Here is a 144179-nt window from a genome sequence, read left to right as displayed (position 1 = left end):
AAAACCACTAAAGGTACCTAAGGTACATATAATATCAAGTTTAGCTACAGTAAGTTCTACTGAACTTAGAGTTGTGTGTTAAGGGATAGCACACCCTTTCTACAACTAAAGAGAGTTTAGTAGGCCACACTAGTGTAGGTAGTGCAATACACCACACCACATTAGTAATGTCTAACCAGCCGGGAACCAGTGGGTCCTACCAGGAACCAGTGAGCTCCTTCCCTATAAATATGAGGATCTCTCCTTTGCTCAGCTTAGTGCCCTATGTTCCATTAGGAAGCTGAAGACAGGCAAAAGCCCATCCACCCAGCATCTCATAAAGATACTTAAGCTGGATGATATCACAGGGCCTAGTGAGCCTGATGGGGTAGACAGTGTGGGTGGGGCAGCAGGTGAGGGTGGGCGTAGGCGTAGCAATTCCCCTGACCCTACCTCTAATGCTGACCTGACTGATGACAATGATCAGGATCTGGTGAATCCAGCTCTCCTGGATGAGGATGAGGAGGATGACAACAATGTTCCTGCCTTTATTCCTCCAGGTAGAGTTAAACATAGGGCTAGAAGGGATAGATCTCTGTCAAGGGGATCTGTCCAGTCTAACTCCTCTATAGGGACCTCTGTCTCTTCTCACAGAGTGAAGGAAACCTCCCAGGAGAGGAGAGAGAGACTGCTGAAGTATGAGCAAGACAAGTTCAAACTCAGAAAGCAGCAGATGGCATTAGATAGGGAAGCCCTAGAGCTCTACAGAGCTAGTAAAAAGGAGGGACGAGAGTCCCTTGATGGCAGCAATTTCCCTAGAGATAGAGAGAGGTCTTATGACCATAGAAACCTAAGTAAGATTGTCCCTCCCTACCAGAGTGGGATGACATCCACAAATGGAAACTGCCTTGGAGTGGGCCTGTAAAGTACAGAAGGTCCCTCAAGGTCAGTGGGCAGCAATCTTATGGCTCTCCTTTGCAGACAAAGGTAGAGGTAAGCTCCTCACTGTAAGAGAATAGGATGCTGATGATTACCAGGTCTTGAAAAGTGCACTGATAGATGGGTTTGGCCTAACCACTGAGCAATACAGGTTAAGGTTCAGAGACACCCAAAAATCACAAAATCAGGACTGGGTTGACTTTGTTGACTGTGCTGCTAAGTCTCTGGAAGGTTGGTTACTGGGCAGTAAAGTGTGTGACTTCATAGGATTGTACAATCTGATAATGAGGGAGCAGATTCTTAATAATTGTCAAAATCAGCTGTTGCACCAGTACCTGGTAGACTCTGATCTGACCTCTCCCCAAGAATTGGGAAAGCAGGCAGACAAATGGGTCAGAACCAGGGTGAGGCAGAAGGTACAGAACCAAGGTGGTGACCCTAAGCAGCAAGATTCCAAGAACTCTGACAAGGGTGGGGACAAGGGCAAAGAACAGAAGTCTTCTCAAGGACCCCATAAATCTTCTTCTAATGGGGAGTCACAGTCAAGTAAGGGTAACGGCCAAAAGAAACCTTGGTGCAATATCTGTAAGCAGAAAACTCACTGGACCAGTGACTGCACCAAGACCAAAGAGAATACTCCAGCCACCACCAATTCCCCTAAGGCACCTGCTCCCCCTAGTGCAGTTACAATTGGTGGTGGGAATACACAGAATAAGGGTGTAGTAGGGTTGACCCTGGGTTCTGAGATAGACTCTGGCCTAGTCAGAGTTCCAACTCAGGCTGTGCTTGTCTGTGATGGGGGTTTGGATATGTCCCCCTGTGTGAGTCCCAGTAACCTGGGCAAATACAAACAGCAGCCTTTGATAAATGGAGTAGAAGCTTGGGCATTCAGGGACACAGGAGCAAGTGTCACAATTGTGACAAAAGATCTTGTGGATCCTGGGCAGATTATACTTGGTGAAATGTACCAAGTGACCAATGCTAGCAATGTCAGAACAGACCATTATCTGGCAGTTGTTAACTTCTCCTAGTGAGGGGTAACTGGACTTAAGAAGGTTGTAGTAAGTGCAGACCTACCAGTATAGTGCTTGCTTGGCAATGATCTAGAGACTTCAGCTTGGGCTGAAGTGGAGCTCAGGACACATGCAGAAATGTTAGGGATCCCTGCACATGTCTTTCCTGTGACCAGGTCACAGGCACAACATGTCTAAAACTGGACAGGCCCTGGATTCTGGAATAATGGACCAGGTGCCTCACAAGAGGAGAAGCAGTAGGGTTAAGGCAGAGCCTTCCCACCTGACTCAGAATGCTGATTAGTCTCCTCAGGGAAATGATCTTGAGCCTGAAGAAGGAACTGTCCCAGAGGAGCTTGAACCTGACCAGGTTGAGTTCTTGGGGACATGGGGCCCTTCCAGGTCTGATCTGAGCCAGGAGGAGCAGAGAACCTGCCCCTCTCTTGAACCCCTCAGACAGCAAGCTGCTGATGAGGCTGCTGGGAATGCTAGTGGCACCACCCGTAAAGTATATTGGGATGATGGACTCCTATACTCAGAGAGTAGAGACCCCAAGCCTGGTGCATCCAGGAGGTTGGTTATACGTCTGAAGTTTAGGGGTTTCCTATTGACACTAGCCCATGATATTCCCCTAGCAGGACACCTGGGCCAGAACAAGACTTGGGACAGAATTGTTTCTCACTTTCACTGGCCCCACATGTCTGAAGACACAAAAGAGTTTTGTCGCTCCTTTGAAACCTGGCAAGCCAGTGGCAAAGCAGGTGGCACTACAAAGGCCCCCCTTATACCACTACCTGTGGCAGACGGGGCCCTATGAAAGGGTAGGGATTGACATTGTTGGTCCCATGGGTCCCCAAACAGCATCTAGGCACAGATGTATACTGGTGGTGGTGGATCATGCCACCAGGTACCCAGAGGCAATTCCCCTAAGGACCACTACAGCACCTCTGGTGGCAAGAGCTCTCTTGAGTGTGTTCTCAAGAGTAGGCTTTCCTAAGGAGGGAGTATCTGACAGGAATGCACACTTCATGTCTAGTTACTTGACTACTATGTGGAAGGAGTGTGGAGTGAACTACAAGTTCACCACACCCTATCACCCCCAATGCAAAGGTTTAGTTGAGAGATTCAACAAAACCTTAAAGGGCATGATTAAAGGACTCCCAGAGAAGCTTAGGCGTAAATGGGACCTGATCTTGCCCTGCCTTTTATTTGCATACAGGGAGGTGCCTCAAAAGGGGGTTGGCTACAGCCCATTTGAACTTTTGTTTGGACACCCTGTTAGGGGTCCATTGTGTTTTGTGAAGGAAGGGAGTTACCTCCAAAGCAAGACATAATGGACTATGTACTTGGTCTCCGCTCCAGGATGGCTGAGTACATCAAAAAGGCAAACAAAAACCTTGAGGCTAGCCAGGAACTGCAAACAGCCTGGCATGACCAAAAGGCTGTACTGACTGTTTACCAGCCAGGACAGAAAGTGTGGGTGTTGGAGCCTGTGGCCCCAGCAGCCCTCCAGGACAAATGGAGTGGCCCCCATACAATTGTTGAACAGAAAGGGGGGGTTGCCTACTTGGTAGACCTTGGAACCCCTAGGAGTCCCCGCTGGGTACTTCATGTCAACAGACTTAAACCATATGTTGACAGGGCAGACATGGGCTTGCTCATGGCTACTGATGAAGGACAGGAGGAAGAGAGTGACCCACTCCCTGACCTGTTTTCTCAGAACCCTGATGATGGGTCAGTTGATGGTGTAGCCTTGGCAGGCAGCCTCACTGCCCAGCAGCAAACTGACTGCAGAAACCTTCTCAGCCAGTTTAGACATATGTTTTATCTGACTCCAAGTCAGACCACCTGGTGCACTCATGAAGTGGACACTGGGGACAGTCTACCTGTGAAGAATAAGATCTACAGGCAACCTGACCATGTCAGGGACTGTATAAGTCAAAAAACAAGGGGGAAGTAGAGGTTATAGGTTAGGTTTACCCTCCACAAATACAATTTCTAAAAAACAACTACCTGAACAAGTCAAGTAGACAAAAACCTAACCAGAAAGAACACTCAGGTGTTCCAGAAGTCAATTTGATCCTGAAAAACACCGAATGGAAAGAAAGGGAAGAATTATCTCTTTCTTTAGTCCCCTCACTCACCAGGGTTTCCCCACGGTGACATGCTTCATCATAGGGGTCCTCCCAGTCCTCTACGGACTGGGGCGTGCTACGACTTGCGATGTTACGTAGGAGCACTTAAAAATTGTGGACTATGTGTAATGTGAGTGAAAAAGTGGTGGAGTGGGATAATTAAAATAATCAGCTAGTGGGCTAAGAATAGACTTTATTAGTGCTCTAAGCTGAAAAAGATTAAAAACGGGGTAATATGCCGAGGAGACCTAACTATAATGGAAAGGTGTGCCTAGCATATGATCTGGTCAACTAGTTTCGAGCTTCCCCAGCTCTTCGTCAGGACTACACTGGGACCAGCCCAGTGTCGAGAAACTTGCCACTCCTAGTTAACCTGAGTCAGGTGCAATAAAGTGTAATGCCGTAATTGTAAGGCATGCGTTTTAAAATACATACGTAATGTACGTCAGCAAATGGTCTGTAGGATATAAAACAAAAATGAATGAGGAAAAATATCTGATTATAAGTACTGTAATCAATGTTTAACCGTGAGCACACTACACCCAAGTGTCCGCACACTTCTCTTTCTGATGTGCCGCTATGTGAAGAAGAGATATAATTATTCACTCCATGCCGGCGAAGTGCTGAAAAAAGTGTAATGAAATTCATAACACAGACAAGTCTGACTCAACATACACACAAACACACAACAAAGAGAACATATAACATACTTAATAAAGAGCAACACTGTGCTTCATGGTCAACGGAAGGGATGTGGCGATCTCGTACATCTATGAAAGGGTAGTAATTGAGATCATTAGGGTACTGGCGCGCTCCGTAATGAAGGTTCGCCCTGCGTGGTAAAAATGGGGAGGAAAGGAGTGTTTCCTCGTAACGTACAGCTGTCGAGATCTAACTCCTCTGCAAGCACTTACTTGTACGTCGAACCCCACATTCGGTAATACCTATTTGGAGCCAAACCTCACGGACCGCATTCTGGCGTGTCCTCGCTGCCGAGCTGTTTTATCAACAAGCGCGTCTGTAAAGGAAAGTAAGAGAAAGCGAGAAAGGCTCCGGTGCCGGTACGCGAGTGGAGCCGCCATCTTGGATAGGGATAAGAGACGGAGTAATTGAGGTAAAAAACATTATTGAATGTATCAGAACTATATAACGATCATTCAATGGAGACCATTGTTAGTAATAACACCAGCTCTAGTCACCAAAAAAACCCCAAACCCGAAAAATGTTTGATAGCAGGGCATTCCCAATATCAAGTTTTGTATGTAAAAAAGGGTATTACAAAACTTTATTAAAAAATCCGACAGTTGCACGTCGGTGATTAGTTGAACAGGTCAGAATTAGTAATGAGGTTTATTACTAGGCCAGACTGTAGTTGGTGAAGGAGAATTGATAACAGTGATTTGATAGACAAGGTATCACAGGGCCCCACAGGGTAGATATGAATGGTATGTTAGGTGAATTTCCCAAAAGGGGAGGGATAGTCAAGCAAACTGGCTCCAGGGTATATCATCATTTAAACCCTTGTTATCTGAGCGAAGTTTAAACACCCAGCGTTGTTCTTTTTCGTGTAGTTGTTTTTCCATGTTGGGGTGATTGTTGACGTGCTCCAAAATGACCCAATTGAAGTCATTTGGTGTGTGTCGCTTTTCCAGAAAATGAGTTGTCATCTTCGTGTTGTCGCGTTTGCACCTGAAATTGCTCCGGTGTTCAATCATACGGGTGTTTACTTTCCTCGTGGTCATCCCTACGTAGTGAAAATTGCAAACGCAGGTAATCAAGTAAACTACACCTGTAGTGTTGCAGTTTGTAAAAGACCGAAGGTTCCATGTTAATCCATTATTGCATGTCACTGTCTTGGTCACTTTGGTGAGGTGACAGACACTACAGTTACCACACGGGAAATGGCCCTCAGGTAAAGGATGGAGCAGACGTTGAGGGCCTATAGTTCTCGTCGCTGTAGGACGTGTATGGACAAGGTAGTCCCTCAGATTTTTGGCTTTGCGATGACTGAACATAGGTTTCTGTAGATCTAGACCTCCACTATTCAGGATACGCCAGTGTTTCTTGATTATTTTACTAACCAGATTGGATGCAACATTGTATGTGGTAATGCAAATTTGCTTTCGTGGCTCATTTTGTGGGGTCACAGTTTTTGTTTCCAAAAGGGCCTCCCTGTTGTTGTTAAGAGCTCTTTTTCTGGCCCTGGACACAAGATGTTGTGGGTATTGACGTTGTATCAGTTTTTTTGATAGTTCTTTTGCTTGGATATTGCCTCGTCGTGCAGTTCCGTCTGAGGCGCAAAAATTGGCCAAATGGAAGGTTGTCTTTTAGGCTTCGTGGGTGGAAACTGTCGTATACAAGTAGGCAATTCCTCGCTGTTGGTTTAAAATGTGTGGTACTGATGAGATGTCCGTCATGTGCTGCTATGTTAAGGTCTAAGAAGACCATCTTAGATCTGCTCATTGTACAAGTGAATTTAAGGAAGGGGTCTTGTTGGTTAAGCCAGATTAGGAAATCTTCAGCTTCTTGTTCATTCCCTTCCCAGATCAGCAGTACATCGTCTATGTACCTCTTCCATAGTTTAATGTGTCTAATGTGTGGGTTGTGTTCGTGGAGGATGTTCTGCTTCTCCAAATGGTGTACATACAACCCTGCCACACTCGGCGCAAATGTGCTTCCCATGCTAGTACCGTGGGTTTGTTTGTACAGGAAATCATTAAACTGGAAGAAATTCTCCGTCAATGCCAGGCGACAACACTCCAGGACCACATGTCTAGGTGTATGGTAACCCCAATCGTTTAGATAGAGTACCTCCTCCAGGATATCTAAGGTATCCTTGTGTGGGAGACTGGTATAAAGGCTCTCTACATCTAAACTAATCAGTATGTTAATTGTGGGGTTGAATTCAAGGTCCTGGATTAAACAAAGGACTGCTTTGGTGTCTTGTAGGTAGGTTTCGGTAGCCTGAACCAGGGGTCTCAAGAAAGCGTCTGCGAACTTAGACAAGGGTTCCAAGATGGAACCGATCCCTGATACTATGGGTCTTCCTGGGGGTGCCTCCATTGATTTATGTATTTTGGGGATCGTGTAAAAATAGGGGATTATAGGTTTCTTGTTTTCTAAGAAATCCGCTTCTTTTTTACTGATCCAGTCATTGGTCAGGGATTCTTCCACTAGGCTCGCGATCTCTATCCGCAGGCGTTCGGTGGGATCCCGTTGTATTGCCAGATAGTTCCGTTTGTTGCCCAGCAGGCGTAGGCATTCTCTTTGATAGTCGTATTTTGTAGGACGATAGCTCCCCCTTTGTCGGCTGGCTTTATAGTTAGGTCTTTGTTGTTGGATAGTTGGTGAATCGCCTCCAACTCGATTTTGCTCGTATTGTGAAAGACTTTTATGGTTCTTGGGTCTATCTCTGTCACCTCTTTCATAACCGCTTTCTCGAAGGCTAATAGTTCAATAGGGAGGTTATGCGGTGGGGGGGTGAAATTAGATATTTTGTGTAGTCCCGTGTCAGTGGTGATGTTATCACTAGGTTCTTTGTCTTTGAAGAAAACTTCAAGGGACTGTATAAGGACAGAAGTCCAAAAGATGTTAGATCTGGGTGTGATTGAACCCTCAGTTAGCCCTTTGGCTAGCCCAGTAGTCCTGGTACCTAAACCTCACACCAGTGGTGGGAAAAGAGAGATGAGGTTTTGTGTAGGCTACAGGGGTCTCAATGCAGTCACTAGCACTGATGCCCATCCCATCCCAGGGCAGATGAGCTAATAGATACTTTGGCCTCAGCCAAGTTTCAAAGCACATTTGACCTGACAGCTGGCTACTGGCAGATCAGACTAGCTGATGATGCAAAGCCAACGACAGCATTTTCTACCCCTAGTGGGCACTATCAATTTGTCGTAATGGCCTTTGGTTTGAAGAATGCACCTGCCACTTTCCAAAGGTTGGTGAATCAAGTCCTTACATGCCTGGAAGACTTTAGTGCAGCATATCTAGATGATATTGCTGTCTTTAGCTCCACCTGGGAGGATCACCTGGTCCACCTGAGGAATGTTTTGGAGGTCCTGCAAAAAGCAGGCCTAACTATCAAGGCTACTAATTGGCAGATAGGACAGAGTCAGGTTGTGTACCTGAAGGTGGAGGCCAGGTTCAACCATTGCAGAGCAAAATCCAGACCATAATGGAATGGATTGCTCCAACTACCCAGACTCAGGTGAGAGCCTTATGAGGCCTGACTGGGTACTATAGGAGATTTGTTAAAGGGTATGGATCAATAGTGACATCCTTGAATGACTTAACTTCTAAAAAGATGCCCAAAAAGGTTCAGTGGACAGCTAGCTGTCAAAAGGCATTTGATGACCTGAAGCAGGACATGTGCACTGCTCCCATTCTGCAGAGTCCTGACTACTCCAAGAAGTTCATTGTCCAAACATATGCATCTGAATTGGGGGTAGGGACTGTACTGTCACAATTGAATGATGAAGGTCAGGATCAGCCAGTAGCTTTCATAAGCCGAAGGCTGACCCCTAGAGAGAAACGTTGGTCAGCCATTGAGAGAGAGGCCTTTGCTGTAGTTTGGGTTCTGAAGAAGTTGAGGCCGTACTTGTTTGGTACTCACTTCCTTGTTCAGACAGACCATAAGCCCCTCTTATGGCTAAAACAAATGAAGGGTGAAAACCCCAAACTGCTTAGGTGGTCCATTTCCCTACAGGGGATGGACTTTACAGTGCAACATAGACCTGGGAGTAGGGGTGGGCGGAATTTGCGGAATTAACCTTCGCAAATTATCGCGAGAATGTTTAAAATTATCGCAAACAAGCAGAAATATCGCGAAGATGCGGAAGTTTTTTTCCGGCATGTTCGCGAGATTTTCTGCATGGTTGCAGGTCGCCAACTTACCCATGTGGTTGCTTGCGGGCGCGGCCATCTTGTTTTGAGTTGTTCTCACGGTGCATGATCGCGAGAAGAAAGACGTGATCGCGCGACGCATGACGTCACTGCGGCCGCGAACTGTCGCGAGACAGCGCAAATGGCTAAAAACAATACAACATCTCATGGAGAACGCGACCGGATCAAGAAAACTTGTCGGCGAACGCAGGGATTCAGGTAAGGCGATCGCGCGCGCGCGAGAATGTATTATTTTACAGCGCGAGCAAGAAACAAATTATCGCCAAGCTGCGGAAACCGGAATTTTTGACATTTTCGCGCTCTCCGCGGAACGCAAAAATGTCAAATTATCGCAATTTCCGCGAACGGAACGAAATTTTTGCCCAGGCCTACCTGGGAGTAACCATGCCAATGCAGATGGACTCTCTAGGTATTTCCACTTAGAATATGAAGACTCAACTGGTCAAGGTTAGTTTATTGTCCCTGCGTTTGGGGGGGTTGTGTAGGAGAGAAGGATCTGCTTCACATGGGTACCCCCACTTTTTGCTGGTGTTTCACTGTTTTTCAACCTTAGTCTGGCTGTGGCCCTGCTAATCAGGACCACAGCCTAGCTGCTTCCTCTCTAAAATGGTTTGCATGTACATTAGGTACATATCTAATTGGATTATGGAGTGCCTTATATGCCCCTTGTATATGGTATACTATGTACCTAGGGCATAGGTACCTCAGAGGCCTACCAGGGGCTGAAGCATGTATTATGCCACCCCTGGGAAGCACTCCAAAATGGCACCACAGGTCTGCTACTGCTGCCAGGGTAACGGTGTGCTTGCATCCCTTACAGTGGTATAGACTACCTATATCCAACTATATATAAAGACACATATAAACCTATAAGTCACTCCTATGGCAGGCCTTGACAATCCTGAAGGCAGAGTGCTTGGTTTTGTGTGAGAGGTTGCCCAATTATGAGCTGAGCCCCTCTGCAGCTTTCAGAAATACTTCCTTATGGCTGTTCTGTGATACAGCCATACCATATACTCTTAAGTGCATTATAACCTCGCGGTAAATGCTAACTTTGGAATGGCTGCATCAAAACATGTCGTGTTTGGTGTCAAACATCTTGGAATACTAACCCCCCCCCGCCAGTTCTGGAGGCGGGGGTAGCATTGCACCCTTCTAGAGGGAGAGACATGTTCACACTGGTCTAACCCGGTAGGACTTTCTTGAGCCCTAGCATCACAAAATGGATGCCTCTGCCACAGACACGGGTCTGGCCTCCTGCTGCTGACCTAAACTCCAGCAGGGGAGGCCTGGACAATAGGTTTCCTATCGAAGGGAGGTGTAACCATCTCCCCAGACAGGCAGATGTGTATTGGGGCTGGGCGGGAGCACTCTCTGGTGCTTTGAAATCCTGAACTGGGAGCACATTTGGTGTCCCTGTGCATTGTCCAGTTCAAACCGGTTGCAGGGGCTACCTGCCCCAGCTCTGGTGCGAATCTGGACAAAGGAAATAGGTTTAACCACCCCTCTTTCCAAACCCTCCCATAGGTGGGTCCCTAGAGTATGTCCAACCCCCAAACTTAGTATATGTATGGGAACACAGTCCTCGTGACTTTATATTACCCTGGACAAAACTCTGCAACATATACCCTGGACCTTCGACTTTCTATTTCGACTAGAAGACGGAACAAATCTCCCTTGGGGTCAAGGAGTGACACCCCTGCTTGGCAGGCACCAAAGAAGCAACTGACCGGTCTGCAATTCTGGAGCTCCCGCCGGACGCTGAAGCCTCTGCATCCCCAGAGGTGGATTTCCAGACTTCCCCGAGGCTACCCTGAGTCCACAGCAAAGCTGAGGCCCGTGGCTATCGTGGGTGACGTGGAACCATGACCCCTGGACACCGTGAACTTTTGCAGCAACACTATATTCTGGGACTTCCTCAAAGTTGTGCTTTGGGCTCTGAGTAGCCCTAGCCTTGAGCACCTCCTGCACCAAAGATTGCTGGCCTCCACTCCACGAGTGACCTGTGGGCCAGTTTCAAGTGCGACCGCTCGAGGCTCCTTTGCGATCGCTAACCCGTTAGCTAGTAGGTCCCCACGAAGGCAACTCCTCTTCTACTTGAGCTTTCCTGGTTGCTCCTGACATGCCCTGACTTACCCTTGCTGAGTGAGTCCCTCAGACCGTGCTGGTCTGCACCGCAGTCCTTTCCCTGAATTCCGGTGACTTGCCGTTGTCAAGGCTTGTTGGGTCCAATCAGGTTAACGACACTGCAGCACTCAACAGACATCATGGGACAGCTCTAATCCGGTTCATGGACTTCGTCGACGCCTCCTGGACCTCGTGGCTGAAGAGTCAAGACACCCATCAACTCACCTGAAGCACCCGACATCTGTGGGCATTGGTCCATCCTGACCTCGGTCACTGGCTAGTGACCCAGACTCTGTCCCCTCTGCTTTCAGGTTTCTTTCATCCCAGATCCAGGCTTGGATCTCTTCGGACACTTCTCCTCTTCACGGCGGCAGCAGTTCTTTGCAGGCTTCCATTGTAATCGACTATGCGACCCAACACCAAAAGACACCTATGCACCTGGCTTCCCTGGGTGAGGTAACTCGAGTACTCCGGTGCTCCCGTGGGTGCTAGCCCTAGAACTTCTTAAGTCCAAAAGGGTTTGGTTCTGACTCGATTCTAAGTGTCCCTAATCTTTAAATTTCCAACCGCGACATTGCCCATAGAAGCTAATGGGAACCCGAGGTTGTGTTCACACACTGCATACAGTCCCCGTGGGCCCCCTGTGTCACTACCTTGGATGGCTCCTTGGGGTCCCAGCGATTCTACAGGCTCTAGGCCTTGTGTCTAATTCAGTTGTGGTTCTTATGCCACTTTTTTGGTATATGGTTTGGTACGCCCCTAGGGCCCAAACGTGTATTTGTGCTATTACTGATGATTGCTAACTTGTAAACTAAGTACTTCGAACTCCAGTGTCATAAAAAGACTAGAGGGGTGTGTTTTATCTTAAATACATATATGTTAAATATTTACCTGGTGTGGTTGTCGTTTCATTTGATCATTCAAGAGATTATAGACTGGTAAAACAAGCTGCTTTACATTCCTTCAAGACTTAGCCTGTAGACTGCTCTCTATAGCTACCACTAGGATAGCTTTCAATAAAGGTTGTCTTTAACCAATTCACCATAAGGGGTTGTTTGGACTGATACAAGATACAAGGTCCCCACTAGAACTCGTGGACAGCATATATCAGGCCACCTTCTCACTCAAGCTAGCCCCTTTCATACTTAAATTTCTAAGCCAAGGTTCTAGTCAAGGTTATCGCAAACTGGTTAGCCCCGGTCATACAATCTTTGATCCACCCAGATCAATCTGACTTTATGCCTCATAGGAGCACGAGGCTCAATTGTAGACACTTGTATGGAGTCATGCACATGACACAAAAGCAACCAGATGTCCCAGCCGCTCTCCTTTCATTAGACGCGAGGATGGCGTTCGACAGCCTCGATTGGTCATACCTTTTTGGTGAGGTGCAGAAGGTGGGCATTGGCCCGCAGTTGCAAATGTGGGTCGCGTTATTATACACTGCCCTAATTGCTCGAGTTTGGGTTAAAGGGGTCGTCTCCAGAGTCTTTTCGTTGCACAGGGGGACTTTTCGTTGCACAGGGGGATGCGCCAGGGGTGTCCTCTGTCCCCGATGTTATTTGTACTGGCGTTAGACCCATTAGCGTCATGGATCAGAGGAGACCCGGTAGTGAGGGGCATTGATTTAGGGGGGCTGGGAAGAGTGCATATCGCTGTATCCTTATTTACGCGCACCAGCCCGACAAACATTTCATAGGCTCATTCATATAATACGGTCTTTTGGTTCTTACTCTGGATATAGTATCAAGTAGGAAAAGTCATTGGTTTTTTTTCTCTGGCCGGGGACCCTCTGATTCTGACCTCGGCATGCAGGGAGATGGTGCTGCAAGATAAGTTTAAGTACTTGGGCATCTGGATTACCAAGACTGAGGCTAAGTTGACACAATTGAATCTACAGGTGCAGTTTACTAGATTACGAGAGGATGCGATGTACTGAAGGGGGCTCCCGATCTCCCTTATGGGAAGGGCAGTCCTCTTTAAGATGATGGCCCTCCCACGTTTACTTTACGCTGTCCAAAACACTCCTTATCGCATTCAGGATACATTCTTTCGAATGATAGAGTCTGAGGTATGCAAGTTGCTATTGGGGGGCAGTCCCAGGATTGTGCTCAAGAAGCTACAGAATGGGTGTACGAAGGGGGGCTGGCTGTCCCGGATATTCAGAAATACTACTGGGCCGCTCATCTTATCAATATCAATGCCTGGGTTTTTTTCTTACTTGAGGAACCAGCCTACAGGGTGGACAGACTGGTCCTGGGCAGACGTACTCACTTGAGGGAATTGTACCGCAGGGGTAGGGGCTCCGTACATTTGCCACCACACACAAAGACAGTCATCAATATTTGGCATAAAGCAACTAAAATGACTTGGTGGGAGTGGAAACTCACTGAACAGATCCCACTTTGGGAGGGAGACTTTCTGAAAGAAGTGCAAAGTCTGCAGGGTTTCCGGAAGTGGAGCCTGATAGGCATCCATGTGCTAGGTGACGTATGAAAAGGTGGTAAAATGGTGACATTTGATTGCCCATGAGAGGGCTTCCAAATGGGGATAGGTGAATTTCTTAAATACCGACAGTTGCGTTCGGCCCTCCATTGCTATTTGAAAGAGGGGACTGTGCTTCCAGAATATTCCCCACTGGAGGATAGGCTCCTTTTGGATCCCATGATTGAGAAAGTGGTTTCACTGACATACAAGAAACTGGTAAGCAACACTCCTGACTGCCTGGGTTCCTTGCGGGAGGCCTGGGAAACAGATGTTAGTCTTCTGGAGGATGATGATTGGGCAGAGGCCCTCCAGTGCCCCAGGGGATGCACCATTAAAGCACGCTTTAGACTTGTTCAACTCCGCATCCTTCATAGGTCGTGTGCCTCAAAAATGTTGCAGGTTCGTGTTAGGGGCAGGGGCTCTGATTTATGTGCCATGGGATGTGGTGAGATGGGGTCCTTCTTCCATATTCTATGATCCTGCCCCAGGATTCAGAAGTATTGGAGGGGCCTCACCCGCATAATGGAGGCTGTAGTAGGTGAGCAGGTTCTGCTGGAGTCCAGATGGCATATCCTCGGCGTCACAGGAAAAATCACGTGGCCACAGTGGGCCAAGCTGTGGCTTGTTTAAGCGGGGGGTCGCTTAAAGAAATATTGCACGGGCATGGGGGGCGATGGAACCCCCGACAGTAGCTGCATGGCTTTGCGATATGGACTGGTGTCACAATGCGGAGCAGGTGGTCTATCAAAGTTGTGGAAAGTGGGAGAAAATATGGGGGCCTTGGACATTGTACAGAGGTCTGTGATGGGACTCGTGAGGGGTGAGATACAGGCCATCGTGGAAGGGCTCACTGATGTACTCCACTGAGGGGTGTGTGGAATTGCATAACATGTAAGTGTGTATTACACGTTATGATGCCTGGTAATTGTCATGTCTTTGACATGAATTATATATGTATGTTGAGATTTGCACGTATCTGAAGCTCGTTCTTTGCTTTAATAAAAAGAAATTTAAAGAAAAAAGAAACAACAGATCCCGCATTACCATTTTATTCTTGGTCATTTAAACTGTGCAGCCTTTGTAGACAGTGCATATCTTGCAAAGGTTTGCATAAAGCCTCACAAATGTTGCAGAAAATAATTCTACCTTTCCATACCGCATACATGACGTGGGGTTCTTGTTGCAAGGTCATCTCTTAAAGCGGAAATAATTCTTTTTTCGTGGCCTTGTTGTTTTTTTTTCTTTAAAAGTTTTTCTTAAGGACAAGATGTTTCAGATTTCATGGTGGCAGCATAAAATGGCAACCACATTCAAACACAATCTTGTTACCAATGGATATCAGTTGGAGACAGTATATAGGGCATCAGGAATGTTAGGTCCGAATCAGTGCTCCCTGTCTTTTTTTCCAAAGTTGGTGTACGTGCTGATTTCAGTCTCCTTTGGGTGCCAAATTCATGGTAGGGTCATCATCCATTTGATGTGGGTCCCATAGAGGCTGAAGTTCTCAACATCGGGTAGTCACCCTATGGAGGTTTTTCCAAATATTGCCTCAAACTTCTCCAAACTTCTGGAACTTCTTGCTAAAACATGACTTTCTCACAGCTGGGAAAAGAACAAGACAATCTTTTACATGCTAACTGACTTTCACCTGAAAATATATGCAACATTTGCATTTGCAAATTGTGCCTTATTTAAAAAGGTTAAAACATGCAAGTCGTTTGCAGAACTTTGTAGCATAAATTGGAAAATTGCCTAATGTAAAAAGTGCCTGAGTGCTGTAAGCTTGAGAGATAAGTGGAAATAAGTAAATTCTCTCAAAACACCTGTGCAATACGAGGGTGACAAGAAGCGGTAAAACAAATGAAGGGCATGATCAGGAGGAAAGCCAAGCCCACAAAAGATCCCTGATGGGGAGTTTTATATAGTGCAAATTCAACCTGAGGGTATCAGAACACTTTACATGAGCACCAGTAGCGTTACATACAGACACATTCATATTGTTAGGCATGGGGAGATTAAGTGGTTTGCCCAGAATCACAGTAAGTTGAGCGTACCTGTCGAGGCTCAAATCTGGTTCCCCAGCTTCGGGGTTGACCACTCTAGTTGTAGGCCACATACAATGAGACAAAACTCAGACATTGTAATGGCATAATGAAGATAAGTGATATTACAGGCCTCTATCTTACAGTGGAAACTATTTGCATTGTTTTTTTGCCAATTCAGCATGCAGACAACCAAGACCCTCGCAAAAGAAAAAGATACCATTCATAAGTTGCACGAGCATGTCTTTGAAGCATGTACATTTTGCAAAATGAATGACGAAATGTTTGCAAAACTGCAGCTGTACTCATTTTACACACAAGGCAGATATATATGTGTGCATGGTAACATTAGTCTGATTGCTGAATAAGGCCAACATTTTTTAAATTAATTTTGTGTCCCAGTGTGTTCCCAGTAACCTTATTTGATCTCTGGATTCACTGCGGCATTCTGTCTTCCAAATAGTGTATGTATACTTATGTATATAGTCACTAAAAAAAATAAAGGTTACAGGGACGTTATAATTAGGCTCACATTTCATGCGTACAAAACCATAGAAATTCTGCAGCTATAGTTACCTGAGCTAACTATAACTTACGCATCCGCAATAAACTGCTTAGGACCTCACATATTTCATCAATCATGACATGGTCAGTGACATCATTGCTGACATCACTGATAACATCTCAAATGGCATCACTGATGACATCATCCACAAAACCACTCACACGCCCCCATACAACCTTTCACACAGCCCCTCACTTAACCATACACCTACATATATAAAACTGTTAGTGTTGCAGGACCACCACTACCATTTAATTTACAGTCCCTGGGCACATGTAGTACACTCTACTAGAGACTTACTGATAAATTAAATATCCTAATTGTGGTTAGGTCATTCAAACCATGTTTAAAGTAGCACACATACTTTACTACTATCTAGCAGTGGCAAATTGCTCCCATTCATGAGGCGAGCTGGGTGTCTCAGTATGTGACTGGGTGTCTTAGTGGCTGTAGGGGTGTGCAAATGGTTATGTAAGTGTATGAATTCATAAGTTGTTATTTTGGGTGAAAACCTGGTTAAACCAGGAAATCTCCCTTAATCATCAGATCCTGAGTGATGTTTTAGCCTTAGATCATGCTAATAGAATCCCCTGGCTAGAGTACATTAGAGTGGCGTTCTCTAGCATGGGGCGCCCTGAGCTTTTTTCGTCTCCATCTCTCATAGTTAAAGCAGATATTGCATGGACCAGGCAGTCTTTTTTAGATAGACTTACTATGGACCGCGAGGAGACAGAACTTCGAAAACCAAATGTGAGAGCACATTTTTTGCTTCTCTCGTCTCCTTCGCTGGAACCCTATCTAAGCATTGTTACAAATCCTTTCCATAGATTTTTATTACTGCGTTTTAGATTCAATCTGATTCACTATTCACTTGGCTCTTATCCTCTGTGGGGCAAGCCCGAATGCAGCATACCATGCCACTGTGATGACTTTTCATGTCAGGATACGTTGCATTTTATTATGTTTTGCGAGTTTTATTCTGCTAGCCGTAAAAAATACTTACTTCCAATTCTAAAGGAAGCTGGCTTCTCACAAGTTAGACCTGCCCTGTTGTTTCTTCAACAGCTGAGTAGTACTCGCATTATCTTTAGCGTGGCAAATTTTTTGGTGGCTGCTATGCGCTGTAAGGCGAAACAATCTTCTAGCTTGGGCATCATATGAGTAATTTTCTAATGATTTTTAAATAGGTTGTATGTTGTTTTATTATATGGTTTTATTGTAACCATATTTTTTATTGATTATGTCATGGCTTATGCTTTTATGTATTTCTGTACTTTTATGATTTTAACTAATCGAATAAAGTGTTTTTTTTTTACTGACATAAGTGACTGTGTTAGTGGGTGTTTGGGACTATAACTGAGCCTGCAAGTGGATTGATTACTAATGGATACATAAGTACTGAGTGAGTGAGTGAGTGAGTGAGTGAGTGAGTGAGTGAGTGAGTGAGTGAGTGAGTGAGTGAGTGAGTGAGTGAGTGAGAGAGTGAGTGAGTGAATGGACATGTAAGTGATTCTGTCACTGAGTGTATGTGACAGTGGCTGTATGGTTTTCTACATAGATATTTTTGTGGCTGTATGGTTGGATGACTGATTATATAACTGGGTGTATGTGTCTGTAAGTGTGTGTGTGTGTGTAAGTGACTGCAACTTAAAATTATGTCTTATCTTAGAACTACAGAGCTTCTTGTCCATTGGGATACTTAGGGCGTACCTTAGAGGTGACTTAAATGCAAAGAAGAAGAGTTTAAATATTGGCAAGGGGTATTAAATGCCACGTCAAAGTGGCTGTAAAATGCACACACAGGCTCAGCAGTGACCAGCCTCAGTCAGGTTTAAAGGGCTACTTGTATGGATAATGCCATTAGTGCTGCAGGCCTACTACTAGTATTTAATTCACAGGCCCTGGGCATAGATAATGCATTGCACTCGGATCTTAAAGATCAATTAAATATACCAATGGTGGATAAGTCAATGAAACCATGTATAGGTGAGAAGCACATACACTTTATCACTATCTAGTGGTGGTAAACTGCTCAGATTTCTAAAGTGAACTGGGTGTCTCAGTTAGTGTTAATGGCTGTATTGGTCTCTAAATGGGATTGGTGTGTTAGTGACTGCATGGTCAGAGTAATTCTTATGTGGCTGACAAATTAGAGAAGGAAATTGGTAGAGTAACCTAATTGAAACAAACGCTATGTATATTGTGGTAAGAGGATTTCAATTGTTCGATGTGCAAGTTTAGCGGCTCACATGTCTTTGGTCTAGAAAATAAGGATGGCCAGCCAATGATCCACTTTATTCATTCTGCTCTTGGGGATGTGTTAAATGGAATTGTGATTTCAAATGACTTGATTTGGTTAAGTGATTGCACTATTTTGCAATGCCCGACCTTTGTGGGAGAAGGAAAGGCCAGCACAATTGATTTTATGTTAATAAATAGCAGCTTTAGTAGCCTTGTGCATGATTTTTTTTTTATTGCACTAGTGATAATAACCTATTAATAGCACATTTTAATTCGAAGCTAGGCAAAAAACAATTTTTTGAACCTCCCATTCGGTATAACCCAAACAAAGATCTTAGGCTGAAATTAAGATCGGGTGAATCCTTGGAATTTTGAGCAAAAAATCATATGTGAGAATACCAATCTCATAAATGGTTGCTTGAGTCAGTATGCAGCACAGAATTTTGAAGAACTTTGTATAGCTATTTCAGTGGACTTGTCAGTGAGAAGCCCTTCTAACTAATTACCATTATTGGGATGCTTCAATAGTGAATGTAATAAAGCACACAAAGAGCTGAAAGGAGCCCTACACACAACCAGCCCTTGATAAAGAGTGGGTTATGTCTATGATGGGCAAATTATAAAACTGTAATTGAGCAGAGGAAAATGGAGTTGAGTAGAGAGGGTTAGTCAGACTTAGTGACAGCAGGGGTCCCTTAAGGGTATGAAGAAAGTGTGGGATGTTATCAACCGTCCAATGTTCTTAGAAGCCCCCTCTCAAAAAATGGATCTGCTGATTTTAGGAGATGCTTGGGCTGTACATTTTACATGTATCTTTAATCATTTAAACAGAGAGTTAGTTCTCAAGGTGCAGGAAGTAGAGCTGATCAATGATATAGACCAATCTAATCAGCTTAGTGCATCCATTTCAGTAAAAGAAGTGGAGGCGGCCATAATGCATTAAAGGCGTCAAGCCTGGATGGGGTCCCCCTTAACCTTTTTGAGGATAATCACAGTTAACTAATATTTTAGAGCTGCTATTGCTGGTCCTCTTCCTGCTTCTTGGAAAGAGGCAATAGTGGTGCCTGTTTTAAAAAGGGGGGGGGGGGGCAGAATTGACCTGACCTGCTACAGGCCAATATCATTGATTGAAGTCACTGTTAAAGTTTCAGGCAGGGTCCTCCTGGTATGATAAGAATAATGGGCTTTCACTAATAACGTACTTTCAAAGATTAAATATGGGTTTAGGTGGGGAATGGGAACGACAGAACAATGGCTCAATCTTTTACTGATTGTCAGTAAGTACACTAAGTCCATGAAGAGCTCTTTACATTTGTTCTTCATGGACTTATCTAGTGCTTTTGATACTGTCAATATGGACAGATTGTGGGCATTGATTGGCAGTATGGGAGTGGTGGAATCTTTAGTTGTTCTTTTGCACAGATTACACTCTAATACCACGGTTACGATACGCTACGGTACGGGCGGTGAGAAAACCCATCCAATAGTCTTGGCTGAGGGGGTTTGCCAAGGCTGTATCTTTGCCCTGTATTTATTTCTTATTTATACTAATGAGTTAGAGGCACACTTATTACAGAAGAACTTAGATTAACCAAAGTTTGGAAAAGATTTTGTTTGAATGAATACTCTTATATACAGATGATGGTGTCCTACTCTCAAGGACAGCAATGAGCCAACAGAAATCTCTTGATGCTTTTGTAGATTTCATGGCATCCCTTGAACTAAAAGTAAATTATAAAAAGTCATATGTTATGCTATGTGGCCCTTAGAAAAAAAAGTCTAAAACATTTGTGTTTAAGGGCAAAGTAATTGAGAAAGTTAAAAATGTCTCTTATTTGGGGATACTTTTTAATACACAGTTAACATCGGACCCTTTCTTGGCATTAAGAGCTGCACAGATAAATAGAGAAGTGGAGGCACTTTCCGTTTTGCAGCAAATCTTGGCCAGAAACCAGTAAAAGAGATGTTAATTTTTTATAAATCAAAATGCCTCTTGATTGCCACTTGTGAGGCAGGTGTTTGGGTTAAAGCAAGAGTTCCAAGCATTCTAGTTGTTGAGAAAAAATTTATCAAAAGGCTTTTGATGGTACCTAAAAGTCCATCTACCACTTTTGTCCATTCTGAGTTAGGCTTGGAGTATATTGAGGACAGAATTGGCCTTGCCCTTTGTTGTTATAGTCAATGATTTGGCTCTCAGCTAAACTAGACCTCTCAAGATGTATTATTCGAGACTGTCTCACTATGTCAAATGCCGAGAAGATTCCTTGGCTTAGTTACCTGAAACATGTGTTCCATGCAGTAGGTTTAATTGTTTTTTTTCATAGCCCTGATGCAAATACCCCCTCAAGCAAAGCTCATATTAGATCCGCTTACTTTGCACCATCAAGCTTTCAACATCAGCAGTTGCTGAGTCAGCAGAGAGTGAAGAGCTTTGTAAATGTTAGATCCTTGACTAATCAGCAGCAATTTTATTTACTCTGAATCTATAAAGATTTTACCTTACTAGGTTTCGTTTGGGCACAGTGCACTTTTTGATGGCCTTTCCACATCAATGCAGTTGGTCCGATGATCTTATGCCAACTTCCTTGCACTTCATTCTGTTTTGTACACTTTATAAAATCCTGAGAGCACATTTTTTGTTGCCATTTTTTAGAGCATATCATAGTTGTTCTTATAGAGAAGGTTTTAGCTGTCTATATTCATTGCCCTCTATTGATATCTGTTCTGCCGTCTTAAATTATATAAGAGGGAAACTAGTCATTAGAAAGCAGTGTGGATAAAATAGTTTTTAGGAGGTGTAGTCCAGGTAACTAGTATTTGCCTTTTTAAAGAATTTCAAATTGTTTTTTATTGTATTTATGTGTTTGAGTATATTTATGTGATTTATATAATCTTAGCTGAAAAATGTCCTTCTATTTACATTTTATTAATTATAATATGACATTGTGCTTTTATGATTTGCTTGTTAATTCAAATAAAGCATATATGATGATGACTGCATGGGCATCTAAAAGTGCATATAAGTGGCTGTATGGATTAGCAACTGGCTGTGCTAGTCAGTTGGCTGTGTAACTGTGTGTGCAAGTGGCTCTATTAGTAGTGGATACACACTGTGCGAGTGGGTGAGTAAGTGATTCTGTCATTGTCTAGCTGGATGTGACAGTGACTGTATGGTTTTCAAAGTAGGTATGTTTGTGTCTGTATAGGTTGGTGACTGGCAATAAAACTGGATGTATGTGTCTGCAAGTGTGTGTGTACGTGACTGAAACTTAAAATTATATTACCAATTAACTATACAGAACCCTGTCCATTGGGCTATGAGGGGTGTACCTTAGGCGTGTCTTATGTGTACGGAAAGGAAAGTTTAATCATTGAAAAGGGGTTTCAAATGCAAAGTCAGCCTGGCAGTAAAACCACATAAACAGTCACTGCAGTAGCAGGCCCAAGACATGTTTAAAGGGTTACTTGTCTGGATTGTTGACTAGTGGGTCAGTTCTTGAGTACATATCTGATTGAGTGTATCAGTCCCTCTGTGGGTGTTTTATTGGATATGTAAGTAACTATGTCAGCATATGACCGGCTCTCTTAGTAATTCTATTGGTCTGTAAATGTGTATGTAAGTGCCTGTATGGATTGCTTTCTGGCTGAGTTAGTTAGCATTGGGGTATGTAACTGTGTGTGCAACTGCCTCAGTTACTGCTGTATACATAAGTGGTGTGTGTGTATGAGTTAATTTTTAAGTGCCTCTGTCGCTGTCCGACTGGGTGTGGTAGTGGCCCTATGCTTTTGTACATGGGTATGTGAGTCACAGTATGGGTGGAAGACTGAATGTATAACTTGATCTATGGGTCTCTAAGTGTACATGTAACTCAATGAAACCTCAAAGTAAGTCTTACCTTTAAGCACATAGCACCCTGCCCTTTGGCCTACCTACAGCCAACCTTACGGTTGACCTATATGTAGTAGAAGGGGAGTTTAAAGCTAGGCATGGGGTGGTAAATGTCAAGTCACCATCGCCGTAAAGCTACAAACAAAGGATCTGCAGTAGCATGCCAGAAACATGTTTGAATGGCTTCTTGTCTGGATGGGTGACTAGGAGTGTCAGTACTTGAGAACATATCTCTATCAGATCCTCTGTGGGAGTGTCACTGGATATGTAAGTAACTATGTTGCTATATGACTAGCTCTCTTAGTAGCTATATGGGTCTGTAAATGTGTATGTAAGTGGCAGTATAGATTGCTCACTAGTTGTGTTAGTGAATTTTGGGGTATGTAACTGTGTGTGCAACTAGCTTAGATACTACTGAATACATACATGCTGTGTGGGTGCATGAATGTATGTATAAGTGCCTCTGTTGCTCTCTCACTGGGTGTGTGAGTGGCTGATTGATATTGTAAATTGGTATGTGAGTAGCTGTATGGGTGGGTGACTGGGTTTATAGGTGTGCACGTGCATGTGTAATTGACTGTCTGAGTTCTGAGTGCATGAATGCCTGTACAGGTGTGTGAGTGGGTATGCCAGTGCCTGCAATAGTGTGACAATAATTAAATAAGTGTATGTATAGGTGAGTAAATGGGTGTATGAATGATTTTATAGATGTGTGACTGAGTCTGGCAGTCACTGTCTGGCTGTAGGAGTGGTGGGACCATAATTGTTTTTATAGGGCTGTAACTGGGTGTGTACGTACCTGCCTGACTGTGTGAGTGTGTAAAAATTACATACAATTAAATTACTTAGTATAAGCAAACACCCATATCTAATTGCAAACACGTTATTTATACATGCTTAATAAAATCTGTATATTTTTAGCATGCCAATTCCTCTTTTTCCATTCCCACTCACTCAATTTTAGTTAATGCTCTCATCTAAGCTACCTTCTGTTTTGCTGTCTAGTACAGTGTCTAGAAGTTACACATTTTCTTTCATCTTACATACACTTACAATGTTTTATCTAAATATACTTTTTATACTAAAACCTAATTAACATACATGTAAAACCCTTTTGCTGTTCTCCAACTTTAATTTCTATTTATTTTAACATCTGTTTTCTTTGGAAGTCTCTGGTCAGAGCTATGGCAATCCTCCTCTACTCTCAGTACAAAAGCAGCTAAAATGGCTACCCCTTACCATTTGCACTTACTTAGACTCCATTTGTTAACGAATCCCAGACTTCCTTTCATCTTTTATTTTTGTTATACCACTTCTAAATGGTTAGAATTTCTTTAACCCTTTGCATGTTTCCTGGAAAGAATCCCAATTTGGTTGTTTTTGTCGTGGATCCATCAAGGTGCTCAGCACGTCCCCTTGTGTAATTTTGCGGTGGATCTGTGGATCCACACAGAAGCTCGGATAACAATCTACTGTTAATAGTGCACATGTATGATTTACTTTGCAAAAACTACTCATTTAAAAGCCAAATACTCCCTAATTACCAATGTTTCCACTAAGGGTGGGCGCAGTGCTCCGCTCCACCCGCGGAGTGTGCGTAGTGCTGCCTACTTTGCGCTTCGCAAAGTAGGCATAGCAGGGGCAGACTACGCACACACCGCGGCGGAGCAGAGTTGCCCGCCACCCGCCTCCCTCCCGCCCTCATTTTACAATTACTTAGAACCTTACATATAAAGAAAATTACTTACCTGAGCTGCCACGTCCCGGGGCTCCATCTTCCTACTTCCTGGCTAGCTTCTTCCTCACGAATGCGCATGTGCGGGTGCCCGCGCATGCACATTTCTCCTGAGAGGGGGGCTACGCGAATTGTGCGGGTGGGCGTAGATTTGCCCCCACTACGTAATGCTTCACGTAGCCTCACTATGCCCACTACGCCCAGGGCTGGTTTCCACAGCACTGTTTTTGAATTTCACAGTACAGTCATTGTTATTCCCCTCCCCATATTCTTTTAGCTCTGTGTCCATGGTGACCAGGTTAGCAGCACTCTCTACCTACTACTAGGCCAAAAGTACACATAGCAGGTCCAAATTAAACTGCAACAGGTGTGATTGACTGGTTGCAATTTCAAGCATATCCCTAACAACATATTTCTTTTTTTTTTTTTAAACCAATCACAGATATAGTTAATTTCTCATCCAAATCACTACCTACTTTTAGTTCCATGCACAAATCCACCATCCAATCAAAAATGTTCTTTTCTATTCTATGTGCTTTCATCCATTTTAGCTCCATTTCATCTTCCAAACTGCCTAATGCTACTGCAGCCTTCTCCTCTGAGCTACTCATAAAAGTAAGGGGTTTTCATCAATTAAAATCATTTATGTAAAACAACAACACATTTAATACAGTAGGTGTATAACTGGCTACATAGGTATCTAAGAGAGTGTAGAAGTTCCTCTATAGATCTGCGGGAAGGTGCATCAGTGGTTGTGATGTTGTGTGAGTGGGTGTATAAGAGGTTGTATGGGTCTCTAACTTGGTGTGTGTGTGGCAGTATGGGTCGCTGAATTAATTTGTGAGTGTGTGACTGGGTGGGTGAGTTGGTGTTTTACTGCCTGTGTTGGTGTGTGAGTAGGTGTGTCACAGATGAGATAGGTGTATGAGTGTGTGACTGGGTATGTCAATGGCTGTGTGAGTGGTAGTATGGGTATATGAGTCACTGTGTGAGTGACTGTACGGGTGTGTGAGTGGGGCTATGGGGTTTTGAGTGAGTGTGTGAGTGTCACTATGGGTCTGTGAGAAGGTGTGACTATGTGTATCTGTGAGTGGGTGTGTGAGTGGGTGTGTGAGTGAGTGGCTTTGTGAGGTGATTTATAGGTCTGTGAGTGGGTGTGTAAGTATATAGGTGGGTCTGTGAGTATGTGTGTGAGTGTCTGGGTGTGTCTGTGAGTGGGTGTCTGAGTGGCTGCATGGGTCTTTGAGTATCACTCATGACATGGTCTGTGACATTGTGCATGACATTTCAATTGACATCACTGATGACATCAAGTGATTGTAAATGTTTTTAAGAGTGTATGCCTGTTAAACATATATACTAACCTACTATAAAATGTACATTATTATACTAGGTGCACTACTACTGACTTATACTACTTCTAACATATATTATGTGAGTGGCTGTGTAACTGCATGTATCCTTGTGTGAATGGGTGTGTCAATGGCTGTATGTGTGTATAAGTGGATGTGTGAGTAGGTGTGTGGTTGAGTAGGATTCTGTGTGAGTGGCTGTGTTGGTGAGTGGGTGAGTGTGTCAGTGACTCTATGGGTGGGTAAGTGGGTTTGTATTGATTATATGGGTGAATGAGAGGGCACCTGAATAGCAGTATCAGTTAGTGACTGGGTGTGTAAGCGGCTGTATGGGTTATTGAGTGGCTATTTTAGAGGGTATTTTGTTAAGTGGGTTGGTGTGTGACTAGCTGTATTGTGGAGTAAATGTCTGTTTGAGTGGCTGTATGGGTGAGTGAGTGGATATGTGAGTGCATGTATGGATGTGTGAATGGGTATGTGAGTGTTTGTTAGGGTGTGCAAGTGAGTGTGAGTGTTTGTATGGGTGAGTGAGTGACTGTGTTGGGAGGCTTGATGGGTGTGTGAGTAGCTATGCAGGTGAATATGTCTGTGTGTGAGTAGCTGTATGGGTGAGTGTGTGCCTGTGTATGTGGCTGTGTGGGTGAATGAATGGTTGTATGAGTGGCTGTATGGATGAGTGAACGGTTGTATGAGTGGCTGTATGAGTGAGTAAGTAGATGTGTGAGTGGTTCTATGGAGGAGTGAGTAGGTATGTGAGGACCAGTATGTGTCTTTGTATGGGACTGGTTTTGTGGGTGTGAGAGTGGGCATATGAGACATTGTATAGTGGTGTGAGTGCTTCTGTGGATGATGACATCACTGATGTCACTGACCATGTCATGAGTGATATAATATGTGAAGTCATAAGCAGTGCGGGGGCATAAGTTATAGTTAGCTAAGGTAACTATAACCGAAGAATTTAATTGGTTTTGTACGAGCAAAATCTGAGCCTAAATATAACATCCCTGTAACCTCTGTTTTTTAGGTGAAATTCAAAGGTTGTCCAAATTCTATTTCTTAAATATGTGTCCCTGTAACCTTTGTTTTTTTAAGAGAATATCTATGTTTTTTAACCAGTAGTCGTGTTTGTGGAAAGGTGGAGAAAAAGATAGGGGCCTCCAACTGGTCTCAGGAATCCTGCTGTGTGAGATTTACTGGAGGTAACAGGAGGGCTTGTTGACCGGCAAGAACACATTAGCAGCCAAGGGGACTTCATCCCATAACCAGCAATGCACCAGGTGGTGTGTTTTCAGAGTGGTGGGGAAACAGGACAGGGTCTCCGATGACTGCTCACCAAACACACTGTGTGGGACTTACTGGAAATAACAGTAGGAGTAGTTGACACCCACAGACCCTCAGGAGTCAAAGGGACTTCATCCCTCAACTAATAGTGCACCAGCAGGTGTGTTTGTAAAGTGGTGGAGAAAGGGGGTGGGGCCTCTGTTGATCTCTCAGCAATACCACTGAGTGGGACGTACTTGAGGTAACAGTAGGGGTAGTTGGCCTGCAAGGACCCTTAGGTATCATGGGGACTTCAACTCCCAACTAGTAGTGCACCAGGAAGCACATTTGCAGAGTAGTGGTGAAAGAGGGCGAGGCCTACGGTGACTTGCGGCTGGCTTTTTTTCTGGTTTATTAGGGGAGGGAGGCCTCTTGGCTGATTTTGTCCCTAGGAACCCCACCTACTGGAGCACAGATTTTTTTTTTTTAATTAAGAGAGGGGGGACATGCACCCCCCTGTCAAGCTGTTTTAGGCCCTGAGGACCATATCCCTCAGACCCGGCCTCTATTCTTCATGCTCTGTTCCCACCCAGGGCATCTAGTCACTTCATTGGGGACTGCGGGGGGAGTCTGAAGGCCCCCTCGCTCCCTACTGGCACACTGCCTTCTGCTGGAGCCAACATTGCTGTAAGACATAAGCACCTGCTGAAAAGGCAGCTCCTGGTGTCTAAAACAAGTTTGCTGTGGCTTGGCAGGAGTGGTAAAGCTTCTGCCAAGTGAATCTCCCGCCAAGTCACAGTAAATAGCTATGGCCTGGGAATGGGCACCCCAAGACAAAACAGGCACTGGCCCAGGAGGTGGTGGTCTCCAGGGCCATCTTTGGCTCCAGAAGGGGGGCTGCATGCCCCCTCCTTTCTTGATGGAGTGCCTGCCCCCTGGGGAGGTGGCAGTCCCCAGAGCTGAGAACGGCATGGGAGACGGGCTGCATGGCCCCCTCCCATCTTTACCAAATGAAGTCGGGCTAGGGAGGATGTAGTCCCCGGGGCCCAGGGAGGGTTACCTGAGGACTCCAACCACAAGTTAATCATGGCCTCGGGGAGGTGGTAGTACCCAGGGCACGAGAGGGTCCAAGAGGCTCCTAGAATTTGTTTTTGATAAGTGTCCTTAGGGAGATGGTGTACCCCAGGGACAGGTCCAAGAGGCCCCCCATTTTAAAACAAATAGGCCCCTAGGAGGTGGTGTACCCAGGGCATTAATATGCCCCAGGAGGGGGGATCCATGCACCCCCTCTTATTATAAAAATGCCCCCAGGCCCTGGATCATCCGTGGGCTGATTACTAATGAAGTGCGGAAGTCCACACTTCGGTCTTTGGAAAATTTTGGCGGGATCTCACAGAGTCCGCCAAAATGTTTTTTTTCAAAAATGCTCTTCTTAGCCCTGCGGGGTCCCAGTGGGACCTCTTCCAGGAGGTCTAGGGGGTCATAGTATTTTTACACTGCACACGTTTCCTTTTTTTAATGTTTTTTCAAGGACTCGGCTCAAGACGAGTACCAAGATGGCTGCCAACACATCCTGGTTTGAAGTGTTTATAGCCAATCAGATTTCAGCATCAGATAGGGAGGGGTTGTGGATCCTCCGCGTCCCTATATATACAATTGGAAATTAATTTTAATAATTCTGCAACTATAGAACAGATTTACACCAATTACAAAAAGGTCGCTTTCTGGACCAAGAGCGACCTTCCGGGAAATTTGGTGTAATTCTGTTAAGCAATTCGACTGTAGCTGTGTTTAAAGTTACCATGGATATTAACATGGGGAAAACACGTTTTAGGACCCCCCTTTTTCCCTGTCCCCGCTTGACGGATCACCCTGAAATCATGAAAGACAGCAGCTGAAGTGAATTGCAAAGTAGTGTTAGAAATGTTGCAAGTATTTGTCAAATGATGCCAAAGTTCTTGGCAAATGAAAAAATGCTCTCCCTCTTGAACCTACATCCTAACTCTAACTACATACTTGCGACCACCAGTGGGCAACATATACACTCTGATATTTTTTTATTCACTTGTACAAAACTAGAGAAATTCTGCAGTTATAGTTAGCTGAACTAACTATTAGTCATGACCCCGCAATTCAATGCTTATGACTTCACATATTACATCACTCATGACATGGTCAGTGATATCACTGATGACATCTCAAAGTACATCACTGATCTCATCTCTAGTGATTGTGAGTGTTTTTAAATGCTTATGAGTGTTGAATATATATAACAAGGAGTTTTGGCGAATCAATGGCTGTATGAGTGCCTGTATGGATGACTCAGTGGGTACGTGACTGACTGTATAAGTGAGTGATTAGGTGTATCAGTGAATTTATGGGTGAGTGACTTGGTTTTGAGAATGTCTGTATTCATCTGTCAGTTGATATCTAAGTGGCTGTATGAGGTGGTGAGTGGGTACATGAGTGGCTGTATGGGTGATTGATTGGGTGTCTGAATACCTGTATGGGTGTATGAGTGTCTGTGTGGCTAGGTGAGAGCTTGTGTGACTGCCTGCATGGATGAGTGAGTGGGTGAGCTAGAGGCTGTATGGGTTAGGGAGTGTGTAAGTGAGGAGCTGTATAGGTGACTGAGTGTGTGTATGTGTGTGTTTGTGAGTGAATTAATATGTCAGTGATAAATGGGTGAGTAACTAGATATGTGAAAGGCAGTATAAGTGAGTGTTGGAGTATATGAGTGATTGAAAGTGTGAGTGAGGGATTGTGATAGTGGCTGTATGGGTGAGTGTGTGCTTGTGTCAGTGACGGTGTAGATGAGTGAGTATGTGTCTGAATCAATGAGTGAGTGAGTGTGAATAACTGTAAAGGTGAGTAAATGGCTGTGTGAGTGACTCTCTAGGTAAGTGAGTAGCTCTATGAGTGACAGAGTGTGTGAGTGGCTGTATGGGTGAAAGAGTAGATATATCAGTACTGGTATGGGTGTGTCAATGGTTTTGAGAAAGGTAGAGTAGAAGTTGGAGTGGGTGTATGAAAGGTTATATGGGGTGTAAGTGGATGCGTCAGAGATTCTGTGGATGAAGCCATCAGTAATGTCATCAGTGATGTCATTTGAGATGTCATGAGTGATATCATCAGTGATGTCACTGACCATGTCATCAGTGATATAATATATGAGGTTATAAGCAGTGCACTGCGGGGTGTGAGTTAGCTGAATTTCTCTGATTTTATACGAGTGAAATATGAGCCAAAATATAACGTCCCTGTAACCTTTGGCTTTATCCCTGAATTTCTATTGGTTTTTTTAATTCTATTTCCTAACTATAACACCTCTGTAACCTTTGATTTTTTTCACAGAATTTCTAACGTTTTTGAAATGCTAAATCCTCACTATAACTTTCCTGTAACCTTTGGTTTTTAAATGAATTTTTAAGGTTTTTTAAATTCTATTTCCCAACTATAACCTCCGTGTAACCTATGATTCTGTCATTCAATTTTTAAGGTTTTTATTTTGTATTTTCTATCTGAAATTGTTCTATAAAGAGTATTTTTAGAAGCTTGTATTTCTTCAGTGGATTAATAAGCGTTAGTTTTTCTTTACATTTTTGATATATGCGACAAAGTTGCGATCCCAGATTACCTCGCAAAAACAGAAAACAAAAGCAGAAATTCAATGACCACCAACACATCCAAAAATAATATGTAAAAAAATCCATTCTGAACATTGCTCTACACATATACATACTTCTTTTAAAGCATGTTTACATTTTCTACTAAGTTTCTTTAAAACCATCTTTCAGACCTATTTTTTGCTTTCGCGGTAATTCGGGATGTCGTGATGACGTTGTTCACCGCAGGAATCTCGCTGTTTCCATAAAGTGAAAACACATATATGCACACATATTACAATATTTTACACACTAGGGGTTTATTACTATACAATTCAAACTCATGTTTGTCTAGTGTATTTCTAGAACACCATCTCCAAAACCTATTTGCCGTTTTCACAGTGAGGCCGGATATCGCAATGATGTCAGTAATCATGATCCCCGCGGTTACGTAGCGAAAACAGAAAGCAAAAGCAGGAATTCAATAGCCACCACTACATAAAAAAATGATGAATATATATTTAATTATAACCATCATAGTAGATAACTCACTATCTATATACCTCTATAAAAACATTTATCAAAATCCAAATATCTCTATAACAATGCATCAAATAATTTACTGATTTTTGTTATATTTCCAACAATTTTGGCGACAATGTTGATAGTCGCGATGTTCCACGGGGGGCCGCATTGGCGGTCGCGTCGTGGATATCACACGCGATTAAAAAAAATCTATTTTCTACGCATAACTTGTGTAACTAACACCCCCATTTCTCAACCATGGAGTCAGAGTATCTCCACCCTGACCCCTTATGTGGGCTTTCCCACACATTTTCTGCCGCTTTCTATTCAGATTACTTCCAACTAATCAGATCATTCCAGTTGGTGCGTGCATTTACGATCCATCGCGAAACCTATCAAAATATCCGCGCCCAGAGATATCACTATAATTTTAAAATTACATTTCTCAACAACTACTGAACGGATTTACACAAAATAGGGAAAAGGCAATTTCTTGAACCAACGTCTACCTCCCTGCCAAATTTGGTGTAAGTCAATTCAGCGGTTGGGGCTGCAGGTGTGGCTGAAGGTTCCTATGGGAATTGACATAACAAACACAACCCTATTTTGTGCCCAAATTCTTAGTCCCCGCTGAACCGATCAACCCCATACATTCCATAACAAAAGAACCAATGTTGAAACGTTTTGGGGAAAATTTCATGCAGATTGGTCAAACGACGTCAAAGTTATAGCCAAGTCAAAAAATGCTTTTCCTATGGAAACTAGGTCCTATCTATAACTACCTACTGGCAACCGCCAATAGTTAATATATGTATATCCATAAACACTTCCTTATCTGCCTCATTCTTGTTTCAAATAAACATATGCTGCCATTTCATTTCGCAACAGCCCTCCCTTGGACACATTTGATGACCTAATTATTATTTTAAACCATTTTCAATTTACCATCACAGTCAATTGAATGGAATTTTAAATTAAGGTAAAGCTGGAAGTCGCTCCGAAAACACTAGTATTAAAAAATAATAGAAGTATTAATACACAAATGTAGCATTAGCAGCTAAACAAAATATTAGCAAAAATGATAAGGTAATTCTTTAATTATAGCATTGGAAATCCGTGCAACAGCTTAAAGAATTATGACGGCATGGTGAAAACATTATCATAATAATAAATATATACCCAATTTCTTAAGCATGGTTATAGGAAGACAAAGGCTAAGGACAGTTCATACAAATTAGGCACTAAAATAAATTGTCATTTCGACAATGAATGACCGCCCAAAAACCTCAATAACCATATTAATTGAATACTAGAACAACTTCCATGAAAAATTTGATTTTATTCTAGCACCATCCAGTGTTTATAGAAAATATTTTCCGATATAATCTGTTACAGCTCGAACACGTAGAATCAATCTTGCTTGCTCTAGGCTACTATTTTGGAAATGTAGTGATATCTTTACTGGAATAGATTTTTAATCCTCAGTTGCATTTCCGATAGCACAAAATCGTACACAGCTTCTCTTCGAAAATATACATTTTCTTCTCTACTGTGATATCTCGCCACAGTACAAAATTGTATTTTGTTCCTCTAAGCACACGCTTCGCTGACTGTTAAAAAAGCAGCCCTTCATTATTCAGCCTGCTTGTCGAAACATGATTTAGACATCAACAACTGTCACAACACAAGCTATTGGAACTAAGAAAGTTGGGATGGGCACTTGTAAAGAAAGACAAACATAAACTATTGTGGCTTAAGGAGATATAACTTCCTTGACGATAAAGAAGAAAAACAGCAATTCACAGGCAAGGCATCGAAGGCGGCCTGAAAGTTAATAACCCACAATGGTTTTGTGCGAAGTGCCAGTGGGTAGAATAGACAAACTAGGATATGTGTGTAGTAAATTACATGGGGTCTAGATTTACTAGAAATTGTGCAAGACTCAAATACTGCAGTGTTAATTTGCGAGAATTGCAAGGAATTGAGCAGACTGTATTACGAAGAGTGGCACACACACCAGTGATGTCATAGGCTGTGCTTGCACAAAATATGCGCTTATTGCATTATGACCCCTTTCCATACCTTTTGGAGGGTTGGTACTGCGCAATGCAAAGTTGCTCATTAGTGTCTGTTTTCATGCTGGTGTGCCGCTTTGCAAGGCACCTGTCTGAGGGAATTGTTAGGAAATGTGGGCCTTGGAGACATATGGGTCTGCAACAGAGCAAGATGGGTCAGTGGATGGTGTTAACCTCTCTTCCACCCTGACACCTGAGTAACAGAATGACTGCCGCCAGTTGCTGGGACAGTTTTCTGACCTGTTCTCCCTGGTTCCTGGTATCACCGATTGGTGTGTCCATGATGTGGATACAGGAGACAGCTTACCTGTAAAGAACAAAACTTACAGGGTAACTGACAGGGTGAGGGCTTACATCAAAGAGGAAGTCTCAAAGATGCTTGCGCTAGGGGTGATTGAGTCCTCTAGCAGTCCTTGGGCTAGCCCAGTGATCTTGGTCCCAAAGGCTGCAGCGCCAGGTGCCACACCCGAACTCCGGTTCTGTGTGGACTACCGAGGGCTCAATTCGGTCAAGAAGACTGACGCGCACCCCATCCCCAGAGCTGATGAGCTCATTGATCGGCTAGGTACCTCAGCACGTTTAATTTAACTTCTGGGTACTGGCAGATCGCCTTGACTGATGGGGCAAAGGAGAGGTCAGCATTCTCCACAACAGATGGGCATTTCCAGTTCTGGGTTATGCCCTTTGGGATGAAAAATGCCCCTGCCACCTTTCAGAGGTTGGTTAAGCAAGTGTTGGTTGGACTGGATGAGTTCAGTGCCGCCTACCTGGATGACATCGCAGTGTTCAGCGCCAGTTGGGAAGAACATCTGCACGACCTCTGAGAAGTGTTGTTGGCGCTGCGGAAGGAAGGTCTCACGATCAAGGCGAGTAAGTGCCAGATCGGGCAGGGTTCCATGATGTACTTGGGACACCAAGTTGGGAGCGGCCAGGTGGCGCCCCTACAGCCCAAGATTGAAACCATCCTGGCTTGGGAATCCCCCAAAACCCAGACAGAGGTGAGAGACTTTTTAGAACTCACAGGGTACTACAGGAGGTTTGTCAAGGGGTATGGCAACATTGTTGCACCCTTGACAGAGCTGACTTTCAGGAAGCAGCCCAAGAAAGTGATTTGGACTGACACCTGTCAGAAAGCTTTTGAGGCCCTGAAAGCTGCCATGTGCACGGTGCCCGTGCTCCTGGCACCCACGTTCTCCAAAGAGTTTATCGTTCAGACAGATGCGCCAGAGCATGGTGTGGGGGCTGTTTTTTCACAGATGAATGAGAAGGGCCTAGATCAACCTGTAGCCTTCATCAGTAGGAGGCTACTTCCACTGGAACAGAGGTGGAGTGCTATTGAGCGTGAGGCATTTGCTGTGGTCTGGGCACTGAAGAAGCTGAGACCCTACCTGTTTGGGACTCACTTCCGGGTTCAGACGGACCACATGCCCCTCAGATGGTTAATGCAGATGAGGGGTGAGAATCCAAAGCTGTTGAGGTGGTCCATTTCCCTACAGGGTATGGACTTTACGGTGGAACACCGCCCTGGTACAGAACACGTCAACGCTGATGGTCTGTCCAGATTTTTCCGCCTTAGTGATGAGAACTCCCAGGAGGTAGGGTAGTTCGCCGCACATTTCAGCTGGAGGGGACACGTGTTAGACCTGGCACCATTGGCGTGGGTCTCACTTCCGTTTTTGCAGTTGCCTCATGTGTTTTTGCTGGTGTTAGATGCTTTGGGCACTGTGACACTGCTGTCCAGTGCCACAGTGCAAGTGCTCCCTACTGTAAATGAAGTGATTCCATGATTGACTGACTTGGTTTACTTGTCAGACCCTAGTATAGTGCAATGAGTGTGCCCAGGGCTTGTAAATCCAAATGCTGCTGGTGGGCTTGCAGTACTGGTTGTGCCACCCACAAAAGCAGCCTTGTAAAATGTGTCTAAGGTATGCCATTGCAGAGCCTGCGTGCAGTCTGGTACTGTCATGCTGACTGGGCAAGTGCACCCACTTGCCAGTCCCTAAACCTTCCCTTTTCTTCATATCAGACACCCCTATGGTAGGCCCAAGGGCAGGGTGACTCAGAGATCATGGTAGAAATTCGAGTTTAGTATGCCTGAACTCAGAATGATAAAATACATCTTTTAGTGAAGGTGGTTTTAACATTCTGTGTTTGAAATTACCACTTTTAGAAAGTAGGTATTTTCTTGCCTAACCTTTCAAGCCTGCCTCTGCTAGGTTTTGTATTCCTTTGTCTGGTTTCTGTGAGTGACAGGGCTGGGGGATTCCAAGAGACAGGATGAGTCAGCCCAGTGGTGAATAGAGAGATCTTCATCTAGATGGGAGGGAGGGGTCACACCTGAACCTTGAATAGGGATGTGCCTGCCTTCCACAATGCTGGCTCCACCTCCTGTGGGGCGTCTGATGTTTCTGCCCTACACTGTGAAAGGAAAGGAGAAGTCTGGTAAACAGAGTGCTCAGGAACTGGTTTGATCAAGGCAAAGGCCCCTCTGCTCTCAGAGGACAAAGGATTTCGGGCTATAAGTATTGGGACCCTGATCCCAAGTATTTAGATCACTTTTGGAACAAGAAGAAACCTTTACTGAGGAGCGGAACCTGAAGAAACTGAGGAGAGACTATCCTTAAGCTGAAGTGCTGCTTGGGGGATTGGCCTGCAGTGGTTTGCCTGACTGCCAAAGGAAGGAGAAGAGACTTTGTGTGCTTATTTCAACTTGAAAAGATCTCCAAGGGCTTGGAACAGAGCTTGCCTTCTGCTGAAGTCTCAGGGACAACAGACTTCAACCCCCAGCTCCCCAGAGTTCTTTGGAAGTGCCTACTGCTGTTTTGGGCCTTCTGAGGGACAGCGTGTCGCAAGGAGCTGGAAGCGCGACTCAACGAAGCCGAAGCGTGTCGCCGTCGCTGCTGCTGCCATCGCACTTCTGAACAAGGGTGTCGCCACTGGAATTGTCGCACTGCACCGCATCCAGAGAAGCGTCTCGCAATGAAGAGGAAGCGTGTCGCCGTTGCTGCTGCCTGCCGCCGCACTTCTGGACAAGGGTGTCGCCGCTGGAGTTGTCGCACTGAACCGCATCGAGAGAAGCGTCTCGCAACGAGGAAGAAGCGTATCGCTGTTGCTGCCGTCGCACTTCTGAACAAGGGTGTCGCCGTTGGAACTGTCGCATTGCACCGCATCGAGGAAAGCGCCTCGCATCCCAAGAGAAGCGCGCCGCCATCGGAGGTGCTGCCGTCGCATTTCTGAACAAGGATGTCGCCGCTGTAGTTGTCGCATTGTGCGGAAGCTTCACGCAGACTGGGAGAAGAGTGTCGCAGTTGAAGCTGCTGTCGTCGCACTTCTGAACAAGGGTGTCGCCGCTGCAGTCCACGCATCGAACCGAGAACTTCTCGCATCCCCGGAGAAGCGTGCCGCATCTGGAAGATCTTCACGTCTTTATTTCTTTGCACCAGAACTTTGCTGCATTTCCATTGCTGCGACATTGCTTGTCGTGGAAGCGCAACGCATCGTAAGGTACATTGACGCAAAGTTTCGCATCTTAAGAACTGAACTGAACTAAGCTAAAAACTGCCATCTTAAAGTAATAGTATTGTGTATTTTTGTTGTTTATGGTCTTGTGGTAAATCTATATAAAGTATACCTATTTTTGATATAAAACCTGTGTGGTGTTCATTTGTAGTGTTGTCACTGGATTACTGTATGTGGTCACAAATGCTTTACACACTGCCTCTGAGATAAGCCTGTCTGCTTGTGCCAAGCTACCAAGGGAGTGAGCAGGGGTTATTGTAGGAGTGTACACCCTTACCCTGACTAGAGGCAAGGGTCCCTATTTGTCACAAGTACCTACCTGTGCCAACTAGAGACCCCCAAATCTAACAGCTATAATATGTACCTTGCACAGAGGTGTGCAGTATTAATGTGCTATGTTTCAATTTGCTTCTTGTATGTCATTCGACTTAAACAGTTTCATATCTAAACTATACTATGATTGCGTAGAATTTCAATGGTAGATTATTATTTTTTCAGAAACCCCACATCCCATACTTGGTATGGTATTCCATTCTTTTCTGATAATGGCGTCAATAGATAATCACATCCATAAAACTGATTGAAAAGTGAAATATTTAATTTTGCCTGAACAAAACACAGTGTTCCACTGAGCAGGCCGTCGTCTCTGTGAAATATGCTTCTCATTAAAAAGTGCTTTACTTTGAAATGAAATCAGGTACCAGGAAAAAGCGCTCTCTGGCCTAACAATCAGGTAAGACGTTGAGGAAATGAATTTCATCCAGAAAATAAAATAAACTGCCTGGGACAGGGCAACTTAATCTGTTTTAAATATTAAAAAAGTAGAAGACGGCAACAAAGCAAACCTCGCACCGTGGCAAGGAAATCTCTAATGCAGAGCTGGAAGAAGATGTGTATTGTGATAAGTGCTTTTTGCAAGTACAGCAATTTCGTCTTCTCTAAAGCGCAATATCGGAGGTCCTCGAATCAGCCGGTCTAATCTGCTCTGGCGGAGTGATATCACCCCTGGCCATCACCTAGTGAAGAGGCTACAATTTCATACTGCTGCACCAGCTGGTGAATTAAGCAGTTGAAAGACTCGGCGGTGCTTCACGGCTCTGCCATCCAAAAGCAATTGCTGCGGAAACATAAATTCATAGCCATTGGTAACAACAAAGGGCACTGCAGTCACTTTAAAAACATCTTATTGTGTTTCTTAAAATGAGGTTTAGGCATAATTAACGGAGGAGCGTAATTAAATTCGGAACACAAATAATATTAATATATACTGTCATTGTAACTAGTGTGATTTAAAGGAGCTGTTTCTCTTGACCGTGCAGTTAAGCAGGTAGGGAAAATAATTAGATACTGGAAGGCCTGCGCCTTCTGTCCGCAATAATCAACACCCCAATGGCAGCAATACATTTGTTTGTATTCCCATATGTTTACAGTTGAGCATTATGCAGAGAAGAATGACTTCATTTCAGCATGATTACTTTGAAATACACTGCCTAATATCTTCAGGTGGATTCACTTTGCCGTGCCACGGGTTTCGTTCAACGCCCTTGCACTTAGATGACCGAATGTCTCCCTCCTTCAGTGCTTAATTTGTGACGGAGCTTTCCGGTGCTTAGCACCGGCACCTAATTATCAGGGCCGGGTCTACACACGCATTGGTGCACATAATTGATTTATAGTAATTTACTTGGCTATCACTATGGGACTTGCAGTGGCACAGTGTTACTATTGAACTTTGTTGTGTTCAAGTGTTCAACAACTTCTCATAGGGAGACTCTGCCACTTACTGCTTCTCAATGATCTGATCTCACTGCTCTAAGTTGCTAATGATATGTAATGTTGATGCAGTGTTGCCGGCCCAGTGTGCGGGACACTGAGTTGGGCTGGTCTCTGCGGGGGTTGGGGCTGTGCGCGGCAGCGTGCACAGATTTTTTCAGATTGTGGATTGCACACGCATTCGCCTCAGCCACGCTCCAGCATACCCGCATGGCCTCACTGAGTCATCGTGGTGAACTTCGTTCAACGGCCGTTCATTCACTGGCTCAATTAAGTACTAAGCGACGCGACCCGAGTGACTTTGTCCGGCGTTGAGCCTCTCAGTAGCCCGTACTGGCAACAGCTGCACCAGGTGAGACAGGGCCTCCTGGCAGGCCTAATCAATAAGTTAATAAGCTGCGCAGCAGCCGGCAGTGCAGTGCACCTAGTTCCGAGTCCCATAGCCACGTCCCACTCAATGAACTGGTCCCCCGTCACTGTCCCCGTCCCATCCCATCCAGTCCACTCCCAGCGCAAAGTGTGTTGTGGGCGTGCCGGTGAGCCTCAGCCTCACCTGCCCTGGCTAAGTCAAGAGGAGAAAGAGATTCATGAATGATGAATGAATCTCGTCAAATCTCAATATATTCTGACTGATATTTTGATGGCGTAGCGGCCGCTAGTTCGGTGTTGCCGGCCCGGGATCAGGCTGGATTCTACAAATCTGTGTGGCCCGGGGGGTTGTGTTGGCGGTTGGGGCTGTGCGCGGCAGCAGGCAGCGCGCGCTGATTTTTTTCAGATTGCACATTCGCCGCATTGCCATGCCCCAGCATACCCGCGCTCGGCCGCACTCCTCCACCGAGTCATCCTGGTTCAAATAATGGCCGTTCAATGGTTCAAGAACCAAGAGTGCCTGCCCACACTGCCAGCCAGTGCGACCCGGACAACGTTACATTGGCGAGTAGCCGCTGCCACTGAGTACTAGTGGCATCACTGATGCAATGCAACAGCACCAGGTGACTTGAGGCTGGGCCTGGCAGGCCTAATCAGTTAAACTGCTGTGCAGCAGCCTAAAAGGCAGTGCACTGCAGTTAATGTGTGTCCCAGCAGCCCGGTCCACCACGAACGAACCTGGCGTTAACTTAAGTTTGACAACAAAACAGTAACACAGAGTACTGATTTGAAGAAGTTAATAAGTTAAGTATGATCATGAATATGCCGCCCGTGCAGTGGGTGGTGTGGCCCGCCCATGTCAAACCAACCAACGCTGCTTTTTGTTTGGGATCGAGCGTGCCTCATCCATCAGACAAAACACAGACCCTGAACAAACTTCTGTGTGAACGTGGGATTTAATCTTATACGGGGGTGCAGGCCTGGTCAGGACAAGATGCCTGCCGGCAGCTGCATTTCTCGGGGTTGCTTGCTTCATGTGACTGACTACCTGTAATCAACGCACCCTTCTTATCTTGAATAAGGTCACAAGAAGTAACTTCTCTCTCGTAACAGAAGAGAGAACGTTGTGCGTTGTTTATTTTAGAATAAAATGAAGAGAACTTAGTAACCTTTTGCGACAGCATAATGTGCAACGTGGTGGTGGCATGACAGTCGCAGCAGGTCACGTCACCCGGTCACCGTGTGGTAGTGTAGTAGCATTAATGATGAGCAGTATTGAGGATGAGATGCACATACCGGTGGCTGACTAGTACTAGCCGCCGCCGGCCATACACAGGCACACTGACTGTAGAACACAGGTTTTTTACTGAAAACGTGCTGGAAGTGAAACCCCAGCTTGCAATGCGCCGAGAGAGACTGCTGCTACTGATGATAGCGCGCCAAGCAAGAGGTCTATATAGCCTGCTGCTGCGAAGATTGGTACACAAGATGAGGGTCATCATGGTCATCTGCATCATATAGGTAGTGGTTCAGGTCCATGCTGAGAGGACTGCAAGACTCTCATGTTATCTATAGTACTACGGCAGTAGCGCGGACGCTATAGACAGCGCATGGCACCCATGTGGATTGCTGTTGATTCTACGTGAGGCCATGGGCAGGCTGATATTACTGGGTATGCATTGGGCATGTCATCATCATTCACAATGCACAGTGCCTGCCATTGATGGAGCGGCAAGAGATTCTCCACTCGGTGCTGCTGTGCACCATGGTACAGTACTGCCATGGTAGTGCTGATGAAAACCTGTCTGTGTCACTAAGATGTCTCAAGTAAGTTTGGAACTTTTTAGATGCCCCAGCCCTGCTGAATTGTGGGTGCAGCTCCCTTCACATTATTAACGTGCTCCGCTAAAGGAGGCACATGATCTCTCTTGATAATATTGAGATGCTCGATGCCCATATCTTCGTTCACATTTTTACAATGTACTGTTTATCTGTAGGTATATTTTTCAATACTGTGTAGATATAGGTAGGTCCGTGGAGCTAACAGAGAAGGTGGGTGGAGCCAGTGGAGGAAGTGGGTGGAGCCAGAGAAAAGTAGGTGTGGCCTCCGACAAAGATTTGAGCACCTGCACCTCAGATTTTACAAATTAAGCACTGCCCTCCTTTGATACAGGTTCCCTACTCCTACTATTATTAAAAACACAAGGGGGCAGATGTTTGCCCTTGCGCCACCCCAGATGCGCTGCATTTACAATGCGGTGCATCGTGGCGCAAGGACAAGCAGATGCGTGACGCATCTGCCGGCGTAAGGTTGGCGCAGTGCTGAAGTTGTGTCGCAAGCGCGACGCAACTCCAGCACTGTTCCAATGTGCCCTATCCCTAACATGGTGCGTCACGCCTTACGGCTGTTTGAAGCAGGCTTAAGGATTTGACGCACCAGCGTCGGAAAGTGACTACGTGAAATCTTGTAGATTTCACTGCGTCACTTTTCCGAGTCTTTTTCTGACGTAACGCCCACCCTGCATACATTAAACCTGACGTGGGTTTAATGTGGCACAGGGCTTTACAACGTGACGCATCTCCCTAGATGCGTCACGTTGTAAATCTGCCACAGCATGTCGCTAGCTTTGTGCCGCCGCTGCATCACAAAAGTGACGCAACGGCGGCGCAAAAGTGGCGCACGTGGCTTGTAAATCTGCCCCAAGGTCGTTGCAAGACCGGGAAAAAAAGCATTGGCATCCAATATGGATTTGGCGTTAGTGTGCTAAAGCTGGCGGGCAAAGCCATGAATTAATGGTTTTACGCTGCATTAGCACATTGAAGCCCGACCTCTTGACTTTGCCAAATGCTAGGTGTCAAGAAAGTGAGCAAAATAGGATTGCAGTGTCAAAGGCTGCTATTAGGTATCACAAGAGGGTAGACGCTTGCAGTACATCAAGCTGTCACTAGGGGGCATATTTACAAGTCCCTTGCGCTACTGGTGTGCCGCTTTTTCCCATATTAAAAGTCTCCAGAAAGTGAGCAGCACAAATCTGCACAATCTACCAGTATGCCCGATCGTCCCTAAAATGTTGCAGATTCAGTCACCCCAAGAGAACTGCATGAAGTTTTGTTATAATGGTGCATTTTCAGCACAGTTTCTAGAATCCAATAGGGCATAGATGAAGTACATAAAATGCAAATATAGTGTATCATTTACCTTAGAATCTAGCTACATGTCTCCCTTTCACGCTCTTTCCTGCCCTTCCAAATAGATTTGTAATCACTATTTGCAACCGAGAATCTTCCTGGAAGGGCCAGGGTTGAAAAAAAATACACACATCTTGCAACCTCAGGCACTACAATGGGCCCACAGAGCCTCGGTAGGCACTTATCGCTCGCGTTAAGTGAATTTATAGGTTCATTAAGCAGACAGGTTATCCTAATTTGAGAGATTAGGTTTTCAGACAGAACTAGCACAGGCAGCTTACTCCTAAACATCAGCTGTTTAATTTATTAAAGATACGTATTTTGTTATCAAATGCAATCTTTTTATTTTAGTGAAATAAACTGATTTTCCCTAATCAAAAGTATATTTTAATTCAAAATCACAGCTTTTGTCCTGAAATACCAGCTTTTCTTCTGATGTAAGTATGTGTGGTAGCAAAATGTGAACATTTTCATTACCAGCGTGCGGCCCCCAGAACAGAGTGAGAGGGCACCCTGACTGTCGTCTGTTTTGGTCGATACCAGCGAAACCTTATTTGAACCATTGGTCTACAAAAAATTCTTGAAGAGCAGGGAAATATGGTTTCCCTCTTAGGGACAGTTCAAGAACATCCTAGAGCCTCAAGCCCTATACTCTTGACAAATATGGACCCATGTTTTTGTGGCATTGATTGGCTGATTGTTAGGGTATCATATCTGCTGCAGTTCATGGTTGTTACATAAAAGGAGGGTAAACTTTGCAGGTAACCACCCCCTTCCTTTTCCAGGGTGAGTGCAATGTAAATGGAACATTCAATTTCATCCTGCATTTTATATCAGTTGGAATTCAAGGCCAGAAGCTTGAAATGGGCTGGCAGCAGTTACCAATTCAAATTTTCAAAGTGTCTGGCTTATGTGATTCCGGAGTCTAGCAGTCCCAATTTACTGGTTGTTTCTTGACAAGTTTCAGACACTGATATTTTGGTCATAGTTTGGCCAGTGGTTCTAGCCAAACAATTATTTGTGTATTAGGCTTCAGGGGTTTATTAGACCAATCTGGATACGTTCAGTGTCTTCTAAGGCACCAGAAAGGACCCATAAATCTCTTGATTAGGATCATAATCCTCTTTTTTTTAGGTCTTGAAGGGGATCTCCAGATTAGTACTTTCTACACTTCTTAAGTCCTTACAAAATCCCATGTTTCTTCATGTAGCCTCAAAGTCCTCCATGAGCAAGATCCCAATACCTAGGCATTATGCCCAGAATGATATAAGCAGCTCGAAGACTGTAGCAAAGTATAAGGAACTATTGGGGGGGGGGGGGGGGGAGTCGTAATAAATTGGATTATGATTTTTGGTGGATGACTTCCACCTCAAGGAATAATCACAACTCTTACCAGGGTGAATCCTCCAAGTCAATAAATTAACCAGAGCCCAACCCTCTTGTAGCCATGGCACAGAGCAGACAGGCTTAACTAAGGGCAATGTGTAAATAATATATGCAGAATCAAAATGGAAATAAACTCAAAACATCAAGCAATAAAAATCCCAATAAATAAAGCGACATAAAAATGACAAAAATCAAACAGGAGGTACTGGAGATATGCTTTACATTGTTTTTTTAAGCAGAAATAGCATAAAAGAGTACAAATGCCAATGCTAGTCAATGTTCATGATAGACCTGGATCTAGACATGATTTACGGCTGACTGCACTGGAATTCTGGCTGGGTACAACAAGTTGATTATTCCTATTGAACAGTATGAATGTTCAAGCTTGAAAACAATCTCTCAGTTATAATTTAAAATAAGACTTTGTCACTTTTTTACATTAAAAATACTTCTCCGTGCAGGTTTAAGCTGAAATTGTGGCTGCCAGTATAGATTTCGGGTCAGATACTTGAAGCAGATTGATCCCACTAATGGTGTTTTTTTCAATTTTTAGTCAAAAATTCTTATAAATCCCAGCACAGAAAGGGACTCATATTATTTGTTCAGAGGTGCGAAGATCTCTGTGCAAGACAGAGCTAAAATTCAACTCAGTGCCATGGAACTGCTGTTTTGGATACATTTTGCAGCAGGTACACCTTGGGCTCTGGAGCAAAATTTTTTCAGAATTTCTAAACTTTGTCCAGGTGCCCAAACAACCTGTAGGGTACACTTCTAAGTCACTTTAGGGAAAAAAAGGCTTATTGGAGCTTGTTTTGCGACTGTAGCCAGTTAGAAGTTCAGTCAACCAACCTTTATAGTCCACTTATATTTCTTGGGTACAAGGGACAGGAGGTCTTTCAGTGCTCCTCTCAGGTTACATACAGCAGGCCCACTCTTCTGTTGTTCCACAGGTCCAGAAAGTGTTCTAAGGGGTTATCTTGGGATGATACATGTATGGCTGGCAGTAGCTCGTGGGTGGAGTTGACTCATGGACACTCACTAACTAATAGTGTAAAGGCTCTTGGGGCAACCCTACCCACTGTCTCAGTAGTTCATTATTGTTTTACTGCAGGCATGCTCCAAATTATATCTGACAGGTTATTTTCAAGTAAGAGAAAGTCATCAAATACACTAAACGTAGGCTCTTAGGGTTGTGGACATGTAGGGGAGTGCACTATGGTAGTCCCCAGCATCCTCCCACATGTAATAGTAAATTCCAGGTAGAGGCATGCCCTGTACCCACAGCAAGCTAGGAAACAGTAGTCGGTAAACGAAAGTCAGGGTCTCACAGCACCCAAACAGGGCTCCAAAAGAATGGTCCTGGCTGCCTTTTAAATGCACCACAGTGTTAACTGTGGATCAAACAGATATTTTAAGCAGGACCTCACACTGTTGTGCCACCAGCATGCCCACATGTCCCACCCTGAATATTCTGTTGCACTATAAATAGTGGTTTATTATTTTTTGAGCTGGTCCCATTTTTTAGATACACCATTATTATTTTAAGTTGTACTCTGATTTTCGACATCGAACAGCTAGGCCTGTCACAGTGAAAATGGCTTTTTGGATGTTGTCATTGTAGGACCATGGTAATATTAATTTTGTAAATGTCCCACTTTTAAATACCATCCACCCTGCCTTGTGGACTACAATATTTAAAAGGGTGGTCTTTACCTGTCATAAAGGGATTTTTTAGACATGTTACACTTCAGGTTTTACACTGCAGCAGTGAGGTTACACAGGGTAGGTGTGTAGCTATGTTTGCACTGCTAATGTATTGGATTGCACAATAGCTGTTCAAGTCCATGAGTGGCATTAAACTTGTAAGCCATGGGTACGCTTTCCACACCATATACTAGTACACACAAGTTAAATGTGCCCATATCATATAAGCTTATTTAGGGGGCGTGGCTAGCCAGCCAACATGGCGGACATGAGCTTGTAGTGCTCCGGCCTATATCCCCTGTAATCCGGGAAAATCATCCTTTAAGTGCGCCATCAACACCCGCAACTTGTAGCGCCGCACAGCTGAAGGGAAGCAGATGCCAGGAGACTCTTTATCCCGTGGTCTCCACAGTTACAGACGCGGTTACGGACAAGAAAGCAGTCGCGGCCTCCGTGAAGCGGGAAGGTGTGGCGGAGACAACTGCTGGGCGGCAGTCTGTAGTGCTGCTACGACAACTGGCGTTGAAAGCACGGCGCCGGTGAGGCTTGCAACTCCCTGCCCCGCTCCGTGGAACGGATTTGCGGGCTGCATTGCTGAGAGCGGTGAGGCGCGCGCAGAGCGGGAGAGCGGGGAAGGGCGGCCTTTAGTTCGCCGCCACCTGGAGGCCTGAGACCTGGGAGGACCCTGCTGGGCGGCGGTTGCTGGCGCTGCTGGGATGATTGGCGCCGCGAGTCCAGTGTTGGTGGAGCCTGTGGTTTCCTACCCGTTCCGTGGAGGGGACTTACGTGCTCCGCAGCTCCGAGAGGTGAGGCGCCCAACGGAGTGATCCGGGACCCGGGAGCACAGGGAGGTGCGACCTCCGGATCGCTGCCGCCTAAGGGCCCTCTGCCTGGAGCGCTTTCACCGGTGAGTGGAGCGGGCGGCCCCCGAGGCGGGGTGGTCCCTGCCCAGGTCGGGGTTCGAGCGGGGACGAGACCGCTGACCAACCGGAGGCCTACGCACTCAAGGTGACGCCGTGGTGGGGTGACGGAGGCGGAGATGGGCAACGGCCTGAGACGCGTCTGAGGCTCACACACCAGGGAGAGTTGTACATTGCACCGAGTGCCGCGCCAGACGACTCGGGTCATAGTGCGCCACCATAGTACGGAACTGGCATCCGTAGGATATAATCGAAGAAAACAACGACAGCAGCGCCGGTCGAGCAGCCGGCCCGCATTGTGGAGGCGGTGCTTGCGGAGAATGGGCTGGTGGACCACCGACACGGAGATGAACCGCGTTGGCGAGATCGAAGGTCCAGCTGCCCTGAAGTAAAAACAACGCTTAAGGCGGCCTGTGGGGCAGTCATTGGTGAGGCCTAGACAGTGTTTCTAGAGGGAGAGGGCGGCAGCCTACAGGAAGAGTGCGTGATGTTGGGATTGGAGGAGACACCATCGGGGCATCTCCTGCTGGTGTACCTGCACCCTGCATGACGCGAAGGGCACCCAACAGATCGGCTAGGGGAAGTGCAGAAGAAACGCGCTCCTCCCTTAAAGTGTTGCATACCCTGGTTGCGATTTGTGCTCGGAAGACTGGTGCCGCCTGCCACTGACCTGCTGGCTCGCCACCGTGGCTGCACGTCCTGCCTGCATTACTGTTACTTCAAGGGTGAGCCACACGAAACCTGTACTGATCCAGGAGATGTGCCCAACTGAATACACAGTGCCAGATCTCTCAAGTGCCTCGGAGGCGGCACACAGTTTGGCAGTGACCGCTGCCATACGCGGCTAAAAGTCCCTCCTAATGAAACACGCCAACTGGGAGCAACAGACAAGATCAGAGGTTCCTGGTGTTATCCCCGCTGGCTCCCGCTGCCGGTCTGCTGGTGCGCAATCCGCAATTGGTGAATCTTGGGATGAACAGCTGCAACAGGGGACACGGGATCCTAGCCGTGGAGGCCCAGCCTGTCGGAGACTTCAGGGGTGAGAGCGGGGCCTGGCGTTCTGACATAGCTCTCTCCAACAGGCAGCCAGTAGTACCTCATTGCATAGTGAGCTGCCTAGGAGCATTGGAAGAGAACACAGCTCTGGGGCTGCCTTCGTGATTCTTGGCGGTTACTGCAGCTGGGCCAACTCTTTGGTGGCCGCGTCCTGTGGTGGACTGACTCACAAGTGGGCTTGATGCGGCGAACAGGTCTTGGCAGTCATTAGGCGGACAGGACGGTCACACAGCGACTGCGGGGCCGATACAGTGGGGACCCGGTCAGCTGCGGCTGTGCACGGAACTGCCAGTGGTTTGTGTACCCCTCGTGCCGCACGCTTCTGCGGCAGTCGGCCCCTGAACTGATCTCCTACCACGGTCGAATCGTTGGTGTGTGGGCCTTGCCGGATACTGGCTGTGAATGCCCACGGCGCAACAACTCGTGATGGGCCGCATGCGGGCCAAGATGCAGCAGGGACCGCTTTGAGCTGGTGCTCTGGATTCCGCACGCCCGAGGGAGCCGAGCGAAACTGAGCCGACATCCACAGTGCTGGTGGCCAAAATGGACACGGTCCTTGCTGCAGTGGAGAAACTAGGGGCTGCGCTGGAACATACCAAGACATCCTTGGAAACCCGGATTGATAAGGTCACCTCCGACTTCACACTCCTACATGCGGATCATCGCAAATTAACTGAGAAGGTCGCCGCGCAGGGTCAGGTGCTCAAGGATCTCCAGCCGGTCACCCACAGTCACGCAGCTGCATTGCAAGATATGATGGAGCGGATACATGCTCTCGAGGACAGGGCAGAGGATGCTGAAGGACGCTCCCGTCGTAACAATATACGCACAGCGGGCTTGCCAGAGGGAGAGGAAGGGAGACACCCTGAACAATATGTGGAGAGCTGGCTGCGAGGCCTGCTACAAAACTCACAAGATGATGGACGGAATGTTATACATTGGCAAAACATACACCCCCAGTCACAGATCTGGGTTTAATCCATCGTTATTTTGCTCACCACGCCACCCCAGTTCAGACATGGCCATATGCAAATCAGTCTTGACCCTGTGCCTCATGGGAACAGTCCAGCCTGAACTGCCAAGCCATGTCTTCCCTGGACCAGAATCAAGCATCCTAGGACCGGTTTCGGGGTTTCACCCCTCTTCAGCCAGGATAGCTTGACTCCAGTGGCGTAGTGAGTACGGGGCCTCCTGCCGCAGGGAACATTTTCAAAAGACTTTGCGGTAGAGAGAGCTCACCGAGTGCCTGCCCAGAGGCCTCAGCCGGGAGCGCGGCCATGCCCGTTCCTGTTCAAACTTCTTATTTACAGAGACCGGGATGCGTTGCTGCGGGAAACCCGGAAACTAGACAACCTGATAGTCAATGACAGCCGCATCATGCTTTTTCCTGACTATACCGCCTTGGTGCAGCGCCGCCGAAACAACTACATGGTGGTGGAACGACAACTTAGAGAGCTGGAGCTGCAGTATTCCCTGTTGTTCCCTGCTAGGCTGCGAGTGGTTGCGAATGGCAAAACCCATTTTTTCGACACACCGGCGGAGGCGTGGGACTGGTTGGAGGAGTCGGGTCTCTGGACAGGAACGAGACCGCGGGATACGGCTGACAGAGTGGTGTCAGGCAAGAGGAGCAGGCGTCGCCAAAGGCAGAGGGCGACCCACGGAGCAATGTCCAAACAGGTGGCCCCAAGCCCGGAGAGAATGCGACTGGAGCACCAAAACTTACTGGAGGTGGTTACGACACTTGGTTCTCCGAGTGCTCCAGCTCGCCTGGACTCTCCTACGGAACACACGGTGGTGTCGAGCGGTTCGTCGACACCGTTGTCCGAACTATCTGATGAGCTGCACATGCCGGTGGTCACTCTGCAGACTGCGGATGATATCCTAGGATGAAGACGTTGCAGTAATGGACATTGCAGATGACCGCACACGCAAGTACCAGATTGTGGGTCATAATGGTTTGTTGATTAGGTGAGGGGCGGGGAGACTCAGCGGGGCCACTGTATGCACCCCTTTTGGTTGATTGTGGCCCGCGACATGCTGCATTTATGACTAAAACACCCAAGGGTTCTCTGGGCGGGTGGCACTCGCACGTGCGTAGGTAGCTTGCACCCGCATTTGAGAACTGTCACCTCAGTGGCCTGCAAAAATGGCATCCTATGTCGCGCACCGCACAAAAGAGGTATGGTGGGGATGGTACTAGCAGATTGTTGGCTACACACACATCCCACCAGGCCATACACTGACCTAGTTCCTACCTATGCATGATCACAAAGTTTGGACGAACGGACACACGCAGTTCGCCCCACACGTTATGTTGTTTACAGTTCACAAGTTGTTATGGTCACGACAGACCGGTTCATATCTGCTCGGACGCACCCAGTACTCACTAGGACACACCCCGCCCCCGACCTCCCAGTGGACTACACGCCCCGGCAATGACACAGGTTAACATACTCATATTGGAACATTCACGGAATGCACACGCCAGCACGTAGATACTCTATATTCGCTTATCTTCAAAGACACTCTGTGGGAATTGCCCTATTACAGGAAACACACATAACACAGCCGGAACTGGAAAGACTACGCAGGCGCTGGCGAGGACAGGTGTATGGTATAGTGTATTCCGCCCATGCCAGGGACACGCTCATATGGGCGAGGGCAGGAGTCCCGTTTGTTAGCGAAGAAGTGGTAGTAGATCCTGAAGGCTGGTACACTCTGGTAAGTGGAACACTCAACGGTTAGCACATATTGTTGGCCTCAATCTATGCTCCGAATGTTGAGCAAACGTCATTTCTGGCGCGGCTGTCGCTGATGGTCACACCGTATGCTGGCCTCCCATGGATGCTGGGCGGTGATTTCAACTCAGTGCTTGACGTGCACATGGACAGATCCTATCCCCATCTTCGTGCCACGTCGGCAGTGTCCAGTGCACAGGCGCTCGCGAACTGGCTCTCACACTGGACGCTGTTAGACATGTGGTGGGTTCTCCATCCAGCCGATCGTATTTACTCCTATTACTCAGCGACGCACGACTTGCATGTCCGACTGGATAGGGTGGTGGGGTCCCAGTCTCTCTTACCGTTAGTCGGGAGTTTGGAATATTTGTGACGGACACAATCCGATCATAACCCCTTGTGGATACAACTCTGCTGGGAGGCTGATCGGCCCCCTATGTCCACATGGCACCTCCAGCCTACGGCGCTGGAGGATCCCAAATTCCGCTCCTCCCTGGGGACAACTATCCTAACATATTTTGAACTTAACGAAGGCACGGCAAGTAGCGCGCTGGTGGAGTGGGATGCCCTCAAATTAACACTTAGGGGACATTGCTTAGGAGCCACATGGAATATACGGAAACAGTTATCGAAGGACCTCGTCCGCCTTGAATCCCAGCTGCTGCAATCCGAGCGTGAGGGGGAGGGAGAGGGCAGACACTCCAATCGACTAGACGACTTACGGACACAGCATGTGGAGCTGCTGGACTGATTATGCTGCCATAACTATGCAGCCCATACAGCCCGAACGCATGCTACGGCAGACAGGGCGGGCAGATTGCTCGCTTGGCTGCTAAAACAAGATGGTCCTCGCACTCCAATCGCAGCTATACGTACACGGGAGGGAGAATTGGTGTACACGCAAAGGGAGATTCATAGGGTCATGGTGGATAACTATGCGCAGCTGTACCAGTCAGGGGTCCGTGGTACGAACCTCGAGATGGAGGGATTCCTCGAACGGATCCAGTCACCTGCTGCTTCGGATGCACATCAGGAGGGGCTTAACTGAACCCACACCATGGAGGAGATAGGGGAGGCAATCGCCTACATGGCATCTGGGAAAACGCCAGGACCGGACGGCCTGCCGGACAAATTTTATAAAGCTTATCGGGAGACCCTGGTGCCACAATTGCACAGGCTTTACGCGACAGCGCTGGAGGAAAATGCACTACCCCCCTCGATGGGCGAGGCGTAGTTGGTGTCCCTGCTGAAGCCAGACCGAGACCCAACGGTCTTGGGGTCTTACAGGCTGCTGGCGCTTCTTAACGCTGATTATAAAATACTTGCTAAAGTTCTAGCGGAGCGAATGGCACCAGTTGTTTCAGCCCTAGTCCACAGCGACCAAAATGAGTTTGTACCTAAGCGAAGCACGTCCCTGAAACTGCAGCGTTTTTTTAGAGTGGCGACAGATAGCATAAATGAATGGCCAAGGGCGGGTTGCCTGATATTGGACCTGGAAAAGGCCTTCGATTGTCTGGAATGGAGTTACTTGTCGGCATTGTTGCAACGTTATGATCTGGGGTTGGAATTCTCACAAATGGTTGGCCTTTTGTATAAGAACCCCACTGTTCAGGTACGGTTGGGCCCATACATATCTGAAGCGGTGCCTATCTGCAGGGTCACTAGACAGGGGTGCCCGCTGTTGCCACTCCTGTTCGCGCTAGCGATCGAACCTTTAGTGGTGGCCCTTCGCGCATTGATGGGTGACGGCATACCACTGGGAGATGCGGTACACCAGGTGTCATTATGCAGATGATCTTCTGGTATATGTGAGGGACATCGAGAATATCCCGGCACAGTTGGCCTGCACACTGCAGGATTTTGCCGCTGTATCGGAGCTGCGGGTAAACATCAGTAAATCCTACCTTTATGCGTTTGGGGAGGGGAGACGGGATCTGGGATACATCCTCAATGGAACAAGGGTGGTGTGGAAAGGGGAAACTTTCCGATACCTGGAAATACAGATACACCGTCAGCCGTTGGACCTCTTTGACAGAAACTTGGGCAGGGCTCCCACAGCTGTCAGGTCGCATATGCGTTTCTGGAGCACGTTACCGCTGACAGTCACGGGCAGGGTAGCATTATCCAAAATGATGATTCTCCCCAGGTTCTTGTATTACTTTGCCAACCTGCCGTTATATGTACCAGCGGCATTTTTCGCCACGTTCTCCAAATTGCTTCTGGAATTCATTTGGGGGAGCAGTCGACACAGACTGTCATTAGCAAAATTGTACCTTCCGACGGATCAAGGGGGACTGGCAGTGCCTTGCTTAGAGCACTACTACCTGGCTGCACAGTTGCAGTGGATTTCCCACTGGTTTGTGGATAAAGGCCGAGAAGACACAGCGTCTACGTTACCCCCGTACTCCCTAGAGCGGCTCCTTACGCTCTTCCACCCAGCTGTTAAATCCGCAGTGCCAACACCACTCCTTCTGAAGGTGGCATACAAATGCTGTCGCAGAAGCCTATTTCTCACCAGAGCTATGACCCCATACTCGCGAGCGCTGCCACTGGAGGGCTCCCCTAGCGGGACATGGGCGCTCAACTCTCTTGCACTCACGCGCTGGCAAGACGCTGACATACAGACCCTAGGAGATTTGTACCGCGATGGCACACTTATATCATATGACTCTAAATGGGAAGACATGTCCACGGAGCCCCACCAACACCTTACCATACAATACCTTCACGTAATGGGGAGAGGTAGGCATCTGACCCGTTGGTTTGTGGCGTCGCTGCGTACCCACGCAGCGATCACACTGGAGCCCCTTCGACACAAATGGGAGACTGACATGGGGAGACCATTAGCAGATAAGGAATCGGAACGGGTATTGAGAAGCCCAGTGTGCATTCCCAGAAACCTGAGGTTCCGGCAGATCCAGTTGTTCATTATACACAGGGCGTACCTTACGCCGGAGGCGGTCAATAGGTTTTTTCACCATACGGATGCAGTGTGTCCTAGATGTACTGAACCCGGGGTGGGTATTGTCCATATGCTGTGGAGCTGTCACAGACTCCATACGTACTGGCACTCAATCAGCGAGCTGCTGCACGTGAGCATCGGCCATAGTTTACCTTTTGAATGGGCTGTATATTTGCTGCACCAGTTCCGCAGAACCCTGGCCACAAAGGTAGTTTTCCGGTTTCTGGATTTGGGTATGGTAGTCGCTAAGCTATTGCTAACCAAGAGATGGAAGGCACAAGACCCACCTCATGCACGAACATGGAGGCATTCGCTTCTTGCGTGGGCCAGGGCAGAGGGAACCGCCATCAGAAGGGAGGAAACGCTGGGATTGCGGAAGGAGCCCATAGCTGCTCAATGGGAGGGTATGCTTCAGACACTTCAGTGGGTTGAGGAGAAATGCTCAGGGGAACAGCTTGAGGGGAGGGACGGGGCCGCAGGGTGGGTGCTGGAGTTTTTGACCATGTGAGACTGTGATGTTCCATGTGGAAGTTGATTGGTGTTGTCATTGGGGAGGAAAGTGGTAGTGGCTGTTTAGGGGAAGCCACAGTCAGTCTGCAATACTGCGATATGCTGTTGAGGAGGTCGGGGCGGGGGGAAGGGAGATATGGGCACCAATACCGGGCTGCGTTGTGATTGTTAGATGTTAATTGTTCCTATTCTATTCCGTCTGTTCTCAAGTCCACGATGAAGCAGCTGAAAGACTTTACTTAGGAGACTGCTAAAAATTAAACAGTCTCCGACCTGTGATACATTCCAGGAATGACAGAAGCCGTATATAGTCCTTGTGGGAAATCCGGTGCGGTAGTCTCACTGTGTATGTTTATTGGGCTCTGCCTTCATGTAATGAAAATAAGTTTATATTGTTGATACGTGAAGTCATGCATAAACAGTACAAAAATATGCTTCTTTCTATGTACTTGTAATATTCAATAAAAGATTAAAAAACAAAAAAAAGCTTATTTAACTATGATTAGGGGTCACTGGCACTCCACTCCTGGTTAGCAGGGATAATGTGCACAGAGTTCTAAAGCCAGTAAACAGATAGGGCAAACATCTGGGATGTTTTTAAAATTGTCTACAGGAGTGGAAGAACAAAGGGTGTTATTTACAGTTTGGGGGATGAGGGACATTCACCAGCAGTCGACAAATGTCCTGTCCTCTCTATTTGGGATCATACAGATGTAATTATTCTAAATATACATTTGTATTCACTTAAAGAGGGAGGACGGTACATCAGCCAATTTTTGGAAAATGTCTTGCATCCACCAAAATCTAAATATCACTCAAAGTTTTTTTTGCTGATGCAGCAGAGACAACTCTACAGACACATTAACTACTCCAGATCTAATGTATTACCTTGAACACTGGATCAGTTCTACTTACATGACTTTCCTTTATTCAGGCAGCATATTAGGTCTCCATGATGTAAGGTGCAGTGAGAAGGTGTCTCTGGATTCATGACTTGGTAACTCATGTTGTACTTACTCCTGTCATTGCAGTCAGACAAGCAACCCTCTTGGCCAGGGCTGCATTCCATGCCCTAGTTACTCATGTGAGCTTTACATAAAGCCTTTTGATGTGTAATGCCTCACACTATTCAAGTCATGAATGATATATAAACAGGCATGCAGCGACAAAAGCATCCAGCACGTTACCTGGCACAGCAATTCACACAGCTATTAATGACTTCCAAACTAAGAGTTTTGCTAATGCACTAAATTCTGAACTTCTGGGTACTGCAAAAGCAACTGTGACAGACAGAGAAACTCACCACATGCCCATGCGCATACACACTCAAGTTCACTGACATTCGCAAATTCTTGGCGCACACACACATAACATGTATTTGCAGATGTGTACATCCACTCCCTGGAGTATCTTGGTTCTGAATATTAGATGCGTATTGCACACTCCCCTGCACACACACACACTTTAATGTGTGCATACTCCAATTTGCATACAGAGGGTCACATGCATGCTTAAACACAAAAAACACTCATACACACTCATGTATACAGTCACATGCACACACATTCAAACACAAGCATTACTTTTTTAACTTGCTGTAGTGGGTATAATTTTTTTGTGGGAGCACAGTAGATGCCCCGCTGTCCCAAAGCGCCACTAAGCAGGCCCCTGATCCCACTGCTTGAAAGTAGCTGGTATTCTGTGAAGCAGAGATACAACTGAATGTTGGGCCAGGGAGATGCAGGAAGGATGTCGCTAAATGGATGCCTCGGCCAAGGTCTCCTTAAATCTGACATTGAAGAGAGTCTGACTGTTTGAAACTTTCTATTTGACAAAAGCAGTTTCAGTAAGAGGTAGAGGTAGAGGAAACCCCATCACGCATAGAAGTCTTGTCTGTGGCTACGATGCATTGTCATTATGTCCACCAGCCACACCCAATCTAATTGAAATGACATTGTAACCTCACATTTCCACTTTCCATTTCCATCCTTTGACAGATACCCACAGCCCAAGTACCTCAAGAAAAAAGGTCCTAGCCTCCATCACTCATGATTCAGCACTCCAGTCTGCAAGCTCAATTCCTGCCCGCAAATCCACACATTACTAACATCCTAAGAGCTCTTTGAAGCAAGTAGTACAACTGGTTCTCAGCAAATCCCTGTCAAGTTGTCAAGCATATCCTCTCTCATTGAAAGCTAGCCTATTCTGCCACAAAAGAAATGACATGGTCTTCACATATAGTATCTTTCCTTGTACAATCATTCATTATTCATACATCAATCCCATTCACAAGATACAAGTTCTTGACTCAAATGGTCTTGCCAGCTTCAGACTGATCTATATATAGGACCATTCTTGGCAAATGTATTGCCACTCATCACTTTACCTTTTTCTAAGAAAGAAACACATCTCAGATTATCAAATACGATTCCAACTGGCCAATTATAGAATTGCCATTTGGGATAAACTCAAGTATTCCATTCACAAAAACAAATTTACTACTCTTCTGCAGCTGGACATCTCCTCTGCCTCCAATATATTATTCCTACCCCTTTACAACAAGGTCTGGATTATTTCAGAATAAAGAGTACCTCCTTGGAGTGGATTTAATTTTACTGCACCAAAGTATCTTGATTTAACTCCTTCTCTTTGCACCTTATTCATTCATTTATTACTGAGGTTTACCATCATCACGCTACTCATATTCAACACATACTCAAACACACATACAGACATCATTAATTCCTTATAGCTCACCTGCTTCATCTATGCCACTGAAACCAACAACATCTTGAAATGTTAAGATCCCTTCAACCTTGGGACTCTACTGTCTTGTAGGGTGTTCTAGCATTTTACCTGGGCCCAATCACTATATTTTATAGTTAGCACTGGGTCTCAGAATCTAACCACACCCATAGAGGCTTTGGTCCTCTGATGGACTTTGCTCATCGCATTGAGAGATGAGGAATCGGGGTGTTGAAAGTTGACCACCAAATGAGGACCAACAATTGCTAGCCAACTTACAAATTAGAAATCAGGTTCAAATATATCACCCTCAAAACATTGCTGTATTCAATTCAATTATAAATTTTATTCGATATGTAAAAACAATATCACAAAAGTACACATATGTTAAAAGAAATAAAATAGAATAATAAAATGCCGCGGAGGCATGTAAAAACATTAAAAACATATTCTGAAAAGTACGGTAGGCATAATAACAATGTTTTAACAACCATCATGCAATCAATTAAGTAAGAAGTACACGACAAACGTTGGATCTTATATCATCTAAGGTTGCATTGAAGCCCTCACTCTCACAATCACTTTTAAATAAGTGGAAACAACAGCAATGGCTAAGGGATTGTCCAATGTTTTTAATTTGTAGTCCCCATGATTTAAGTAAGGGTTTCAAATAGGTTGCCCTCGGCATTTGATAAAACCTACAGAACAAAATTCAGTGGATGTTAGATTGTGTTGACAGACCATCGCAAGGGCATTTCTCCAGGTCTCTGGACCAACAATTTTGATTGGGGAATTTTAGTAGTCTGAAGAAAGTATCAGTATGAAAACGAGTTACGAGCATACGAATAAAAGGAGATGGTATTAACAGTAGATACTGCTGGGTCCCTTGAGTTATGGTAGAATGTTGGTAGTCAACTACCGTGCTCTTATGTTTTTCAGATAACCAGCGTCGGCTAGTCAGATGACTTAGGACTAGTCGTTTTAGTGTAACTCTAGGGATTTTATTCAGAGTTGAGGGGTCAGAAAAAAATTCAGGATGCCCTAAATCAGATGACAGGTTTCTTACATATTTCAGCCACTTGTTGTTATCAGCCTCATTCAGGCTAAGGCAATCTGTAATGATTTCCCTGTTTAGATCGGTCTCTTGGTTGGTCCAGACTTTATGCCAAAGGATAATGGGGGAAGAATTTATGGTGTCCGTGATGTGTGTAAGACCGAGTTCATTATGTACCACGTATGTAGATGTACCGCGTGGGACAGCCAGGAGGTAGTGTAAAAAAGAGTTCTCAGAGTGTTGAATATGGTCAACGGGCTCAATTCCCCAAATCCCAGATCCGTAAGTTCCTGTCGAAATGCATTTGGCCTTGTAGATCTGTAATAAGGGGTTAATCGGGCGTCCCCCTAACTTTTTTGAGAAGTTAGTCAACGCACCTATAGCTTTAGAGAACGCAATTCTCCTAGCTTGGGCGGCAGCCCGCCAGGAGCCCCTCTTATCGAAAATAATGCCCAGATATGGGAACCTATCAGTGCTTTCCAACTTTCTACCGTTTAAAAAAATGGAGCATTGTTTCTTTCCAATTCCTAAGCCACAAGACATGGTGAAGGTTTTGGAGGCGTTGACATTTAGTCCTCTTTGTGACATAAAATCAGTGAATTCTCCTACTGCCCTTTGTAGCCCCATACGAGTCTGTGACATTATTGCTGCGTCGTCCACGTAAAGAAGTATCGGTATTGATTTCCCATTTATGGTGGGGTAGTCGTGGTAAGTTCTATTGAGATGGTGACCAACAGAGTTTATATAGAGTGTAAAAAGTAAGGGGGCTAACATACATCCCTGTCTAACACCTCTTCTGATATAAAACTTGTCAGAACATTCTCCACATCTGCCATATCTAATGCGGGCTGAAGCTCCCCTGTAAAGTTCTTTAATAAATGAGAGGATGGGGGGCTCTAGGTCAATCTCTGCAAGAGATTCCCAGAGCAGCTCATGATCAACGCAGTCGAATGCAGAGCTGAGATCTACGAAAGTCACAAAGAGATTTCCCTTTTTTGCCTGGGTGTATTTGGCAATTATAAGGGCCAAGTTCAAGCCTTGTTCGATAGTGCCTTTACCCTGTCTAAAGCCATATTGTAGGTTGGAAATTATATTTCGCTCGCTTATCCAATCCTGGATTCTATTTAAACTGATTCTCCCTGCGACTTTCATCAGGGAGTCGAGCAGCGAAATTGGGCGGTAGTTGTAGGGATTATTCCTGTCGCCATTTTTAAAAATCAGCACTACGACCGCCTCAGGCCAGGTAGGAATGAAGCCCGTGACATTCAGGGAATTTAGGGCGTTGGTGAGCAAAGGGGCCCACAGGTCCGGATGTGATTTAAATACATCTATTGGTACACAGTCCGGACCGGGAGCCCTCCCAGAAGAGCTTTCCTTCAGTGCCACAAGTACCTCTTCGCAATCGAAAAGATGTCCAGAGGGAAAAGACTAGAAGTATTTAACTCTGGCTGGAGATTGAGATGACTTTCCAATATGCCCGCTGGTACTTTGGGGTCTGATATATTATATAAGGTGCCAAAGTGTCTGACCCAGGTTTCAGCAGGTATGGCTAGATCGATCTTTGTGGGCTGGGTACACTGCAAGAAAGGGGCATTTACTACCTTCCAAAAGGCAGTATTGTCCCCTTTGCTAGAAGCTTCCTGTAAAGCTAGCCAGGCCTCTGATTTCAGCTGGTTTTTCCTAGCCAGTCGAACTGCACAATAGTTTTGTCTAGCTTGCCGTATTTCTATCTGGTTTCTTGGGTTATATTGTAGGGCTGTTTTTAAAAGTTTCAAAGCTTTGGTACAGGTCCTATTGAACCAGCCTTGGGTGCGTGGTGGGGCTTTGCTTGGAGCTCGTGCAAGTAATCTTTTGATCTCCATCATAATTATAGAGAAAGAATGGCTAATTGCCTGGGGATTTTCTGTTGTTGACAGGCAAGTTTGAATATGGGCATAGGTGTTTTTAACCAATGATTGGAGGAAAACTATAGGGACTACTTTGTCCCATTTTAAATGGAACCCATTTGTAGTTGCCAGCTTGTGTGGTGGGGTATGAGAAGGATTCTTCCTTACATTGGGAATGACAAGTGGATTTAATTTTAAGGTCATCACAATAGGGTAATGATCACTGAGAGCGATATCGAGAGTCTTCCAGTTAAATAAAGTCCCTGAATACCTAGAGAATAATAAGGTGTAATCAATTATGGAGTGGCAGCCTCTTCCATTATAAGTTGGTTTGAAACACTTCGGTGGATTACACAACTCGTTCGCATATGATAAATTAAAATGAGATGTTAGTCCATTTAATAAGTCTCCTAATTTAGTATGCGAAAAATGGGTGAGTGAATCATCCCTGCCGGTATCCAGGCCACAAATGCCCTTGTTGCTCTGTGAGCACAGGGGGCAAATAAAGTCACCCACCCAGATAAGTAGCATGTCTGTTTTAAGCTGATCCTCTATTTTTATTAAATCGGTCTTTAAACTATTGAGGACCGATTCATGAAGGGGGCTTGGGATATTGTAAAAATTAACCAAGATGATATTTTTAAGAGCTCCACCTGTTAGGGCAATAATCTGGTAATTTTCAGTCCAAGTAAAATTTACTTGTGTTAGCCCACATTCGACAGATATGAATGTCGAGAGCCCCCCCTTATTTCTGCCGTGTGGGCTAGGAGAAGCTGGGGTATGTAAGGTCTTATACCCTAAAAGATGAAGTTCATTGATGCTCCAAGTTTCCTGCAGGCAGATGATACTATGGCGGGATACAGTTTGGACCCATAAGGGATTGGTCAGTTTGTCAAGGAGACCTGCCACATTCCAGGACAATGAACTGTCCCCCGGTATAAGCTTTTTATTACAGGTGTTACCATTCTTAGTGTCCTTCAGGATCTCATTTGTTTCCTGAGATGGAGAGGGGGTTAATGAAAGTGAGATGTCGCTAGATGGATGTTGGATCGAAAGAATGTTGGCTATTGGACGACCAATTGAGCTATCAATTTCAGGAGTTGGAGGGAGGCAATCAGTGGCATAATTTAACTTCATCTCTGGCTTGCTAGGGGTCGTGGGGTGTGTCTTCTGATTAACATAATCAGAGTCTAATATGGTTTGCAGAGGACTCAATTCATGGGGGTTGCCAGCCTCGGTCTCAAGATTTGAAATTCAGTCTAAATCATCCAGACCAGAAAGAGTGGCAAATCTGTTTGAAATAGGAAAATTAAGGTGGTGGCCCTCTATGTTAACCGTGTGTGGTAAATAGGATTTTGGGGGATTTTACAAAAGGGAGCGGGGATAAAAATAACTTAGGTTGTGCGTCGAAATCCCCGTGCCCCTTCTCACGGTATACCAATCCACTATGTGAGATAATACCCTGCGATCCCTGAAGTTAATAATAATAACATCTCCCTGAATGTCCTTTGGTCTAGATCCCAGCCAACCTAACCTTCTCACATGGAGTATTTCGCCATCAATGTCGGGGGGAAGTGGCCTGTTTTGACTTAGCCAATGTACTACCTTATTTTTGAGTTTGTGATGTCTTTCTGTTTTGCCAGGAGCAAGCTCCGGAACGCCCGTAAGTGTCACTATGTAGGGAGCTGCTTCTGGGGGAAAATCGATGTGATTAATCGTTCCCTTCCTGTTATTCGAGGGTGGCTGCGTATTGGCATTATTACAATGGGGCTCTACGGGCTTGTGGGATTGGTCGTCTCTTCTGTCTCTTTCACCAGTGGTTCTCTCCTCTGTTGTGGGCATGGCAGCGTGTGTATTCTCCGAGCGGACAGGTGGCATGGCCTGACTGGCTGATTAAGTGAGGGGGGCCCTACATCAGTGATGGGAGTAGACTTTTTCAGCAAGCAAGCATTCAATTCCCTATTTGATGCAATGATTAGAGCAGTTGAGGCTTCTAAGGACGTTAACTGTGCTGCAATGTTTTTGACCCTCTCCACCAAAGGTAGAAGTAGTGATTTTACTAACTGCTCTATGTTGACCAATAAGTTAGAGGGAAGCGATGCTGGTAACTGGGTACGATCTTTTAGGGACTTCGCAGGTATTGAAGTCAGCGAAGTTTGGGCAGTGACTTTGGAAGTCTCAGGATGGCTGTCTTTCTTCCCTTTTTTCTGGCATGGTCTTTTCTTTACTAAGGGCTCAGAGACAATGGTTTTATTTCTTACGACCTTTCTCTTGTTCTTTTTAACAGTTTTCAGTGGGATCGGATCCTCTGAAGAGATGTCTAATGTTGATTGTGTGTTTAGGGTATGTATGTCAATGGCCCTTGATGTATCAGATATATCTGTTAAATCGTGCAGTTGCAGAGGGGAGCCAATATCATGTGCAAGATCAGTACTCATGTTAGACGTTGGGGGTGAAAGTGCATGCTGTATGTGGCCTAAAGACGAGCGTTTATGATACAAAGGGTCCAAAGACAAGCGGCGCTCTGTAATGGCTATCTCTTGCTTCAGCACTGTTGTGGCCCTAGTGATGAAATGGTCTAGTGTCCCCCTGACAGAACCCCCCACCAAGAATTTCCTGGCTTTGCTAAGGCGAGTAGGCATGGTGCAACTATATAGTTGATGCACTATCGTCTCATATGCAGTACAGAAATCTGAGCAGCTATTAATATGTGGCAAATAAAAATTCAAGAGAAAGTTACTTGAAGTAGGTCCAACCCGGTGTCCACATAGATGGTCCAAGTGGAACTCCCACAGGTGAGTCTTATAGGGCCCTCAACAGCGAAGCTAAGGGGGGTGGCCCAGCCCAGCCTCGGTCGGCCTCGGACGGCCGTAGACGGCCCGCCCTTTGCCCGGGCTTAGCCCGCGCGCGGTCCCGCGACGCGGGGGGTGTGGTTCGTTTAAATGCGCCTCAGTGCACGGAAACGGCGTTGGCGGCTTTCCGGCCGCTAAGGAGCCTGGGATCTGTAGTCCCCACCTCCACTCCGCGGCCGTGATGGATATAGCTGCGGCGGTGGGAGGCGGGAACCAGCCAGGCAGTCAGCGGAGAAGGAAGGAGGTAGATTGCTCCACGTCAGTTGCAGCCCCTCGGGTGAGTTCAAGGTGCCCGCTCTGCCGGGGGTGTGGTTCGTTTAAATGCGCCTCAGTGCGCGGAAACGGCGTTGGCGGCTTTCCGGCTGCTAAGGAGCCTGGGATCTGTAGTCCCCACCTCCACTCCGCGGCCGCGATGGATGTAGCTGCGGTGGCAGGAGGCGGGAACCAGCCAGGCAATCAGCGGAGAAGGAAGGAGGTAGATTGCTCCACGTCAGTTGCAGCCCCTCGGGTGAGTTCTGTAGATATATACAGGATACCAAAGTGAAGTCCAAACCTCCTGAAGAAGTTAAATCATTTCAAAATCATACAGACCAATAGTACTGCTGTTTGTGTGCAGAACAATAATAACAGAATCTGATGTTCTTAAAATCATCCGTGACTATCTCTGCTTTACATGAGAAACCAGATATCGTATGCACCGTGTCTTTGGAAAGAACATTAGGAATACGATTGAAAAGGACTCAGACAAATTTAGGTTATATTAGTTATTGTATTAGACAAAATTAGCATTCAAGGCAAAATTGGCATTTTAGGAAATTCAGTCTTGAGTCTCAGGACACAGTTACAGATGTAGTATAACAATACACATTAAGTATAGTACAGACAAAGAAGAACCCCAACAGGGCATTTGGGAATCTATGGTTTGGTAAAAAGAGTCCTTAGAAAGTTTGCTAGGCAAGGGAGTTCCTGCCACCAGCAAGAGCAGGGGTCATTTTGCAAGAGTTCTCTCAACATAGGCATATAGTCCAGGCAAAGGCAGAGCAAGGAAGAAGCAAGGCTGGCAAACTAGGAGTGCCAGCGGGCCCACCGACATGAGCCCAGTGTCAGCAGAATAAAAGAAATCTCTGCTCCAAGAGGGAGAGCAGTCCGCACAAGGAAAAGGAATAAGTGCGTCCACAATGATGACAAATATGCTGCTGGCCCCCCTGTTAAAGAGAGTGAGAGCCAAAAGTCTGGATTGCCCTCAGTTCCGGACCACTCTAAGTTCTTGGCTGCTCTCTTCTTTGCAGGAGAAATTGTTATTATAATCCGTTAAATCAGCAGATGGCATCAATTGTCACACCATCATCATTCGAGCCATCTGTGTCCATTATCTGCTCACAAGGTGCAAAGTACATACTTTACCACATTTTCCAAAATCATATCATGAGAACCGACTGTCCATTCCGGGTATACAGGTTAGTCCACAAAGAGAAATCCATAATTGCTGCTCCCCATGTGTTGAGGTTAAGAGATTAAGGGTCTGATGTAGCAAGTCAAATTGCGATTGCAAACGCTGAAATTTGCAGAATTTCAGCGTTTGTGATCGTAATTCAGCTGTGTGCAATGTAGGAAGGCAAATACCTATTCGCAAGCATTTAAAGAAACGCAATTTGCGATTCCCTAAATGCTATGCTACTAGGCATCGCAAATTGCGATATTGCCTTAAGGAATCGCAAATTACCACCAACTTCAAGTTAGTGGTAATTTGTGATTTCCTTTCAAAAAGCACTTTTTTGCTTTTTTCTAAGTGCCATGTGGCACACATACATGCCCTTACGGCATGTATGTGCGCCACATGTGCACAGATGCCAATTCAGGGGTGCAGCAGGGTGTACTTTTGGAACCCTCGCACCCTTGAAATTGTGCGTGCAATTTGCCATTACCTACTGGGTACTCGCAAATAGTGCGCAAAATTTCCATTAATTCCTATAGGCCTCTTGGCTCATAGAAATGAATAGGAAGCCATTCCTTTTTTGCGACTCGCAATTTGCGAGTCGCAAATAAGAAATGTGTAGGAATCGCACAAATTATTGCAATTCCTACCTACATAGCATTTTGCAAGTCCTTAATAACGATTCCCTAAAAATAGCTTTTAAGGACTCGCTAACCTGCTTTTACCTACATCTGGCCCTAAATTCACATGGTAAAAGCCATGTAGATGTATTGGAAAGTATCATATCCCTTCAGGAATGTCATATAAAAGTACAAGAAAGTTACATGAGTGAGAAGAGAAGCAAGATTCCTTCTCAATAGACTATGAGAAAGTACAAGCCTAAAGAATAAGGGAATTACATGTATTTAAAGACAGTTGTTTTTAATTAATCCAGAAGTAGAGTCAAGCATTATTAAATTCAATTGAGCATTTGTGTCAAATAGTCAAATGTTATAGATTATTACATAGAAGTGTTCATTTTTAAGTGTTGCCTTATGCCACAATTTCAAAGTACATGCATGTAAAACATTTTTATAAAGTGAATAAGAATTTTCATTTTAGGAAATCTAGGACTCTATTAGTGTAAAGTTTCAGCTCAGAAACGTAATTTGTCTAAACTAAAGCATATATAAATTGCACCAGCTTTTCAATATCTATGGTGCAATACAATGAAAGCAATGAAGGTTGATTCATACTCCTCATAATATCCTGCATAGTTTATAAATGAGCCTCATATATGTATAAACATTTGATTGCTAGATATAATAGTTTTGAATCATAGCAGAAAATAGTTTGTGTAAGTTTTTCATTTCAGTGTTATCGAAACCTCACATGAAAAGTGGTTGTTAGGCATGTTAGACACACAGTATCTGGATTCCATCTACTTCTACTACTCTAAGCTTTCTTTCAAGGTGCTTGTACTCCAGTTTCTCAAATTCTTTGTCATTCTCTAAAACATGTGCCAAGTGCACATTCATTTTTAAATGTGCTTTAATTCTCATGAACAGTTTATGTGTCACACAAGAATTATCAGCTTTCAAACATGATCAGTCCCCCCTTTGATGGCAAATCAAGCTATCGCATCAATTACTTATCAGATATCACTGATAACAGGTTGGTTGTCTTCAATTTGTTACATGTGGAATCCTCCAGAACTTTCATTTCATCATAGTATTGACATTGTTTGTCTTCTAGTTCTACTTCCGACCTTGTTCTTTTCGCTCCTTGTTTATGTTTTGTAAGCCAGCAGCGTTTGATAGTCACCAATACCTGCATTATGCACAAAGAGATTACCATTAAGGGTCTCAAGATTTGTAAAATAATTCCAGTTCCTAAGTTGCCCAACTAGGAGCTAACGGTTGACAATCCTTTCCCTATCGATTACCAGGAACCATCAGTTTTTAACCCTTTCAGGTCTTTTGTTTAAATCAGCAATGTTTTTGATGTAACTTCTCAAGTCATCGGGGCCGATTCACAGAACTAACTTAAGACAAAATCCTAAACTTTTAATTAAATCCAAATGGTCGCACACTGCTGACCTACCTGCGTACCCCAAAGAACTGTGGTCCCTGTAGTCAGCGTCGGCGGATACACCTATGCTCGTGTCGTGAGTGCAAGTGTGAATAGCGTTAGCCATCCCTGGACACGTGTTTCGAGGTAGTTGCCTCTCGTCAGCAGGAAGTAGGAACTTACTACTTTTGGTATCCACAGAAGTTAGGATTTTGTCTTAAGTTTGTCTTAAGACAAACTTAAGACAGACTTAAGACAAAATCCTAACTTAAGTCTGTCTTAAGTCTGTCTTAAGTCTGTCTTAAGTTTGTCTTAAGTCTGCCTTAAGTCTGTCTTAAGTTTGTCTTAAGTCTGTCTTAAGTCTGTCTTAAGTTTGTCTTAAGACAAACTTAAGACAAAATCCTAACTTCTGTGAATACCAAAAGTAGTAAGTTTAGGATTTTGTCCTAAGCTAGTTCTGTGAATCGGGCCCTTTGCTTTTGTCAGGTATGTATGTACAACATTGTTGGGCCTTTAACAACCAACAGACTTTACCTTCCTTCGTAAGAAGAATGCCTAAAGCAAGTCTATTCTGCATCATTATAGTTCTTATTGAAATAATTTTAGTATATACAGTTTAAAATCCTCCTCCTGTACTCGTAGCTAGTCTATCAACTACAGTAGAAAGTTTTCTAATTTTGTGAAAATTTAGTACTACTCCTACAGACGGCATTAAAAATTCCAAAAATATATCCCACTATCTCACTTGCACTCGCACCTCTTTTCATTTTCCCATGATGCTCTTTAGTTGCTTCCTAAATTTGTTTTACATGATACATTTTTGGAAAAACAATTTCCATATTACAAGTTCCATACCATTTCTTAGGCAATCTATTAAAAGCATTTTTCTTACAGGTGTAATATACTCCTGGAAACACAGGATCCACTCCTTCTAAATATTGCCCCCAAACTTCATAAACTTCAAATGTATGTTCGCATTCACTTGTACCAACAACATTTTCGTTAGTAGAAGACATTTTCCTATAATACAAAGTTTTCCTTTATGTTGCCAGTCTATAGCTAAAGCAGTCATGTCTCCTACTATTCTATGCTCTTCTTCTGGTAATTCACAAGGGATTGTTTTGAATGAACAGTAGCTTTAATTGTCACATTTCTACATTTGTCTTCTACTGAATCTATAATGCAAGTTAGGTTATTTCTATATGCATAAGCCATGTCCAATGACTGAGTTGGTCTAAATGGATAGCCCATTGTCACAGCTAATGAAGCTTCAGAATGTGGATTTAAGCCTTTCATCACAGGAATTTCAGAAAAGGCCAGATCATAAATTGAGTAATAATATTGATAAAGAACAGTATCATATTTTTATTTATTTCATTTGAAAAGTTTTATATAGAGCTGGCTAGACCCGGAGGTATCAGAGCGCTTTACATGAGCATCATCGAGTTGCAGGTTACATAGTTACATCAATTAAATCAAAGAATCACGGAGGAAGAAGGAGGGGGAGGGAAGGAAACACAACGGGGAAAAGAGGAAAAACAATGTCAGATGACCGGCTGGGCTGGTGACGGCTGAGGGGGTGAAACCTGGGCCAGACTCCTTTATAGCTGCATGTGACAGCTCCACCCGGCATTGCCCAAGGTTGCTCGTGCACCGAGGTTAGTACAAACAGTTTTGGTATCCACCCAGAGATACCGGTTACATAGTTACATCAATTAAATCAATGAATCACAGAGGAAGGAGGAAGGGGGGAAGGAAACACAACGGTAAACAAGAAAAACAATATCAGATGATCGGCTGGGTAGGTGAGGGCAGAGGGGATGAAAATATAAAATATACTGCTTATAAGCTACAAGAAGCACATATGTTAAAGGAATGCTATGATAGGTAATGCCTTCAGCAACTAATGCAGGTAATTGCATATATACGTAGCAATCACTTGCATCTATTTTGTCAACATACTCATATAATAGCTTAGTATATGCATTCAGCGAATGTCCAATTTTGTATTAATATCAATATAAAGGTTTTTCATCAAATACAATTTAATTTGTACGTGTAGTTGATGTAGTTTTGAAAGGATTTGTAAGCTTGGAATCTTCGACAGGTACTGTTAGACTTGGCATCTTTGGGCGTGTTTGCCCTGAGTTTTTGCTTTCTGACCTCCCGGTTTTGACTCTGTTTTTGCTGGTGTAATGATTCTGCGCACTTTTCTCACTGCTGATCAGTGGTAAAAGTGCAAGTGCTCCTGTGGTAAAATGTGTTATGGATTGGTGTTTCCATGATTGGCCTATTTGATGTATGTGTCAGTCCCCAGTAAAGTGCACTGCGAGTGCCAGGGCCCATAAATCAAATGCTGTTGGTGGGCTGCAGCACTGGATTGTGCCACCCACGCAAACAGCCCGTAAAGTGTAGCTCTGGCCTGCCATTGCAGAGCCTGTGTGCAGCCTGGGGCTGCCATGTTGACTTGGCAAGTGCACACACTTGCTAGTCCCTAAACCTTCCCTTTTATACATGTTAGTCACCCCTAAGGTAGGCCCAAGGTACCCCTGTGGGCAGGGTGCTTTGTATGTGAAAGGTAGGACATTACCTGGTGTGTGTGGCATGTCCTGGTAGTGAATTATAGCCTACTTCGTTTTTCACTATTGCAAGGCTACCTGTTCCCCATAGGCCCATAGGCCAGAATGGGCCGTTTGATTATAAGATCCTATAATCCTAAAATTCCACTTTTAGAAAGTAGGGGCCCGATTCACAGAACTAACTTAAGACAAAATCCTAAACTTACTACCATTTTCGTATTCACAGAAGGCACTTACTCATTTTGGTATTCACAGAAGACACTTACTCATTTCGGTATTCACAGAAGTTAGGAGTCCTAACTTTAGGACTCCTAAATGCCTTCTGTGAATACCGAAAGTCTGAAAATTAGGAGTTTTCTCAGTTTAGGAGTCCTAAAGTCAGGACTCCTAACTTTACTACTACTAAACTGAGAAAAATCCTAATTTTAAGGCTTTCGGTAGTCACAGAAGGCATTTAGGAGTCCTAAAGTTAGGAGTCCTAACTTTACTACTATTAAATTGAGAAAAATCCTAATTTTAAGACTTTCGGTATTCACATAAGGCATTTAGGAGTCCTAAAGTTAGGAGTCCTAACTATACTACTGCTAAACTGAGAAAAATCCCACTTTTAAGACTTTCGGTATTCACAGAAGGCATTTAGGAGTCCTAAAGTTAGGACTCCTAACTTCTGTGAATACCGAAATGAGTAAGTGCCTTCTGTGAATAACAAAATGAGTAAGCGCCTTCTGTGAATACCAAAATGGTAGTAAGTTTAGGATTTTGTCTTAAGTTAGTTCTGTGAATCGGGCCCTAGGTATTTTCTTACCTAACCATCCAGCCTGCCTCTGCTAGCTTGTGTATTGTCTGTCTGGTTTGTGAGTGACAGTGGCTGGGGGAGACTCCAGGAGACAGGGTGAGTCAGCACAGGGCTGAATAGACCTATCTGTATGTAGATGGGTGGGAGGAGTAGCACCTGGGTCTGAATAGAGCCGTGCCTGCCTTCCACAATGCTGGCACCACCTCCTGTGGTGCGTCTGAGGACCCTGGCCCACACTGACAAAGGAAGAAGGTGCACCCAGAACTGGCTTGAAGTAGGTACAGGACCCACTGCCTTCAGAGGACAAAGGATTTGCTAGTATAAAAATTGGGACCCAGACCCCAAGATTTCAGAACTCTTTTGGATCAAGAAGACTGCCAAGAAGAAGAGCTGGAGAAGCTAGGAGGAGGAGGAACTACCACTTTGCTGTGTGCTTTGCTGTGTTGGCCTGCAGTGGCTGCTTCTGTCTTGGGCAGTGAAAGGAGTGGACTGAACGTTGTGCAATCTAATTTGGTGAGTTTCTCCAAGGGCTTGAGGTAGAGCTTGCCCCCTGTTCAAGAAGTCTCAGGAACAGCAAAGACTTCAAACTCGACGCCGTCTACGATGCCGTGACCTGCCAGCACCGTGATGAGCACCGCCTTCATCTCACACCACGACCTTGGTATCCCCGATGACGATGCTCCACGTCGTAATCGAGGCCACTGCTTGCACCATGGTTTGAGGGCACCGCTCGTAAAGTTACACGACGCACCGCCCTCATCCCACACCGCACCCTTGCCTTACCCATGCCGTTGGCATCGACTCCAGCTCGTCAGCCGACGACAGCGCTCCAGCCACGACGACGCCGCTGCTTGCACCGTCACCTGCCAGCACCGTGACGAGCACCTCCTTCATCTCACACCGCGACCCTGGTCTCACCGACGACACCCTCTGACGCCTCCACCGAGCCGCTGCTCGCACCGCGACCTGAGGGCACCGCATGCCGCACCGCTGCACTTCGCACCGCAGCACCCGACTGCCGACGCCAGCACTCCTGACTTCAGCAAAGAGGAGTTCGATCTGCAACTTCAGTGACTTCGAGGGCCCCGACGACTCCTAGACCGACCTCCGGAACCAATGCCTGTGGAAGCCGTGTGTTCGGAAGCTCAACGAGAGGTCATCAACGCCCTGCATTTCTGAAAGGTACTGTTTGCGGGTCTTCCCTACACAGTAGCTGGCCCGCGATGCCACGGTCAGCCAGAACTGTCTGGATTTGTTTGCTCACAACGCCATGATAGCCCTGGCCAGAGCTATCGACATCAAGGAACTGTTTTACAAAGTTATTTTGCTACCTGAAGATTTTTAAGTACTGTATTGTGGATTTTTATCGTTTTGGTCTTGTCTTAAGTATATACAAATATTGGATATTTTTCTAAACTGGTGTGTTGTCCATTTGGTAGTGCTTACACTGTATTACTGCTGGTTATGTGCAAATGCTTTACACACTGTCTCGAAGATAAGCCTGACTGCTCGTGCCAAGCTACCAAGGGGGTGAGCAGGGGTTATTTTTGGAGTGTTACTCCCTTACCCTGACTAGGAAGAAAGGTCCCTATTTGGACAAAGGTGCATGCCCTTGCCAACTAGAGACCCTCATTTCTAACAGGTACAAAATATGGCAAATTTAAAATAAGGAGCAAAGTTACTAGTGTTAGTAGTGTTAGGGTAATAACAGCAAATACTCCTGCATACATACATTTGCAACTAAGAAAGATTGTTTGGTAGGCTTCATGAGTTCTCAAAAGTTAGACTGTTTAGCTTTTGAAGATTAGAGGCAATTGGATTTCAGCAAAGTTGGACACAGACACCAATGCACAGTTCAAATGTTTTGTTTCCAGCTGAATAAAGGCATAATTCAGCTTTGTTGATGAGTATATTCAGGATAAATTTATTCTGTCCATTCTATGGTACACCAAGTTTGGACCTCAACTCTACAACAAAGTTTGGTTCAGAAAGGTTAAGGTAGACTCAGATTGTTTTATCAAAAGCTATAAAATGATCTCTCCCAGTCATTGGCTGCCAGATAAGTCCATTCAAGAGAGGAGTACTATTGACTGGGTACTCTCACTCTCTTTGATCTTCTCGCAGCTGCACTTCCATCATCGCTGTCACTCAGGTCAGACTGTTCAGAATTTTCAGGAATCGTCTGAGGCACTCATACATCAGTTAGACAATGTTTCAGTTTGTCTTGACTTCTTGAGCAACAGTCTCCGGGTACTACTTCCTTTCTTGCTGCACTAGGCCCTTCATTAAGGCCTGTTTCTCTCGCAGTCAACTCTACTGGTGGCGACCCTTCGGCACCTACAGTAGTTGACTCTCTCAGACATCCCTCAGGTCAAACATGTGCTGTCCCAGCTGCATGCTGGTCCCCGACAGGTTGACTAGCCTTCTCTGTCTGTCTGTATGCACAACAGTGAAATTCCTGCCACTCTATGAAGGCATTCATACAACTGTCATTCAGTGGTACTCAACCACACATCTTTGTATGTCAACCTCTGGACAGGCTGAACTGTTTTGGAAAAGATGGTAATCCACTGTCGACAGTAGCCCACTATTCCCAGGAACATATGGAACTCTTTCTGTGCTGTTGCCAGACTCATGTTAAGAATTGTAGAGATTCTTTCTTATGAAGCTTTCCTTTGCTCCTTTCTCAATGTGATGTCCTAAGTACAGGACTTCAGTTTGACTACGCTGTAACTACGTTAGAGACACTTTATGTCCATTTCTAGCTAAATTATTCAGCACAACATTAGGATTGTTCTTACAGGCTTCTTGAGTATTTGTCGTTACCTTACCAATAGGTTGTCAATATACGGCAACCAGAACTTAATGGTAAGGCATCACCAAAGACTCAAGATTCTTTTTGAGAATCTGGTTGAAAATTGAAGGACTCTCTGTATACCCTCCACATACATTCTCATATAAGAGGGATAGAAAAAATGTCTGGCATAAATCAATAACAGAAAACCATTCTGCTTCGCATGGAATCTGAAACATTATCACAGCTGGATTCAGCACCACAGGACAATAACGGACAACAATGGCATTTACCTTCATCCAATCCTGCACAATACGATACTTGCCATTGGCTTCTGTAAGCTCGGAATGGGTGAGTTACATGGACTTCCCATTAACTCCTTCAGGATCCCTTGCTCAATCATTGAGTCGATCACAGGTATAATTCTCGCAACAGTTTCAGGAGTCAAATTGTATTGTGGGATTCATAGAAATTCTGCATTTGGCTTCACAGTGGTACGGACTGGTTCTCCACCTTTATGAAGTCCGATGTCATTACCTGTAAAGTCCTAGGGCCCGATTCACAGAACTAACTTAAGACAAAATCCTAAACTTACTACCATTTTCGTATTCACAGAAGGCACTTGCTCATTTTGGTATTCACAGAAGACACTTAGTCACTTCGGTATTCACAGAAGTTAGGAGTCCTAACTTTAGGACTCCTAAATGCCTTCTGTGAATACCGAAAGTCTTAAAATTAGGATTTTTCTCAGTTTAGGAGTCCCAAAGTTAGGACTCCTAACTATACTACTACTAAACTGAGAAAAATCCTAATTTTAAGGGTTTTGGTATTCACAGAAGGCATTTAGGAGTCCTAAAGTTAGGAGTCCTAACTTTACTACTACTAAATTGAGAAAAATCATAATTTTAAGACTTTCGGTATTCACAGAAGGCATTTAGGAGTCCTAAAGTTAGGAGTCCTAACTATACTACTACTAAACTGAGAAAAATTCTAATTTTAAGGCTTTCGGTATTCACAGAAGGCATTTAGGAGTCCTAAAGTTAGGAGTCCTAACTTTACTACTACTAAATTGAGAAAAATCCTAATTTTAAGACTTTCGGTATTCACAGAAGGTATTTAGGAGTCCTAAAGTTAGGACTCCTAACTTCTGTGAATACCGAAATGAGTAAGTGCCTTCTGTGAATACCAAAATGAGTAAGTGCCTTCTGTGAATACCAAAATGAGTAAGTGCCTTCTGTGAATACCAAATTGGTAGTACGTTTAGGATTTTGTCTTAAGTTAGTTCTGTGAATCGGGCCCCTAGACTTTAGGTAACACAGTTTCTCTCAATATAGTATGCAAATCATCTCTGGTGAATAGAGAATGCCTTCCAATGTTGGATCTTTGTCTAGCAACTTAAAAACAACATCCTCATCATTTGTGTTGAATTCAATGCCATTTGGGGGTACAATACATGGAACGATTCAGTTTGCATAACAAATCGTGTCTAAGTAGATTCCCTGGACTTGAGTCACACATCGCAAATCAATATTGATCCTCAAAGAACCTTATCTTAACTGGTACTGCTTCAGAAATTGGTGGTGACACTAGTTTATTTGTGACTCCAGGGGTAGGTTGGGAACCTCTGCTGTTCTTACTGTAGAACGGGTAGCACCAGTGTCAGCAAGGATTGTGAAGTGATCCCCATTTACCTCTCCATCTACATAGGGACCACTCTGGTCTACCTCTAAGCCTGCGCCAAGCACACAGTCCTCATCTCCCCACAGTCACTGTCATGCTGATGGGCCTGGGTCAAAATCATCTGCCTGAATCAAGTACTATTGAATTGTAACCTGATTTGGAAAATTATGGGGAACTCACCTCAGTACTAACGCCGCCACCGCCAGGAGTCACACGAAGCAGCAGGCTGTGCCGCCACCGCCAGGAGTCATCGGCAGCCACTCGCAGCGTCGCCGCAACAACGGGACTACAATTCCCGGCAGCACCAGCGGCGGCGCGCGAATCACGCACACACGAACAGCGCCAGGAGGCGCATTTAAACAGCGCTAAGGCCCGCTACACGGGACGCGCGCGGGCGTGCGCCGGGCTAAGCCCGGGCAAAGGGCGGGCCGTCTGTGGCCGTCCGGGGCAGGACGGGGCTGGGCTGGGCCACCTCCCTTGATTCTTCGACAGGTAATTCGATCCGTGCTAATGATATTGTAACGCTTGATTGCCAGTAAAGCGGTGCTTTATACAGCTCGATTTCAAGTGACGTAGTAAGGATGGGCAAAACTACACCAATGTCTACTCGTTTCACCGCAAGAACTAAAGTTCAGCCAACAACCCCATTACCAAGCCTGACAGCAATAGACAGGATGCTACAAAAAACTATAGGGGTAGTTGTCAATGCTATCGAGAGCACAGAGAGGCGTCTGTCATTACCTCCTAGTATGTGTTTGCCAACTCAACTTATCCAAGATAATATCACACACGTGAATACTACCTTGAATACGGCGTACTCGCACAAATCAATTCTTAGGGATTCATATGCGGATTTTCCTGCCAAAGACTCTAACTGTGTTATTATGTCGCAAGTTACATCTCCCGTCGAGCTTATGAGTCGGGAAAATAGGTTGTCTCTTACTCCCAACTTACGGTTAAATGAGGAATCTCCCCTTTTAATCAATGTGTCAGATAATTTGGAGGAGCCAACTAATTGTACAAATAACGATATTAACACAGTAGGAACAATATAATAATGTGATTTCCCCACAAGGATTACAAGGGAAAGGCTTAAAAACTAAAGTTGTAACAAATAGGAATTTGCGTAATGTAACTAAAAATAGAGGAAAATCAAAAGGTAAGCAGAAGAAATCTGTACCGGTTTCTCTAAAAGAAAAAGGGGAGAAAAGCAAGCCACAACATAGTACAGAAACATCCAGTAATGATGATAGGCACACTGTGCAACAAGGAACTACACTGACACCCATAGAGACTAACTTGTCTATCCATAGGGATTCTGGACATGAAGGAGCTGAGAGGGAGACAGGTAAGGGACCCATAGGGAAGGAAGGTACAACAGACTTGATTGCGATTAATCGAGATAAGTTTATAAATACCTATGATAAGGCCAAACACATACACATTGATCTCCCCCCTCAGTCAATCCCTTATACAGTGGTGTTGGCAGGGGTGCCAGAGCTGAGTAATGGAAAGGGAGAAAATTAACAAGAACTTAAGAACAAGGTAATGCATTGGCTGAATTATAACAGACCCTTACCTGGACAAACACGAGTTGAGATTCTAAATGTTAGGAGAGTACATTGGATTGGTCATAGGCAAAAAGACTTACCTGGAGATTGTATAATTGTAAATCTCAGAGATAGAAGAGCGGTAAGTTTTATATGTCACTGGGAATCTAATTACGATAGTGGCAGAATTCAAACTGTAGACTTGACCTATTTTTACCCACTAATGAACTTAAGGGGAACTAACACATGGTACCAAGGGGAGTATAGGTCTAGATATAGAGTCAATCTCATTCCCAATTTTGATATTCCACTAGCAAACAGATTTCATATCTTGCAAGGGCTAGAAGATATTGACTGACTTAAAAAAGATAACAGGTCCACTGATTTAATCCCCAGTGGACGGCCGGAGTTTGAGGACCGAGGGATGGAAAGTACCACCATAGATATTGAGACAGACATGGTGGTTGATATTAGTAAGAGGCAATGTCCTGTGTGTCAATATAGCCCTCAAATTGAGGTACCTCAAGGGGATATAACATATTCAATTAGCAATAATGACTTAGCGGTCGGTCAGACAAACGGGGAGGTATGGTCATTTCTGAGTTGGAACATTGCTGGGTTGAGATCCAAATTGGGTAATGAAAATTGGGAAAAGTTATTAAGTAACTACGATGTTATAAGTCTCCAGGAAACCTGGACAATCTAACCAGTACACATTAACGGATTTAAAACTTATTTTTCCCCAGCAGTTAGCTCACCTTATGGTAGGGCCAAAGGAGGTTTGTGTACTTACGTTTCAAATCTGTTAGTAAGTACCAAAATTGAATTAGTTTTTAATAATACGTATTATCACATTATAAGGATCACAATTAATAAAGGGATGTTCTTCGTTTTGGTTAATTTTTATAATAACATTCAAGGAGAAGACATAGATGACGTCTTTAGATTATTAGGAAGTAACATTATATCTGCTATAGGGAGGAGGTCCAAAGAGACTTGTATCATATGGGTCGGAGATTTTAATTGCCCAATATGCAGGAATGTAGAGAGTGGGACATGTGGGGTAAAATTAGATAAAGATATTAGTCTCAGTCATTTTGAACATTCTAAATGGGGGGATCATTTAAATGAACTTATATTTGAGAATGACATGGACTTTGCTAACAGATTGATTAGTCCAGAAGTCCCCTTTTTTCCAACGTTTAATGGCAGAGGGGCAAACACAACTATTGATTATGTCATAATGACTACTAGTCATGGGGGTATGATACAGGATTTTAGTATTCTTGATTGCCCGCTTAGCGACCATTTTCCTCTCACTTTTAAAATTAGATTGAGACCTAAAGAATTTTGTGGTAGGGCCAAATCTAAAGTGTTAGTAGACAATATTACTATGGTCCGAAAAAATGGATACGCTTTCAAATGGACAAAAATTTCTCCAGATGACTTTCAGGAAAAATTAATAAAAAGTATGTTGCCCCAATTCTATGCATGTATAGATGAGAATGTTGATGACTTTGATATGATTAACAACTTTCTGATGATTGTTGCCCAAACTAGAAAGTTATTATGGGCTGGTATTAGAGGTGGAAATAAGAGGCAGAAGGGGTGGTTTGACTCTGAGTGTACAAAGGCATACTCAAGTCTAAAGCAAGCCCTACATGCCCCGGTGAAAGATATTGGCCTAATTAGAAATTGCAGGAATGTCTACAAGCAAACCCTCAAAACTAGAAAAAATGCTCTAAAGAAAGAAGCATGGGATGCTTTATGTGAAGCTTCGTTGAGCAAAGACTCTGCTCTATTTTGGAAAGTTGTCAATGCCCCTTTTTTAAATCATAGTAATGTAGACCCATTAGATGTGGCAATAACAGAGAGTGAGTAGGTTGAACACTTTGCAAAATTGTATTCCAATGTACAAGATAAGAGGGAATGTGTTAATGAGAATATTCAAATGAGAGCATGCACTTACTCTAGTAGCATTTTTGTTCCCGAAATTACATTAGCAGAAGTGCACAAATGTATCGATGCCTGCCTGGGAGGGAAAGCACCCGGCCCTGATGGGGTCCCGGTTGATTTATTTAAAAATAAAAGGGAACTGTGGGCCCCTATTCTCACATGCCTTTTTAATGCCACTTTACACAAAGGTCTTCTCTCTTCGTGGTGTGAATCCCTGATAGTCCCTATTTTTAAAAAGGGCGACCGAGAAAATTGTCAGTTACCGCCCAATATCACTCCTGGATTCCACTGTCAAAATCCTAGGAAGAGTAATTTTAAATAGACTTCATGTATGGGCAGAAGAAACTAAAATTTTAAGTGATCTGCAGTATGGTTTTAGGAAGGGGCTTGAAACAATTGAACAATGTTTGAACCTGCATATTTTAATTGAAAAATATACTAAAGCCAAAGAAGGTCGAATGTTTTTAACCTTTATTGATCTTACTTCTGCATTCGACTCTGTAGTACATAGCAAACTTTGGCTAGTTATGAGAAACATGGGAGTAGACCAACCAGTTATTAATTTTCTCAGAGAGCTCTATGCAGGAGCTTCGGCCAAAGTCAGATATGGAAAAAGTGGTGAATGTACCAAATCTTTTGCAATTAAAAGGGGTGTGCGCCAGGGCTGTGTCCTGGCACCGTTCCTTTTTACACTCTATATTAACAATGTGGAAAAAACTTTGATAGCTGAGTGTAGGGACGTGCCGATGGTGGGAGAAAGACCAATCCCAACTTTGCTATACGCAGACGACGCGGTCCTGATGGCCAGAACACCGCAGGCCATGCAGAGACTAGTTACCTCCTTTTCTGACTTTATGAAACCGCTTGATTTGAGTATAAATTGCTCTAAGACATTTACCATGCATTGTGGGTCGGGTGCACAGAGAAATAAAAAAATAATTTATATTGGTTCTACCCCAGTAGAGGCTACTTTAACATTTCCCTATTTAGGGGTTTTAATCGATAGTACAGGCCTAAGGAACACTACAATCAACACCAGGAAATTGTTGTACTGTAAATCTATTATGGCATTGAAAAACTTTAGCCGTAAAATAGGGAGGAAACCAATTAAAGATATGTTGACTGTATACAAAGCGACTTGTGTAGCTATTGTTACATATGGGGCAGGCCTGTGGGGCTACGCTAATGTAAGTGCTCTGCAAGTGGTAGAAAATAATTTTATGAAATATCTCTTAGCTGTTCCACAAAGTGTTTCGACATATGTCTGCCATGTGGAACTTGGGGAGCCATATTTGGAAGACACAATAAAAACAGCCCCAGTTCTACTTTGGCATAGAATATGGACTGTGGATGAGTCCGAATTAAATCGATTGATTATGGAAAATGCGATGGGATTAGAGAAGTGTGGAAAAATTAGATGGTTGAATTATATTAAGAATTTTCTCACGCTATTAGGCATGGGGAATTATTATTTAGAACCATCCTCCCTATGCAATATCTCTAGAAAATGTTTAAAAGAAAAATGTATGACCTACTTGCATGAAAATAGAACTAGAATTGAAATTAAGAAAACCACGGTGGCAGCTCATAAGCAAATCGTTTTTTGCAAGAATATACAGCCGTATCTCAAGTTATTGATGAGTGATCATGAAAGGTTTCTTTTAACACGTTTTAGATTTAATTTATTATTTAGATCACTCAGCTTTCCAGCCATGAATGACTGGTCAAAAATTTTGATTAAATGTCCCTGTGATGATTTATCAGTTCAAGATGATATGCATATACTTCTTTTTTTGCAAATTTTATATTAGACCCAGACGAATGTATGTTGTTCCATTGCTAAAGATCATGGAAATCAATCGTTGTCACCCTGCCTTTTTAGCTGTACAGAAACTGGATAGTATTTTAACTGTTGTATTTATTTCCTCATTTCTTAAAAATGTTTTTAAATTACGAAAAACAATTGTGATCTGAACCTATGTGGAAATTTCTCTGCTTGGCCTTAATGATAAAAACCCTCTTTCTGTGATTTTTTACTGTACTTTCTTGTACTTTTATGGTTATCTTGTTACAATAACCGAATAAATTTTATTTGAATTTGAACCTGATTTGGAAAATTATTTTGGTTTGCATGCTGAACCTGATTAGGATTGCATTTTTGTACTTGGACATTCTGTTATGGCATCGGGGCTTGAGGTTCCTGCATTTTCGGAGCTTGTAGTGCATTAGGATTTTGGACTCTCTGTCTTGATGACTGCTGAGTCTGAACCATGTTATTTCCCTGGGGTTTTGCATACTCTCTATTCTGAACCTGATTTCTACCATTGCTTACATTAAGCCTACACTCATGTTTCCCATGCCCCAACTTGCCACAAACATGGCAATGGTTTGTTTTCATCAAAGATGACATGTCAGCATCCATTCTAAAATCCACCAGAACACCACAGCCTTTGTCTTGTGACAGGAAGTGTTGCTGCTATACTCCATTGACACACAGCATCATTGGAATATGATTATATCCCCCCTGTGCTGAAACCATGTTTATAAAACCCAATTGATTCTGACCTCTGTTCACAGCTTGCATTTGTGCAATCATAAGTTTTTCATTCAGTCTCATGTTTCACTTCTATCTCATCTTTGCATACCGCAAAGATCTAATCATTCGGCTTATTTTGCCAGCATATTAAATGCTTGTTAGAAAAGGGGTTTCTGGTTCGGCTAGGGTATGCACCTAAGCCTAGCAGAACCCACCACTCTAGTCAGAGTAAGTAAGCTACACACCTAAGATAACCCATGCTCACCCTCTTGTTAGCTTGGCACAGAGCATTCAGGATTATCCGTGATGCGATGTGTAAAGTATTTGTACACACACACACACCAAAACACAGTGAAAACACTACAAAAGGACTGCATGCCAGTTTAGAATAAAAGCGTATATTTATTTTAATAAAACAATACCAAAAGGACAGAAAATCTAACAAACACAAATAAAAATATCCCTTTTGCAAGATTAAATCAAGTATAGCTTTTAAAAATTTAAAAAAATTGCTCCAACAGGGGCTATTTGGTCGTAGTCGAACTTGATGCCTCGACAAAGACATTCCGACAATTGATGGAGCGAGGGCCTGTTATGGAGTCAGGTAGACCCCGGTACAGTATTTTGGAGGCTTTACGAGCATTGCCCTCACCTCTGGGGCCAGCAGCAGCCTTGATAACAATGTTGGAGTCAGTAAGTTGCTGTCGTTGGCAGCAGGGGTGCGATGCAAGTTGAGCCGTGCGTTGTGCTCTTCAAGAGGAGTGCCCTCAGCTCTGGTGCAGGCAGCAGAGTCAATGATAGTGTCAGGGTTGCTTTTCTTGGGTTGCAGCACAACCCATTGGACTCCAAGGGCCCAGGAACTGGATTTGGCACCAGTTGGCAAGCCATGATCATCAGCAGAAGAGTTCAAGTGCTGTTAACAAGAACCAGTGAAGCCTTTGATGGCCCTGAGCCTTCTTAACAGGCGGCAAGCTCAACTCAAGCCCTTGGAGAACCTTAGAAGCAGAAGGTAAAAAGCAAAGTCCAGCCCGTTCACTCCCAGGACAGAAGCAGCAAAGCAGGAGGCCAGCACAGCAAAGCAAACAGCAAAGGTGCAGAGACTCTTGACTCTAACTAGCTCTCCTTCCTGGTGGAATGTCCTCAACCCAGAAGTGTTTCGAGCATATGGGGTCACAGGACCAGTACTTACACCCACATTAACCTATGAAGTAGGCAAACTTCAAAGGATAGCCTTAGTGGTGCACAAGACCCTACCTTTGCCTGTCATGGCTCCAGATACACTACGGGGGTGGAGACTTTTTTGTGTGAGGACAGGCACAGCCCTATTCATGTGTCGGTATCAAATCCTCCCACAACTCTAGCTCAGGATGACTCATCATCCTCGTTATGGGCCATCAGGATATGCAGGGCACACCTCAGCTTCTTCTGTGAGACTGTCTACAGTGAATGTACAAACAGCCTAACTGTCACCCTAACCCGGATGTGTATTCAGAGACAGGCAGAGGCACAGAATGGTTAAAGTGAGAAATTGGAAAGTTTCTTAAAGTGGCCTTTTCAGACCTGCAATTTAAAAACCTACTTCACTAAAATATGCATTATTAAATTGTGAATCCAAAGACCCCAAACTCCAATTTTCTTTGAGCTTCCAATTGAAAGATACACTTGTAAGATGTTACAATGCAGATCCAATGCTAACCTATGGGAGAGATAGTCCCTGCTATAGTGAAAAATAAAATGTTCAGTATTATACTACCATGGCATGTAAAACACAACAGTATATGTCCTACCTTTTAAATACACTGCACCCTGTCCATGGGGCTACCTAGGGCCTACCTTGGGGGTGTGTTACATGTAATAAAAGGTAAGGTTTTGGCCTGGCAAGTGGGTGCACTTGCCTGGTCAAAATGGCAGTTTAAGACTGCATGCAAAGACACTGCAGTGGCAGGCCTGATACATGTTTTCAAGGCTACTCATGTGGGTGACACTATCAGTGCTGCAGTCTCACTAGTAACATTTGATTTACATGCACTAGGCACATATAGTGCACTATAGGGACTTATTAGTAAATCAAATATCCAATAATGGAGGCATCAATCTCCATTACATTTTAGGTAGAGAGCATATGCACTTAAGCACTGTTTAGCATAGGTAAAGTGTCCCAAGGTCCTAAAGTCAACCAAAAGGAGGTCAGAAAAATACAGGAGGGAGGCAAAACGTTTGGGGAGAACCCTGCCAAAAAAAGTCCAGGTCCAACAATACTGATGAATCAGAGAAGCAATTTCGAGTCTCAAATCATTCACAAGTCTGTAAACAAAATGTCCCATATTTTCCTCGTTCACATTTTCCACTTGCCTGAAAACCTGAATCAATCTTTCATAATAGGCATGAGCTATTTCTTCAATTTCCTGTGTTGTTCTGTCAATTTTAATCAATCAATCTCTTTAGGAGAAATCTTGGTTTTTCAGGAAATTTATTCCCAGGTGGTATTTTTTCAATATCATTGGAGATGCGGCACTCGTTTTAGGATCTCTATCCGGTTCTACATCAGTTCAATCCATAGACACCCTACATTTTATCCATATAATCTTCAACAGGACCTGATTGGGAAACTTCTTTATATTCGATTGCGAAAAAGGACACTCTAACAATTGACTATTGTTCATGTTGCCTAGGTTTTGACTAAACCTTTGGATTATAGTGATTCTCCTTGGGTGTGCTCAGGTGTAATTTGACTTTGTATGTTGCCTTGGGATTCGTCCCATGGTTGTTTATTACCCTGATGGGTGGGTATTGTTGACACCGTGATAGCACCTCTATATGCGAAATTTAAAACAATTTAAAGCTCGGTTTGGTGTACCAATTTCAAAGAGAGTGATTTGACCAATACTGGTCTGTTCCTGCGACCATTGTTAATTGGAACAATTCTAAAATCAAAGAACACTGCGGAGTGGTCAGACCAAAGTAATGGCTGAACAGTCTTTACTTTAATGTCTTCATTATTAGTAAAGATAGCATCTAGCGTGTGACCAGCTTGGTGAATGGGCTCTAAGACAATCTGCTTCAGCCGGAAACTAGCTAGAGTGTCTGTCAGATGTAACGTATCCGGATTGTTCTTGTCCTCTAGATGAAAATTGAGATCACCTAATACCGTAAAAGAGGCAGTCTAAACAGGATTCCTTCCCATTTATCTAATTCACTCAATGTGTTGTGTAATGTCATTATTTCCTTGTTCTTTAGCTTCATTTCTACCAGCCTCATATTATCATGGTCTTTATCACTAAAGTCTAATTGGTAGGTTCTCTGTAACACTTTTGATTTTTGTTCATCAATCTCATACTTTTGTGCTAATTTACCTAATATTTCATGAGCTTGTCTAGCACTTCTAGTAATTTCTTTGCAAAGAAACAATAATTCCTCATCCTGATAACTATTTAATCATGATGTGATAAGAATCAAAATGATCATCTCATCTAATTCTACTTTTAATTTGCTCACGTACAATTCCATTTCTTCTTTGGGACTTAAGTAATCACTGGATTTTTATTAGTAACTAGAGTTCTCAATCTTTTAAGCCAGTCATCAAATTTTCAAGAGAAAGACTTATTTGCTCCACTGGAGTATTGGACTGTATTTCTCCATTGTTTGAGGTTCTATTTACTTGAGGTGACGTAGGTAATAAGGACATATCAGAATTTATTTGAAGTTCCCATTGTTACTGTCATTTTGGAGGCAGAATAATTTATTTGTGGAGGTTCAACCAATTTAGGCATGTAAAATGGTGGTGAACTCCTCAACTTTCTATTAACTGGATTGAAGTGCATCTGATATAACCTAGAATTCGCACTTCCAGAATGCATGGCGTTTCCTTGAGTGAGGACCATAGGAGTTTGAAGAACTTGTCTCACAGCCGAATTCATAGGGGTAGTGGCTGAAACATTTATTCCAGAAGGAACGACTAATGTATGGGTAGTATTTCCCTCTAATCCATGTTTGTAATGGTGTACAACAGAACAGCAGCAGGAACGGTCAATGCATTTGGAACGTTTAAAACACTCAGATTCAAAAGAGCTGTCATCTCCTGCTATGGGAGACACAAGCATTTGTTCATTTGGAATCACAGGTACAATAGGTGCATTTGGAATTTTCTCTGAATTTACCTTTGTCAATACTTCAGGTTGTGATTCATTGTATGGTGGTGGACAATTCAACAATAAATCACTCATGAAATCATCTTCTATGTCACTATCCTCAACATCAGTTATTGTGTCAGTCTTGTCAGTCTCTAAATTATTTTTTTTCCTTTCGTTTACCTTTGACTTGCTCTCCTACTGTTATTTTGGTATAAGTGGGTACATTTGAGTTCCTGCAGTAATATCAGCTCTCGAAGCTTTCTGTTGGGCATTCCTGCTATCATCTGCATTTGTGCTTAAGGCTCTCCTACATTTCACCTGATATTTCTCTTTCGCTTTGTCTTACTCTTTCTTATGGAGTTTGCATTCCTATACGTTAATCAATACAAATTGAGCAGCTGTAGGAAGTGGTCTCATTTTGTATAAATTCCTCCTTAAATTCTCAATGATCCTCAAATTATTCCATAATGAAGGAATTGTAAAGCATTATCATCTTCTGTAATTGTGTGCCAATGTGCAAGCCAAATACTTGTGTGTAATCGTTTAACCATCATGACAGTGTACCCTGGAATATCCTCAGGTGGTACTTCTTCTCCCTCTCTAATGGGTATAATCATATCTTGTTGCATTCATTTCTGTATGGTTTTGAAAAATTTCATTTTTGTTTAATATTTAGTATTCACAAATGATTTTCGGGGGAAACCAGGAAATAAAACTTTCCTCCCACAATTATCTTGTTTGGTAACCACAACCAATACCCATCTCAATTCTTTATGACATATTTAGCCAATCCGAAAACAGCTTTACACCAACTGACCGATCTCAGAGTGGCAGATTGTGATGTTAACCTCTCTCCTTGCAGCAGTTCACCCTCTTTTACAATTTTCTTCAGCGTGCTCTAAGTGAAATTACGCAACAAATATGCAAGCAATTTCAACAACTACGGTTTTCTGCTCCACTTAAGAAAATAAATAGTTTGTCACACTCTGAAGGTAATTAAAACTATTCTTCTACCTTTTATTCTAGCACTCACTTCAAATGAAAACCGGCCAGTGGGATCTCACCCAGAGTGATACAGTTACTCCCTATGCACTTGAGATCAACTATACGAACGACTTCTCACTATCACACAAACAAAAGTCCCTATCCTTCAAGATGTTGTGGACAACGTCTCGTGACCAACACCACAATACAGCAGACAACTACGCTAAGGGGCATATTCTCAAGGACTTGTCGCCGATTTATCGGCACTTTAGCATCGCAAATGTGGCGATAGATTTTTCACCCTATTCTCAAGCTGGTGCAAACTGCCGATGTCGCCAGTTTTCCAGTGATAGCTGCCGCAAAAAACATTGCCTCTGATGGGAGTGACAACTAACGCTAATGATATGCAGAGTAGGTGTTCCCGTTCAAAAACACACGAAAACACCACTTCGCGATATTCTCAACGACATGCCAGATTGGCGAAGTGATCAAAAACAGGCGATAAGGCGCGTTAGCAGCAGGGATTTAACACCTGCCTTTTACAGGTGTTAAGCAGGACGACAACCTGCAGTATGAAAGGGAGCCCAGCCCAGAGCCACATCTGAAGACCGACACATGTCATGAAACCCCGAAACCGGTCCTAGGATTCTTTTTTCCGGTCCAGGGAGGACCTGGCTTGGCAGTTCGGGCTGGACTGTTCCCATGAGGCACAGGGTCAAGACTGATTTGCATATGGCCAGGTCTAAACTGGGATTGCATGGTGAGCAAAAGATGATGGATTTAACCAAGATCTCTTGACTGTGGGTGAATATTTTGATTTGTTATGCATTTCGTCCATCAATTGTGTGTCTTTTGCTTTCTCACCCTAAGTGTGCCAGGTATTCCCAGACGTGGGTCCCAGGCACACTGTGCCACTAGATTCAAGCTATCCTAGCTGATGAGGGGTGAAACCCCTAACCTGGTCCTAGGATGCTTGTTTCCGGTCCATGGAGGACCTGGCTTGACAGTTTGTTCTGGACTGTTCCCATGAGGCACAGGGTCGAGGCTGATTTGCATATGGGCAGGTCTAAATTGGGGTGGCATGGTGAGGAAAAGAATGATGGATTAAACCCAGATCTCTTGACTGGAGGTGAATGTTTTGATTTGTTCTGCATTCCATTCATCAATTGTGTGTCTTTTGCCTTCTCACCCGAAGTGTGCCGGGTATGCCCAGACGATGGGTCCTGGGCTCACAGTATCACTTGCTTCAAATTATCCTGGCTGATGAGGGGTGAAACCCCAAAACCGGTCCTAGGATGCTTGTTTCTGGTCCAGGGAGGACCTGGTTTGGCAGTTTGGGCTGGACTGTTCCCATGAGGCACAGGATCAAGACTGATTTGCACATGACCAGGTCCAAACTGGGGTGGCATGGTGAGTAAAAGAATGATGAATTTAACGCAGATCTCTTGACTGGGGGTGAATATTTTGATTTGTTATGCATTTCGTCCATCAATTGTGTGTCTTTTGCTTTCTCGCCCTAAGTGCTCCGGGTATGCTCAGACATGGGTCCCGACCTCTCTGTGCCACTGGATTCAAGATATCCTGGCTGATGAGGGTTGAAACCCTGAAACTGGTCCTAGGATGCTTGTTTCTGGTCCAGGCTTAGATGTTCGGCTGGACTGTTCCCATGAGGCATAGAGTGGAGACTGATTTGCCTTCCATCTGACCTGGAAATCTGTCTGGAGAAGGTGGCCACATGGATGGAACACTCTTGCCTTAAGCTCAATGGAGATAAGACTGAGCTAATGGTTATGGGCAACCACTCTATCTCTAATTTCGGACTGGGCTGGCCTAATCGTCTTGGCCCCCAGCAGCCCCAAAGCCCAAAATTAAAAGCTTGGGGGTCTGGTTGGATAGGTTCCTCAAATTTGACTACCAAGTAGTGAAGCTAGCAGCTACCTGCTTCGGCATCCGGAAACTCCTACCACTCCTTCTTATGCCAGCTAGGAGAGTCATGGTTCAAGCATTGGTTCTCTCCCGCCTGGACTATGGGAACTCTCTCTACCTTGGTGCACCTAAATACACCATAAGAAAACTTCAATAAATGAACAAATAAAATGTAAATCACTATGTATATCCCACAAGACCCTCTGGGGCAAAGGACCCACAATTAATCACTCCCTTATCACCTTTCATCGCCCCTTGAAATGTCTTCGTTCAGTCAAACTGTTCTAAGCATCAGTCCCTAAAATAAAAAGGGCCCATTCCTGAGGCCGCTATTTCTTCTATAACCCAGTCAGGTTATGGACACTCTTCCTCCTCATCTTCGCTCAACTGCTCATCACCTCTCTTTTCGGAAGCTGCTGAAGATCTGGCTGTTTCAGAATACGTTCTGAGAACTATTGCTGTTGCTCGCCTGTCACCACTAGCGCTAGGATGCCTGCAGGTAGCTATGCGCTCAACAAATGCTAAATAATAATAATAATAATAATAATAATAATAATAATAATAATAATAATAATAACATGGCCAGGTCTAAACTGGGTGGCATGGTGAGCAAAACAATAATGGATTTCACCCAGATTTCTTGACTGGGGGTGAATGTTTTGGTTTGCTCTGCATTCCGTCCATCAATTGTGTGTCTTTTGCCTTCATGGCATTGTGCAACAACCCTGAAATAACTGGGATACTGGATCAATCTTCCGATAATAGTAACTTCACGCCCACAAGAAGGATATTCAGGTCCAGATAGGCTACACTTCTGACCATCACCAGGTTCATAATTACGTACATTTTTTGGTACCACTTTCACAGTACAGAAAGCCCACTCTGGAACTCTCTGTCTACATGGAAAATAAATCTGAACAAAAAACTAGACTTTCAGAAAGCGATAAAAGATATAAGTGGTCTCAAACTCGTTACTCTTCTACGGAGCTTCAGACTACTCCTTAATATAGGCGTGTCCAGAAACCGATGCTGAACAATCTAACTATGGTGACTAGAGGTGCAACCTATGTATGGTCTAGTGTGACATATCCACTTGAATAAAAGCCATGGCAAGTTTACAGCAACGTAACTGGAGCCCCCCCTTCGTGTCGGGCATGACATCCAATGCTTGCCAGATAAGTCACAATAAAAACATAGGGCCCAATTCACACAAGTAATCTAAGACAAAATTCCAACTTTCGGTATTCACAAAGCACATTTAGGAGTAGTAAAGTTAGGATTTTGTCTCAGTTAAACTTAAGTTTTGATCCTAAGTTTGACCTAAGACCAAACCTTAAGTTTAACTGAGACAAAATCCTATCTTTACTACTCCTAAATGCCCTTTGTGAATACCGAAAGTCGTAAAGTTAGGATTTTGTCTCAGATTACTTTTGTGAATCACTCCCATGCATTCTACTAACCACGAACAACAAGCTAGGTAACCTCCTACCTAACTTCTAAGGCAATTATGTAAGGTCAAGTGAGCAGTATGAGTTACAGCACAAATGTTAAATGAATCTGTCCTTTGAATTATATAACTTATGAAGGAAGGCATATTCTACTCAGGTAGAAGTAGTTGAATTTGTGTTCGCTTTCCTAAGGATAGAGAAAAAGAGAGAATGAAAGGTGGGCATAGAGTAGCTGGACATTGGGAAGCAAGGAGCTGGAACTGAATGCCTCACCTGCTGGCAATCTAAAGCTAACACGATGGCCCAAATCGTTGCAAAGGAACTGGAGGAGTATTCCAAGCAGCCTTCTGTTGCCATGCTGCAGGACTACAAATGTGTGCATGTGGGGTCCTATTAACGTGAAAAAGGTAAAAAGGGTTCATCTTGCATGCTGAAAAGCAATAACAAAATTGCAAGGGGTGTTTTTGAAGGTTTTGGCCACCACAAAGTGCGTTTGCCTGATGTATGCATCAATACTGACAAAAAAGCGATCTTTTACGAATGCACCAAAGTGTGGGGTGACCTACAGTGGAAATGGGTAGGGTATCCCAGCTAACCTTTCTGTAATAAAAAAGTCTCTCCATTGATTAATGTCCTGACTGTAATGACTCAGTGAGGTCAAGAACAGACTAGGAAATCACCAATGCATTGGGTAAAAAACAGAATCGATGAATCAGTAAAGTAAAATACCTTTCAGCAACACGACCACAAATGGAATTTGATATGCTTCAGAGGTTTTTTTTATTAGATAGAGATACAGGAATAAATTCGCTATTCAGCTGCACTTGTTGTCCATGGGGTGAAGGAGGCAAACCACTTGTAAATGAACCATGGCAGGGCCTATTTGAGTTGGAAGTCATTTGTTGGAAGTGGGAAGTGTTGCCTATGCTCTCACTTCTCAAATCAGAATGCATTCAAACAGCCTAATGGATGCAAGCCTATTTAGAAGAGGCATGTTTATGTTGGGTTTCTGGAGAAGGCTATTAGGATAGGCTGAGATTCTGAGAGAAAGCTACATACCTGGACCCAAGCTCTCCTCTCTCTGGTTGCCAACCGTAATATGCATTATTTGTGTGGCATTATGAGCCAGTCTTGTATACTTTGCTTGTGTACTATCTCGAGAGGTTGTTCTTTCTCAAGTCACCTCTGCCAATGTGGGACCTTGTAAGGGATCATGGTCAGCAATGGTTTATGATAGGGAAACTCCAGAAGGAGAAATCATAATCATATAACCCCCTGCACCCTAAGCAGAATATGAAGGGGGGACTGGGAGACTCAAGAAAGTATACAGTAGATTGCACAGTGAAGTGTCTAGTCTTGGGAGGAGGAAATCTTAGGGACTATGCCCTCAGCTTGTCTGAGTAGAATGACACCCAGCACAGATGACTTGCTAACTAGTACATGTTGGAAAAAGAGACTGGGGAGAAAAAGACCCCTTGTATCATAAAGCAAAACTGAGATCTCGGAAATAAAGTTGAAGTGTTATACAACCTCTGCATCTGTCATTATATTGAAACTCAGAGGGAGGGTTATATCCAATTGTAAAAAGTAGATAGTGAAAGACCAAAGTGTAGTGCTAATCATATACTCTCTGCACTTTTGCTAGAAGAAGACTCAAATTATTGTTATGTTATGTAGCAATGTATTTATATAGTGTACGTTCACCAAAATGTTTTTATGGCACTGAAAGCGCAAAGGCAGGGGTACTCAAAGTTTGACCATTAGCCTGTCTAAAGAGCCAGGCTTTTAACAAGGTCCTAAAACTCATGTAGGATTCTGTGGTTCTGATGTTAGGGGAAGGAAACTCCGAACACTAAGAGCAAGCACAGAAAACCTGGCTCCACGTAATCTCTTCCTGTTAAATTTAGGGACCTCAAAAAGACTGTTGTGGGCTGATTTAAGATTATAATTCCGGATTCTGAAGGTCACAAAATTTGGGCTTGTGTCGTATCACGATTTTGAAAATGATACACCCAGTTTTGAAGAGAGTTCTTGGAGCAACTGGAAGCCAATGTAATTTTACCAGCAGAGGTTGGGTATAGCAGTATCTAGGCTGATGCCGGACCAGTCTTGCTGCTTGGTTTTGCTCCAGCTGGAGCCTTTGACTCAATCCCTTGGGAAGGCCCAGGTAGAGAGAGTTAGCATGTTCAATTTGAGACATGACAAGGGCAATTATGATTTGGATGATGACCTCGATGGAGAAGTATTAACTTTTTTTTTTTTTCGAAGCTGAACAAATTGTCTGAATTCAGCTTCGGCTTATGGCAATTCGTCCAGCCACAGAAAAACTCCAGTATGTCATCAATATTGAAAAGTAACTGCATGTTGTTGGCGTAGTTATATATTCTCACCCTTCGCCTCTGTAGAGTGTGTATCAGTGGGCAAATGTAGCGGTTGAATAAAAGGGGGGGGTGGCAAAGAAGAGATCTGAGGTACTCCACAATTAAGTCTGACCTTGGATGAATAAAAAGGGAGGAGGCGAACTGATTGAAATCGGTCTAAAAGAAAGGATTTCACCCAATCTAATGCTGATTTCTGCAGGCCTGCATCCTCAACACAGTCAATTAGGATGTCATGACACACTGTGTCAAAGTCTGACAATAAGTCCAGAAGGATTAATGCCTGGGTTCATCCTTCATCTTCTGCCTCTCTCATATCATCAACTACAGAAAAGTATAACAGATTCCTTAGAATGGGTGGGACGAAAACCCTCTGATGGGTGTCAAGGAAAGAACAGTCTTCTAGAAAAGAGCAGTTAAGTTGGGCAATGTGTGTCTCCAATATCTTGGCAAGGTAAGATGGGACAATAGTTCTTCAAGACAGATGAACCTTCCCCAACTCTCTTTAGAAGTGGGATGACTACCGCTTCCTTAAATGAACGGGGGACAGTGCCCTGACTTAAGGATAAATTGAGCAGAAAGATCGCTGGCTCAGGAAAATCTGAGAAGATGCTTTTTTGGACCCAAGGGGGGAAGATGTCATTGGGGGAACTCAGAGGAAATTGGGTAAAGTCTGTAGAAGCCCTTAAAAGCTCTGGTGGATTGTAAGACTCAGGGCAGTGCCTTAAGCTGATTGTATGCAAAAGCTTTAGTTCAAAAGGCATTAAGAAAAGTGGGGAGGAGTGGGGTTGTACAGGAGTCTGTCTATTGACCTCAATACCAACTGGCTTTATTTGTTTTGTATGTTGTTCGAGTTTTTAATAAAACTATACGCATATATTTGCTAGTGTGGGATTTGCATTGTTTCCTCACTGACTGGTGATTCCATAGCAACAAAACAAAGTTAATGAATACGTTAATTTCCTTCATGTAATACTATGCTCTTTACAACTTTGAACAAAAGAATAAATGAAGATTTGTACCTTCTGTAGCTAATCCTTAGTAAAATTGAGGTGAATACCTTTGAAAATTAACTCATATTTCGGGAGAATGGACCGTTTGTAATGTATATGGGAATGCCCTTCCATTTTTTGGGAAGAGGTTCCCAAATCATCAGAAACAATGTTTTGATTGATTCAGCATTCCAATGTTAGATACTAGGGTGGTTCCTAGATCTCTTATTTTCTCCTTAACAATAGAACTAGTAAAACTAGTATTCCAGACCATTGTATTTGATTTATTGTTATTTACCTTACAGCCAGAGATCTTTGAATATCAGTTACTAATAACTTAGGGTAATTCATCCCTAGACCGTTCATAAAGACCAAGCTAGTAACGGGAATAGGATAATACAATTCTATCTCATTTGTCCCTATTGTGTGACATTATATCCCAATTGAAGCAGACAATAAGTTCAAAGTAGCCTTCATTTCCCGTTGGGGGGTTCAGAAGGGCACACCAAACTATGTATTGCTGGGAAACATCGAATCTCAGGTGGATAACATTAGCTGAGAAGCACCAATAGCCTTCTGTGGGAGATCTCAGCTTTCAAAAAATCCAAAACTAAGATGCAGTCCCAGGAATGCTCCCAAAGTATATCATTTTGTCCCCCCAGATCTTAGGGTCATACAATCATATGATCCATTCAGAAAGGAACTAAAAACCTTATTATAAAAACAACACCTCCAAAGAGGATAGCAAGAGTCATCTTTACTCCTCCCTCTCATCATCGTATCCAGTAGCATAATTAACACAAATGCTCCTCCTCAATGTTACACTGGAAACTGTATCATTACTCTGTCTAATCTCTTTGTTAATTCTCATCACCAAAATCCTGTGATCTATGTTCCTTGTTTATTTCACACCTTTTAGATTCATATGATTTTTGTTCCCCCCTAACTCTCTACACATTTACCATTTAACATTTGACTCACCTATACTATCCTTTCTTTACCAATTCTTTTGTTCCTCCTTTCCTAATATCATCTCTAATCCAATTCTGTTTTTTTATAAAGCGCTCTTCGGGTCTTGTTCATGTTATTAAAAAATTGGTAAAAATCAAATAAATAAAACTGTCAGCATATATGACTGCCTTCCTTTGTATCATCTCATACTGAAAAATAATTCTCTCAGAAGTGTCCCTGATTTAGCTCAGTTCAATACAAAGAGGACAGCCATTTAGTTTCTTGCTTAGTCTGAATCTCATGTTTAGTTCAAAGTTAACAAGTATATTTGCTATTGGATTTTGATACCCCTTTTTAATTGTCACACTACATCTTGCACCCAACCCAAACTGTCTCAGAATCTCCCACAGATACCTCCAATTTACTGCATCAAAAACCTTAGCACCATCTAGGACATGGCTGGCTAATTGTAGTTCATTGTTCTCTGCTCTTTCAATGGTAGCTATTAATGCTTAAATTCGATCCTCTTGGTACCTCTGTGTCAGGGGACCGATGACAATGAACTAACTGCAGTGCCATACTCCCCTAAGGAGACATCAACTGACGTGCTGTCCTTCCGTATACAGGCATTGGACGAGCCCTTTAAGCAACACCTCAGTTGCCAGCGGGAGGAGCCCCGAGGGGAGAGGCCTATGACGCTTCCTTCAATGGGCCTATTGTAAGTGTGGCCGGCCCAAACAAGAATCCTGGATACTGTGACGAGCGCGGGATTCAGCGCAAAGACAGCTGGAGAGACGCAGGAGAAGAAAGAACCGCCAAACCTCGCATATTCCTGGGTGGAGAAGAGGAACGCTTGCGGAGATGCCCTCCCCTACGAGAAGGAGATGCCAGGAGGCCAACAGGATCACACGTCGCCCAGCCACTCTCCAGGAGGAGGGTGGCTAAGCAAGGTACAGGCCAGGATCTGCATGTTTGCTGGGCACGGGCAGGGGACGGGGACATTTTGGAGGGAGGTCACTCCGTAATACACATGGTTTTGGTATCTGTGTGATACTTCCCTTGCACTCCCTTCCCTAAACCAGGAAGCGCTATCTTCCCCATATCTGATATTGTATTTTTGTTTTTTTTTGTGAAATCTCGAGCCAAGCAAGAGGCACTACGTTGCTCAAGGATGAACCCCGAGGAACTGTGAAGCCCCAAAAGAGCGGAGGACTTGCGTTAATGACCTAATTTCTGTTTGAGTAAAAGAAATAAAGGAACGACCCAAAGAATCAAACCGGTCTACCTAGAGTTATTCCCCCTTCTCGTGTGCTATCACATTGCGTTCCCTGACACTCTACTAAATCAATCCTTTCTGATCTTCAAGATCTAAATGCAGCATTACTCTTTGGAAGTTTTTTGATAATAATTTATCAACAATATCATACAGTAATGTCCACAATGCTAAGGGTTTCCCAGATTTTAAACTCACACAGACAGCGGCATCAGTATATAGCACAATGATAAGCAGACTTGTGGTCTCCCACACCTATAAACCCATACAACCCTTGAAGACACCAACCCCCACCTTTCTAAGTGCCCAGAGCATGAGTACCAACAGCGGGATAAGTGGGTTGGGCCTTTCACATCACACTAAAAAGTGCCTCTGCAATCCTGCAGCGCAGGACATAACGAGGAGCAGAATTGAGATACTCTATGCCAAGAGACCCTTACAGCCCTTGAGGATTCCATCCTCCATCTTACTAAGCACCAGGAGGTGTGGTTGAAGACAGTGGGCCAGGGAGAACGGGGCCTCCCGCATCACGCTATAAAGCACCTCTTCAATCCCACAGTGTGTACGCGCCTGGGCAAATCCCAGGCCAAGGGTGCGCCATCATGATCCCGTCAGCGGCAGGAAAAGGAGGGCAGGGCCACCCCCTTGGCTTCCTCCCTTTGGGTCTTCATCGTATGCTTCTCACCAAGGTCATCTCTTCCTACTTACAAAGGTACCTTTCCCCTAATGCAAGCTTTTTAAGTTCTTTCTAAATCCAACGGTTTGAGCATTTGCAAGAGAAGTAACTAGGAGGGCATCACCTTATGACAATGGGGGAAAATCTGCTACCTACTCCTAGCTCTCCCCTTCCATTTTCATGCATTGGGGAGAGGAGACAACAGGGAGAGTGGTTCTTTGTGTGACCTACTTGTACTTTCTCAAACCTGGAATTGAGGGAAGATCTTCTTTGAGAGTATGCTTGGCCCTCTGTTTTATGAAGTTACCTTTTTCTAGGGGGTGGTTAAACTTGATGTAATTGCTACTCCCTAGTCCCATTAATATATGTGTTGTGTGCTAGTGACTGCCATTACTTATCAGATTCTAACATGCGCAAAGGAAGGCAGTGAAAGGGGTCCCAAGGTCCTCAAAAGCAAAAACGAAGTCCCTATCCTCAGCAGGTGGCAACTGCGTAATGGACATATTAGATAACTTACTCTCCGTATGTGAGGACATTGTTAACCCAAGCTCCTCATCTAGTGGTAATGTTACCTATATTACTATAGCTGCGTCCACTAAGCATATACCCCAAATGTTTTGCAAACCCCAGGTGTGTGTTGGATCGTTGTTGGGGGAAATGTATTACACCCCTAAATCTGCTGTCATAGAAGAGCCCCTGACTAAATGTAACAAAGCAGAAACCACGGGCCCGATTCACAGAACAAACTTAAGACTAAATCCTAAACTTAGTACCATTCTGGTATTCACAGAATGCACCTAGTACTTCTGGTATTCACAGAATGAACTTACTACTTTTGCTATTCACAGAATGAACTTAGTACTTTTGCTATTCACAGAATGGATTTACGACTCCTAAACTTACGTCCGCACTCGGGCCGGAAATTCCGGCCCGGAGGCGGAGCTTCCGGCCCGGAGGCGGGGCTTCCGGCCCGGAGGCGGAGCTTCCGGCCCGGAGGCGGAGCTTCCGGCCCGGAGGTGGAGATTTCGGCCATAGCTAAATCGGCCGGAATCCCCACCTCCGGGCCGGAAGCTCCGCCTCCGGCCCAGAAGCTCCGCCTCCGGCCCGGAAGCCCCGCCTCCGGGCCGGAAGCTCCGCCTCCAGGCCGGAGTTTCCGGCCCGAGTGCGGACGTAAGTTTAGGAGTCGTAAATCCATTCTGTGAATAGCAAAAGTACTAAGTTCATTCTGTGAATAGCAAAAGTAGTAAGTTCATTCTGTGAATACCAGAAGTACTAGGTGCATTCTGTGAATACCAGAATGGTACTAAGTTTAGGATTTAGTCTTAAGTTTGTTCTGTGAATCGGGCCCCAAGTGTCAAAACCGTTTCTTGAATCTTTGTCCTGACAATGATTTAAATGAGGGGACTTGTGTTGATGCGACCAGAGCTAAAAGCTTGGAGTGTTACTCAATTCTTCATTGTTTGATGGGTGTAATTGGGATCTAAGAGAGCAGTTTGCAGCTCTGAAAAAGGCCATGGAGTGATTTGAGAAGAGGGAACGTAGAACACAAAACTCTAATCCTGCCAAAAGTACCACATTTGGGGGTGGGAAACCAATTGAGCGGCAACAATGGGGGACCAAACCTTTTGTTACATGCCAACAGCCCACCAAGGAAATATTACCCAATCTCCTCAGATTCTCTTTAACTGCCCCCTCCATCAAAGTAACCAGTCTGGTTTTCCCAGGGTGGGATCCCAAAGGAGGGTTTCAAGCGAAGGATTAGAGTAGAAACCAAGAATCATGAGCTTGTGTGGCCCTTCCTTTGAAAGTTTCAATATGGCACAATCTAGAGGGATGGTATGCAATGGGTTTTATATTCCAAGGCATTTAGGGTATCTTAAGGTCACAATCTACCCCACCCAGATCTCCAAGTTGACAGTGGGTGTCAGGGACGACCGTGAATCCCTTATAATCAAAGTTGCACGCTGGTTCCGAATAGTCCACCATTGTTATTCTATAATTAGAAGTGAAATAGTGGGTGTAGAAAGACTCTCTAGCCATGATGACCAATATGACATGGTGAAGGTTTGTTTCACACATAAGTACATCATTGATGGTCTTATGGCCATTGGTTCACAATCTATCCCCCAAGCTACCTGCCTCCTGATCAAATATTGTGCCTCGGCTGCTGATGTCAGTCTAGACATAGGTGGTGCTGCTTAAGCTATGGGGGATGAGAATATTGGGTCCCTTACATATCTTCCCTGACTGAATTTTGACACCCAGGAATGTTAGGTAAGGGAGGAGAAACCTAATGATGATGTTCAATCTGGCTTCCAATCCCTTGCTAAAAAATGTTTGCCTGAAGCTCGCGGGGATCCAATAAACCAATATTTGAAACTGTCAAAGTTTCCTGGGTGACCCCTTGTGTGCAGTGGAAAGGGTGTGCATGCAAATAAAAATCAAGGATGTGAGACAGAGACTGGAAATCTCCCCTCTATTACTTTGCCCCAGCCACCATTGCTTCATGAGGTGGAATAGGGCAAATTCATAGATTCCCATGACATTTGCCTCTTACCAGAGACATGGTGCATGTCCCCCTTTCACAGAAGTAGGTTAACTTCCCATAGTATTAATGTGTTACAGAGTAGCTGATGCAGACCCTTGGGGGGGCTGGGAATTTGGGTCAAAACATCCTTTCGGTATGAGATCACGTAAATCTCCAGTGACTCCCTTGACCTTATGGCAGTTGGGCTGGAGCTCCTTTCTGGGCTGTCCTTAAATTTTTTAAATGTTTATGATATAGTAGGAGCTAGCACTGTGGAGACCAGAGTATTAAATGTGCTAGAGCAATCCCTTTCTGAGCCCATGGGGAATGGCCTCCAGCTGGTGGTTAGAGATTTTAACACTACATTTGAGCCCCTAACAGGCGCTCCTTCTGATTTAGCAGAGGATTGGGACAATCAATGGGGCATTCCACATTTAGATTTTCCATGTGGGAGATGGACCCCCTAAAGCAGCCCAGGCATTAGAACTAACGCTTAATTTTGACTTAATAGCTACAAATGGCAGAACTCCCTTAGATCTACAAGGTAGAATGGCACTCAATCGGCTGGGCCACCATAGTAGAATTGATTATTTCTTGGTTGATGGGAAGCTGTGGCCAGCAGTTGTAGACATGGTTTTGATAGACAGAGTTGACAGTGATTATCATGTGCTAACTCTGACACTTTTAGATAATTCAGAGTAGAAATAGGAGTAATGATGAGGAGGGTGATAGAATGTCTCTAGAGAAGGGTGTCATATATGATTCAATCTCCCCTTTGCTCTCACTAAACGAGATCTTGTCTGTCATTGATTCCTGTATTCCTGCCTATGCCCCGGGTCTGGACCAAATTCCTAATGACCTGCACAAAGCGTACCCATAAGTGTGGAACCCATACATAAATATCTTATCCCAAACTATCCTTTCGGGATTGGATATTCCCTCCTCATGGAAGCTAGCGGAGATCCTTCCTATTTATGAGAAGAGAGACCGAGCAACCCCTGGGAACTATAAACCTATTAGCCTGATTGACTCCATTCCTAAAATCTTTTGCAAGCAAGTGCTTGTATATCTGCAGAATTGGATCTCAGGAAAGTTGATCCTGTCTGATTTGCAGGCTGGCTTCAGACCCAAAGTTAGTACTCTATATTTCGGGCCCGATTCACAGAACTAACTTAAGATAAAATCCTAAACTTACTACCATTTTCATATTCACAGAAGGCACTTACTCATTTTGGTATTCACAGAAGACACTTACTCACTTCGGTATTCACAGAAGTTAGGAGTCCTAACTTTAGGACTCCTAAATGCCTTCTGTGAATACCGAAAGTCTTAAAATTAGGATTTTTCTCAGTTTAGGAGTCCTAAAGTTAGGACTCCTAACTTTACTACTACTCAACTGAGAAAAATCCTAATTTTAAGGCTTTCGGTACTCACAGAAGGCATTTAGGAGTCCTAAAGTTAGGAGTCCTAACTTTACTACTACTAAATTGAGAAAAATCCTAATTTTAAGACTTTCGGTATTCACAGAAGGCATTTAGGAGTCCTAAAGTTAGGAGTCCTAACTATTCTACTATTAAACTGAGAAAAATCCTAATTTTAAGGCTTTCGGTATTCACAGAAGGCATTTAGGGGTACTAAAGTTAGGAGTCCTAACTTTACTACTACTAAATTGAGAAAAATCCTAATTTTAAGACTTTCGGTATTCACAGAAGGCATTTAGGAGTCCTAAAGTTAGGAGTCCTAAGTAACTATACTACTACTAAACTGAGAAAAATCCTAATTTTAAGACTTTCGGTATTCACAGAAGGCATTTAGGAGTCCTAAAGTTAGGACTCCTAACTTCTGTGAATACCGAAATGAGTAAGTGCCTTCTGTGAATACCAAAATGAGTAAGTGCCTTCTGTGAATACAAAAATGGTAGTAAGTTTAGGATTCTGTCTTAAGTTAGTTCTGTGAATCGGGCCCATGGTTTTTAGGTTTTGTTGTATGGTTTGGAGGGAGGTGTTAATCAACAAGAGCAAGTTATTGATTGCCTTTGTTGATTTACGCATGACCTTGGATCTAGTTCCCAGGGTGAAGCTCTAGAAGGTGTTGGAGAGAAAGGGCATCCCTGCCCCCCTATTGAACATCTTGATAAGGCTGCATGACGATAATATGGCCCAAGTCCGATGGACAGGTGACCAAACCATTCAAGGTAGACTGTGGAGTCAGACAGGGATGTGTCCTCGCCCCCACACTGTTCTCCCCTTATATTAACGGGGTGATAGAGCACTTAAGCATGGACGGGTTTGATTTACCCAAACATGGGGGGAACTCTTGGCCATCCTCTTTGCAATCAATACCCTGCTGATTCCAAAGTTACCGCAGGGGCTCCAGCTACTGCTGGACCTCTTTAATTCCTTCTGCGATGAGCAGGCTTGGAGCTTAATAGCTTCAAGAGCAAGTGTGTATTTTTTCTAATTACAAGTTGATTCTGTCTTTCAGTTACAGAGACAGCTACAGAAGCACTTATTCTTCAGTCACTCAGCAGAAACTATTTATGCATACAGCAGCCTCAAAGGTAGTTAAAGCGACACCTACATAGTTCTCTATTGCCTCACACAAGTACTGAAGTATTTGTGCAGCCACTTACATACACATGTAGACAGCCATAGAGGTATTAAAGCACGCCATACATACCAGCACATTTACTTAAACATCTCATGGCACTTATAGAGGTGTACTCCTACACTCTCTCAGATATGTAAGCAAGTACATACTGACACAACCTTGACATTCATGTATAGAAATAGTCCTTCAAACATGGGTGATGGCTACTAGCGCAGACCCTGTCTTTGCACTCTCACTGCAAGCTACAGAGGGCATGTTTTAGGTCTATCTGAAATGTCAAACCCACACTTTAGTGCATATAAATCCCTTCTAAGATATGCTGTAGGTATGTCATAACGGATGCTGTTTTGTGCTTAAGACATTGACAGATGTCCTTCTGAGTTGAATAAGTTACTTATGCACTTGCATGCCCCTATGCCAAGTACTCCATAGAGTATGCCGTCCCTAAAACAATTGACATCGATGTTCACAAAAGCATATAGCATCTCTTTGTTGCAGAAACAGCTACAGAAGCACTTATACATTCAGTCACTCACCAGAAACTAGTTATGCATGCAGTGGATTCAAAGGTAGTTGTAATGACACCTACATAGTTCTCTATTGCCTAACACAGGCACTGAAGTATTTGTGCAGCAACTTACATACACATTTAGGCAGCCATACAGGTAATATAGCAGGCAGTTACATGGTATCACATTTGCTTAAACATCTCATGGCACTGATAGAGGTGTACGCCTACATTTACTGAGATATGTAGACAAGTACTGACACAACCTTCTCAACCATTTACAGAAATAGTCCTTCAAACATTGGTGATAGCTACTAGTGAAAGCCCTGTTTTTGTTCTCTCACTGAAAACTTCACTTGGCATGTTATTGGTCTTTCTTAAATATCAAATCCACTCAAAAACCATTGCACCCAGTCACTGACCCACTCAAACAATTATGTGCCCACTTAGACTTCTACTCAAACAGTCAGATACTCACTCAGACAGTAATGCACCCACTCATACACCCAGTGAGACACTTATGCAGGTAGTCTCAGACCCACTCAGACACACACACATCCAGTCAAACACCCATTGAGACACTCACACACTCAGTTGCACACCCACTGAGGCACTCTTGCACTCATTGACACAATCATTTCCAAAGGTTACAGGTAGGAAATACAATTTAAAAAGCCTTAGACATTCACTAAAAAAACAAAGGTTACAGGGATGTTATAGTTAGGAAACATAATTTAAAAATCCTTAGAAGTGTTCACCTCAGCTAACTATAAATTACACCACTGCAAAACACCACTTATGACCTTACATATTACACCATTCATGACATGGTCAGTGATATCAACATAGTGTCCCTGTAACCTTTGCTGTTTTAAAGTGAACATATAGCTGAGCCAACAATAACTTGTGTCCCTGCAATGCACTACTTAGGACCTCACCTATTATATCACTCATGACATGGTCAGTGACATCACTCATGACATCTCAAATGACATTACTGATGACACCACTGATGACATCTTCCAGTGACTGTGAGTGTTCACAAAAAAATTATGAGTGATAAATATATATACCAAGGTGCATTGGTGAATCAGTGGGTGTATGAGTGCCTCTATGGATGATTCAGTGGGTACGTGTCCGACTGCAGAAGTGAGTTATTAGGTGTCTCAGTGAATGTATGGGTGAATGACTGGTTGTGTGAATGTTTATATTAGTCTGTTAGTTGGTGTCTAAGTGGCTGTATGGGCATGTGAGTGGGTAGGTGAGTGGCTGCATGGGAGATTGATAGGTTGTCTGAGTACCTGTATGGGTGTCTGAGTGTCTGTGTGGGTGGGTGAGGCTGGATGAGACAACCTGTATTGATGAGTGAGTGGGGGAGCCAGTGGCTTTATGGGTTAGTGAGCATGTGAGGGGCTGTATGGGTGAGTGAGTGTTTGTATGGCTGTGTGGGTGACTGGGTGTTGCAGTGGTATATGGGTGAGTACCCGGGTTTGTGAAAGGCAGCATAGGTGATTGACGAGGTATATGAGTGACTATATGGGTGAGTGAGTGAATGCGAGAGTGGCTGTATAGGTGAGTGTGTGCTTGTGTCAGTAACTGTATAGGTGAGGGAGTATGTGTTAGTATATATATGAGTAACGAATTAGGTGTATGTAACTGTATGGGTGAGTCAGTGGCTGTGTGATTTACTGTATGGGTGAGTGAGTAGGTGTGTGAGTAGCTCTATTGGTGACTGACTCAGTGTGTCAGTGGCTGTATGGGTGTATGAGTGGATATGTCAGTGACTATATGAGTGTCTGTATGGGTGAGAGTGTATGTGTATGTAGATCTATGAATCAGTGAGTGGGTGTGTATGTACCAGTATGGGTCTGCGAATGAGTTTGTGAATGATTGTATGGGAGTGGGAATGTGTATATGAAAGTTTCTGTGGGGTGTGATTGGGTGCATTAGTAATTTTGTGAACTATGTCATCAGTGATGTCATCAGTGATGTCATTTGAGATGACATGAGTGATATCATCAGTGATGTCACTGACCATGTCATGAGTGATGTAATATGTGGGGTCATAAGCAGTTCATTGCAGGGACATAAGGTATAGTTAGTTCAGCTAACTATAACTGCTGAATTTCACTGGGTTTGTACAAGTGAAACCTGAGCCTAACTATGCCATCCCCATAACCTTTGGTTTTTTCAATACATTTCTTAGGTTTTTTAATTCCATAACCTAGATATGAAATGTCTATTACCTTTGTTTTTTCAATTAATTTCTATGCTTTTTTAAGTAGTAATGGTGTTTGCAGAGTGGTGGAAAAGGGGCAGAGACTCTGACCAGCTCTCAGAAATCCCACTGTGTAGGACTTACAGAAAGTACCAGGAGGGCTTCTTGGCCGCAAAGGTCCCTCAGCATCCAAGAGGGCTTCATTCCCCAACCAGTAGTGCGCCAGGAGATATGTTTGCAGAGTGGTGGAGAAAGGTGGTGTGGCCTCAGAAAACCTCTTAGCAATCCCGCTGTGTGGTACTTACTGGAGGTAACAGGAGGGCTCTTCACCTTCATGGACCCTCAGGAGCCAAGGGGACTTCATCTCCCAACTAGTAGTGCACCAGGTGGTGTGTTGGCAGAGTGGCAGTGAAAGGGGTTGGGCCACAAAGTCCTCCCACTAATCTTGCATTATGGGATTTACTGAAGGTAACAGGAGGGGTAGTTGGCCCACAAGGATGTCCTTGGGGACCAACAACCCCTCCTGTTACCTCCAGTATGTCCCATACGGCGGGATTGCTAAAAGATCTTTGGAAGCCATGCCCCCTTTCTCCACCACTGTGCAAATGCACCTTCTGACTCACTGCTGATTGGGGAATGGAGCCGCCTTGGCTCTAGAGTGTCCTTAGGGGCCATTAAGCCCTCCTGTTACCTCCAGTAAGTCCCACGCAGCCTGATTGGTGAGAGGGCTTTGGAGGCCATGCCCACTTTCTCCACCACTTTGCAAACGCATCTCATGACGCACTTCTAGTTGGAGGATGGAGTATCCTTTGCTCCAGAGGGTCCTTTGGGGGTGACTACCCCTCCTGTTACCTCCAGTGAGTTCCACACAGTGGGATTACTGAGAGCTTGTTGAAGGCCATGCCCCCTTTCCCCACCACTCTGCAAATGCACCTCCTGGCGCACTACTGATTTGGGGAAGATGTCCACTTTAGTCCTGAAGCCCCTAAGAGGCAAAGGGACTGTGTGCTGGTTCTGGCAATGTTCCAAGTACCAGCAGCTCTAGCACATTTTTACACTTTCTGCATCTTCCGGTATACATTTCTGACATTCTGTACTGCTAGTACTTTCCCTGTGCTGCTAAAAAGTGCAGGCCCATCAGCAGGAGAAAATATAAATAAATTGTTAACACAGTCAAGACATGTACATGGCATCTGAAATAAATAGTCTGACATTGTAAGACAATCAAACTGTCCCTGACCATAACAATGGCAGCAATAGGGATCGAGATATGGACAATATTCTGTCACTACATAGACATACCTTAATAGAACCAGTAAAACCAAATCAAATGTCATCTGTGTGGTTGCACAAAATATAACATTACTCACAATGAGATAGATCCCATATTGTATAGGCCTAATATCCGCACTCATGAAGATGTCCATATCTACAAAGTTGACTCCTCGCCTGGTTACCCTAAACTGGGAGTTGGAGTTGCGCCCAGCAAACGTTCAGTTCATTGTTCATGAACATAAGTGTTTGTCAATGAGGTGATACAGTACAGGCAGTGTGGTTTGCCTTGGCATACCCGATCTGTCATTTAACAAGGCTGCACACGTTGCAGTCCTCACTTACTCAGAGGCTTCCTTATGAGAGCCCTGCAGCACCTTGCACTATGTAAAGTGGTTCATGCATGATTAAAAATCATGATGGATGATTAATGATGATTAATACATGATTAAAGATCACAAAGCCACGTTGAACCATCATGTGTATCTTTCCGTGGCCTCATGAATATTGAGTTAGCCAACGCAGGCAAAATAGCTGAGTAGCCTCACTCAGTGCTCAGGAGGCATTCCATGGGTGTTGCAGGGTGTTTTCCCTCGCAACACCCATGATGTTTGAGGCTGTTCCAGATTTACAATCTTTATGCCTACCGAGGTAAGGTGCAACGTGAAGCTGCATCTTCTTAGCTCTTTCTATGTGTGCTGCATTCTGCAACACACATAGAAAGGGGAGAAAGCTTCTTAGGGTTGTTTAAGTACAGGATGGTGACCCTTCCTTCACAGAAAAAACCCTGCTTTGCAACAACGCCATGGTGCAAGGGTGCCTACGTTTTCACTAGTCTTCTGAAACTGCACAAGTGCAGGGAGAAAGGACAGGAATGCACCATATTGCATAAATATGGTGCATTGATGCCCTTTAACTTTGGTGTAGGCGCTGCCCTAATCCGATTTCCCAAACATAAGGGCCTAGGTACAGAGATATGTGTATTTTCTGTAGGCCTGCTTACATACACTGTACTATAAAAAGTGTAATCATTGTCCGTGAGTAGTCCTAAAGACAGTTTGGTCCAGTTCTGTTCTGATTCACAGACTGACAGCTCATTGGATGTGCTCTGGCCGGTGGAAAAGATGGCCGCTCCCTATGGAGGCTCCATTAGCCGGGAGAAGCATCCGGCACAATCCTGCAATACCAGGCTTTAAAAACAAATAATGAGCGAAGATATCATCGCGAGAGACAGCCAGCACTCGAACTAGCCTTGTGTTGAGGTGCAAGAGATTTGCTGAAGGGAAGTAAGGTGGACGGTCTGCGGAGACCCGTGATACGGTGCAAGATGGCAGCCTAAGAAATTCCACCACAGCGCGACCTCTACCGCTGAAGCAAGAGCCTTGCCTGCGGTTTCGCTGCTCTCGGGGACTGCGGTGGTGTGTCCTGCCCCGAAGACGAGGTGAGAGGGGGATGCGCCTTGCCGGCAGAGCCAGGAGCGGTGCGTGGCGGCCAGCTAGACCTGCGGACTTGTGGCCGGGCCTTGAGCCCCGGCAGGGAGCGGTGAGTGAGCGGCTGGGCCCAACCTCTAATCGAACTGCCTGGTGGGCTACTGCGGCTGATGGGGCTCTGAAGCCTGTACTGCCTTGAAGCTGCGGAACGAGGGCTTTGTTTACCCATGCGTGGCCAGTCCCCGCCTGTGCCACCTTGTGTAGTTTGACTGCAAGGGGTGCTGCTCGAGCCTGGCAGTGTCGGCGCTGGTGTGTGGCGGTCCGATCTGGACTGCATGATGCCAGAGTTCCTCTACTGAATGCCTTTATTACGCACTCAGTGCCCTGCTGCAATGCCCCACCTAATAAATGTCACGGTCGCGAGGAAATGGGGTGATGCACAGGGCTGAAATGAGGTGAAGGCGAGCTGGAGGGTGAGGCGGACGGCGCTTCCCAGTAACACCGGGACTGGTGCTGCCGATGGAACTATGACGATACTCCCCAGGCTGAAACCATGAATACTTACCGTGGAGCCTGAGCAACATGGCCGATGCCAGGTGGAGCTGTTTAGGCAGCTAAAGAGGAGGTTGGCTCTGGTTCACCCCCTCGGAAGTCACCAACCCAGACAGACATTGGACATAGATTTTCCTTGTCTATCCATTATGTTTCCTCCCCTCCTCCGCCTCCTCCCTCCGTGATCCTATGGCTGCCTCCCCTTCCCAGCCCTGCATGGAGCCATGGAGTCAGCTACCTTTATGGTTTTTGGATTGATTTTTGTATATCCCGCCATTTTGAAATAATGCTATCGGCTCCTGTGGGTCCTCCATCTTGCGTTTTGACCGATCCTCATTGCTGCTGGACTGCTCCTTGTTCGCCTGATTGACCTTTTCCTCTAGTCTACCCCCCCTTAGGTCTCCCACACCCCTCCCACCATATACTCCCACTGATACACAGGATGATTTGGAACATTGGTCCCCAGCCACTTTGCCTGTCTTTCACTTTGATTTCTTTGTCCCCTTTAAGTACTTTCCCCCTTGCCGGTCTGCTTGACACTATCTACATTCCTTACTCCCTTTTTACCTTTCCCTCGCTACCTTCCATGCCCCATTAGACGTGTGTCTTGGCTGTGCTATGCGCTAATAACTCATGTTATTTTGTAATCACTGTTTTTCTCCTATGTTTATACTTGGCTCCTGTAACTGATCTCCTTTTGTAACCTGTAACTTGTTGATCCTCATATAAAGCGCTCTGATAACTCCAGGTCTAGCCAGCGCTATATAAAACTCTGCAAATAAAATAAATAAATTGGTGGTGGCTGAATGCTACATCCCACCACACATTAAAATTGCTCATTTCCACATCGATCATACACAGACATGATAATGGTACATACATGCACTATTGACACTTAGGTGCCGATCACGATCCGGTAAAAACCGGGTACGAACCGTCGGACGGAGCATATTCTCCGTCTGACGCGTACCCGGTCGTCAAAATTTACAAACAAGGAATTACGATTCGCACGGGAACACCATTTCCGTACGAATCGTAAAAAAGCCCGACCGAACAAAATAAACCTACAAATGCGATCCGGGAAAGCGCCGACGTGACGTCGGGACGCTCGCAGCCTGCCATTCACGAACCAGGAATTACGATTCGCACCGACGTCATCCCGCACGGTGAATATTTTCCGGCTGCCAAAAACTGCCGGGAAATCAGGACGACGCGAACAAGGACCACCAGTACGCGACGGACAGACAGGACGACGCGAACAAGGAGGACCAGTACGCGACAGGACGACGCGAACAAGGAGTACCAGTACGCGACGGACAGACAGGACGACGCGATCAAGGAGGACCAGTACGTGACGGACAGACAGGACGACGCGAACAAGGAGGACCCGTACGCGACGGACAGACATGGACCCGAACCTACATGTCATCCCGGCCCTCATAGCAGTCGACCTCCTCTACAGGTTCGGACGCAGACGCCGCAGAAGGTCAGAATAACTAAGGGAGGGGGTAAAGTGGGGTGGGGTGGGGGTGGCAGGACCAGGGCAGGCCACAAAACCCCCACCAAAGTCACACAGCACACATGCCCAGGACATACCTGACTCCCATGCCCTGGTCACTACGAGGGGGTGGGGGCGTGTCCAGCTAAGCCAGCGACCGCCACAACAGAAGTCCGTCACCACGCGAACCTGCAACACAACCAGACCGGTACGTCCCGTACACACGCCTGAAGAGCGTGGGTACGAGACGTACCACGCCCACACCCACGTCACCCCAACAATGGCGGGACGGATCGTACCCACGTGGCAAAGGCCTGGGTACGGCCCGCACAAGCATCACATAGCGTGGGGACGGATATGTACGGACCCTACCCCCACCCGCGTACGTATGGAGCGTACCCCCACCCCACCAGTGTAAGTACGACTCATACCCTCACCCGCGGACGTACGGACCGTACCCCCACCCCCATAGGCATGGAGCCCCCACCCCACCAGTGTAAGTACGACTCGTACCCTCACCCCGTATGCATGGAGCGTACCCCCACCCCACCAGTGTAAGTACGACTCGTACCCTCACCCCGTATGCATGGAGCATACCCCCACCCCACCAGTGTAAGTACGACTCGTACCCTCACCCGCGGACGTACGGACCGTACCCCCACCCCCACCAGTGTAAGTACGACACGTACACCCACCCCCGTAGGCATGGAGCCTACCCCCACCCCACCAGTGTAAGTACGACTCGTACCCTCACCCCGTATGCATGGAGCGTACCCCCACCCCAACAGTGTAAGTACGACTCGTACCCTCACCCGCGGACGTACGGACCATACCCCCACCCCCACCAGTGTAAGTACGACACGTACCCCCACCCCCGTAGGCATGGAGCCTACCCCCATCCCACCAGTGTAAGTACGACTCGTACCCTCACCCCGTATGCATGGAGCGTACCCCCACCCCAACAGTGTAAGTACGACTCGTACCCTCACCCGCGGACGTACGGACCGTACCCCCACCCCCACCAGTGTAAGTACGACACGTACCCCCACCCCCGTATGCATGGAACCTACCCCCACCCCACCAGTGTAAGTACGACTCGTTCCCTCATCCCGTATGCATGGAGCGTACCCCCACCCCAACAGTGTAAGTACGACTCGTACCCTCACCCCGTATGCATGGAGCGTACCCCCACCCCAACAGTGTAAGTACGACTCGAACCCTCACCCCGTATGCATGGAGCGTACCCCCACCCCACCAGTGTAAGTACAACTCGTACCCTCACCTCGAATGCATGGAGCGTACACCCACCCCACCAGTGTAAGTACGACTCGCACCCTCACCTCGAATGCATGGAGCGTACCCCCACCATGTATGTTCCAAGCGTACATATCCAGAAATAGGAGGTGTGTGTGCAGAGTCCTCCCAGCAGTGCCCTGAGACAGGAAGGGTGGGTGCTGAGTCCTCCCAGCAGTGCCCTGAGACAGGAGGGGTGGGTGCAGAGTCCTCCCAGCAGTGCCCTGAGACAGGAGGGGTGGGTGCTGAGTCCTCCCAGCAGTGCCCTGAGACAGGAGGGGTGGGTGCAGAGTCCTCCCAGCAGTGCCCTGAGACAGGAGGGGTGGGTGCCTAACACTCCCAGCAGTGCCCTGAGACAGGAGGGGTGGGTGCAGAGTCCTCCCAGCAGTGCCCTGAGACAGGAGGGGTGGGTGCAGAGTCCTCCCAGCAGTGCCCTGAGACAGGAGGGGTGGGTGCAGAGTCCTCCCAACAGTGCCCTGAGACAGGAGGGGTGGGTGCAGAGTCCTCCCAGCAGTGCCCTGAGACAGGAGGGGTGTGTGCCTAACACTCCCAGCAGTGCCCTGAGACAGGAGGGGTGGGTGCAGAGTCCTCCCAGCAGTGCCCTGAGACAGGAGGGGTGGGTGCAGAGTCCTCCCAGCAGTGCCCTGAGACAGGAGGGGTGTGTGCCTAACACTTCCAGCAGTGCCCTGAGACAGGAGGGGTGGGTGCAGAGTCCTCCCAGCAGTGCTCTGAGACAGGAGGGGTGTGTGCCTAACACTCCCAGCAGTGCCCTGAGACAGGAGGGGTGGGTGCAGAGTCCTCCCAGCAGTGCCCTGACACAGGAGGGGTGGGTGCAGAGTCCTCCCAGCAGTGCCCTGAGACAGGAGGGGTGGGTGCAGAGTCCTCCCAGCAGTGCCCTGAGACAGGAGGGGTGTGTGCAGAGTCCTCCCAGCAGTGCCCAGACACAGGATGGGTGTGTGCAGAGTCCTCCCAGCAGTGCCCTGAGACAGGAGGGGTGGGTGCAGAGTCCTCCCAGCAGTGCCCTGAGACAGGAGGGGTGGGTGTGGAGTCCTCCCAGCAGTGCCCTGAGACAGGAGGGGTGTAACACATGTGTGTGAGGCTGGAAGTACACACATGCATACTGCCTACAAGGGAACATGTCCCCATGAACTCATGTCAACACACTCCATACACAAGTACAGTGATCACCAAGGATGCCACGAATGTTGCAGGTGGAGACATGGCCCTGCATGCATGGCCAAAGTAGAAGGGCTCCGTCACACACACAGCTCATGTAGACACAGCTCTGCGCTAAATATTGGGAACACCCTGCAGGGAAGATATCAGGGTACACAGAGGGAGGAATACACCCTGGGACAATTGCACCATGCAGTAACTGCTTACATGAACAAAGAAAGTTAGCTAACACCTTGTGATGGCACACAGATCCCAGGGTCCCCCCGATGAGCAGCACACTACTACATTTCCCACACACCCAACACATAAACACCACCCAAAACCATGTAGCAGCCCCACCAACACCAATACCAGCATAGCAGTAGTGTCAGAATGTAAAAAAAAGTACAGCTTTATTCAGCATGATCACAATGTCCGTGGATCGCAGGCAGTTCAATATTCACAAAGCCCATAGGGCAGTCAATAAGTCTCAGCTGGATGGGGGACACAGTGGGATGCGTGTCCCCTAGCTTGCCTGCACAGTTACATGCCGTCGTCGTCCACAGGGGTGAGGGCATCATGGGGGGGGAAGCACCAGGCACCGCAGGGACATCAGGGCAAAGGGGAGGCGTTGTGGGTGCAGGGATGGAGGACTCCACCACAGGGGGTGGGGCAGGGCCAAAGGCGGAGGCCAGGGTGGCACTACACACCTTTGCAAGGTCCTCCAGGGATTCCCCTGCACCCGAAGGAACCACAGGCCCCAAGGAGGGGGGGGGGGTCAGAGGGATGGGTCGCAGCGCCACTGTGGGAGGGTGTAGACAGGGGGGGGAATCAAGCACCCTGACCGGGGACCTCCTTGACCGCTTGCGGGGTGGTGTCACTGTGGGGCTCAGGGACAGAGCGGCCATGAAGGAGTCTTTGGGGGAGAGGTGGCCAGGAGAGCTGAGGGGAGGAGATTTGGAGGGAGTGGACTGGGTGGAATGCGGACTCCCACTCTGGCTGCGTGTCATACGTTTGCCCCCCGACCCAGTGGGTGTGCCTACCTCACCCTGTGTGTGCGTGTCAGGAGGAGTGCGGTGGACCTTCCCTGCTGGTGTGGTGCCTGTGTCTGTTGATGTGGGTGCATGCCGACGTCTGGGTGTACGTGGGACAGGCATGGGAGTGGGAAGTGTGGATGGGGCAGGGGTAGGTGGTGGGAGGTCGCGCTGCAGGAGACCCACTGCTGCAGTCAGTGTCGAGTCTATCGACCTCAGCAAGCTGCGTTGGTCAGCCTGCAATGAATGAATGCCCTACAAGTATGCCTCGATGTTGTTGAGGGTCTGGCCGTGGGCATGGAGGACATTAAGGATCGCAGCCTGACCAACCTGCAGCTGCCGCTGGATGTCCACAGACTCGGCATTGGCGGCAGCAGTGGAGACAGGGGCAGGGGGTGCGGTGCCTGGCATGAAGGAGACATGTGGTGACCGGGCGCGCTGGGAAGGGACACAAGCAAGTGGGAGGCGGCTGATGGGAACGGAGGGGGCGGTGCAAGGTGTTGTTCCGCTGTCAGCTGCTGGTGCAGCCTCCGCCCACTCGGAGACATCCTCCTCGGACCTGTCAGCTCCGTATTCTGACGTGCCAGTCGACAGGTCCTCGGCCGCACTCTCCTCCGCCTCTGTCCCACTCGATGTGCCAGCCACGATGTCACGGCTGGCACTGGTGCTCGGTCCCTCCGCCTGGTCTGTGTCCATGTCTCCCTCTGTGTCCCCCGACGATGCTGTGGGCAGGGTGGAGAGACAGAAATTAATCAGACACCTGTACACATCTGTCACATGAGTCCAATCTACATAGGTTACATTGCATAGCCTGAAAAGGAAGATCCCTAACATCTACTAAACAAGGTACCGATGTAGGGCATGAAACACACAGTTGGTTGAGCCACCATGCCACTGAAATACCATGGAGAGCATGAGACAATAGCAAATGACAGGAAACGGAGTCTGACATAGCACCCAGGCCCTGGGGACAATCCAGCACTGCATCTGCACCACACAGCGTTGGCGAAAATAGGGATGACCAGGGACCATATCCATGAACTTGAGACACATGCTGCATAGGTAATGCTGAAAACATGCCCAACATGACTGGGTCACTGCACCTTGAGTGTATGTCCAGACAAACATCACACACTGCCCAGACCCAGCAAGTAGAAATCAGGATTTGACATATAGGCTTTGCCCGCCCCAACCACCCCCTACACGAGGCAAATTGTTGAGACACAGGTGGCACCAACATCTCATAGTCTGGGTGATAAACACAGGGGCAGGCAAAATGCAAGATTGGACGCCAAACACCCAAGGTGCGCCTGTACAAATAATGAGGTACCAGTGCCCATCCTCAGATGAGTATAACAAGACACACAGGCACTGGCAACTGTGAGTATGAAGAAGGACATTCAGGTCAGGCTGCACAGTGGACACCTGTACTAAATTTCACATCTATATACATGGTGCCAGGGGACAATGGCACAGAGCACAACCTACGCTGTAGACACTGAGAGTGTCCACGTTTTGTGATGACACATACAACACCGAGGAAAAGGTGCCCCAGGGGACAGTAGTGGCCACACAACTCCATGCTCCTGAATGGTAATGACTGCAACACACGCCACCATCCCTGCACTATGCGTATCGCACACTCATGCACATCATGTCACAGGCCACTACATAGGACATGCGCGCTGTAAGGCATGACACTTGAGAGACTAACTCCCATGTCTGGACTCAGCATCAGTGCCAACTGACATGGAACCCACATGCAGTGAACTGGACAGGGCACAGGCAAGGTCCCAAAACCTGTTACACACCACCCCCACACATGATGCTACAGGCATAGTTCTCGTGGACAAAGCGCCAGCCTACATTACCTTGTGAAGGAGTGACTACACACAGACCAGGGAACACATTGCAAGGAGGGGAAGGGTGGCAGGAGCGCAGCGCTATACTGGGGCAAACTGGATCTGCACAGCACCTTTAAACCCTGGCAGTGAATTCATGCTACTGTGTCCTTACAAATGCCGGTGACACACAACAAACACACATGTACCTACCCCCTTCCGGCTGCTGCATCTCCTGTAAGTGCCTCTCCAAGTCTGGAAAGACCATCGGCAGCACACGCCTGTGGAGGTGGCTCAGACGGCGGCGCCCGCGGTTCTTGTGGCTCACAGGTGAGTCCCCCAGCAGGACCCGTGCGATCCTCCGCGTCCAGCACCGGATATCCTGCCAGCGTTTCCTCACCTGGGACAGGCTGCGCCTCCGACCATCCACACCCCTCACGGCACTGACGGCGGTCAGCCAGATCTGCTCCTTGGCAGTGGCGCCTACCTGTGAGGAAGAACAAGTGACACCACATCAATACACCAGCCACATGTCACAGAGAGACATATGAGAACAAATTAGCTGGTTACAACAAGGCATATCATGCAGCCAATGCATTGCACCTTTGTCATAGGGACATGATCCTCTGGGGAGGGAAAAAGCAGTACGTGCCATTGTAGGTACACAGGTGGAATGATGGCAATGTCACAATCAATGATCAAGGCTCACACTGTGCATCACACCCACCCCTCCTGTCTCAGGGCACTGCTGGGAGGACTCTGCACCCACCCCTCCTGTCTCAGGGTACTGCTGGGAGGACTCTGCACACACCCCTCCTGTCTCAGGGCACTGCTGGGAGGACTCTGCACACACCCCTCCTGTCTCAGGGCACTGCTGGGAGGACTCTGCACCCACCCCTCCTGTCTCAGGGCACTGCTGGGAGGACTCTGCACACACACCTCCTGTCTCAGGGCACTGCTGGGAGGACTCTGCACACACACCTCCTGTCTCAGGGCACTGCTGGGAGGACTCTGCACACACACCTCCTGTCTCAGGGCACTGCTGGGTGGACTCTGCACCCACCCCTCCTGTCTCAGGGCACTGCTGGGAGGACTCTGCACACACACCTCCTGTGTCTGGGCACTGCTGGGAGGACTCTGCACACACCCCTCCTGTCTCAGGGCACTGCTGGGAAGACTCTGCACCCACCCCTCCTGTCTCAGGGCACTGCTGGGAGGACTCTGCTCCCACCCCTCCTATCTCAGGGCACTGCTGGGAGGACTCTGCACCCACCCCTCCTGTCTCAGGGCACTGCTGGGAGGACTCTGCACACACACCTCCTGTCTCAGGGCACTGCTGGGAGGACTCTGCACACACACCTCCTGTCTCAGGGCACTGCTGGGAGGACTCTGCACACACACCTCCTGTCTCAGGGCACTGCTGGGTGGACTCTGCACCCACCCCTCCTGTCTCAGGGCACTGCTGGGAGGACTCTGCACACACACCTCCTGTGTCTGGCCAGCACCTCAAAGCAGTCACATGCCACAGGCCACTGACGCCACCTCAGCAGAGTACACAGACACACACAGGCACAGGACATTCACCTGCCATTGCCAAATGCAGATACAAACCTCACTGCACATGTGCCACTAGATCGGGGGGGCTCACAGGTGTGGGGCTGGCTCTGCACGTCAGACACACAGCACTGCTCCTTGCTCACATGAGATGTGCAGGGCATATCCAGGCCTCATGCATCTGGGGTGGTCCACTACACATATGCACCCACACAAATGACATTGGACTTACACACACAGATGTCCAGGGGACGAACACATCATGTGGACACTCTCAGCATAGGTACAGTGGACAAACACACATCTGTAGGTACAGTCACCTGTCACACTGGGGTAACCACAGAATCACAGGAGGACTGTAGTAGCTCCATACCCTGGAGGATTAGACAGGCACAATGTGTAATGCCACATGCAGTGAATGTCACAGTGAACACAATGCAAGTGAGGAGAGCAGACATGCACCACAGCATGCTCTGGCTGGGAGACATCAGGCATCCCCCCCCTGGGACCCCCCCTACAGTACATAGCATGTGTGTCACACCAGGACACAATGCCAGAAGTCACAGTCACAACAAAGGGACAGTCTGTGCCAGTGGCCTATGCACTCACCTGATACCCTGGTCGCCCATACAGAAGGGGGTACTGTGGGAGGATTAGGGGTGGGCGGAATTTGCGGAATTAACCTTCGCAAATTATCGCGAGAATGTTTAAAATTATCGCAAACAAGCAGAAATATCGCGAAGATGCGGAAGTTTTTTTCCGGCATGTTCGCGAGATTTTCTGCATGGTTGCAGGTCGCCAACTTACCCATGTGGTTGCTTGCGGGCGCGGCCATCTTGTTTTGAGTTGTTCTCACGGTGCATGATCGCGAGAAGAAAGACGTGATCGCGCGACGCATGACGTCACTGCGGCCGCGAACTGTCGCGAGACAGCGCAAATGGCTAAAAACAATACAACATCTCATGGAGAACGCGACCGGATCAAGAAAACTTGTCGGCGAACGCAGGGATTCAGGTAAGGCGATCGCGCGCGCGCGAGAATGTATTATTTTACAGCGCGAGCAAGAAACAAATTATCGCCAAGCTGCGGAAACCGGAATTTTTGACATTTTCGCGCTCTCCGCGGAACGCAAAAATGTCAAATTATCGCAATTTCCGCGAACGGAACGAAATTTTTGCCCAGGCCTAGGGAGGATCACATCCAGCAATGCCAGGTTCTCCTCCAGGGTGAATGGCTGTGTCCTCTCCACAGCCCTTGACATGGTTCCAGGGAATCAGTAGCAGCAGCTGGGTCGACAAATTCAAAGATGTGCAGGCAAGTTCTCCCTCATGGGACCTGGCTGCCTTATATCTGCCTTTCTGCCCTGTCTCATGCACAGGAGTACAGAGTGATTGGTCACTCACATTTGCATCCTATGTTTCCACCAATCCCTTCAAACCTAGCAGTCTGTGTGTACTCTATCGGTGTCATTCTCCTGCATGATGTCAGCCCCACAAACACATTGCAACAAAGTAGATTAATTCCAACTGACTTCTGCTGTGCACCTTCCAGAACAAATTCAAATTTTGAACTTGGTCTCCATGACAACCAGCATGCATGTAGGCCTTAATACTTGTCCCTCATGTGTCCCCTATGTAATTTGGAGCTTCACACACAGTTACGGTGCGTTCCGGGGCCCTAGGGCACCCCAAATGCATTGCAACGGCCCGTACACGCGTGCCTACGTTCACTATCACTATGGGTGTCCTCGCGTATGCGTACTCGTAGTGGTACGGGCCGTACACACGCCTGTACGCTCCCTATCACTATGGGTGTCCTCGCGTATGCGTACTCGTAGTGGTACGGGCCGTACACACGCCTGTACGCTCCCTATCACTATGGGTGTCCTCGCGTATGCGTACTCGTAGTGGTACGGGCCGTACACACGCCTGTACGCTCCCTATCACTATGGGTGTCCTCGCGTATGCGTACTCGTAGTGGTACGGGCCGTACACACGCCTGTACGCTCCCTATCACTATGGGTGTCCTCGCGTATGCGTACACGTTGTGATAGTGAGCGTACAGGCGTGTGTACGGCCCGTACCACTACGAGTACGCATACGGGAGGACACCCATAGTGATAGGGAGCGTACAGGCGTGTGTACGGCCCGTACCACTACGAGTACGCATACGCGAGGACACCCATAGTGATAGGGAGCGTACAGGCGTGTGTACGGCCCGTACCACTACGAGTACGCATACGCGAGGACACCCATAGTAATAGGGAGCGTACAGGCGTGTGTACGGCCCATACCACTACGAGTACGCATACGCGAGGACACCCATAGTGATAGGGAGCGTACAGGCGTGTGTACGGCCCTACCACTATGGGTGTTCTTGCGTATGCGTACTCGTAGTGGTACGGGCCGTACACATGCCTGTACGCTCGCCATCACGATGGGTACACATACGGCAGCACTCCCATAGTGAAATGGTAACGTACACAGGCCCTCTTCGCAGCAGTACAGTGGTTTTCACACATCACAGTGGTGACAGGCGGCACACAGGTAGGGATAGGGCGGACATACTTGTCCATGGATGGACATACTTGTCCATGGATGGACATACTTGTCCATGAATGGACATACTTGTCCATTAATTGACATCGAGGCATCGTCTGTGCATTACTACATGTGTGGGGCACAGGTGTGACGGCCTGTGATGTGGAACATTACTCCTGAGTCGAGAAGGTACCAGATGTATGATGAGATGTCTACAGATGTACTGTGTGATGGTGCAATGTGTGCCAGGCATGCCCTTGACTACTTTGACATGTGTGCATGTCGTACTGCACACTTGGGGTGAGCGTCACTGGCATGGCATGGACACCAACACACAGAAGTGTCCCCTGATGCCCGGTACAGGGGTTACCACACCTGACTTGTCACTACCCACGGTGCACAATGTGACTATGTCATGTATGTGTGGGGGCTTCCCATCAGGTTGATGTTGGAGCACCCTCAAAAGCTGCAGCCGTTGCAGCAACCAACATGTGTCTGTGTGTAGATTGACATTGCACACTGTTCTGCACACCATGCCACATGTGGTATCGGATGTGAGGTGCACATGTATGCATGGGACACGGAGTAGCGTGACAAGGACATGTCTGCATCCTCACAATGAATGTGTGGTGAGTCATGACATGTGCACCTTCATGGCAAGGTGTGTGGGCTGTCCTAGTGTGATGTCATGTGACCTGTGGCTCTAGTGTTCCGCTACCAGTCTCTGCAATCGGCATCCTACTTCTGCTGATGTGTGGGCGTATGTCACTCCTGTCTTGCGTCTGGCTGTTCACTTGCACTGGGACACAGCTATTCCCATGGCATGGCATGGGGAGGTTCTCAATCTCCGTGTGTAGCTGGGTCTTGGTAGGGGTGTCACCTTGCATCCATACGTGTCCTGGGCATGTAGCACATACCTGACTCCCTATGTAGCATATGTGTATTGACAGATTAACATGTGCGCAGTACATATGAATTGTTGTCGTAGTGCACTCACTCTTCCTTGTCACTTCCAAATTACTGCAGAGCGCCGCCTCTTGCCCGACCAATTCCGGACTTGGCTGACATGCGGGAGAATGACAGCATCCAGCTCTACCGGTTCCCCCAACCATTGATTCTGGAGTTGACGGCGAGACTGGCACCACACCTGCAACCGCAGCACAGGTATCCTACGGCACAGACACCCCAGCTGAAGGTAATGGCTGCCCTACATTTTCTTGCCACGGGTACCTTTCAATATACCATAGCTCATGTTGGTGGCATGTCCCAGAGCATGTTCTGCCGTGTGCTGCATGATTTCTTAGAGGCCATGTTGATTCACCTGGATGACTTCATCAAGTTCCCAAACCCTGAACAGTTGACTGCGGTCAAGCGTGGATTCTATGCCCTGGGAGGGATGCCCCATGTCATTGGGTCCATAGATGGGACACATGTAGCTTTGGTACCACCACACGCACGGGAGGTGGCGTACCGCAATCGGAAGCACTACCACTCCATCAATGCCCTTGTGGTGCGTCAGTCCGACATGGTGATTTCACATGTCTGTGCTCGTTTTCCAGGATCAGCACACGATGCCTACATCATGAGGCGTAGCAGGATGCCTGAAATGATGATGCAGCTGCGCAACGAAAGAGCATGTGTTGTTGGTGGGTACAGTCTGTCTGTCCTGTATTTTGCATAGCCTACCAGCACGACCGCTGCACCACTTCTAACGATGTCAATGTGCTTCCCATGTAGGGGACGCTGGCTATCCCAGCATGCCATGGCTGCTCACACCTCTCCGCAACCCCATCACGCCGGCACAGCCCCGCTACAACACCGCCCATGGCCGGACAAGGCGAGTGATAGAGAGGACGTTTGGCCTGCTGAAGAGCCGATTTCGGTGCCTCCACAAGACCGGCGGCGCGCTCCCATATGCCCCTGCGAAGGTCTGCAAAATCTTCATGGTCTGCTGCATGCTGCACAACATGGCAGTTGAGAGAGCTGTGACAAGGACCATCCACCCGTGGAGGACGAAGGGCTTGGCAATGGGGCTAGTGATGTGGAGGATGTGGAGCCGCAAGAGGACATCCGGAATCGGCTCATACGCGACTTCTTTGCTTAGTGGTGAGTACCAGTGTCTGAGTGTGCACGCATTGGTCCCCGTGTGGCATGTGTTGTGATGTGTGTCTCCACCTGCATGTATGGCACGTGAGTCAGAGGTGTGTGTGGGTGTGTCACTGGAGTGATGGTGGCAGTGATGGTTGTATTTCCCCAGTCATAATTGTGACCTAGCATGTTGTCATCCATACATGTGTCGAGTAAATGCACATGCAAGTGGCTGTGCTTTTTGTGGCTGACTTCTTGTGTGTCTCTCTTCCCCAGGTACTTGCGCATGCCGTCTGCTGCTTGCATTGTTGTGGCACTGCTATTCCTCATGGACACGTCATCGTGGGCTGACTCAGCGTTACAGGCAAGGACACGTTTGGAAGTCTCCATAGGGTAAGGGATGCATCAGGAGTGTATTGGGTGTGGCAGTTGTTCACGATGTATGCACACTGCCCCTGTCGATGTTTGGTTCCTCTGCAGACATGTCGCATCACCATGGTGCACATGACATGCAGCTGGGTACACCTGAATAGATGGTCAGACTTGTTGACAGTCATCTGTAATGGGATAGTGGATTGTGATGATGGCATCAATGTGTGTAACACTGCCCTCGGACACATGCGGTTAGCATTGGGTTGACATGGTGTGGGACTTCCACATCAGCTGATCAATGGTGTATGGCAGTCTCTCCGTGAGCAGCTGTGGGTGTTTAGCTGTTAGCCGACAATTGTGTGCCAGTTCCATGGCTAACACGCATTTGTGCTGCAGAAGGGGGGTGCCAGTGTTGGACCCACATGTTACTCCACAAGATGTGTTCATGTGTACTTCAAGTTGCCTCTGCAATCCCGAATACATGACTAATAAAGGTGTCCCTATGCCTCCAAGGTGCCTCTTCTCCGTCAATGCTGGTGTGTTGCCACAGTGCATCCAGCATGTCTGGCATGGTTCTCCCTGATGGTGGCTATGTGTCGATGAGTCGAGTAGCAAGATGCAAGCTGTGTGTGTGGGCTGAGACTGTGTATTGTGCTTGATGTCCATGAGTGTGTGGGTATTGTGACATGTGCCATCCCCATGCATCCAACATTGGCCAGGCCCCCATTCTCTGCATCCACCAGACTCAAGCTTGCAGGACATGGTTCTGCCACCTGTCTACACATACCTGGGTGCCCCCCCGGACCCTGGACTGGATCCCTGACCTCTGCGCATGACTGTTGCTGTACTCAATGTGTCTGTCAGCACGGTTGTGCGGCCACCCCCTCAGCTGGTTGGGCCCATCACGGGTGTGTATGGTGCTCCATGTCTGTCTTGACTAATACACTGTGACCCGTGTGTCCTGTGCCAGACTCAGGCCCCATGGTGTGGATGTTTGGAGTCAAAAGAGAGCTCAGGCATGTTTAGACTTTACAACACACATGTAAGGTAATAATGCAACCAGCAGGCATCTTCTCTTCATGGTGTGAATTTTTATTTGGGGGTGGGGGGGGATAAAGTGAGGGGCTTTCCGGGAGTTTGGAATCCAAAGTTCAGTAGGGGTGTTGGTGTCCTTGCCATTTGAGATCCTCAGAGTCCATGCCACAGTCTTTGTCAACATTGGTCAGACAGTGACCAGCAGGGCCATGTGGCAGGGAATGTCTCTTGATGCTGTGCTGCTGTTGCTCCAGTGGGCCAGGTGCCAGGCCAGGTGTCCTGGGAGATGGTGATGTTGCGCCAACCCTCACGGTCTTTTACGTGGACGACCCGCCCTCCTGCGGGGACCCTCAGCAGCAGGCCGTGACGACGTCTGGGATGCTCCATCGGATGTTTCCTCCTCCTCCTCCTGATCCCTCCCTGTGGGTGGTGATGTTCTCCGCCTTCTGGCACAGGGTGGGTCGGCCATGTTGTCGGCCATCCGACGGAGTGTATCGTGAATCCCCTGGAACACCGTCACTTGCTCAGCCTGTCTGTCCTCCATCCTCCGTTGGTGTTGCAGTAGACAGGCATGTAGCTCCGCATGTTGCTGGGCCTGCTGGGTCTTGATCCCCTCGAGGACGGACACAACCTGGGCCATGCCCGTGGTGTCCTGCCGGTATGTGTCCATGATGTTACGGACATGGGCAAATACCGGTTCCCCAGCCAACTGGTCAGGCTCGCGCCTCCGCCGTCCTCCACTCCCACCACCCCTGCCCACTTGCACCTGGCCTGCCCTTGTGGGTACATCGGGTCTCCGGGACCCCTGAGGGGTGGCGTTGGCGTTGTCGCCTGCCTCCTCCTGGGTGCCCGGGACACCGTGTCCCTCCTGGCCAGCCTGGCTGCATTGTGGTGTTGGGGCAGGGATCCTGGGTGTCTCCTGGGATGTGGCAGGAGTGGGGGTGGTGGTTGGCACAGTTGTACCTGACGCAGGTGCTGCAGGTGGTTGGACACCAGAGGGGCCAGGTCGGTCGGGGTCGTCCACAGAGTGGTGAGAGTGGTCGCTGCCGGTGGGATCGGGCTTCCGCAGATCCGGGTCCTGTGAGTCTTCCCCCCCAGTGTTGGGGGGTGAACCACGACGTTGACCTGTGTGTGAGAGAGACAATGTTAATTTTGGTCCACGCAACATCCATGTTTCATCAGTGTCAAAGTTGGCACTTTTCCTCTTGGAATTAGGATCTGTCTTGCATTCCACTCACAGTGCACTTGTGCATGGGTGTGTCCCTTGGACACCACTTTGGCCCCTTTAAATATGTGTGGCACAGTCTTATGTGCTGCGTCAAGTGTGACTGCAGTCAGCAGTGGAGTGGGCAGGTGTGGCGAGCCATGCATTGGCGCCTTCCGTGTAGCACTGTACATGTGCACATGGAGTGGATCCACACACTTATATAATGCAGGTAGCTGTCGTTGTGCTCGTGAACAGGTTGTGACATGGCCCTGTGTTTTGCCATGGTGAAGAGGGGGGGTTCTGGCACTGGCCACCCTTGGCTACATGCACGCAGTCTACCTGCTGACGAGTAGACATTCCCACACACCACACGGCTGATTTGCTCTCCCTGTGTCTCCCTCCCTCTCTGTCCCCCTCTCCCTCCCTCTGTGTGTCAGCCTCCTCCCTCTGTCCGTGTCCCTGTGTCTCCCTCCCTCTCTGTCCCCCTCTCCCTCCCTCTCTGTCCCCCTCTCCCTCCCTCTGTGTGTCAGCCTCCTCCCTCTGTCCATGTCCCTGTGTCTCCCTCCCTCTCTGTCCCCCTCTCCCTCCCTCTCTGTCCCCCTCTCCCTCCCTCTCTGTCCCCCTCTCCCTCCCTCTCTGTCCCCCTCTCCCTCCCTCTGTGTGTCAGCCTCCTCCCTCTGTCCGTGTCCCTGTGTCTCCCTCCCTCTCTGTCCCCCTCTCCCTCCCTCTCTGTCCCCCTCTCCCTCCCTCTCTGTCCCCCTCTCCCTCCCTCTCTGTCCCCCTCTCCCTCCCTCTGTGTGTCAGCCTCCTCCCTCTGTCCGTGTCCCTGTGTCTCCCTCCCTCTCTGTCCCCCTCTCCCTCCCTCTCTGTCCCCCTCTCCCTCCCTCTCTGTCCCCCTCTCTCTCCCTCTCTGTCCCCCTCTCCCTCCCTCTGTGTGTCAGCCTCCTCCCTCTGTCCGTGTCCCTGTGTCTCCCTCCCTCTCTGTCCCCCTCTCCCTCCCTCTCTGTCCCCCTCTCCCTCCCTCTCTGTCCCCCTCTCCCTCCCGCTCTCTGTCCCCCTCTCCCTCCCACTGTGTGTCACCCTCTGTCACCTCAGCCCAGCTTCCTAGACACACACTTTTTCCAGTCCTTTGAATGGCCCTTGGCTTGTTGCTGTGAGTTTGTTTCTGATCTCCAGGCACCCATTGGGTGTGGTGTCTGTGTGTGCGCTGCTGCTGTGGTTGTGTGTGCTGCCACTCTTTCACAGTGTTGGCTGTTCATTAGCTGCTGTCATGTGCAAAAAGTGCCGTCACCCCCATGTGTTGATGCAAGGCGTCCGCCATTTGCTGGCGAGTCTTTCCTGTGTGGGGACACACTGTTTGTCTGGCTGTGACCTGGGCCATATGGGCAGAGGGCATTGTTGTCTGCTTCTGAGTTGCACTATGTGATTTTTGTGGCCCACCCTCCCGCCATCTGGGTTACCGTGTCATGTGTTGGTGTCTTCTGTGGCCTGTGACTTGACATTGTCCAGCTGGGTGCATGGGGCATGGTGGCAGCAGTGGCATGTGCGTGTTCATGGAGTGTGGTTGAGTCATGTGATCGGTTGGGGTGGTTGCGTGCCTGTTAGTGATTTTGGTTGTGGATGAGGTCCCCCCATGTGAGGTGCGTTGTTCGTGTACTCACCCGGGTCTCGGAGTCCTCCTAATCCTTCGACTGCCTCCACCGGCTGTATGGCCATCACCCTCTCCTCCCAGGGCTGGTATTGTACGGATCTGCGGGAGGGCCCTCCTCCGGTGGCATTGGCCTGGTTGTGTTCCTCCAGCATCTTGGCTCGGACCCTCCTCCGCAGATCGTACCACCTGGCTTGGCATTCCTGCCTGGTTCTTCTGGTGTCCGCAACAGCATTCACAGCATCGACGATGGTCTGCCACATGGCTGTTTTTGCTGCAATGCTGGTCTGTCTGACCAATGTTCCAAAGAGGTGTGGCTCGACTCTGAGGATTTCATCAACAAGGACCTCCAACTCTCGGTTACTGAACTTTGGATTCTTGTTAGTGGGCATGGTGAGGTGTGTTGGTGTGGATGGTGGGGGGGTGTGTGGATGGTTGTGGGTGTGTGGGTGTGGTTGTGCAGGTGTGTGTGTGTGTGAATGTGATGAGGGGGTGTTTGTGGAGGTGGTTGTGTGGAGGTTTGCAAGTGTAAGGTGTGGTGAGGCTTGTAGTATGGTTCTGTGGTGTCTGGCAGCAGTGAGTCTGTTGCAAAGGCTCATGGTTTGTGTGTGTGTGCCCTTTTTATTGGTCCATGGGTGGGTGTGGCTGTGTTTGAAGTTTGGGTGGGTGTGTTATAAGGAGTGGTGGTGTTTTGGGCCTCTGTTTGTTTTTGGCAGTTGCAGGTCAGTGGATGTGTTTTTTTAGTGTTTGTTGGCCATGTTTAGTGGCTTTGTGCCATTCGAATAGTGTATTCTTGTGTAGTTTTGTTTTGTCCTGGTTGTGTACGTGCGTTTTGAGCATGTGTACGGAGTGTACATGGGCCATTTGGTTGTACGGTGCTGTCCTTGTGTGTGGCTTGGTACGACTCGTACATGAGGTTGTGATGTTGGGGCCTAGGGTGCGCTCCGTACTTAGGAGGTTGTGTTGGGGGTTCGACTCGAACGTACTGGGGTGTACATGGACGTTGGTACGACACGTACTGGGGTGGGGGTTGGACTCGAACGTACTGGGGTGTACATAGACGGTGGTACGACACGTACAGGGGTGGGGGTTCGACTCGAACGTACTGGGGTGTACATGGACGTTGGTACGACACGTACTGGGGTGGGGGTTGGACTCGAACGTACTGGGGTGTACATGGACGTTGGTACGACACGTACTGGGGTGGGGGTTGGACTCGAACATACTGGGGTGTACATAGACGGTGGTACGACACGTACAGGGGTGGGGGTTCGACTCGAACGTACTGGGGTAAACATAGACGGTGGTACGACACGTACAGGGGTGGGGGTTCGACTCGAACGTACTGGGCTGTACATAGACGGGGGGTTCGACACGTACTCGGGTGTACATACACGGGGGGTTCGACACGTACTCGGGTGTACATACACGGGGGGGTTCGACACGTACAGTTCAACTCGTACTCGGGTGTACATACACGGGGGGTTCGACACGTACAGTTCGACTCGTACTCGGGTGTACATACACGGGGGGTTCGACACGTATTCGGGTGTACATACACGGGGGGTTCGACACGTACAGTTCGACTCGTACTCGGGTGTACATACACGGGGGGTTCGACACGTACAGTTCGACTCGCACTCGGGTGTACATACACGGGGGGTTCGACACGTACTCGGGTGTTCGGGTGTACATACACGGGGGGTTCGACACGTACAGTTCGACTCGTACTCGGGTGTACATACACGGGGGGGTTCGATACGTACAGTTCGACTCGTACTCGGGTGTACATACACGGGGGTTCGACACGTACTCGGGTGTACATACACGGGGGGTTCGACACGTACAGTTCGACACGTACTCGGGTGTACATACACGGGGGGTTCGACACGTACTCGGGTGTACATACACGGGGGTACGGCACGTACATGCGGGGGCTGGGGGGGGGTCGACTCGAACGTACGGGGGCTGGGGGGGGTACGGCGCGTACATGTGGGGGCTGGGGGGGGTACGGCGCGTACATGCGGGGGCTGGGGGGGGTACGGCATGTACCGGGCACCTGTTTGGACGTCTCCATGGTTGCTATAGGAGTTCGGTGCGGACGGTGTTTTTACCATACGGTTGTACGGTCGGACGCACGGGTTGGATCGTAATTCCTCGGTCGGACTTCACTTTTCACATTCGTACGGTAAATCGTCCGAGGAGGTGTCGGACACATTTTCCGACCCGAGGACGTGTGGGGGACAATTCCCAATGCGATTCGTATGGACTTTTTCCCATGCGAATCGTGATTGCCAGTTTGTACGGCACTTGTACGATTCGTACGGTAAAAAGACCGGATACGAGTCGTACGGGGAATATTTTTACCGGATCGTAATCAGCACCTTACTGGTAGAATTTGGGTCCTGGAAAGATTGCACCTCTCCCCATGAGAATAGAAGATGGCCACCTAAAAGACATTAAAAAGAACATGGCATTGTGAATATTGCATTTTCACATGGCAACATATTTATTAACTATACCTTAGGATAACAGTATTGGTGAAGTCCATACCTGTAGAAACACACATATGGAAAAATGGCAAGCTCATTGCATGCATAGAATCCATTTGCAGACCAGAGCATTCAGGGCTACAAATAATGACATGCCTGAAGCACACGTCCAGGATGAGATAGATTGAGTAATGCTGGTCAGCATAATGGCAGAGTCCAGTGTACCATGACACATGGGTGACATGATTTACCCTGGGAATAACTAAGGGGCAAGGAAATGATCCCCTTGCACCACATAAGCATTACTTTTTTAGATGCTCCAGTGGGCCAAATTGATATGTCACATAACTATGAGGTGACACAAAGCCACTTTGGGTGGCTTGGTATGGCCTCATATATATGGAATATGGCAACGCAGGCAAAATTTCTGCATTGACATACTCAGCACTAGGGAGGTGTTCAGTGGGTCTTGTTGGTGCTGTAAGCATGCAACACCCATGTATAATGAAGCCTGGCCAGGTGTATGACACATTGTTGACCTGGGGATGTAAAAAGACCATATGGCTCCCTAGGAGAGGCATGAGGAGGAGACATTATCTGAGTTCTCCTCATGTTCTAATCTTTGCATGTGTGTTGCCTTCTGCAACACACAAAGGAAGAGGAGAAAGGGTCACAGGTTTTACTTTTGTGCAGGCAGTTGCACCTTCCTGCACAAACACAATACTTGCAACAACACATGCAGCCTTTCACCATGGTGCAAGTGTGCCTGCATTTGGGCTAGTCTGCCAAAACACCCCCAGTGCAGGGTGAAGCAACAGGAATGTACCAACTTAGATGATTATGGTGCATTCCAACGCTTAAACTTTGGTGCTGAGCAGCACGGCAAGCCTACTTGTTGTGCTGGCCTACCCCAAATCCACATTTTTGAGAACCTAAATTAACTCCTCATATCTTTTTACATAATATACCTGTTGCATGACCCTGTATTGTTGGAATAGACAAATGAAGGATAAATCAAGTTTATGTTTAGCATTCCTGAGAAAGGTACACTACATGCAGACATTACATACATACATAGCGGCAGATCCACCGAGCTCCAGCCCCAGGAAGTCAATGACATAGGCCTCACTGGAGATGACGTCTGCCCATTGGTGTTTTAGCTGGTGTGTTGTATGGAACAACTTGAACACATTTTCGTGGTGTCAGCTCACCTGCTCCCATCGGTCACATTTGTCCTTCGCAGGGTAACCCTGGCTCACCCTGCCACAGCCTCAAGCATCCTTGGGAGGTTGTGCGATATGAGCCAGATCAGCCGTCCCAGCTGTGGCTCACTGAAGTTATTCCCCCTCTGAGACATATTCCCAACCATCAACAATCCCCAAAAAATAACCTGTCGTAAAACGCTACCCACTTTACCTACCCCTGAAAACAATGACCCAAAAGCCAAACACTTGACAGCACAATGACAATAAAAATACACAACAATGACACTATATATGACTGCATCAGGGACAGGATCTGGACACAACACACACGCATAATAGCAACCGACTCACTTCTTCAACAGACACTCTCAGGTAACCTCCTCCACCAAGCACAGACTAATAGAGAGTAAGTAAAAGCAAAAGAAACTTCATACTTCCTAGTTAACAGCATGCTACCTCCAATGCTCCACTTCCTGACAGTTTCCCGACTATTTTTCACAAATGCTTCGTTTTATTCTGATGCATCCGTAGCGAAACAGTCAATAAATGCTTTACGCACAACGCATTGACCCAAGTGCGTTTTCAGCACATTGGCACCAATGTGTGGCTTACGAGCAACGCTATGGTTGCATTGTGATGCCCAAATTGGTCAACGCGTGGGTTTTGACCCATGCAACTGGCCTATTGGCTTTGATACACTGTAGTAATTTGTACGATGCAGGTGAGCGCAGCTTGGGCCTCACTTACCTTGCTCCTCTTGTCTCACCTGACAGGCTTGATATCTTCATATGTGTGCATTGTCTTCGTCAAAGTAGCACCTAAGGGTGGGTTTTTGTCTTTCTTGTGCTGACATATTGGTTGACAATATATTTATGTGAGGAACAAATACATGTTGTGGCATGTGGAGACATGGCTCCCCATTTGCTACTCTTGTGGGTTGTAGTATGCTTGGGTGAATGTAGGTAGCTGCAGAGTAGGTATCTTTTTGCTTGATTATATGGCATTGCTATGCCTATGAAATATGCATAGAATACACTATCATGCATCATATCAACATTCATAAATACTGACTGCATTGCTGAAATAGGTTTGGTTACGGATGCAATGCACACTCATGGAGGCACAGAGACTGGCTGGTTCATCCAGTCTAAAGTGTATATCGCATCCTGCTTACCAATTAGCTAGGCAGATATTATGGGTGTGTTGTTTGGCAAATATGGCACCTGTGATTGTCGTACATAAATTAGCACACTATACTAGCCAAATTCCATCATGGTATTTTATGGCGCAGTCACATCTGCTCTCTGTGTTTTGTGTCAGAAACAAGATGTGTGGCACATGCACAATACGCCTTGGAATAATTATTATCTAAATCTGTCTGCCTGTGGTTTGAACCTCACAAGTACGGCTCCAGTTGGCCAGACAAGTGTAATGAATCCCAAGTGCCAATCTATATATATCAATTCCCTACATTGCATTACTCTGCATCAGAGAGGGGTTCCTTCACCTTTGCATGTGGGTAGCCATGCTCATCAGCTGACAATATGTGCATTTACTGAAAGATTGCACCAGTCAAACCTGTAAAGCGTCAGTGACTGCTACTTTAACTGGAGTGATATTACATGCAGTTAGAGCTTAACATCTCATGTTTACTTCTATTTTATTGGTGTCCTGTGTCGACTGCAGCACACATAGTTGCAGCACTGCAGCTAACAGCATATATAGGTTATCAATAAGACACACCAATATAGTCACATCCATTCCTGCATGCAACAGTTGCATCTTTTCCTCATGGGACAAGTGGGCCTGCATTGGACATAGGTGACCACCATTCCAGCCCCTGCAAATGTCAAGAGGCTGCCTTTTAAAGTGTTATGTTGGATACCATACACATCTTGCAATGTGCTTGCAAACATAGCTGTGGCATAGGGAGACTATGGTGCCGATCACAATCCGGCAAAAACCGGGTACGAACCGTCGGACGGAGCATAATCTCCGTCCGACGCGTACCCGGTCGTCAATTTTTGCAAACAAGGAATTACGATTCGCACGGGTACACCAGTACCGTACGAATCGTAAAAAAGCCCGACCGACCAAAAAAAACCTACCAATGCGATCCGGAAAAGCGCCGACCTGACGTCGGGACGCTCGCAGCCAGCCATTCACGACCCAGGAATCACGATTCGCACCGACGTCACCCCGCACGGTGAATATTTTGCGGCAGCCAAAAACTGCCGGAAATCAGGACGACGCGAACAAGGACCACCAGTACGCGACGGACAGACGACGACGCGAACAAGGAGGACCAGTACGCGACGGACACACAGGACCACGCGACCAAGGAGGACCCGTACGCGACAGGACGACGCGATCAAGGAGGACCCGTACGCGACAGGACGATGCGATCAAGGAGTACCAGTACGCGACGGACAGACATGGACCCGAACCTACGAGTCATCCCTGCCCTCATAGCAGTCCACCTCCTCTACAGGTTACGACGCAGACGCCGCAGAAGGTCAGAATAACTAAGGGAGGGGGGAAAGTGGGGTGGGGTGGGGGTGGCAGGACCAGGGCAGGCCACAAAACAACCACATAAGTCACACACCACACATGGCCTGGACATACCTGACTCCCATGCCCTGGTCACCACGAGGGGGTGGGGGCGTGTCCTGATAAGCCAGCGACCGCCACAACGGAAGTCCGTCACCACGCGAACCGGCAACACAACCAGACAGGTACGTCCCGTACCCACGCCTGAAGAGCGTGGGTACGAGTCGGACCACGCCCACACACGTCACCCCAACAATGGCGGGACGGATCGCACCCACGTGGCAAAGGCCTGGGTACGGGCCGCACAAGCATCACATAGCGTGGGGACGGATATGTACGGACCCTACCCCCATCCCGTATGCAAGGAGCGCACCCCCCACCCCAACAGTGAAAGTACGACCCGTACCCCCACCCGCGTATGCATGGAGCGTACCCCCACCCCAACAGTGTAAGTACGACCCGTACCCTCACCCGCGTATGCATGGAGCGTACCCCCCACCCCAACAGTGTAAGTACGACCCGTACCCTCACCCGCGTATGCAAGGAGCGTACCCCCCACCCCAACAGTGTAAGTACGACCCGTACCCCCACCCACGTATGCATGGAGCGTACCCCCCAGCCCAACAGTGTAAGTACAACCCGTACCCCCACCCGCATATGCATGGAGCGTACCCCCCATGCCAACAGTTTAAGTACGACTCGAACCCTCACCCGCGTATGCATGGAGCGTACCCTCCATGCCAACAGTGTAAGTACGACTCGAACCCACACCCGCGGACGTACAGACCGTACCCCCACCCCCACCAGTGTAAGTACGACTCCTACCCCCACCCGCGGACTCACGGACCGTACCCCCACCCCAACAGTGTAAGTACGACCCGTACCCCCACCCGCGTATGCATGGAGCGTACCCCCCAGCCCAACAGTGTAAGTACGACCCGTACCCTCACCCGCGTTTGCAAGGGGCGTACCCCCACCCCAACAGTGTAAGTACGACCCGTACCCCCACCCGCGTATGCATGGAGCGTACCCCCCAGCCCAACAGTGTAAGTACGACCCGTACCCTCACCCGCGTATGCAAGGAGCGTACCCCCCAGCCCAACAGTGTAAGTATGACCCGCACCCCCACCCGCGTATGCATGGAGCGTACCCCCCAGCCCAACAGTGTAAGTACGACCCGTACCCCCACCCGCGTATGCATTGAGCATACCCCCCAGCCCAACAGTGTAAGTACGACCCGTACCCCCACCCGCGTATGCATGGAGCGTACCCCCCATGCCAACAGTGTAAGTACGACTCGAACCCTCACCCGCGTATGAATGGAGCGTACCCTCCATGCCAACAGTGTAAGTACGACTCGAACCCTCACCAGCGGACGTACGGACCGTACCCCCACCCCCACCAGTGTAAGTACGACTCCTACCCCCACCCGCGGACTCACGGACCGTACCCCCACCCCAACAGTGTAAGTACGACCCGTACCCCCACCCGCGCATGCAAGGAGCATACCCCCCAGCCCAACAGTGTAAGTACGACCCGTACCCTCACCCGCGTATGCAAGGAGCGTACCCCACACCCCAACAGTGTAAGTACGACCCGTACCCTCACCCACGTATGCATGGAGCGTACCCCCACCACACCAGTGTAAGTAGACTCGTACCCTCACCTCGAATGCATTGAGCGTACCCCCACCGTGTATGTTCCAAGCGTACATATCCTGAAATCGGAGGTGTGTGTGCAGAGTCCACCCAGCAGTGCCCTGAGACAGGAGGGGTGGGTGTGGAGTCCTCCCAGCAGTGCCCTGAGACAGGAGGGGTGGGTGCCTATCACTAACAGCAGTGCCCTGAGCCAGGAGGGGTGTGTGCAGAGTCCTCCCAGCAGTGCCCTGAGACAGGAGGGGTGGGTGCCTATCACTAACAGCAGTGCCCTGAGACAGGAGGGGTGGGTGCCTATCACTCCCAGCAGTGCCCTGAGACAGGAGGGGTGGGTGTGGAGTCCTCCCAGCAGTGCCCTGAGACAGGAGGGGTGTGTGCAGAGTCCTCCCAGCAGTGCCCTGAGACAGGAGGGGTGGGTGCCTATCACTCCCAGCAGTGCCCTGAGACAGGAGGGGTGGGTGTGGAGTCCTCCCAGCAGTGCCCTGAGACAGGAGGGGTGGGTGCCTATCACTAACATCAGTGCCCTGAGCCAGGAGGGGTGTGTGCAGAGTCCTCCCAGCAGTGCCCTGAGACAGGAGGGGTGGGTGCCTATCACTAACAGCAGTGCCCTGAGACAGGAGGGGTGGGTGCCTATCACTCCCAGCAGTGCCCTGAGACAGGAGGGGTGGGTGTGGAGTCCTCCCAGCAGTGCCCTGAGACAGGAGGGGTGTGTGCAGAGTCCTCCCAGCAGTGCCCTGAGACAGGAGGGGTGGGTGCCTATCACTCCCAGCAGTGCCCTGAGACAGGAGGGGTGTAACACATGTGTGTGAGGCCAGAATTATCCACATGCATACTGGCTACAAGGGAACATGTCCCCATGAACTCATGTCAACAGACTCCACACACAAGTACAGTGATCACCAAGGATGCCACGATTGTTGCAGGTGGAGACATGGCCCTGCATGCATGGCCAAAGTAGAAGGGCTCCGTCACACACACAGCTCATGTAGACACAGCTCTGCGCTAAACATTGGGAACACCCTGCAGGGAAGAAAGCTGGGTACACAGAGGAAGGAATACACCCTGGGACAAGTGCACCATGCAGTAACTGCTTACATGAACAAAGAAAGTTAGCCAACACCTTGTGATGGCACACAGATCCCAGGGTCCCACCAATGAGCAGTACACTACTACATATCCCACACACCCAAACCCTTACACACCACCCAAAACCATGTAGCAGCCCCACCAACACCAAAACCAGCATAGCAGTAGTGTGATAATGAAAACAAAATTAAGCTTTATTCAGCATGAGCACAATGTCCGTGGATCGCAGGCAGTTCAATCTTCACAGAGCCCATAGGGCAGTCAATGATTCTCAGCTGGATGGGGGACACAGTGGGATGCGTGTCCCCTACCTTGCCTGCACAGTCAAATGGCATCGTCTTCCACACTGGTGAGAGCATCAGGGGGGGGAAGCAACAGGCACCGCAGGGACATCAGGGCAAAGGGGCGGCGTTGTGGGTGCAGGGATGGAGGACTCCACCACAGGGGGTGGGTCAGTGCCAAAGGCGGAGGCCAGGATGGCACTACACACCTTTGCAAGGTCCTCCAGGGAGTCCCCTGCACCCGAAGGGACCTCAGGCCCCAAGGAGGGGGGGGTCAGAGGGATGGGTCGCAGCGCCACCGGGGGAGGGTGGAGACAGGGGGGGAGACTCAACCACCCTGACCGGGGACCTCCTTGACCGCTTGCGTGGTGGTGTAACTGTGGGGCTCAGGGACAGAGCGGCCATGAAGGAGTCCTTGGGGGAGATGTGGCCAGGAGAGCTGAGGGGAGGGGATTTGGAGGGAGTGGACTGGGTGGAATGCGGACTCCCACTATGGCTGCGTGTCACACGTTTGCCCCCCGACCCAGTGGGTGTGCCTACCTCACCCTGTGTGTGCGTGTCAGGAGGAGTGCGGTGGACCTTCCCTGCTGGTGTGGTGCCCGTGTCCGTTGATGTGGGTGCATGCCGACGTCTGGGTGTACGTGGGACAGGCATGGGAGTGGGAAGTGTGGATGGGGCAGGGGTAGGTGGGGGGAGGTCGCGCTGCAGGAGACCCACTGCTGCAGTCAGTGTGGAGTCTATGGACCTCAGCAAGTTGCGTTGGTCAGCCTGCGATGAATGAATGCCCTCCAAGAAAGCCTCGATGTTGGTGAGGGTTTTGCCGTGGGCATGGAGGACATTAAGGATCGCAGCCTGACCAACCTGCAGTTGCCGCTGGATGTCCACAGACTCTGCATTGGCGGCAGCAGTGGAGACAGGGGCAGGGGGTGCGGTGCCTGGCAGGAAGGAGACATGCCGTGACCGGGCACGCTGGGAAGGGACACGAGCAAGTGGGAGGCGGCTGGTGGGAACTGAGGGGGCGGTGCGAGGTGTTGTTCCGCTGTCAGCTGCTGGTGCAGCCACCGCCCACTCGGAGACATCCTCCTCGGACCTGTCAGCTTTGTATTCTGACGTGCCAGTCGACAGGTCCTCGGCCGCACTATCCTCCACCTCTGTCCCACTCGATGTGCCAGCCCCGATGTCACGGCTGGCACTGGTGCTCGGTCCCTCCGCCTTGCCTGTGTCCATGTCTCCCTCTGTGTCCCCCGACGATGCTGTGGGCAGGGTGGAGAGACAGAAATTAATCAGACAGCTGTACACATCAGTCACATGAGTCCAATCGACATAGGTAACACTGCATAGCCTGAAAAGGAAGATCCCTAACATCTACTAAACAAGGTACCGATGTAGGGCATGAAACACACAGTTGGTTGAGCCACCATGCCACTGAAATACCATGGAGAGCATGAGACAATAGCTAAACACAGGAAACGGAGTCTGACATAGCACCCAGGCCCTGGGGACAATCCAGCACTGCATCTGCACCACACAGCGTTGGCGAAAATACCGATGACCAGGGACCATATCCATGAACTTGAGACACATGCTGCATAGGTAATGCTGAAAACATGCCCAACATGACTCGGTCACTGCACATTGCGTGTGTGTCCAGACACATCACACACTGCCCAGACCCAGCAAGTAGAAATCAGGATTTGACACATAGGCATTGCCCGCCCCAACAAGACCCTACACGAGGCAAATTGTTGAGACACAGGTGGCACCAACATCTCATAGTCTGGGTGATACACACAGGGGCAGGCAAAAAGCAAGATTGGACGCCAAACAGCCAAGGTGCGCCTGTACAAATAATGAGGTACCAGTGCCCATCCTCAGATGAGTATAACAAGACACACAGGCACTGCCAACTGTGAGTATGAAGAAGGACAATCAGGTCAGGCTGCACAGTGGACACCTGTACAAAATAGCACGTCTATATACATGGTGACAGGGGACAATGGCACAGAGCACAACCAACGCTGTAGACACTGAGATTGTCCACGTTTATGATGACACATACACCACTGAGGAAAAGGTGCCCCAGGGGACAGTAGTGGGCACGCAACTACATGCTACTGAATGGTAATGACTGCAACACACGTCACCATCCCTGCACTATGTGTATCGCACACTCATGCACATCATGTCACAGGCCACTACATAGGACATGCGCGCTGTAAGGCATGACACATGAGAGACCAACTCCCATGTCTGGAGTCAGCATCAGTGCCAACTGACATGGAACCCACATGCAGTGAACTTGACAGTGCACAGGCAAGGTCCCACAACCTGTTACACACCACCCCCACACATGATGCTACAGTCATTGTTCTCGTGGACAAAGCGCCAGCCTACATTACCTTGTGAAGGAGTGACTACACACAGACCAGGGAACACATTGCAAGGAGGGGAAGGGTGGCAGGGGCGCAGCGCTATACTGGGGCAAACAGGATCTGCACAGCACCTTTAAACCCTGCCAGTGAATTCATGCTACTGTGCCCTTACAAATGCCGGTGACACACAACAAACACACATGTACCTACCCCCTTCCGGCTGCTGCATCGCCTGTAAGCGCCTCTCCAGGTCTGGAAAGACCACCGGCAGCACACGCCTGTGGAGGTGGCTCAGACGGCGGCGGCCGCGGTTCTTGTGGCTCTCAGGTGAGTCCCCCAGCAGGAGCCGTGCAATCCTCCGCGTCCAGCACCGGATATCCTGCCAGCGTTTCCTCACCTGGGGCAGGCTCCGCCTCCGACCATCCACACCCCTCACGGCACTGATGGCGGTCAGCCAGATCTGCTCCTTGGCAGTGGCGCCTACCTGTGAGGAGGAACAAGTGACACCACATCAATACACCAGCCACATGTCACAGAGAGACATATGGGTACAAATTAGCTGGTTACAACAAGGCATGTCATGCAGCCAACGCATTGCACCTTTGTCATAGGGACATCATCCCCTGGTGAGGGAAAAAGCAGTGCGTGCCACAGTGGGTACACAGGTGGAATGATGGCAATGTCACAATCAATGATCAAGGCTCACACTGTGCATCACACCCACCCCTCCTGTCTCAGGGCACTGCTGTGAGTGATAGGCCCCCACCCCTCCTGTCTCAGGGCACTGCTGTGAGTGATAGGCCCCCACCCCTCCTGTCTCAGGGCACTGCTGTTAGTGATAGGCCCCCACCCCTCCTGTCTCAGGGCACTGCTGTGAGTGATAGGCCCCCACCCCTCCTGTCTCAGGGCACTGCTGGGAGGACTCTGCACACACCCCTCCTGTCTCAGGGCACTGCTGTGAGTGATAGGCCCCCACCCCTCCTGTCTCAGGGCACTGCTGTGAGTGATAGGCCCCCACCCCTCCTGTCTCAGGGCACTGCTGTGAGTGATAGGCCCCCACCCACCTGGCTCAGGGAACTGCTGTTAGTGATAGGCCCCCACCCCTCCTGTCTCAGGGCACTGCTGTGAGTGATAGGCCCCCACCCCTCCTGTCTCAGGGCACTGCTGGGAGACATCAGGCACCCCCCCCTGGGACCCCCCCGACAGTACATGGCATGTGTGTTACACCTGGACACAATGACAGAAGTCACAGTCACAACATAGGGACAGTCTGTGGCAGTGGCCTATGCACTCACCTGATACCCTGGTCGCCCATACAGCATGGAGTACTGTGGGAGGATCACATCCAGCAGAGCCATGTTCTCCTCCAGGGTGAATGGCTGTGTCCTCTCCACAGCCCTTGACATGGTTCCAGGGAATCAGTAGCAGCAGCTGGGTCGACGAATGCAAAGATGTGCAGGCAAGTACTCCCTCATGGGACCTGGCTGCCTTATATGTGCCCTTCTGCCCAGTCTCATGCACAGGAGTACAGAGTGATTGGTCACTCACATTTGCATCCTATGTTTCCACCAATCCCTTCAAACCTAGCAGTCTGTGGGTTCTCTATCGGTTTCATTCTCCTGCATGATGTCAGCCCCACAAACACATTGCAACAAAGTAGAATAATTCCAACTGACTTCTGCTGTGCACCTTCCAGAACAATTTCGAAATTTGAACTTGGTCTCCATGACAACCAGCATGCATGTAGGCCTTAATACTTGTCCCCTATGTAATTTGGAGCATCACACACAGGTACGGTGCGTTTCGGGGCCCTAGGGCACCCCAAATGCATGGCAACGGCCCGTACATGCATGCCTACGTTCACTATCACTATGGGTCTGCACGCGTATGCGTACTCGTAGTGGTACGGGCCGTACACTCGCATGTACGCTCACTATCACTACGAGTACGCATACGCGTGCAGACCCATAGTGATAGTGAGCGTAGATGCGTGTGTACGGTCCGTACCACTACGGGTACGCAGACGCGTGCAGACCCATAGTGATAGTGAGCGTAGATGCGTGTGTACGGTCCGTACCACTACGGGTACGCATACGCGTGCAGACCCATAGTGATAGTGAGCGTAGATGCGTGTGTACGGTCCGTACCACTACGGGTACGCATACGCGTGCAGACCCATAGTGATAGGGCCGTACACACGCATCTACGCTCACTATCACTATGGGTCTGCACGCATATGCGTACTCTTAGTGGTACGGACCGTACACACGCATCTACGCTCACTATCACTATGGGTCTGCACGCGTATGCGTACTCGTAGTGGTACGGACCGTACACACGCATCTACGCTCACTATCACTATGGGTCTGCACGCGTATGCGTACTCGTAGTGGTACGGACCGTACACACGCATCTACGCTCACTATCACTATGGGTCTGCACGCGTATGCGTACTCGTAGTGGTACGGACCGTACACACGCATCTACGCTCACTATCACTATGGGTCTGCACGCGTATGCGTACTCGTAGTGGTACGGACCGTACACACGCATCTACGCTCACTATCACTATGGGTCTGCACGCGTATGCGTACCCGTAGTGGTACGGACCGTACAAATGCCTGTACGCTCGCCATCACGATGGGTACACATACGGCAGCACTCCCACAGTGATTTGGGAACATACACAGGCCCTCTTAGCAGCAGTACGGCGGTTTTTACACATCACAGTGGTGATAGGCGACACACAGGTAGGAATAGGGCGGACATACTTGTCCATGGATGGACATACTTGTCCAGGAATGGACATCAAGGCATCGTCTGTGCATTACTACATGTGTGGGGCACAGGTGTGACAGGCTGTGATGTGGAACATGCCTCCTGAGTGGAGAAGGCACCAGATGTATGATGAGATGTGCATAGGTGTACTGTGTGACGGTGCAATGTGTGCCAGGCATGCCCTTGACTCCTTTGACATGTGTGCATGTCGTACTGCGCACTTGGGGTGAGCGTCACTGGCATGGCACAGACACCAACACACGGAAGTGTCCCATGATGCCCGGTACAGGGGTCATGACACATGACTTGTCACTACCCACAGTGCACAATGTGACTATGTCATTTATGTGTCCGGGATTTTCATCAGGTTGATGTTGTAGCACCCTCAAAAGCTGCAGCCGTTGCAGCAACCAACATGTGTCTGTGTGTAGATTGTCATTGCACACTGTTCCGCACACCATGCCACATGTGGTATCGGATGTGAGGTGCACATGTATGCATGGGATACGGAGTAGCGTGACAAGGCCATGTCAGCATCCTCACAAGGAATGTGTGGTGAGTCATGACATGTGCACCTTCATGGCAAGGTGTGTGGGCAGGCCTAGTGTAATGTCAAGTGACCTGTGGCTCCGGTGTTCCGCAACCAGTCTCTGCAATCGGCATCCCACTTCTGCTGATGTGTGGGTGTATGTCACTCCTGTCTTGCGTCGGGCTGTTCACTTGCACTGGGACACAGCTATTCCCATGGCGTGGCATGGGGAGGTTCTCAATCTCCGTGTGTAGCTGGGTCTTGGAAGGAGTGTCACCTTGCATCCATACGTGTCCTGGGCATGTAGCACATACCTGACTCCCTATGTAGCATGTGTGTATTGCCAGATTTACATGTGCTCAGTAGACATGAGTTGTTGTCGTAGTGCACTCACTCTTCCTTGTCACTTCCAAATTACTGCAGAGCGCCGCCTCTTGCCCGAAGAATTCCAGACTTGGCTGCCATGCAGGAGAATGACAGGATCCGGCTCTACCGCTTCACCCAACCGTTGATCCTGGAGCTGACGGCGAGACTGGCACCACACCTGCAACCGCAGCACAGGTATCCTACGGCACTGACACCCCAGCTGAAGGTAATGGCTGCCCTACATTTTCTTGCCACGGGTACCTTCCAAAATACCATAGCTCATGTTGGTGGCATGTCCCAGAGCATGTTCAGCGGTGTGCTGCATGATTTCTTGGAGGCCATGTTGATTCACCTGGATGACTTCATCAAGTTCCCAACCCCTGAACAGATGACTGAGGTCAAGCGTGGATTCTATGCCCTGGGAGGGATGCCCCATGTCATTGGGTCCATAGATGGGACACATGTAGGTTTTGTACCACCACACGCACGGGAGGTGGCGTACCGCAATCGGAAGCACTACCACTCCATCAATGCCCTTGTGGTGTGTCTGTCCAATATGGTGATTTCACATGTCTGTGCTCGTTTCCCAGGATCAGCACACGATGCCTACATCATGAGGCGTAGCGGGATGCCTGATATGATGATGCAGCTGCGCAACGAACGGGCATGTGTTGTTGGTGGGTACAGTCTGTCTGTCCTGTATTCTGTATAGCCGACCAGCACGACCGCTTCACCAGTTCTAACGATGTCCATGTGCTTCCCATGTAGGGGACGCTGGCTATCCCAACATGCCTTGGCTGCTGACACCTCTCCGCAACCCCATCACGCCGGCCCAGCTCCGCTATAACACCGCCCATGGCCGGACAAGGCGAGTGATAGAGAGGACGTTTGGCATGCTGAAGAGCCGATTCCGGTGCCTCCACAAGACCGGCGGTGCACTCCCTTATGCCCCGGCGAAGGTCTGCAAGATCTTCATGGTCTGCTGCATGCTGCACAACATGGCAGTTGAAAGAGCTGTGCCACTCATCCTGAATCAACATGACGAGGACCATCCACCCGTGGAGGACGAAGGGCTTGGCAATGGGGCTAGTGATGTGGAGGATGTGGAGCCGCAAGAGGACATCCGGACTCGGCTCATACGCGACTTCTTTGCTTAGTGGTGAGTACCAGTGTCTGAGTGTGCACGCATTGGTCCCCGTGTGGCATGCGTTGTGATGTGTGTCTCCACCTGCATGTATGGCACGTGGGTCAGAGGTGTGTGTGGGTGTGTCACTGGAGTGATGGTGGCAGTGATGGTAGTATTTCCCCAGTCATAATTGTGACCTAGCATGTTGTCATCCATACATGTGTCGAGTAAATGCACATGCAAGTGGCTGTGCTTTTTGTGGCTGACTTCTTGTGTGTCTCTCTTCCCCAGGTACCTGCGCATGCCGTTTGCTGGTTGCATTGTTGTGGCACTGCTATTCCTCATGGACATGACATCGTGGGCTGACTCAGCGTTACAGGCACGGACACGTTTGGAAGTCTCCATGGGGTAAGGGATGCATCTGGGGTGTATTGGGTGTGGCAGTTGTTCACGATGTGTGCACACTGCCCCTGTCGGGGTTTGGTTCCTCTGCAGCCATGTCGCATCCCCATGGGACACGACATGCAGCTGTGTACACCTGAATAGATGGTCTGCCTGGTTGACAGTCATCAGTGATGGGATAGTGGATTGTGATGATGGCATCAATGTGTGTGACACTGCCCTCGGACACATACGGTTAGCATTGGCTTGACATGGTGTGGGACTTCCACATCAGCGGATCTATGGTGTATGGCAGGCTCTCCGTGTGCAGCTGTGGGTATTTAGCTGTTAGCCGACGCTTGTGTGCCAGTACCATGGCTATCACGCATTTGTGCTGCAGAAGGGGGGTGCCAGTGTTGGACCCACATGTCACTCCACATGATGTGTTCATGTGTACTTCGAGTTGCCTCTGCAAACCCGAATACATGACTAATAAAGGTGTCCCTATGCCTCCAAGGTGCCTCTTCTCAGTCAATGCTGGTGTGTTGGCACGGTGCATCCTGCATGTCTGGCATGGTATTCCCTGATTGTGGCTATGTGTCAATGTGTCGATTCGCAAGATGCAAGCTGTGTGTGTGGGCTGTGACTGTGTATTGGGCATGATGTCCATGACTGCGTGGGTATTGTGACATGTGCCATCCCCATGCATCCAACGTTGTCCAGGCCCCCATTCTCTGCATCCACCGGACTCAAGCTTGCAGGACATGGTTCTGCCACCTGTCTACACATACCTGGGTGCCACCCAGGACACTGGACTGGATCCCTGACCTCTGCGCATGACTGTTGGTGTACTCAATGTGTGTGTCAGCACGGTTGTTCGGCCACCCCCTCAGCTGGTTGTGCCCATCACGGGTGTGTATGGTGCTCCATGTCTGTCTTGCCTAATAAACTGTGACCCATGTGTCCTGTGCCAGACTCAGGCCCCAGGGTGTGGATGGTTGAAGAGAAAAGATGACTCAGGCATGTTTAGACTTTACAAGACACATGTTAGGTAATAATGCTACCAGCAGGCATATACTCTTCATAGTGTGATTTATTATTGGGGGGGGGGGGACAAAGTGAGGGGCTTTCCGGGATTAGGGAATCCAAAGTTCAGTAGGGGAGTTGGTGTCCTTGCCATGGGAAATCCTCAGAGTCCATGCCACAGTCTTTGTCAACATTGGTCAGCCAGTGACCAGCAGGGCCATGTGGCAGAGAATGTCTCTTGATGCTGTGATGCTGTTGCTCCAGTGGGCCAGGTGCCAGGCCAGGTGTCCTGGGAGATGGTGATGTAGCAGCCACCCTCACGGTCCTTTCCGTGGACGACCCGGCCTCCTGCGGGGAAGCTCACCAGCAGGCCGTGACGACGTCTGGGATGCTCCGTCGGATGTTTCCTCCTCCTCCTCCTGATCCCTCCCTGTGGGTGGTGATGTTCTCCGCCTTCTGGCACAGGGAGGGTCGGCCATGGTGTCGGCCATCCGACGGAGTGTAGCGTGAATCCCCTGGAATGCCGTCACTTGCTCAGCCTGTCTGTCCTCCATCCTCCGTTGGTGTACCAGTAGACAGGCAATTAGCTCCGCATGTTGCTGGGCCTGCTGGGCCTTGATCCCCTCGAGGACGGACACAACCTGGGCCATGCCCGTGGTGTCCTGCCGGTATGAGTCCAGGATGTTACGGACATGGGAAAATACCGGATCCCCAGCCAACTGGTCAGGCTCGCGCCTCCGCCGTCCTCCACTCCCACCACCCCTGCCCACTTGCGCCTGGCCTGCACTTGTGGGCACATGGGGTCTCCGGGACCCCTGAGGGGTGGCATTGGCGTTGTCGCCTGCCTCCTCCTGGGTGCCCGGGACACCATGTCCCTCCTGGTGAGCCTGGCTGCATTGTGGTGTTGGGGCAGGGATCCTGGGTGTCTCCTGGGATGTGGCAGGAGTGGGGGTGGTGGTTGGCACAGTTGTACCTGACGCAGGTGCTGCAGGTGGTTGGACACCAGAGGGGCCAAGTCGGTCGGGGTCGTCCGCAGAGTGGTGAGAGTGGTCGCTGCCGGTAGGATCGGGCTCCTGCAGATCCGGGTCCTGTGAGTGTTCCCCCCCAGTGTTGGGGGGTGCACCACGACGTTGACCTGTGTGTGAGAGAGACAATGTTAATTTTGGTCCATGCAACATCCATGTTTCATCCGTTTCAAAGTTGGCACATTTCCTCTTGGAATTAGGATCTGTCTTGCATTCCACTCACAGTGCACTTGTGCATGGGTGTGTCCCTTGGCCACCACTTTGGCCCCTTTAACTATGTGTGGCACAGTCTTACTTGCTGCGTCAAGTGTGACTGCAGTCAGCAGTGGAGTGGGCAGGTGTGGCGAGCCATGCATTGGCGCCTTCCGTGTAGCACTGTACATGCGCACATGGAGTGGATCCACACACTTATATGATCCAGGTAGCTTTCCTTGTGCTCGTGTACAGGTTGTGACATGGCCCTGTGTTTTGCCATGGTGAAGAGGGGGGGTTCTGGCACTGGCCACCCTTGTCTACATGCACGCAGTCTACCTGCTGACGAGCAGACATTCACACACGCAACACGGCTGATTAGCTCTCCCTGTGTCTCGCTCCCTCTGTGTCCCCCTCTCCCTCCCTCCGTGTGTCAGCCTCCTCCCTCTGTCCGTCTCCCTCCCTCTCTGTCCCCCTCTCCCTCCCTCTGTCCCCCTCTCCCTCCCTCTCTGTCCCCCTCTCCCTCCCTCCGTGTGTCACCCTCTGTCACCTCGGCCCAGCTTCCTGGGCACACACTGTTAGCAGATCTTTGAGTGGCCCTTGGCTTGTTGATGTGAGTTTGTTTCTGATCTCCAGGCACCCATTGGGTGTGATGTGTGTCTGTGCGCTGCTGCTGTGGTGGTGTGTGCTGCCACTCTTTCACAATGTTGGCTGTTCATTAGCTGCTGTCATGTGCTAAACAGTGCCTTCACCCCCATGTGTTGATGCAAGGCGTCCGCCATTTGCTGGCAAGTCATTCCTGTGTTGGGACACACTGTTTGTCTGGCTGTGACCTAGGCCATATGGGTAGAGTGAATTGTTGTCTGCTTCTGAGTTGCACTATGTGCTTTTTTGGGCCCAGCCTCCCGCCATCCGGGTTACCGTGTCATGTGTTGTTGTCTTCTGTGGCCTGTGACTTGACATTGTCCAGCTGGGTGCATGGGGCATGGTGGCAGCAGTGGCATGTGCGTGCTCATGGAGTGTGGTTGAGTCATGCGATGGCTTGTGGTGGTTGCGTGCCTGTTAGTGATGTTGGTTGTGGATGCCGTTCCCCCCATGTGAGGGGCGTTGTTTGTGTACTCACCCGGGTCTCGGAGTCCTTCTAATCCTTCTACTGCCTCCACCGGCAGTATGGCCATCACCCTCTCCTCCCAGGGATGGTAGTGTACGGGTCTGCGGGAGGGCCCTCCTCCGGTGGCGTTGGCCTGGTCGTGTTCATCCTGCCTCTTGGCTCGGACCCTCCTCCGCAGATCGTACCACCTGTTCTGGCATTCCTGCCTGGTCCGTCTGGTGTCCGCAACAGCATTCACAGCATCGACGATGGTCTGCCACATGGCTGTTTTTGCTGCCTGGCTGGTGTTTCTGACCAATGTTCCAAAGATCTGTGGCTCGACTCTGAGGATTTGATCAACAAGAACCTCCAACTCTCGGTTACTGAACTTTGGATTCTTGGTAGTGGGCATGATGAGGGGTGTGGATGGTGGGGGGGGTGTGGATGGTGGGGGTGGTGTGTGGATGGTTGTGGGTGTGTGGGTGTGGTTGTGCAGGTGCGTGTGTGTGTGAATGTGATGAGGGTGTGTTTGTGAAGGTGGTTGTGTGAAGGTGTGCAAGTGTAAGGTGTAGTAAAGGTTGAGGTCTGGTGCTGTGGGTTGTCTGTGGGGTCTGGCAGCAGTGGGTCTGTTGCAAAGGCTCATGGTTTGTGTGTGTGGGCCCTTTTTATTGGTCCATTGGTGGGTGTGGCTGTGTTTGAATTGTGGGTGGGTTGGTTATAAGGAGTGGTGGTGTATTGGGCCTCTGTTTGTTTTTGGCAGTTGCAGGTCAGTGAAGGTGTTGTTTTGGTGTTTTTTGGCCATGTTTAGTGGCTTTGTGCCATTCGAATGGTGTATTGTTGTGTTGTTTTGTTTTGTCCTCGTTGTGTCCGTGCGTTTTGAGCGTGTGTACGGTGTGTACATGGGCCATTTGGTTGTACGGTGCTGTCCTTGTGTGTGGCTTGGTAAGACTCATACATGCGGTTGTGATGTTGGGGCCTGGGGTGCGCTCCGTAGTTAGGAGGTTGTGTTGGGGGTAGGACTCGAACGTACTGGGATGTACATACACGGTGGTTCGGCACGTACAGGGGAGGGGGTAGGACTCGAACGTACTGGGTACACGGTGGTATGGCACGTACTGGGGTGGGGGTACGACTGGAACGTACTGGGGTGTAGGTACACGGGGGGTATGACACGTACTGGGGTGGGGGTGGGGCTCGAACGTACTGGGGTGTAGGTACACGGGGGTATGACACGTACTGGGGTGGGGGTGGGGCTCAAACGTACTGGGATGTACATACACGGTGGTTCGACACGTACAGGGGTGGGGGTAGGACTCGAACGTACTGGGTACACGGTGGTACGACACGTACTGGGGTGGGGGTACGACTGGAACGTACTGGGGTGTAGGTACACGGGGGGTATGACACGTACTGGGGTGGGGGTGGGGCTCGAACGTACTGGGGTGTAGGTTCACGGTGGTACGACACGTACTGGGGTGGGGGTACGACTGGAACGTACTGGGGTGTAGGTTCACGGTGGTACGACACATACTGGGGTGGGGGTACGACTGGAACGTACTGGGGTGTAGGTTCACGGTGGTACGACACGTACTGGGGTGGGGGTACGACTGGAACGTACTGGGGTGTAGGTACACGGGGGTATGACACGTACTGGGGTGGGGGTGGGGCTCGAACGTACTGGGGTGTAGGTACACGGGGGGTATGACACGTACTGGGGTGGGGGTGGGGCTCAAACGTACTGGGGTGTACATAGACGGTGGTACGACACATACTGGGGTGGGGGTACGACTGGAACGTACTGGGGTGTAGGTACACGGGGGGTATGACACGTACTGGGGTGGGGGTGGGGCTCGAACGTACTGGGGTGTAGGTACACGGGGGTATGACACGTACTGGGGTGGGGCTCGAACGTACTGGGGTGTAGGTTCACGGTGGTACGACACGTACTGGGGTGGGGGTACGACTGGAACGTA

Source organism: Triturus cristatus, chromosome 5_2 (genome assembly GCF_964204655.1).
Source record: "Triturus cristatus chromosome 5_2, aTriCri1.1, whole genome shotgun sequence".
NCBI classification, from domain to species: domain Eukaryota; kingdom Metazoa; phylum Chordata; class Amphibia; order Caudata; family Salamandridae; genus Triturus; species Triturus cristatus.
The sequence above is the reverse complement of the archived record's forward strand: the minus strand, read 5'-3'. Positions refer to the sequence as shown.